At 51.9% G+C, this 121,896-nt stretch overlaps 5 protein-coding genes across 15 annotated transcripts; 4 read left to right on the forward strand and 1 right to left on the reverse strand.

The window, feature by feature from the left end:
* Window positions 1-4,411: 4,411 nt before the first annotated feature.
* LOC123363147 (gastrula zinc finger protein XlCGF57.1-like) lies at window positions 4,412-17,169 on the reverse strand. Of its 4 annotated transcripts, none has more exons than XM_045004017.1 (3): window positions 16,847-17,169; window positions 13,967-14,093; window positions 4,412-7,945 (listed from the first exon to the last, which is right to left on the reverse strand). In XM_045004017.1, exons 1-3 carry the CDS (start codon window positions 16,868-16,870, stop codon window positions 6,492-6,494), a joined length of 1,605 nt encoding a protein of 534 aa, XP_044859952.1. In that variant the 5' UTR covers window positions 16,871-17,169; the 3' UTR covers window positions 4,412-6,491. The 4 variants fall into 4 exon arrangements, with proteins under 4 accessions (XP_044859952.1, XP_044859951.1, XP_044859950.1 ...); XM_045004016.1 differs by lacking the exon at window positions 16,847-17,169 and adding an exon at window positions 14,634-16,493; XM_045004015.1 differs by lacking the exon at window positions 16,847-17,169 and having other exon boundaries at window positions 4,412-7,942; window positions 13,967-14,346.
* A 12,848-nt stretch (window positions 17,170-30,017) lies between these two features.
* Window positions 30,018-36,208, forward strand: LOC123363137 (zinc finger protein 777-like). Of its 5 annotated transcripts, none has more exons than XM_045003994.1 (6): window positions 30,018-30,179; window positions 31,604-31,996; window positions 33,026-33,152; window positions 33,592-33,705; window positions 33,965-34,078; window positions 34,402-36,208. In XM_045003994.1, the coding sequence occupies exons 1-6, from the start codon at window positions 30,156-30,158 to the stop codon at window positions 35,706-35,708; spliced, it is 2,079 nt and encodes a 692-aa protein (XP_044859929.1). In that variant the 5' UTR covers window positions 30,018-30,155; the 3' UTR covers window positions 35,709-36,208. The 5 variants fall into 5 exon arrangements, with proteins under 5 accessions (XP_044859929.1, XP_044859931.1, XP_044859930.1 ...); XM_045003996.1 differs by having other exon boundaries at window positions 34,405-36,208; XM_045003995.1 differs by having other exon boundaries at window positions 31,607-31,996.
* Window positions 36,209-39,141: 2,933 nt separating this feature from the next.
* LOC123363149 (zinc finger protein 777-like) lies at window positions 39,142-53,483 on the forward strand. 2 transcript variants are annotated; one of them, XM_045004020.1, is made up of 6 exons: window positions 39,142-39,643; window positions 40,849-41,247; window positions 42,394-42,520; window positions 47,883-47,996; window positions 48,245-48,355; window positions 51,076-53,483. In XM_045004020.1, the coding sequence occupies exons 2-6, from the start codon at window positions 40,864-40,866 to the stop codon at window positions 51,984-51,986; spliced, it is 1,647 nt and encodes a 548-aa protein (XP_044859955.1). In that variant the 5' UTR covers window positions 39,142-39,643; window positions 40,849-40,863; the 3' UTR covers window positions 51,987-53,483. The 2 variants fall into 2 exon arrangements, with proteins under 2 accessions (XP_044859955.1, XP_044859954.1); XM_045004019.1 differs by lacking the exon at window positions 39,142-39,643 and adding an exon at window positions 39,930-40,068.
* Window positions 53,484-54,893: 1,410 nt separating this feature from the next.
* LOC123363304 (zinc finger protein 777-like) lies at window positions 54,894-96,305 on the forward strand. The gene is made up of 12 exons (XM_045004165.1): window positions 54,894-55,072; window positions 57,086-57,484; window positions 59,034-59,160; window positions 59,847-59,954; window positions 62,221-63,103; window positions 87,711-87,948; window positions 88,934-89,323; window positions 90,243-90,369; window positions 91,323-91,436; window positions 92,478-92,588; window positions 93,077-94,904; window positions 94,940-96,305. Exons 1-11 carry the CDS (start codon window positions 55,013-55,015, stop codon window positions 94,027-94,029), a joined length of 3,510 nt encoding a protein of 1,169 aa, XP_044860100.1. The 5' UTR covers window positions 54,894-55,012; the 3' UTR covers window positions 94,030-94,904; window positions 94,940-96,305.
* A 1,059-nt stretch (window positions 96,306-97,364) lies between these two features.
* On the forward strand, window positions 97,365-121,627 carry LOC123363136 (zinc finger protein 777-like). Of its 3 annotated transcripts, none has more exons than XM_045003992.1 (6): window positions 97,365-97,480; window positions 100,477-100,869; window positions 110,729-110,855; window positions 112,792-112,908; window positions 113,697-113,948; window positions 117,303-121,627. In XM_045003992.1, the coding sequence occupies exons 1-6, from the start codon at window positions 97,376-97,378 to the stop codon at window positions 118,400-118,402; spliced, it is 2,094 nt and encodes a 697-aa protein (XP_044859927.1). In that variant the 5' UTR covers window positions 97,365-97,375; the 3' UTR covers window positions 118,403-121,627. The 3 variants fall into 3 exon arrangements, with proteins under 3 accessions (XP_044859927.1, XP_044859926.1, XP_044859928.1); XM_045003991.1 differs by having other exon boundaries at window positions 113,694-113,948; window positions 117,303-121,626; XM_045003993.1 differs by lacking the exon at window positions 97,365-97,480 and adding an exon at window positions 97,949-98,234 and having other exon boundaries at window positions 113,694-113,948; window positions 117,303-121,623.
* Window positions 121,628-121,896: the final 269 nt, after the last annotated feature.

A 121,896-nucleotide genomic window follows, 5' to 3' on the forward strand; every position in this document is an offset into this window, starting at 1 on the left:
GCTCAAGATGGCTGTAAGCAGTGGTCTACCCTGACCCTTCAGAGACCTGGGTTCTAGTCCCACCTCTGCCATTGACTTGCTGTGTGATCTCGGCCAAGTCACTGCACCACTTTGTGACTGTGTCACCTGGCAGTCCTTCAGCTGCAAGGGGCTGGAGTCTGATCTGGCTCATGCGAGTGTCAGTTAGCAGGAGTATTTCCACCGGGATCAGGAGGGGCATTGGTCCCAGTGGGACAACTGGCTTGAGCAAGGACCATGGTAGCTGGATCAGGTTGCTTTTTTAAAACCTAAACCTAAAAAATAATGCTTGATTCTTACAATGATCACCAGGGATCCTAGGAATCCACTTGCTGTGGAAAAATGTGGGATTTGCATTGTTACAGAGAATCTTGTTTTTTACATTTTGTGAAAAAATAGAAACATACATTAACTATTAACTCGATTTTACTGAAAGTACCAGTGTCATGTATTCAGTGCATGCAGCCTCCCCCCTTGTGGTTGATTTTTGAATGTGCTTTAAATGTACGTAGCTAAACACACTCCAATAAACTGCTTCTGGGGTACAGAGCTTCGTGTTTTAATGAATCTCAAATTTCACTTCAGCCTCCAGCCATGAGTAATTAAAGTTATGAAATGATGCCACAAACCTGAAAATCACCCCGAAAGATCATGTCACTGAGTTTGGCGAGGACAAATTTCCCACTGATGGTAATGTGCTGTGTACGTTCGAAGGCAGACAGCTGTAGAACACATGAAAAGCACTAAACATATCCTGAATTTTAATCGTGGGAAAACACGCATTTTTTTTTATTGGAGAATTTTGGGGCTTTTTTATCACTGAAAACTAGGATCCCTGATGATCACCAATGAAAGGCAAGCCTCTACCAACTTTGGGCTATCAGAGACATACTGAGCATAGGCAGTGGCGTAGCCAGATTCTAAGAGCAGGGGGAGCAAACATTAAAAAGGCGCCCCCCTTGGCTCCTCCTCTGGCCACACCCCCTTGGCTCCTTCTCCGGCTGCTCTGTGCCCCACCACCTTGGCTGGCTCCTCTGGCCGCGCCGCACCCCCCCCAAATGGCTCCTCTGGCCGCGCCACCACCACCCCTGCCATGGCTCCTCCGGCCGTGCCACCACTCCTTGCTTGCAGGAGCCCAGCGCTGTCCCGGCAGGCCAAGCTTCAGAGTGGAGCGTGGGCCCTGCCCACTGGCGCCATGGTAACCCCTAAGGTGCCGCTTTTGGAAAATGTGCTGAGGGGAAGCAGCTGCTTCCCCTGCACCCTCCCTAGCTACGCTACTAAGCATAGGAAATAACTGACATCATCACTAGTGTGATGATACATGTTGGCTGCATAATGGTGTAGCGGGACGGTCACCCTGCTCTGGTTTGGAAGGGGTTAAAAACAGCCCTGGGAGAGGGCTGCCCTGGGGAGCCAATCACGAGCGGGCTGGAGGCAGCCAATCAGGGCCCAGCTGGGCCAGTATAAGAAGGGCTGCGGGGGGGAAGGAGATGAGTTTCGCTTCAGCAGTGGAGCAAGAAGGACCTAGCTGCCTGGTAGAGACCGGGGTACCTTGGACAGAGCAATGCTGGGAAAGGGCAGGCTGAGCTGGGGAGCTCTGGCCTGGTGACCCCCCAGGCTGTGGCCTTGCAGCAAAGGCCTGAGGTACTAGGGCTGCAGGGAGGCAGTCAGGGCAAGTGACGAGTGGCCATTTCAGACTTCAGTTTGCCCTTTGAGAGAAGGGGCTAGATGATGATTGGCAGTGGGTCACTGAGGCAAGGTGGGCTCAGGGGAGTGGGATTCCCTGGATGAGGGGCAGCACCCCAAGGGAAGGGGCACCATGGTCCAGGAGGGACGTGGGGCCTACACATGGTAGAGATAAAAGGACTGCAGAGAGGCAGGTAAGAGCAGGGAAACCGGCCAGAGGAGGGCACTCCTGAGCTGGATGAGCTAATTCCCAGGCAGACCAGCAGGAGGCACTGTGCTGGTGAGTGCCCTGACCTGTTACAGATGGCAACTACTGTATGGAATACAGCACCTGCCAGTTTCAAAGTGTTTTATGGCCAATAACTAAACAACGCATAGGAATAGATTTGCAAAGTCCTCTCTCCACCAGTCAGATCCTCAGCTGTTGAAGCCAGTGGAGCTAATCTGATGGTCACCAGCAAGGATCTTCACACCACGACCTGCATGCATGTCACATTTAATGTACAGTGTTGGTACTACATAAATAATACAATCAAATAACAATAGTTAATAACCAAGCAAGTCATCTATGATGTACTGTATGATTCGTTACTTCACTGAGGAAAAAAACTATTTAAATACTTTCATTGAACACAAAGCAAGACCCGGATCCTATAAATATTCACGAGCAGCAGCAGAACTGCCTACACGATAGAAAGCACCAGTCCAGATACTAAGTGTTTGAAGGATAAAGTCGCATTTTTGGTGTTTGATGATAATTAAGTAGTGAAAATATAACAGTTGATTTGATGCCAAGAGAACAAAGTATCCTCATGTAACAGGATTTGAATTCACACCTTTGAAAGCCCCAAGGTCCAATCCCACTCTGGTATGAGTGGTTGCAACTCCCAGCAATTTCAATGGGAGTTTTGTCTGCTTACGTCCAGGAAGAATTTGATCCAGAGACCTTATCCACTCAGCTATACGATCTGTTCTTGTCCTGTATCTGAAGTTAACGACAAGGAGGATTTGGCCTTGTTCCCTGAATGCACTATTTGATTTGATTTATCCATAAGTATTGCTGTCTCGCTCATTGCCAGTGGCTGAGTGACTCAAGGTATTGATCCTTCATTTTACATGTAGGAGGTAAAACTCTGAACCTTTCTCCCTTTAATCTGTCTTCTTACATTGGTATCTGATGATGTGTGGGAATGGTGTTGTTACAACCTGGTTGCATGGTTTAAGTGCTAGTTTAAGCGGGTGTCTTCTTGCTGCATCCTTTTGAGGTAGTGAGATGTGCGTATCAAGCTGATATGCTGGGGAAGTTGTTGTCACAAGCGTGGGCTTTTCACCAAGAACCTTGTTCTTCTGCTGTCACAAGATGAAATCTGGGCTCTGTCACCCTCAGTGTCCCAGCTGAGTGTAGGAAGGATAGCAGGAAATGGAGAAGACAGGTGGTCTCAGAGGTCTCTGGACTCTAACCCATTCAGGGCAAGCACCTAGAAATGGACCCATCATTTGACTGATGCCAGACAGTTTTGCTTAGAAGGTGCAGCTCCTTGGTAAGCCCAGCTAGAGAAGGTTGCAATACATTCATGGGTCTCTGTGGCTGGGTCCACATCAGAAAGGAATGAACATAATTGTTTGGCCAATGGGAAGTAGCAGCAGGCTTTTCTGATCACGGCAGCTAGCTGAAACTCAAGAGCAATGAGTAACCAAGCAGGATTCTGCTTTGAGTAGCAGGGTAAATATACTCTGTCAGTGAAGGGTAAGGTCACCTTTGCAAACAGTTCCTCAAAACACTTCCCCTGGCCACTTGCATCACCTCTGTGCCTTGTCTGGATTGAGCTTTAGCCGGCTGCTCCTTGCCCAGCTCTCCATTCTGGCGTAACGGAAATCAGAGCATTCACGTCAGATGAGGAGGCGATGTAGAGGTGGGAGCCATCCATGGCTAAGATGAATTGAAACACCAGGCCCCATTCCCATGAGCATTCCAATCATAGAACTGTCTTTGGAGTCAGCCAGACTCCCGTGCACGGAGCACGTACAGAATTATACCCAAATTATAACCCAAACCCCGGGGCAATAAGGACTGCAGAGTTCAAACCAAGCCAGCTCCCCGCTCCACACCCAGGCCTCCGTGCATGCAGCAAGACATGGGAAGCAAAACATAAAGCAGACCAACAAAAGCCAATGAGTCAAAGATCATGAAGAATTCTCCTACCTTTGAACTACACGTTGTGCTTTTAAAGGGCACCTATTAAAATGGGGGAGGCTTTTTTATATGGTACATAATTGAAACAATTAGATCAGGGCATAAACAAAAAGGAAACAGCATTCATTGAAGAGGTGCATCGGATCACGTGTGAGGAGCGGAGAGAGGAATACCAGCCTGAGAGGCAGTTTTACAAGCTTGAGGCCACTGTGTTATATTTTCTTCTGATCTGTCTGGATAAACGTAACTTCCTCCTTGGGCTAAAGAAGACACCAGTTTAAATCTGGTTGATACCGTTCATTTAAAACAGGGGTCGGTAACCTTTCAGAAGTGGTGTGCCGAGTCTTCATTTATTCACTCTAATTTAAGGTTTCGTGTGCCAGTAATACATTTTAATGTTTTTAGAAGGTCTCTTTCTCTACGTCGATAATATATAACTAAACTATTGCTGTATGTAAAGTAAATAAGGTTTTTAAAATGTTTAAGAAGCTTCATTTAAAATTAAATTAAAATGCAGAACCTCTCGGACTGGTGGCCAGGACTCAGGCAGTGTGAGTGCCACTGAAAATCAGCTCACCCGCTGCCTTCGGCACACGTGCCATAGGTTGCCTACCCCTGATTTAAAACAATGGTTCTGAAAAGAGTCTCTCAGTTAATGGGTGATGTGTGAGGACCACACTGGAGAGGAGGCTATCAGAACACACGGTTTCATGGTCTTAGCCATGTCATAGCAAATATATTTCCACATAATCAGGGCAGTGTCCTCCTTTACTGATGTTTTTGAAAGAACGAGTTCATATATATGAAGTAATTGGGATAAATTTAATCAATTCAGCCTCCAGGAAATAACTATTATCGGGATAGTTTTGAGTAATGTATCTTAGCCCTGATCTGGAGGAACACTGATTAGAAATGGAAGATCTGTTCAGTCACCCAATCCAAAGGGGAACCATGCAGGATCGTTCCCTACTCTGGATTACTATATTCACCGTTGCTTTGCCCTTTCCAAAGGAGCAAGGGTGAAATCCTGGCCCCATCGAAATCAATGGGAAAACTCCCATTGGCTTCAAAGGGGCCACGATTTCACCCCACATGTAGCGGTCCAATGGTAGTGCAGTCTTCATGCTGATTTCGCGCTTGATCTCTCTGCTTCACCTGCTAATGGAGGTGCCAATGATGCCGTTGGCTTATTGATATATGGGCTCCGATCCAGCAGGAAACAGATTAAAATCACCAGTTTATTGAACAGAATCTAGAGCCGGAAGAGGCCTGTTCGCTCAACAAGCCCCTCTCACTGTTGGTGCATGACATTATTTCATACTCACCACAGAAAAAGCATCAGGAATAATGGCTTTTGATCGCCCACGCAGCAGGATGCGTTTAAACCTGCCACTCAGAAACAGAACTGTGTCTGGGAGCAGAACAGGAAAATGGATTCAGCATTACTCACTGGCCTTTGCTGTTATTGGTCAACAGCCAGATTTAGAAAAGCATTTCGGTGTCTAGAGATGCAGCTAAGCGCCTACGAGAATTTTCAAAAGCTCCTAAGCAGGTTAGGCGCCTCCAGCCAGATCCTCCAAGTAAACACCCCCTGGGAGTTAGGTGCGTCACTACTTTTGAGGACCTGGGCCAGAGATACCACTGAGAGTCAAGGGGAGTGGGGTGCCTGACTCACTTGGTGCTAATGAGATTGACAACAGCACCTATCGGCACCTTTACGCACCTAAACACCTTTGTGAACCTGTCCCCAAATAATTTCTTTGAGGAACAGTTTTCAGCAGCTGAACGAACACTTCAAAAAGTTATTTCTTTGATTCATTGTTCAGCAAGAACCACATCATATATTTGCTGAATATTATTTGACCAGCTATTCTTCATACCCCATTAACCATTCTCCGCCCCTTCCAGCCCTCCATGTTCCCATTAGTTGAGGGTTCAGATGAGGGGGCTACCACTCCATATCCCCATCCTACAGTCTTCCTGAGGATCAGTCAAGCTCAGAAGGTTCATCATAGGTTAGGTTAGATAAATGTCTATCAGGGATGGTCTAGACAGTATTTGGTCCTGCCGTGAGGGCAGGGGACTGGACTCGATGACCTCTCTAGGTCCCTTCCAGACCTAGAGTCTATGAATCTATGAATCATCAGCCATTTGGAAAACCCAAGGTTTGAATCAGCCCTGTGTCTTCTGAACCTGTCCCCTCTTCTCCTGGGGGAACACTCTGCTGTTCAACATGGTTCCTGCTTTGCCAGACCTTTTCTGGACTTCTCGACAATTACATGGTGTTTCCCGAACTGCCGAGCCTTAGTGAGTCTGACACGGTCTCTGTGTTAACTGGAAGGATTGAAATATCCCCCCTCTCCTGACAAGGGCAATGCAAGGAGCCGTTTAAACTCTTTCTGGGACATGTTTGGAAATCTCAAGCTGTCCCCACTTGAGAGCCCCAATTCCTCCCTTGTTTGCTCCCTGGTAGGTGAGAAGATATTTACTGATGGATCCATACCCAGAGCCATGCACCCCCCTCGACCTGCACGTCAGCCCCCCATTGGCATCAGCTGGGGTGCCAGACAGAGCTGGACGGTAGGGCACCGCCCTAGGCACATTCACTCAGTCGCTGATCCACGTGGCTCCTCTGATGAGTGATCAGACTCGTCTTCTGGCTGAAGCTCTTCCCGCAGTGGGCGCACTGGAACGGCCGCTCCCCAGTGTGGATCCGCTCGTGCGACACGAGCTCGCACTTCTGGCTGAAGCTCTTCCCACAGTGGGCGCACTGGAACGGCCGCTCCCCGGTGTGGATCCGCTGGTGTTTGACCAGGTTGGCACGTTGGCTGAAGCTCTTCCCACACTGGGTGCAGGGGAAGGGACTCTCGCCAGTGTGGATGCGCTCGTGCTTCACGAGGTTCGACTTCTGGCTGAAGATCTTCCCACATTGGGCACAAGTATAGGGGCTCTCCCCAGTGTGGGTGATCTGGTGAGCCACCAGCTCGTACCTCTGGGAGAAGCTCCTCTCGCACTGGTCGCACTGGTAGGGTCGTTCCCCCGTGTGCACGCGCTGGTGCTTCACCAGGTTGGATTTGCGCACAAAGCTCTTGTTGCAGTCGGCGCATGGGTAGGGCCGCTCCCCCGTGTGCAGGCGCTGGTGGGAGATGAGCTCATAGGTGCGGGAGAACCGCTTGCCGCACTGGGAGCATTGGTGAGGCCGCTCGCCCGTGTGGGTGCTCTGGTGTGAGGCTACGCCTGACTTATGCCGGAATCTCTTCCCGCACTGGGCACACTGGTGAGGCCGCTCGCCCGTGTGGGTCTTCCGGTGCGAGAGCAGGCCCGACTTGTGGCCGAAGCGCTTCCCACATGCCTCGCACTGGTGCGGCCGCTCCCCCGTGTGGGTCCTGTGGTGCGACACCAGGCCGGACTTGTGCACGAAGCTCTTCCCACACTGGGCGCACTGGAAAGGCTTCTCGCCCGTGTGGATCTTCTGGTGCTTGGCCAGGTTGGATTTGCGGATGAAGTTTTTTCCGCACTCACCGCACTGGTACGGGCGCTCCCCAGTGTGGATTCTCTGGTGCAGGGTCAGGTTGATATGCTGGGTAAAGCCCCTCCCACACTCGCCGCACCGGTAGGGCCGCTCGCCGGTGTGGATACGCTGGTGGATGGTCAGGTTGACGTGCTGGCTGAAGCCCTTCCCGCACTCAGCGCACTTATACGGCCGCTCCCCAGTGTGGGTCCTGCGGTGCTGAACCAGCTCCGATCTCCAGGTGAAGCTTTTCCAGCACTCGTCGCACTTGTGTGGCCTCGCCCTTTTCTTGGGCGCCTGGTTCCCACTGGGCCGCATGCACTGGCTGTTCCCTCTTCCACCTTCAACCGGCTGCCCCAGCCAGCTGCCTTCCTCGCTGCTTGGCTCTGGGACACGGACGCTCTGAGTGCTGCAGTTCTTTGCCTTCTCTGAGCCGTTGGCCAAACTGTTTCCAGTCGGCAGCTCCGGGGCTTCCAACTTTTCAACACAATCCTCCTCATTTTTCTTCTTGCTTCTCTGCCTGGGCCAGTCCCCTGCTGGATGGAGAAAAGAGTCTAGGCATTACTTATGGATGGGATGGTGGTAACGAGTCATAGATTTTAAGGCCAGAAGGGACCATTCTGATCTTCCAGTCTGACCTCCTACAGAACACAAGCCAGAAAATTTCACCCAGTGATTTCTACGTCCAGACCATAACTTCTGGGCCAGCTAACGCATCTTTCTTAGCGTGACATTGCCTTGATTTAAAGCCTTCACGTGATGGTGAAATGATCACATCCCTAGGTCAGTTATTCCAACAGTTAAGTACCCAGCCTGTTACAAAATGTCTGACTTATTTACAACCTGAACTTCTCTTGCTTCACCTACCATTCGGCCTCTGTCTGCTAGGTTAAAGAGGCATCTACTATCAAAAATCTCTTCTCTGAGATTGTGATCTAGGCATCTCTTAACCATCTCTCGGATAAGGACAATCCTAGACTCACATGTATCCTTGGAGTCGCTCCACTGGCTTCCCTGAACATCGGGAATGAGCCTGGCCCCAATGTTTGGAGAGTTATAAGAATATAAGAACGGTCAGACTGGGTCAGACCAAAGGTCCATCTAGCCCAGTATCCTGTCTTCCGACCGTGGCCAATGCCAGGTGCCCCAGAGGGAGTGAACAGAACAGGGAATCATCAAGTGATCCATCTCCTGTCGCCCATTCCCAGCTTCTGGCAAACAGAGTCTAGGGACACCATCCCTGCCCAGCCTGGCTAATAGCCACTGATGGACCTATCCTCCATGAACTTATCTAGTTCTTTTTTGAATCCTGTTGCAGTCTTGGCCTTCACAACATCGTCTAGCAATGAGTTCCACAGACTGACTATCCATTGTGTAAAAAAATACTTCCTTTTGGTTGTTTTAAACCTGCTGCCTATTAATTTCATTTGGTGACCTCTAGTTCTTGTGTTATGAGGAGTAAATAAAACTTCCTTATTTACTTTCTCCACACCACTCAGGATTGTATAGGCCTCTGTCATATCCCCCCTTAGCCGTCTCTTTTCCAAGCTGAAAAGTCCCAGTCTTATTAATCTCTCCTCACACAGAAGCCGTTCCATACCCCTAATCATTTTATTGCCCTTTTCTTAACCTTTTCCAATTCCAATATATCTTTTTTGAGAGGGGGCGACCACATCTGCACACAGTATTGAAGATGTGTGGGGGTACCATGGATTTATATAGAGGAAATATGATTTTTTGTCTTATTATCTATCCCTTTCCTAATGATTCCCAACATTTTGTTTGCTTTTTTGACTGTCGCTGCACATTGAGTGGATGTTTTCAGAGAACTATCCACAATGATGCAAAAATCTCTCTCTTGAATGGTAACAGCTAATTTAGATCCCATCATTTTATATGTATAGTTGGGATTATGTTTCCCAATGTGCATTACTTTGCATTTATAAACATTGAATTTCATCTGCCATTTTGTTGCCCAGTCACCCAGTTTTGTGAGATTCCCTTTGTAGCTCTTCACAGTCAGCTTTGGATTTAACTATCCTGAGTAGTTTTGTATCATCTGCAAATTTTGCCACCTCACTGTTTACCCCTTTTTCCAGATCATTTATGAATATGTTAAATAGGACTGGCCCAGTACAGACCCCTGAGGGACACCTCTATTTACCTCTCTCCACTCTGAAAACTGACCAGTTATTCCTACCCTTTGTTTCCTGTCTTTTAACCAGTTACTGATCCATGAAAGGACCTTCCCTCTTATCCCAGGGCCGCTTACTTTGCTTAAGAGCCTTTGTCAAAGAGGGACCTTGTCAAAGGCTTTCTGGCAATCTAAGTACACTATGTCCACTGGATCCCCCTTGTTCACATGCCTGTTGACCGCTCAAAGTCGTCCATAGTAAGAGCAGAAGGTAGATTTTTCAGCAACAATCTTAAAGTGATTTCGAAAGGGTGAAATTTACCCTGTCCGGGATGCCAGCGTGTGGCTGAGGCACCACATAAGTCCCACTCAAGCCAGCATACACTTTCCTGAATCATAGAGATGTCAGGCTGGAAGGGACTTCGAGAATTCATCTAATCCAGCCCCACACTGAGTAGACCCAGACTATCCCGGACAGATGTTTGTCAAACCTGATCTTAAAAACCTCCAATGATGGGGATTCTACAACCTCCTGAGGTCTCTTGTTCCAGGGTTGAGCCAGCCTCAGAATGATTTTCCTAACGTCTAACGTAAATCTCCCTGGCTGCACACGCAGCCTGCTACCGCTTGCCCTGCCCTCAGTGGACAAGGAGAACCACTGATCACGGTTCTCTTTATAACAACTTTTTACTACCAGGTCCCTCCCGCTTCCCCTGCCCCTGTCTTCTCGGGACTAAACATGTCAATTATTTCAACCTTTCCTCGTAGGTCAGGTTTTCTAAACCTTTCATCATTTTGTCGCTCTCCTGGACCCACTCCAGTTTTTCCACATCTTTCTTAAATTGTGGTGCCCAAAACTGGACCCAGGACTCCAGCTGGGGCCCGACCAGTGCTGAGCAGAGCGGGATGTGTGTAGCCATGTTGGCCCCAGGATATTAGAGAGACAAGGTGGGTGAGGGAATAGCTTTCACTGGACCAACTTCTTGTCTCTGTCAGCAACAGAAGTTAGTCCAATAAAAGATACTATCTCACCCACCTTGTGTCTTTCATATTCAGTTCAGTTTGATCCAGTACAACCTCCAGATCCTTTTCAGCAATACTACTGCCTAGCCAGTGATTCCCCGTGTTGTAGCTGTGCATTTGATTTTTCCTTCCTAAGTTTAGTACTTGGCACTTGTCTTTAATGAATTTTGTCTTGTTGATTTCAGCCAGTTTGTCAAGGTTGTTTTGATTTCTAATCCTGACCTCCAAAGTGCCTGCAACCCCTCCCAGCTTGGTGTCATCTGTACATTTCACACTCTACACTCCATTATCCTGTTGACCGCAGGACTAGTACCAGGACCAGGACCGATCCCTGCAGGACCCCCCTAGAGACACCCTCCCAGCTTGATAGTGAACCACTGATAGCTAATCTTTGAGTACAGTATTTCAACCAGTTGTGCACCCGCCTTATAGTCCTTTCATCTAGACACATTTCCCTAGTTTGCTAATGAAAATGTCACAAGGGATGTCTCAAAAGCCTTTATAAAGTCAAGATATATCACATCTACTGCTTCCCCCCATCCACTAGGCAGATTTCCCTATCGAAGAAGGAAATTAGATTGGTTTGGCATGCTATGTTCTTGCCTAATCCATGTTGGCTATTATTTATCACCTTCACATCCTCTAGAGGCTTACAAACTGATTGTTTAATAATTTATTCCGGTATCTTTCCAGGCAGGGCCGCCCAGAGGATTCCGGGGGCCCGGGGTCTTCGGCGGCGGGGGGCCCTTCCGTTCCGGGACCCGCCGCCGAAGTGCCCCGAAGACCCGTGGCGGGAGCCCCCCGCCGCCGAATTACCGCCGAAGCGGGACCCGCCGCTGAAGTGCAGCCCGGTCTTCGGCGGTAATTCGGCGGGGGGGGGGGCCCGCCGCGGGTCTTCGGGGCACTTCGGCGGCGGGTCCCGGAACGGAAGGGCCCCCCCGCCGCCGAAGACCGGGCTGCGCTTCGGCGGCAGGTCCCGCTTCCCCCCCGGCCCCGGCCCCAGCCTCTTACCCCCGGCTCCCTCCTCACCCAGAGTCTCAGCGCCTCGCCGGAACAGCCACAGCATGTGGCCGGCGGGGCCTGAGCTCCGTCCCGCTCAGAGCCGCGTGGTAAGGGGGCGGGGCTGGGAGCTCCACGCCGAGCGGAGGGAGCTGAGCTCAGCCCGGAGCTCCCAGCCCCGCCCCTCCCCACACGGCTCTGAGCGGGGCGGGGCTCAGGGGCCCCGGCGGAGACACGCCGCTTGATGCACTGAGGCTCCAGGAGAGGGGCGGAGGCGGGAGCCTCCGCTGTTCTCTTGGGGGCCCCTGCGGAGCCCGGGGCAAATTGCCCCCTTTGCCCCCCCCTCTGGGCGGCCCTGTTTCCAGGTATCGAAATTAGGCTGACTGGTTTATATCGGCTCTGTTTGCCCTTCTCCAGCCCTCTGGAACCCCACCCGTCCTCCAGGAGTTCTCAAAAACAATCCCCGGTGGTTCAGAGATTCCTTCAGCTAGTTCCTTAAGTACCCTAGTGTGAATTTCATCAAGCTCAGCTGACTTGAATACATCTCACTTATCTAAATAGGCTTTAACCTGTTCTTCCCTTCTTCCTGCTTGTGTTCCTGTCCCCTGATGTTAATATTAATTGTGTTAAACATCTGGTCGTTATTAACCTTTTTGGTGAAGACTGACGCAAAACCTTCCCCATTAAGTAATGGACCTACACTTTCCTTTGTGTTTTCTTACTGCTGACGTATTTACCGAATGTCTTTAATGCCGTTTATGTCCCTTGCAGGTTATCACTCATTTTGCTCCTTAGCCGTTCTGATTTTGTCCCAGCGTGCTTGTGCTGCCCTTTCACAGTCATCCTTAGCAATTTGTCCATGTTTCCTCTTTTTGTGCAAGTCCTTTTTGATGTTCAGGTCACTAAAGAGGCAGCCAGATTGGTCTCTAGGCACCGATTTTAGAACTTTGAAACATCCTATTCAAGTTGTTTATGTGTCAGGATTATTATTGCTTTTCAACAAACATTTTAGGGAAAACCTGTTCACGGCCCTGACAGCAAAGTGATTCACCAGTGACTGAGTGCGCGTATGTGATGTCACCGAACAACACAATCTGGGAGTGGGATTCTCGGCCCTGATGAGCTGGTGTATTACACCGGATTCAGAGTGAGGGAGACACACACGGCTAGGAAAGAGAAACTCAAACAAAACAATCAGCAATTTCCCGAATTGGCTACTCTTAGTAAACTGACAAGAGATTTCGTGTTTTCCTGCAAACTCTCAAAGTCTGGGGTTTTTTTGCCCACCCACAACAAAGTACATACTCCCCTTCCTTTGTTATGGCAGGGTGTTCTGTGGTAGGCCCGGATTTAGGGGCAGGTGACCCAGGCGACAGCCTGGAGTGCTAGGCCTGGGGGGCGCCGGGCTCGGGGGGCTGTTTTTATTATTAGCCACTTATATGATAGGGATAAATCATGCAAACAAATCATGCATCAGATCTAAAATGGCAGCCCCCTAGTTACTTCCTCCACTTTCAGAAACAAAAAGTTGTTCCCAGCACATTCCGAGCTGCTTGGAGAGCCTGTGTCCTGCCGTACTGCCTTGCCAACAGCTCTCTGGGGAGTTAAATTCCCCCGTCACCACCGGGATTTGTCCTCTGGATGCTTTTGCTATTTGTTCTAAAAATACCTCCTCCTCCTGATTTGCGGCTTTATAGCAGTCTACTCCCCTACCACGAGCGGGACGTGTCTGGTGCTTCAGCCATGTGCTGGCCCTATGCCCAGGGGTGAATTTCTCTCCCTTGATTCAGGGAAACTGAGCAATGACCTGCTTCTGCTTGAGACTCATTCCACTGAGAACAGAGCTGCACTGAGGGCTGCTGGGAATGCGCGTGTCCGCTTTCCGTGTCCTGCTTTGCTGCAGAGCGGTTCCCACCGGAAGCCCACATCAGAGAGAGCAGCATTAGAAAGGCCTGTGTTTCCCACATGCAAGAGGTTTGAGGGTGAAGGCTGGAGCAGCATGGGGTGCAGTGTCACTCGGGGGTGGTCATCTGTTACTGTCCCTCAGGAGCACACTGTCTTTCCCCAGCGGTGTCATGTCAGGGGTCGGATCCATAGCTGGTGACAATCAGTATAGCTCTATTGACGTCAATGGAACTACGGACATTTGCCTCAACTGATGATCTGGGCCACTGCACGCTTACTAGGCAAGACTTATCCTAGAATGGGGAGCTCCGTGGAGCAAGGACTAGCTTTTTAAAGCCAATGTGTACAGCACCTGGCACTGTGGGGCTCTGATCCTGGATTGGTTGCCCCTAGGGGTTACTGTAAAACAAACAAATAAATAATAATAGACTAAAGATAGCCCAGGGATTGCAATGATCCTGCTGCACCCAGTAAAACAATGAAGGCTGATCCTTACCCAGAGAAATCAGATTTGCATAATTCTCCCTCATCACCTCCTGGTACAGCTCCTTCTGCCAGTCTGCCAGCATCTCCCACTCCTCCCGGGAGAAATAGATGGCGACGTCATCGAACGTCACCGGGACCTGCAATAACAAGCACCATACCCTCAGCACCTGCTGCTTCAGCCACCACTCGTCCCTGGCCGTTGTGGCGTTCCAGCCCAGCCTTCCGACCTCTCTAGGCCCCTTCATAGCCTCCCATGTCCTCCCTGGCGTTGAAAAGGCTTCCCACTGCAGTGCCATTGGTGCATGCGATTCGTGTTCCAGATCATGAAACACACAGTAACTAAAACCCAGCCTAAAATCAAGCCCAGCAAAACCCTCCTGGGTATCTCTCTCCAGCTCCACCCGGCGTAGTCACTCATTCCCCTTCATTTTCATTTATAACCCCACCCCACCGCGCCCCCAGGTTCCAAGCCATACCCCGGTGGCGGTGTCCAGCCAGTGCCAATTAGCGGTAAAATTAAGATTTCGTGAGGCCCTGCACTTAGGCTCCCTTAGCGTCTAATTCCATTGCTGCTACGGCTCTCCCGACAGCCACTACTTAAGCGTCTAATTCCATTGCTGCTACGGCTCTCCCGACAGCCACTACTTGTGTGAGTCCATCAGAATAAAAGCAATTACATTCGTCTGGCGTGGCTGGTTCTTGTTGCTCATGGTTCCGCCAATCTCCAGTTGCTTACAGGGCTTTTAACTCTTAACATTCCTGCTGGTGATGAAAGGTAGTGTAATCTAGTGGGAGAGAACTGGACTGAGATGAAGGAGATCTGGGTTCTATTCCTGGCAGCACGGTGCGTGACCTTGGGCAAAGCACCTCCTGTCTGTTTCCCCTCCCACCCATTGTCTACTTAGACTATAACCTCCAGTGGAGGGGACCATCTCTTGCCACCCGTCTGCACAGCACCTGGCATAATGGGGCCCGGATAGGGTGTCCCGGTGTCCTGATTTTATAGGGACAGTCCCGATTTTTGGGTCTTTTCCTTATATAAGCTCCTATTACCCCCCACCCCATCCCGATTTTTCACATTTGCTGTCTGGTCACCCTAGGTCCGGATCTCGACTGCAGCCTCTAGGCTACCATCGATATCTATCCATATACTGATAGACATTGCTAGAGATTCAAGTGTGACAAACCACACAGTGATCGCTAGGATTTCTCGCTTTTTCCACGTGCCACGATCTACCTTCTTCCTGTCTGCTCAGCCTGCAGGGTCATTAGCGAATTCCTTTGAAGCTTTACAATGCCTGTTATCTGGAGGAGCTGCTTTGTATGTATTCTGGCTCTTTGCATGTATCCCGTCTCCTGCTGTCCATCCACAGCTCCAGCCTACACGACCACACCTCCTCTTTGGTCATTTTCTTACCAATGACCAGATTTAAGCAGCACGTTATTAGGCGAGCCATTGTCGAGCCCTCAATGATTTCATCCCCTGCATTCACTCCCAGCCTTACCTTTTCCTACAGCGTTTTTTTGTTACCCCAAATCACCACAATTTTCAAAGTCGTCCTTATTCCTCTTAGCTCCTGTGATGGGGTGGCCTACTCAGATGGGTCCAGGCCATTTCGAAGTGCAGGATGGCTTGGAGGTCCCCTCTCCGCTTGGCACAAGAAGTGCTGGGAGACAACTAGACCCAGGCAACCTATTTTTGGCAAACAGTGAATTTGCTGGAAAAGGCATTTTTCCGGGCACGAAAATGACTTATGAATGTGGGTCAAAATCAATGAATAGTTTTGGACAAAAAACCAAAATGAACATTTCAGAAATGGCAAAACATTTTGAAGCATTTGGTGAGTTTGTTCTGAAATGACTTTTTCCAGACCAAATGTTGTTTCCAATCAACATTTGAGATCTTTAGTTGGACCCAGATAAAATTTTGTGTTTGTTCATTCTGCTGAGAACCTTTTTTTTAAATTCAGTTTTGGTGTGAAGCCAACCGGAGTTTTTTCTGGCTGTTCCGGTTTGGCCCCTGACTCAAACCCAGTTATTAACTCAACTCCAGAGACAACCCCTGGGTAGCTGCCGCAAGGTCGTCCTGACTTTCTCCTGCCCTTATCTTTCGCTTTCACAGACTGATTATTCCTGTTTGGCTGCCTCCCTTTTTCTGTTTCCAGCCGTTTCGGTTCACATGGACCCAGGGAATTATAATTCCCCCAGTTGCATTGACACCTACTCACCACTCTCTCCCCAGTGTCTTGCAGATTCATCTGATATCCTCTCTTGTACTGAGTATGCACCAGTCTTCTGCCCCAGTGCATACCCCACGCAAAACTCATACCACGTCCTAATGCAATATGCTTATGAAGTGTGCTGCCTCTCCTACTAGTGGCAGGTTTGCATAGAGGATAATAGCCTGCTACTGCTACCATCTAATAGTGCTGCCCCTTCGGCTCAAGTAGTGGCCTCTCCAATTTTGGTTCTGAAGCACCTAGGTTCAAATCCTGCTGGTAGCCTTAGAACGGTTCCATTATTTGTCCCCTAAGAAGTTTTTCACATCAACAAACATATGCACCAACACACACACATATACCCCCCCCCCCCGCAATTAAATAAATCAAGCTCTTTCCCCCCATCGGCTAGGAAGGAAGGAAGAAATTGTTACTGTCACTTCTTTAGTTAAAGAGCTCGGGCGATGGCTCAGCCGCCGTGGCCACAGGAGCCAGCCAGGCTGCGTGTGCATCAGGGTACCGCGCTCCGGGCTCTCCGGACACGTCTGCGCGCACCCCTGGTGCACCTGGTGCAGAGGGTAACGGCCCCGGCGAGCAGCGGGCGCTGCGCACCCCCCCCCCCCCCCCCGCTCCATAGCCGCACAAGGGAAGTTGATTGTGGAATATCCTACCTGAGCCAAAGCCCCTCCCGGCATTGTGCCGGCGGCCGGGCCGCAGGCGCGGGGAAGGCTGGGCTGGAAGCGGCCCAAGCGGCCAGGGCTCCTCGCGGCGCGCCCCGGCTCCAGCTGGGGGGTCCCCCCGTCCTGCTGCGCTCGCGGCTCCGCTCCCCGGGGCAGCCGCGGCCGGGCTCAGACGCGCTCCGGCTGGAACTGGAGCTGGGGAGGGGCCGGGGGCGGAGGGAGACAAAGGCTGGCGAGCGGGGAGGGGACGGAGCCGCGCGGAACCCGAGATGTCTCCGGATCTGCCCGCACGAGTGTGGACACAAAGCGGCGCGGCGGGGCGCGCTCCGGGCATGCGGCCATGGCACCGAGCCCGGGTCACGGCAATGCCTCTGGGCCGGATAATCCACCCCCAGAGCACCAGGCGGCGCGAGCAGCGCTAACCCGGAGCACCAGGCGGGCCTAGCAGCGCTAACCCGGATCACCAGGCGGCCCGTAGCCGTGCTAGACCGGATCACTAGGGATCCGGATCTTCCGTGACAAAACCCCCCAAAGTCACCCATAAAAATCCACGTTTTTCCAGGTTTAAAGTGAACTTGAGTTTCCCCAGCCACAAATGTCTAGACACCAGTATCCCTGCTGAACACGTGTCCTGATGTACCGGCAGGGCTGCCGGGGGGGGGGGGGGGGGGCAAGTGGGGCAATTTGCCCCGGGCCCCGCAGGGGCCCCACGAGAGTTTTTTGGGGGCCCCTGGAGCTAGGTCCTTCACTCTCTCCGGGGGCCCCAGAAAACTCACGGGGCCCGGGCCCCTGGAGCTTCTTCCGCTCCGGGACCCACCGCCAAAGTGCCCCGAAGACCCACAGCAGGGGGTCCTTCTGCCCCAGGCGGCCCTGTGTACAGGAGAACCCCACTGATGGAAGTCTCCATTATCCGGCTCCTGTATGACCCGAACCACCAGCCGCCTTGGGCTGACGGTGACTGGGGCTGGAGCAGTCAGCCCCAACCCCCCCCCCATCAAAAAGTAAAGGGTTGAAAGGTCTTTGCCAGTTCTCCTGATTATCCCAAGTTTGGGTTCTCCATCCGGGCCCAGTCCAAGTGGATAAACAGGGCTCTGTTGTACATTCAAAGTGCTTTCAAAACTCACCCCCAGAAGGGGGAGGTGCATTCAGTCGGCGACACTGGTGCTGTCAGGAACAAATAGTGACTCGTTAACACCGGCTTTTCTTTTTTTACACAATGTAAAATCTAAAGATTCTCTGTAAAAATGCAAATTCTGCAAACAGATTTCCAGGCCCCCCAATGATCACCCAGTTTACCCTCTTCTGGGGTAGCCTGGATCTTCGGCCTGCGGCACCAGGACAGCGATGAAGCTGGGCTCCTGCCAACAGACCTCTGGGTCCCACACTACTGTCAGGTAAAGCCTCCAGTGTTCCCAGTCCCTGCCACCCCTCCAAGCCAGGCCTCTCTGTCCTGGTGGGACCAAGGTCTGGGGCTCTCAGTAGGTGGCATCAGCCCCAAAGCCCTGTCTGCACATGATGGGAAGTCACGCCACCCCAGCTGCAGCAGAAAGCAGTCCCTGGGCCCAGACATGTTGTGTGTGGAGCTCAGTCTCATGTTGTTGGGGGCTCCATTAGAGAGAGGTGGATCCTGAGCATGGGGCTGGGAGCTAAGCCGGCTCCTGATCCTGGCTCGGCAACACAACACTTTGCGGCCTTGGGCACATCACTTAAGCTCTGTGTGCCTCACTTCCTCCCCCTGAGAAATGGAGCGAATTCCACCTGCCTCTCACCTCAGGGGGATGCCAGGAGGGATTAACTATGGCTTGTGAAGCCCTGTATAAGGGAGGCAGCTTGGGGGCATAAAGCCAACCTAATGATTCTTACGTGCCCCCATCTTAGCAGAGAACATAGCCAAGAAAACAGGGGGTGGCACAGGCATCCCTGTGTTATGCTGATCCCCGGCTACCGGACTGGCCCCTTGGGGCCATGACTAGCTGAACACAGACAGCCCCAGGAGCAAGCATCCAAAGCACAGTTCAGGATCTGGATCATTAATAGTTAAGATTTAAAGGGCCTGGGGCTGCAGTAGCGGTGGCTGGGAGCCCCGGGCCCTTTAAATCACCGCCAGAGCTACCAGCTGCAGAGGTGGCAGGAGCCCCAGGGCTCAGGGGCCATTTAAAGGGCCTGGGGCTCCAGCCACCACTCCTGCAGCGGATCCCCGCACCCTTTAAATTGCCCCTGGAGCCCTGCTGCCAGAGCCCCCGGGGTAGCAGCGGTGGCCCGGTGCTCCCGCGGTGATTTAAAGGGCCGGGGCTCCCGGCCGCCACTACAACAGCAGAGCCCCGGGCCCTTTAAATCACCACCCGAACCCCGCGGCTTCTGGCCACCTCCACTACCTGAGGGCTCCAGCAGCAGGGCTCTGGTGGCAATTTAAATCACTGGGAGCCCCAGGCCCTTTAAATCGCCAGCCTGGGGAAGCTGGTCTGGTACGCCGTGCCAGCTTTTGTCGGTATGCTGTACCGGACCAGACTGGCTTCCTTTCAGTTACTGCTCTGGTGTCCCATTGACCAGATGTCCTGTCCTCCATTTAAAACCGGCATGGGGCCAGACTTTGCCCCTTTGCTCCTGGGTTTGAGTATATCCACCTTGCTGTGATATTACTCCAGAAGCCTCTACAGCATGCCTTGAGCAGCTGCTTGGAACCGTGCTGAGACCCTGAATCTTATCCAGGGGCGGCTCTAGCCATTTCGCCGCCCCAAGCACAGCGGCACGCAGCGGGGGACGCTCTGCCAGTCGCCGGTCCCGCGGCTCCGGTGGACCTCCCGCAGGCGTGTCTGCGGATGCTCCACCAAAGCCGCAGGACCAGCGGACCCTCCGCAGGCACGCCTGCGGGAGGTCCACCGGAGCCGCCTGCCGCCCTCCTGGCGACCGGCAGAGTGCCCCCCGCGGCGTGCCACTCCAAGCACGCGCTTGGCATGCTGGGGCCTGGAGCCGCCCCTGATCTCATCACATCTGTGGAGAGGCATCGGTACAGGAAGCTCTGGTGGCCAGCCAACCAGAACAGAGATCTTTTTGTGGCCATGGCTAAGCAGATGACTGTGAGGGGCCAGAACCAGGACACCAATCAATGTCGGATAAAGGGCAAACAGCTCAGTCAGACTTACATTAAAACCAGGGATACTGGTAGTAGCAATGTGACCTGTCAATTTTTTGTGGAGATGGACAAGATTTTTATAGAATCATAGAAATGCTGGGCTGGAAGGCACCTTGAGAAGTCATCAAGTCCAGCCCTCTGCGCAGAGGCAGGACCAAAAAAACTTCTAGACCATCCCTGACAGGGGTTTGTCCAACCTGTTCTTAAAAACCTCCAGTGACAGGGATTCCGCAGCCTCCTTTGGAAGCCTGTTCCAGAGCTTAACTACCCTGAGAATTAGGTTTTCCTGATGTCTAATCTAAATCTCCCTTGCTGCAGATTAAACTTCTTGTCCTACCTTCAGCGGACATGGAGAACAATTGAGCTCTGCCCTGTTTATAGCAGCCCTTCTCATGTTTGAAGACACTTATCAAGTCCCTCCTCAGTCTTCGTTTCTCAAGACTAAAGATGCCCCATTTTTCAACCTTTCCTCATAGATCAAGTTTGCTAAAACTTTTATCATGTTTGTTGTTCTGCTCTGGACTCTCTCCAATTTGTCCATGTCTTCCCTAAAGTGTGACACCCAGAACTGGACACAGTGCTCCAGCTGAGGCCTCACCGTGCCAAGCAGAGTGGGACAGTGATCTCCCGTGTGTTACCTATGACACTCCTGTTAATACACCACAGAACAATCTTAGCCTGTTTGGCAGCTGCATCACATTGTTGACGCATGTTCAGTTTCTGACCCAGTATAATCCCCAAATCCTTCTCAGCAGCACTGCCACCTAGTCAGTTTCCCCCATGTTGTAGTTGTGCATTTGATTTTTCCTTCCTAAGTGAAGTACTTTGCACTTGTCTTTATTAAATTTCATCTTGTTGAATTTAGACCAATTCTCCAATTTGTCACGGTCACTTTGAATTCTAATCCTGTCCTGCAAAGTGCTTGCAACCCCTCCCAGTTTGGTGCCATCTGCGAATTTCATAAGTATCCTCCCCACTCCATTGTCCAAGTCACTAATGAAAATATTGACTAGTACCGGACCCAGGACAGACCCCTACAGACCCCACTAGATACATCCGCTCAGTTTGACAGTGACCCATTGGTAACAATTCTATGAGTACGGTGAGGTCTTTCAACCGGTTGTGCACAGTTTTGCACAATTGTACTAGCACCCAACCCAGGAAGGCTGTGCACCCTGCTTCCCACTCCCTCCCGGCCCCCTGAGGATGCCCAGCAAAACTCATCAGAGGATGAGAACGAGGAGGCCAGAAAAGCCAGGATCTCTTTGGGACTCAGGACTCTGACACCAGCCACAGAGAAGGTGAGCCCAATTCCTGCCATGAGACTGATTCCTGCCAAGCCCGATTCCTGGACAGAAACCCAACCCCTCCAGGCAGGCCTGAGTTCCTCATCTGTACAACAATTCTAGTAGCACATCCCGACCTTCCCGGGGGCTGTGAGGATAAATACATTACAGAGCGTGAGGTGTTCAGGTGTTGGGCGCCAGGTGAGTACCTGGGGAGAGCCTGTGATTCAGAAGTGTCAGCCCCGGAGCCCTCAGCAGTGGGAGAGGCTCTCGTGTGAGATTATCTAGCAACAGAAGAACACACTGTGCAGTCTTCAGACATGACGTCTGTCTGAAGGGAGCAGGGAGGAGGGTGTTGGTGGTGAAATCCAGAGCTGGGAGTCAGGAGAGCTCGGTTTCATTCCTAGCTCTGTAACTGACTCACTGTGTGACCTTGGGTAGACCAGCTAGGCCAGACCTTTCGAACCTGAGTGCTGAATGGTATGGAACTAGCCCCGGGGTCGGCACCTTTCAGCAGTGCTGGGCCGAGTCTTCAGCTATCACTCGGATTTCAGGTTTCGCGGGCCAGTAATACATTTTAACGTTTTTAGAAGGTCTCTTTCTAGAAGTCTATAATATACAACTAAACTATTGTTGTGTGTAAAGTAAATAAGGTTTTTTAAATGGTTAAGAAGCTTCATTTAAAGTTAATTTAAAATGCAGAGCCCCCCCCCCCCCCCGGACCGGTGGCCAGGGCCAGGGCAGTGTGAGTGCCACTGAAAATCAGCTCGTGTGCCGCCTTCGGCACCTGTGCCATAGGTTGCCTACCCCTGCACTAGATTGTATTTTATTGATTTCAGGGGGAGTTGCTGAGTACTGGGCCTGTCTGCAAACGAGGCTACTTATGAAGTGCTTTAATATGGATACAGGGGTCTGCTTTAGCTACCCAAGTTGGAATATTTTGGCCTTAGTCGCTTGGTGCCTCATTTTCCCTTTCCTGTAAAATGTTATGCTACGTCCTCTGCTATATCATACCTCTTCCTCTACTGGAGCTAGCGTGCGAAAAATAGCCACGTGGCTGCTGCTGCACAGGCGGCAGCTCCGACTAGCCACCGGTGTCCAAGACCCCCCGGGTCTGAGCTTGGGTGGCCGCCATCCATGCCGCCAAGTCCACACTGCTCTTTGTAGCCACTCCGTTGAGCGGCGCTAGCATGAGTCTGTCTCCCCGGGCCGGGAGGCACGCTCCCAGCTGCAGTGTAGCCATACCCATAATTCGTTAGCTGCTTCCCAGCCTGAGGGGGTGGGACTAGAGGGGTCCTCTGATGCTTTAATGGACACCTGGGCCTTTTCCAAGGACTGGGAGAGCTCAGGCTGGGAGAGGAGTCACAGGAAGTGGGCTGGCTGCCCGACCCCTGCTGGAGAAGGCCCGAAGCCAGCGTCTGCAGACAGGATGCCAGTGGAGCTAGCCTGGGGGCTGAGAGCTCTCTACTGGAGCAGGGCGAAGACTCAGAGGTAGCCCAGAAAGGGATTAAGAACAGGGCCCAGAGGGCAGACTGAAGAAAAACCCATGAGGGGCAGAAGAACCCTTTGTTTGCTGGGACTTTTCGGTTGGACTTGTTTGTTTGTGGCTTGGCCAGAAGGCTGAGCCACATCTCCAGCACTGACCCAGTGAGTGGAGTCTGAGGGCCTGAGGAAGATGGCAACTGAGGCACGTTGCCCCTGAGCGGCCATTGGCCACAAGGGGGTGCACAGGAGGTGGCCTCACCCTGTTACAGAGCAGGAGACATTCCAAGCAGTTTGTCTCCCAGGACAACGTAATTTCCCCATGACACTTGTGTCCTCGTGCCATAATAAAACACGGCACAATGTCCCGCTTGGATGGAGAAATGCAACGAGGCAACTGCCCTGCGACCTCAGGGGACCAACCGACCCATTTTAAGGTAGATGGTAACGTGCATTTTACCTGAACAAAGGATCCCCCTTAAACGCAGACTGCCAAGGGACCCAGTTAGCTAATGGCGGGGTTTTGTGATGTGGACGTGGTAACTGGACTGCAGCTTAACTCACATAGGCCACTGCTCAGCGACACATCTGTCTGCTCCCCTGAGGGCGCCTCTCCGCCTGTCCCTCCTGCCTCGGACAGGTACGGAGCAGTAGGGGCTGCGCTTCGCAGCAGGGTGATCAGCTCTCCCACCACAAAGCACCTCTCTTTTCCCAGTGGGGGCCTGAGATGGGCCTTAAATTAGTCCCCCCTCGCCGCAGAGTCCTGCCCCCTGCTCCTCCTCTTCTCCCCGAGGTCCCACCCCTGGCCAGGCCAGAGACAGAGACAAGCCATGGTAAGGAGCCCCGGACCCTCCATCTACCCTGGGCAATGTGCCCAGGGGGGGGTGGGGACATGGCCAGGGGCTGCTCTCGGGTATCCTGGCCCTGCACGCAAGGCAGGTGGAGGATCCAGAGCTCCCCACGGCTGCCTGGGCTCCCTGGGCGGCTCTTACCATGACCCAGCCCTGGCTTCCAGCCTAGCCAGGGGGCAGATCCTTGGGGAAAAGAGGAGCAGGAAGCAGGGCCACACTTCCGGCACTGGTGCCCCCCGTCTTCTACACAGGATCTAAAGCTCCCGTCACATTTCTCAGACATCCCTAAAATTGCTTTTAAGCATGAAACGCCGCTCCTCCGGTTAAATTAAATACAGCTCTCATAGATTGTTTCAGAAGGTGGCAGATGTACCCCGGGAGCACTATTTTAGATTTGATTCTGACTCACAGGGAGGAACCGGTTGAGAATCTGAAGGTGGAAGGCAGCTTGGGTGAAAATGACCACGGACAGAGGTCATTATTCTCAAGGCAGGAAGGGAGTGAGAGCAGCAGAACAGAGGCAATGGCTTCAGAAAAGCAGACTTCACTAAAGGCAGGGAATGTGTAGGTAAGGAGGTCCCACAGGAAGACAATCTAAGGGAAAAAGGAGTTCAGGAGAGTTGGCAGTTTGTAAAAGAGACAATATTAAAGGCACAATGGCAAACTATCCTGATGTGAAGGAAAGATAGGTAGAATAATACGAGGCCAATATGGCTACCTCAGGAGATCTTTAATGACCCGAAAATCAAGCAGTAAAAAGAGGAAACGTGGACAAATTGCTAAGAATGACTACAAAAGGACAGCACAAGCATGCTGGGACAAAATCAGAACGGGTAAGGCACAAAATGAGTCACAGCTAGCAAGGGACATAAAAGGCAGGACAAAGAGGTTCTATAAATACATTAGAAGCAAGACAAGGACAAAGAAACGTACAAGTCCATTACTTAATAGGGAAGGAGAGCTAATGACACAGAAGGAAATTTTATCAGATGGCACAGAAGGCTGAAGTGTTTGATACCTTTTTTGCTTCAATCATCTCTAAAAAGGTTAATTGTGACCAGATTAAATAATTAATATTAATATTAATATTCAGGGGGAAGGAAACCAGGCCAGAGTAGGAAAAACCAGGGTAAAGACTATTTAAATAAGTGAGATGTATTCAAGGTGGCAGAGCTTGATTCAATGCACACTAGGGTACTTAAGGAGCTAGGTGAAGCCATCTCTGAACCACTGGTGATTGTCTCTGAGAGCGCCTGGGATGGGTGAGGTTCAGAGGACTGGAGAAGGGCAAACAGAGAACCTATCTTTAAAGAGGGGGGAAAGGAGGATCAGGGGAATTATAGACAGTCAGCCTTACTTTGATCTCTGGCAAGATACTGGAACAAATGATTAAAAAAATTGTAAGCACCTAGAGGATAATAAGGTGAGATCCAATCTAATTTTGTCTTGGTTCATCTTCCTTCCATCAGTTCTAGGTTCTCCTCCCTAACTCATTCCTGTGCTTCCTTAATATGGATGCATTCTAAGGGCCAGATCCTCAACTGGTGTAAATTGTCAGAGTCCTATTGAATGCAGTGGAGCTACACTGGTTTTCAGCAGCTGAGGATCTGCCTCCAGATATTGACAACGGAACCTCTGTGTGTTTTCTCTGCAGCTGCTACGGTTGCAGCCTTCAGGGCCTCCCTCTACTCACCCATGGAATGTCTGCGCCAGATAAGAAGGAGAATGAAGAAGGCTCAGGATGACAAGTTGCAGGAGATACAGCAAGCCAGTGCTGCATGAGAGAACAAGCACAGGGCCTGACCCCTGGGGCCCTCCGCTTGATACCGGCTGCCAACTAGACATGGAGCCGTTGATCACTACCTGTTGAGCCTGACAATCTAGCCAGCTTTCTAGCCACCTTATAGTCCATTCATCCAATCCATGCTTTTTTTAACTTGGTGGAAAGAATACTGTGGGAGACCATATCAAAAGCTTTGCTAAAGTAAAGATATAACACAACCACTGCTTTCTCCATATCCACAGAGCCAGTTATCATAGAAGGCAATCAGGTTGGTCAGGCATGACTTGCCCTTGGTGAATCCATGTTGACTGTTCCTGATGCATAGATACTCGCATGCAGTGCACAGCAAGGATCCTTAGCTACCTCCAGAGTCAGGACTTTGGCATGTTCCAAGAGATCCCTCTGCCTTTGCCCAGGATCCGTGGAGATACGTGGCCTCTCTTCCATGTGAGCGTCCTCCAGAACAAGGAGTTCACTGCAACCTCTTATGCCGAGCAGATTCCTTGGGGATCTTTCCAGTCCTGTCAGTCTGCTGTTTCTCTGAACTCCCATGGGTCATTTCCTGCTCTACCCTTTGGAAAATCTCCTTGTGATGGATTGCCATCCACTCCGGGGTGCCCCCTGACATACTGGGGTCCCAGTGAGACCACCCATTCCACCAGCCTGGGCTCCCTCACCCTGTCCTGCTGTGCCAGGCCCGCAAGCCTCCTCTAGCACGCACATGCACAGGTAGGGACATGCCCAGCTGCAGGAAGACACAGACACTGAAATCAGCTCTGTGTGGGAAGACTCAGCTTGGGGATTGCCCAGGACTCAAGTGCACCCCCCCCTCTGGGGTGCAAACCCAGAATTCTGTACAGCGTAAGCTCAGGAAAATCACCCCCTCCCTCAATGTGGAGGAAGATATGCATAGCGTCCCCCCCAGCCCCCCCCCCCCCGTTCTGAATTGCACAAACTGGTTTATAGAAAACAAACATTTATTAATTACAAGGAATAGATTTTAAGTGATTATAAGGAATAGCAAATGGATCAAATTAGATTACTGAGCAAATAAAGCAAACACACAAACTAAGCTTACTACACCAAAGAAACCAGCTACAAGTAGTAATTTCTCACCCTAAATGTTGTTTTAAGCAGGTTGCAGAGATTCTTGAAGACAAACTTCTTTTGCTTGGAGCTTAGAATTCCAGCTATTCCTTTCACACTCCTAGCCTGGGTCCAGTTCTTCCCCAGTTCAGTTTTAGGTGTTTTTAGCAGTCATCTTGGGCTGGGATTCAGTGAAGAACTGACCCTGATTAACTCACTCCCCAGCCTTAAATAGGATTTACATATAGCAGGAATCCTTTGTTTCCCAGTTTGATCCCCACCCCCACTAGTGGAAAAATACTAGCAGTCTAAGATGATGTCCCGTACAAGGTGACACGCTCACATGACCCTGCAGTGTCAAAGCAACATCCCAGGAAGCTTCTCAGGAAGGTGCGAGATTAGTATCTTCAAAGTCCTATTGTTCTCCTTAATGGCCCATTCAGGCTGATTGCCTACTGTCTGGTGGGCATTCCCCAGGTGTAAACACAGTTGTAATTGTTACATAGTCAATATTCCTAACTTCAGATACAGAAATGATACATGTATACAAATAGGATAATCATAGTCAGTATATCATAACCTTTCCAATGATACCTCACATGAGCCATCTTGCATAAAACATACCTTCGTTATGCCATATTCATATCACTTAGGATGGAAGAATCCCATGCACCACTACAGGCTGGGAACTGACTGGCTAAGAGGCAGTTCTGCAGAGAAGGACCTGGATATTACAGTGGACGAGAAGCTGGATATGAGCAGTGTGCCCTCATTGCCAAGAAGGCCAATGGCATACTGGGCTGCATTAGTAGGAGCGTTGCCAGCAGATCAAGGGAAGTGATTATTCCCCTCTATTCGGCACTGATGAGGCCATATCTGGAGTACTGTGTCCAGTTTTGGCCCTCCCACTACAGAAGGGATGTGGACAAATTGGAGAGAGTCCTGCGGATGGCAATGAAAATTATTAGGAGGCTGGAGCACATGACTTATGAGGAGAGGCCGAGGGAACTGGGCTTGTTTAGTCTGCAGAAGAGAAGAGTGAGGGGGGATTTGATAGCAGCCTTCAACTACCTGAAGGGGGGTTCCAATGAGGATGGAGCTCCGCTGTTCTCAGTGGTGGCAGATGACAGAACAAGGAGTAATGGTCTCAAGTTGCAGTAGGGGAGGTTTAGGTTGGATATTAGGAAAAACTTTTTCACTAGTAGGGTGGTGAAGCACTGGAATGGGTTACCTAGGGAGGTGGTGGAATCTCCTTCCTTTGAGGTTTTTAAGGCCCGGCTTAACAATGCCCTAGCTGGGATGATTTAGTTGGGCATTGGTCCTGCTTTGAGCAGGGGGTTGGACTAGATGACCTCCTGAGGTCCCTTCCAACCCTGATATTCTATGATTCTATGATCTTGGATTTTATTGAACATCAGGAGACTCCTGTGGTGAAGGAACCATATAGCTGTGTGGAAAGCTCTAGCCAAGAGCAGGGTCTCAGAAGGCCTGGGGGGGAGTCCAGATCAGCACTCTAGGTGCCTGAAAAGCCTTAGCTTTAGATCGTATCTCCCCATTCACAAATGGACCCACCCAGGGTGAGGCCCTTCCGCTGCACGGTGTGTGGGAAAGGCTCCATTGAGCAACACCCGCTCACCAGGCCCTCCAAAACCCACACAGACCGTACCGCTGCCCATGGCAAGAGAGGAGCTTTGCTGAGAACACACCAGCCTTCACGCAGCAGAGAGGCCGGGTCACTGCACTCAGAGAAAGGGCTGCAGGGCTAAGTGCTTTCCCACCAAACACTCCATAGTCAGTGATGGAGAATCCACCGCGACCCTTGTGGTTAATGATTCTCACCATTCAAAAAATTACACCTTATTTCAATCTGAATTTGTCTGGCTTCAATTTCCAGCCATTGGCTCATGTTATACCTTTGTCTGCTAGACTGACAAGCCCATTATTAAATATTTGTTCCCCATGTAGATACTTATAGACTGAAATCAAGTCACTCCTTAACCTTCTCTTTGTGAAGTTAAATAGATAGACTCAAAGAGCTCAAGCACTAGAAGGCAGGTTTTCTAATCCTTTAATTATTGTCATGGCTCTTCTCTGACCCCTCTCCAATTTATCAGCATCCTTCTTGAATTGTGGGCACCCGAACTGGACACAGGATTCCAGCAGCAGTTGCACCAGTGCCAGATACAGCTCCCATTGCACTGGGAGCCCAGCTGATTATTCACCATGACCCCCAAATCTTTCTCAGAGTCACTGATTCCCAGGATAGAGTCCCTCATCCTGTGAGTATGGCCTAGATTCTTTGTTCCTAGATGTCTATCTTTACACTGAGTCATATCAGCATTAATGGGCCAGCCGGGTCCTGGGCACTGTGCTTACAATCTAAATACAGACAAACGGTCGGAGGGGAAACAGGCACGGAGTGGAGACTTGTGCAAGAGATTCCCCCAGCAGGTTGGTGGCAGATAGAGATGAGAACCATGGTGTCCTGACTGCTTTTTCCATAGACTTGGCAGAATTTGATATTTATTTTTTTAAATAATTGGATAATATCAAGGTTCATTTTACAGTATTCCCCCCCCAATACTTATTGATTTTAATTTTTCGCAGTTGAGCAAAGTTAGGGGTAGTAAATGTTTTCAGATCAATGTAAATGTTCATAGTTGCTGGATATTGCGGGGGGGGGGGGGGGGGCGTCAGCCAGTAATTATTTTACAACAGTCAGATTTGAGAGTCAAAAAGATAATGCTTTATCACTGTTAAACACCAACAGTCAACATGTTCAAATACACAAACACCCCTTCGTCTACAATCAAACGCTAATACGTTCTCAGGCATCATTTGTCTCATTTTACCTGTCTGTAAACGTCCATTAGTAACAATAGGAACATGTCTGGTAGGTTTCTGTATGTGAAATTGACATTTCCCAACAAAAATCCAGGGGAGGGATAGCTTGGTGGTTTGAGCATTGGCCTGTTAAACGCAGGGTTGTGAGTTTAATCCTCGAGGGGGCCATTTAGGGATCTGGGGAAAAAATTGAGGCTTGGTCCTGCTTTGAGCAGGGGGTTGGACTAGGTGACCTCCTGAGGTCCCTTCCAACCCTGAGATTCTATGATTCTATGAAATCTGATCCTTCCAAGCCTAAGAAGAGCCCCACTGGGTCAGGTCCATAGTCCATCCATCCCAGTGGCCGGCCCTCAGACAGGGGCCAATGCCCAGAGGGAATGAACACACCAATCAATCATCCAGCTGCCCGCCTGTCCCTGCTTGGCAGCCAGCGGCTTAGGGGCACCCCGGGGTGGCGGCTGGGCACCTTGGCTAACAGACACCAGCAGAGCCTAGTTAGCCGCTAGACGGGGCTGCCTTGCAGATGCTCGGCACAGGCCCCGCCGCTGCTGGTCCCAGGACAAGCCCGGATGCCCCAAGCCCCCCCGGCCGGGTTCGTGCCGCTGGAATCCCCGAGCCGGGCTCCGCTCACACCCACCCGCCGGCAGGGGCCGCTGCCGCCCCGCTCCGCCCCGCCGCTCCCTCCCCCCTCCCGGCTGCGCTCGCTCTGCTCCGCCCGGCAGCGGGGCCGGCCCGTGGCGAGGCGGCGCCGGGACCCTGCCCAGCCCGGAGCGGGAGCGGAGCTCGGCCGGGCCGGGCCCGCTGGAGAAGCCCCGCCCGCCTCCCCGGGGGGGCCATGGCCGAGCGGGCCGCTGCCCAGGTGAGGGCCCGGCGGGCGGGGGAGCCTCGGGCCCCGGGAGCTTCTCCCCGCCCGGCCTGGGTCCCGGGAGCCGGGCCGCGGGGGGCGCGGGGCTGCCCGGGCGGGCGGGGGCTGAGCCCCGGGGCGGGGGCGGCTCTGGCTGGAGCGGGGAGCAGGGATCGGGCCCCGCTCCCACCACCCCCGCTGGCTTCGGGCCCTCACGGGAGATGGGCCGCTGGAGGACTCGGGTTTGTCCGGTGTCGGGTAGTGCCGGGGCGGCCTGGGTCTTTGTCCCACCCCGGGGGAAGCCAGGAAGTGGTTGAGAGCCAAGCAGGGTTCAGGCTGCAGGGGGTGAGGAACTGGAGGTCCCGTCTACACTATAACCGCAACAGCGGTTTTGTCCCAGTTTGGGACACGAATCTGAACCAGCTGCAGCAAATGCGCCTCAGTTGTGTCTCCTCAGCCCCTTTTCCATCCTCCGTATGGAGCTTGTTTCCGTGCGTTCTGGGCTCATCCAGGCACCTACCCGGGTGGCCGCCGGCCGTCGTGTGCCCAATAATCAACACGCAGTGCAGCACGTGGGGGCCATGCACTCTGGGGCGGCCTAGCAACAGCAGTGTCAACCTGGTTACACAGGCCTGGCTGCCCATTGCGGTGCCGGGGCTCTGATGCTGATCCATGCCATCCTCACACGGGCTCACAGAGTCTCTCGCCCTCAGCAGGGACCGAGCAGGGTTTTCTCAGCACTGAGTGCTTGGACACTGTCTCTCTCTTCCGCTGGTGCCCAGTTGGCGTGTGCTTGTCAGGAGCAGGGAAGAGGAGTAGGAGGAGACAGATATTGGCAGCACCAGAGCCTCCAGGCTCGTCTTACCCCCCCGACTGGTCTTTCCAGGCTCTACCACTCCTTCCACTTGAACAAAGGCTGGCCTGGTCCCTCTCCAATACCCCCATCTTGCTGGTTTCTCCAGGCTCCCGTCCACCCTGCTACTCCCTCCCCTGCACACCTCTCATGCTGCCCATGGGCAGGCCGGGGGGGCGATGGTTGGCCCTTTCCAGCGGTGAGAAATGTCACGCATGGAGCGCCACTCAGCTGAGTGGTAAGAGTCTCTGGTGTGGGATAGGCCTGGCATGTGGTCCCCAAGAACCTTCTCCACGTCTGTTTTGAAACGGCAGCGGAATTAGGTCCCCTGGTGGAAGAAGGGTTCAGATCAGCGGGTGTAGCGAGTACGTCAGTGACGCGCCTGAGAAGTTTATATCGTTAGAGTCCCAAACCCACCCACATGGGGCTGACAGAGAAGGGTCTGTTGTCATTTTTGTTGTTGCATCTGGAAGGCAGCCGTAAAAGACTGACTCTCGGGCCCAGAGAGCGTGGAGCAGCCTGTTACACGTGAGCGGGCCTTACACCCTTTCTCTTTGTGGCCAATCTCTTCTTTTCTCCTTGCAAGCAGGCTCCGCAATGGGATGTCACAGCAGAGCAACCGGTGCCTTTAACGCCCCCGGCTGCCTCTGATCATACTTCTGAGGCGGAAATGCAGCTGCCGCTGGAACAAACTGCCATGTGGCCAGAGGTAACGGTGGAGACGACCATGGAGTCACATGCCACGCGACTGTTGACGCTAGAGGGAAGAATGGGGATGGCGGAGAACAAACTAGTCGGCTGTGAGAGGACAGTGGTGGAGTTTGGGAACCAGCTGGAGAGTAAGTGGACTGTGCTGGGAACTCTGATCCAGGAGTACGGGCTGCTGCAGAGGAGGCTGGAGAACATGGAGAACCTGCTGAAGAAAAAAGATGTCTGGATCCTAAAACTTCCCCCAGGCGCGCAGGGAGAAGTCCCCAAGGTAACGATATCCCAGCTAGCACTGAGGGGCAGGAGTAAAGCTGTCCCCTCTATTAGATGTCCATGGGGTGTGTAGCCCAGGGATACTCAGGACGTTACAAAATGGCTTGGATAGACTGGGTGCACTGGTGCACAACGAAGCACTGGTCGGGGCTCCTTAGCTCCATTCTCCTCCCCATCTCCAGACCAATCAAAGGGGGAGAACTACAAGACACACTGTCTTATGCTAAGGTGCTGTGACAGGCTCTCAGGTCGGGAGTGAGTACAGGGAGCCATGCAACCAGAACAGGAAATTAGCAAGTGTCCAGAGCTATCGATTGGAACGTTGGTACTCGAGTCTTAACCTGTAGTACTGAGCCTGCAGCTGTTCCTGGTATGCCACTGGTCAGTGATCAGTAAGTGCCAGTCTTTGGTTTTGTGTCTTTTCCGTCGTAAGGCGTGAGGGCTGCACTTGCTGATTCGGCACCTGGAGAGAGGAGGAAAGGGGGTAAAGGGAAAACAGGTGATATGAATTGGTCCAGAGCATCCTCGCCGTGGTCTCCGCCCATAGAGCTATCACAGATTCGGCGAGCAGGTGTCCCTGCTTGCAGGGAGAGGTTTGAGGGGGCCGGGGCGAGGTACCTGCCGTTACATCAATCAGACTATTGCAGGCGAAGGCACGAAGCGGGGAGTAGAGCCGCGCCCAGTCAGCAGCGGAAGGCTAGATGGAAGTATTGGGTTCGGAGAAGGCATGAGGGAGAATGCTTGGCATACGCCCTGCTGGACGCTTTCCTGATATAAGGGGCAGCATGAGAAGAGACATGACGTCAGAAGCTGGAGAAGCTGACAGGAGTGTTAAGAAGAGGGAACTGGGCCGAGTACAGGCATGAGAGGGAGCGTTGGGGGCACTGAGAGGCAGGGGTGAGCTGCATCACGCTCTGAAGGTGGTGACGAAGGAGCTCTGCGTGACGCTGTGCTGGGGAGGGGAGGCACTGAATCCTCTCCCCAGTGGGGGCAGGAGGTGCTGAGGGTGTGACGCTTGTGATTTCAGGTCCCTGTGAAGTTCGATGAGGTCTCGGGCTGTTTCTCCGGGCAGGAGTGGGGGGTTTTAGAGCAACGGCGGGAGGAACTTCACAAGAACACAACGAGGAACAACTATGAGACGTTGAACTTGCTGGGTAAAGATGAGTTGAAAATTCCTTTAGTATCAGTCAGATCTTGGAAGTGCCAGATGCTCCTCAGTATATTGCTCAGGCTGTAGGCACCTGCTAGCCCGGCCTCTGGAAGGCTCTGGTCTTACGCACAAGGAGGTAGGGAGCCCCTCTCCCTGATCGCTCTCCCCACGCCTGATGGGGGGTGCCTAAAGCGTATCCTGCAGGCCCCATTGGCTGTGATCGGCTCACAGTGCCTGAGCCCAGACAAAGCCAGTCCCACATCAGCCCTGTCCTTAAGAAAAGAGCAGCCACCCTGTCATTTACTGCCCCGGGTGCCACCCATGGCCTATGGTGACGGAAGGGGCTGGTTTAAACTAGTTAAAGATTCTGGGGATTTGTAGGTGTGAACTCAGTGAATTATTAACCAAACCCTAATCCCCTTAATGTCCTTTCCCATGAACAGACAATGCTGCTTCCACACCTGATGCTCAGTCCCCAGTAGAACCCCGGGTAGAGCCTCGAGTCCAGGAACAGCAGGAATCTCAAAAAAGAGAATCTCCGCCGGATCCCAGCACAGGTGAGGAGGAACTGACCAGAGCAACTTGGAAGCAGCAAGAAGTCGTCAAGGGCAGGAAATTAACATGAGCTTCCTGGGCTCTTGTAGTTGTTATATCTCTTCTGATGAGTTTGATCAACATGTTCCTTCTCTGTGGGAGTTTTTGCCATTCACAGCTAGTGCTGGCGCCAGTCAGATGTTGCCATCTGCCCTGAAATCCTCCCTGCAGGGTTCAGCGGATGTGAGAGAAACCTAATGTCATTCTCCTTCCCGTGAACAGGATCTCCCACTTCTACTCCCAGCGACAGCTCATGGATTAAACAAGAGGAAACGACATGTGCTGAGAGTCAGGGGGGCTTGGTGGAGAGAGAAATCCCTACGGAGCCCATCAAGGGTGAGTTATGTACACAGGAAATGCTTTGCCGGCAGAGGAGAGGGATGTGACTGGGCAGTGGAGGTAGATCACAGACGGGAGGACCAGAACATGGGGGTGGGAAGGTGATAAATATGTAAGGACAAGGTAGCTATGGTGAAGCAGTATGGGGGAGGGGGAGAGGCTTTATGATTATTTGTTTGTATGGCTCCAGCAGTGTGCTAGGCACTCTGCAGCCAGGAACCCTCTCCTCTCACAAACCTTCCTGGGCTTTCCTGGTGAATGAGGAACGTCCTGGGAAGAGGTTGCTGTTAAATCCTCTCTGGATTCCCTTTGTATTCCAGCAGATGAGGACAGTGCTGCCGTCCCGGAACTTCCCGGGGGGGCGCAGGGAAGCTCGGAGGAGGATTTCCAGAGACCTGCTGAGAGATGGAGCCCCGGAAGTCAGTGCAGCTCACTGACCCAGCAGGGAAACCCTGCAGGAAGCAGCCTGGGCCAGCCCACTCCATGTGGAGGAGACTTCAGCGGCCTCGCAGCAGCCACTGAGCAGGAGGAAAGTCCCCCAGGAGAGGGGCTGTATATATGCAGTGAATGTGGGGAAAGCTTTGTCTGTAAGCAGTTGTTTGCAGTGCACCAGGGAGTCCACACAGCAGGGGGAGTCTGCGTTTCTCCAGCATGTGGAGAAGGCCTCAGTCAGAAATCCAGTCTCCTACATCCCCAGAGAAGCCAGGTCCTGGCAGGTGCAAAACCCTACAAATGCGCTGAGAGCGAGATGAACTTTAGCCTCAAATCCAGCCTTCTCAAGCACCAGGTCAGTCACACAGGCCCGTACACCTGCACTAAGTGCAGGAAGAGCTTCAGGCTGAAGATAAGCCTCCTCGTCCACCAGCGACTCCATGCAGGGAAGGGCGAGGGCTCGCTGCTCTGTACGGACTGCGGGAAGAACTTCACCCACCCCTCGCAGCTGGTCCGGCACCAGCGGATCCACACGGGGGAGCGGCCCTACCAGTGCACCGACTGCGAGAAGAGCTTCACCGAGAAGTCCAAGCTCACCAACCACTACCGCACGCACACTGGCGAGCGGCCCTACGCCTGCGTCCAGTGCGGGAAGCGCTTCATCCGCAAGCACCACCTGCTGAAACACCAGCGCGTGCACACGGGTGAGCGGCCCTACCAGTGCCCCGAGTGCGAGAAGAGCTTCACCCAGAAGTACTACCTGGTCGATCACCGGCGGCTGCACACGGGCGAGCGCCCCTTCCAGTGCCCCACCTGCCAGAAGAGCTTCACCGAGAAGTCCAAGCTCACCAGCCACTTCCGCATCCACACAGGGGAGCGGCCCTACCACTGCGGGGAGTGCGGGAAGCGCTTCACGGAGAAATCCCAGCTCACCAACCACTTCCGCATCCACACCGGGGAGCGGCCCTACGCCTGCGCCCAGTGCGACAAGTGCTTCATCCGCAAGCACCACCTGCTGAAGCACCAGCGTGTGCACACGGGCGAGAGACTCCACCGCTGCCCCCAGTGTGAGAAGAGCTTCCGCTACAAACAGTCACTGAACTGCCATCTGAAAATCCACCTGGGGAACCACTGCCCCATGGGCAGCGCCCTGTCCCCTGAGCAACAAACCCCGGCTAGACCTCTTTGTGTGTGAGAGAGATGGGGCAGGAGTCCCTGGGCTGGGAGCGCCTTGCAGGTCCTGACGTCATGTGACGTACAGGGAGGCTGGGATTTCCAATTGGACCTACAGGAGTGTGCAGTGTTGTCATAGCTGTGTTGGTACCAGGATACGAGAGAGACAAGGTGGGTGAGGGAATCTCCTTTAACTGGACCAACTTCTCTTGGTGAAAGAGACAAGCTTTCGAGCCCCACCGAGCTCTTCTTCAGGTCAAGCTGGAAAGCTTGTCTCTTTCACCAAGAGAAGTTGGTCTGATAAGATGTTACCTCGCCCACTGTGTCCCCCTACCGGAGTTAGACATCCGACTCCGGGACATCACATTCCCTGAGGCTGCTTGGAAAATCGCAGCCTAAAACAACGCACTAAATTCCTTAAATATCCAGCCTACAGCCAGTGCTGGATAACTGTTCTGTACCTGCTGGCAGTTTCATGCCACCATCCTGTAAGGGGTATTTAATAAAGCTACCTAGTTCTCACATGGCATTTTTCATCAGTAGAGCCCAAAGTGCTTTCCAAATTTAAAATTATCTTAACAGGGTCTAAATTTTGGGAGCCCAGCTGGAGAAGCCTTAAGGAGTCTGGTTTTTCAGAAGGTGACTGCTTGGCACTTGCTTAAAATCAGATCTCTCGTAGGCCCAACCGAAAACTGAGGGGGCCCCCCAGTCACTTGTCACTGCTGAAGAACATAGGCCATGATGTGCAACTGACTCCTGGTTAAAGTCTCTTTGGTAATAAATAGGAACTTTTTCCCGGGGGGGCTCTCAGGTTGGGAGGTGTTGCCAGCTATTCATTGGCTTGTGGATATGCGGAAGGGGTACAGGTTCCATCTCATTTTGCTGCCCCACTGAGCCAGGAGAGGGAAGCACTAGACTAAAAAGCCCAGTGGTGCTGAAACGCCATGAGCAGCACTCCTACCTATGGGCCAGCAGCTGGAACGGAACGGGACTTCCTCCCCGCCCCGTGGGAAGGGAAGATTTATGCTGGGTGGAATGAAGGAGGCAGATGCACGGTCTAAGCCTGATACTGAGTGGGCTCCGCTCCTGTTGACTGCAATGGGAGTTGATGGCACAGCTCAGCACTTTGTAGGATTAGACCCACAGCGTGGAGAGCGTAAAAGCAAGAGGGCCCGAAGGCCTGCAGTGAGCAGCTGGATGGAGTAAAGAAAGCATGGAAGGGGCAGCACTGGGGGGGGGATGGGAGGAAGGTGGCAGTGAGTAGGAGAATGGAGCAAAAGGGACAGGGGTGGCGGTGGGGGGAGAAGAGACAGGTGAGCCTCCCAGGAGCAGGGCAGAGCTAGAGAGCTGAGTCCAGCAGCTCCTAGCTCCACCTCTGGTGAGGTAGAGCTTGATAGCAGGCAGGCTCAGGCTTCTTTGGTTTGGGGCCCCAATCCATTCAGATTCATACATGGAGGGGGTGTCACTCTGGTCTGGTCGAGCAGCTCATGGTTTCGGAGTACCCTTTCCAGTAAACATCCTAAAGAGCTGCTGGGTTGTGACAGTAAATCCTGACGGTGTCTCCTGAATGAGCCAAGCCATGCGGGCAAGGAGGGAATTCAAACATTTCGGTAAATATCAGTTGAATGAACACGGTGCCTCTTACGAAATGTCTTTCCCTTGGTTTCAAGTCAGGTGCACATCTGTGTTTTGTACCATGCCCCTTTCTGCCAAGCTTTCCATTCGGCCACCTGTGTAACTTGCTTACTGAGCGTCACTAACCCAGCCCACCTCTGTTTTTTCCACTGGTCTATTTCCACTCCTCCCACTTGCTGCCTCCACTCTAACCTCCTCCTGTCACAAGCTGAGTTTCACTAGCACTTTCCCAATGCCTGTCAGGTGAAAGACCCATTTTCAGGGTCAGGCCTATTAATTAACACCCCCAGCATTGTGAGGTCCGTGAATATGCCCATTGCACAGATGGGGAAACGGAGGCAGTGAGTGCGGAAGGCACTAGTGCAGGGCTGTGATTAGTGCTCCTGTTAGAGGTGTATGAAACACTTAAGTGAATCTCGTGCATTAACCTGAAGTTTAGGACTTAGTGTGAATGGAGGCACCAGCGTGTGCTCCTGAAAAGCTTGTGGTTACGCATGGCCCCGTTGGCCTGCACACCCTGTTCTCCCTCTGTTCCAGTCTAGGGGGCCCAGCTCCTCGGCTTGCCTAGGAATGGCAGGGGGGTGCCAGGTGGCCGGTCCCAGTCCCCTCGGCTGGTTTTGGGGAGGTGCCTGGTGTTGAGCTGCTGTTGCCAAACCCTGAAAACTCTTGCAGGGCGGAGGGTAGGACACAGCCTGCCACCCCCGGCCTGGGGCTGAGGGACTAGCAAATGCCCCCTGCCACTAGGGGTCAGCCTTGAGACAGGGGCGGGCGCGGGGGAATCTCACTGGCTGGCACCAGGGGAGGGTGACAGCGGGGACACATGATCCCCCCATTGCCCAGCACCAGCTTGCCAGGGGTCCTGGGACATCGGTGCCCGGCTCTCACCGGGCGTGTTTGCTGGGGGTGGAGGAGCAGCCGCTTCCCCTCCCCGCCCCTGCCAGGTGTAAGGGCGGGGGGGGGTCTAGCCAGCCCCCCGTGCCCTGCCCCACAGCTCAGGGTGTCCCGCAGGGTCTGTGACCTGCGCCCTCTCCTGGGCGGCTGTTCCACCCCCTCGGGCAGGGGCAGGGGCAGGGGCAGGGGCAGGGGCAGGAGCGGGGCGCGGCATGGCCGGGCCGGGCTGCAGCCCCCGGACCTTCCCCAGCTGCGCCAGCTCCCGGGCCGCGCAGAGACCAGCTCCGGCCGCCGCCCCCTGCAGTCCCTCCACCGAGCCGCCAGGGGGCGCTGTCGCGCGGCGTTCGCCTCGCTGCGGGCGGCGACGTCCTTCCGGGGCCGTGGGGCTGCCGGGGTAGGCGGGGGCAGGGAAGCGAGCGCTGGGCCGCCGGTGCAAGGAAACCCCTGGAACCCCCTTCTCGGCTCCGGGGTCCCCTCCCGCCCGGTGCCCTGATACCCTCCCACCCCAGGGACCCCCCAGTACCCTCCCACCCCAGGGACCCCCCCACCCGGTGCCCTGATACCCCGCTGCCCCAGGGACCCCCCCACCCGGTGCCCTGATACCCCGCTGCTCCAGGGACCCCCCCCAGGCTGCTCCCCCAGTACCCCCCGCCCCAGGGACCCCCCACCCGGTGCCCTGATACCCCGCTGCTCCAGGGACCCCCCAGGCTGCTCCCCCAGTACCCCCCACCCCAGGGACCCCCCACCCGGTGCCCTGATACCCCTTTGCCTGCTGCTCTAGGGAACCCCCAGGCGGCTCCCCCATCGACCCCCGTACCACTTCCTCCCAGCTCCCCCACTGGTCCCCCAGGGGTACTTTCCCTGTGCCCCTGCCAGGCAGTTCCCCCCTGGCAGCTGCCCGAGAGACACCCCTGGGGTACCCCTCACTCCTCCCAGGGAGCTGCCCTTTCACCCGAACCGCTCCAGATACCCCTAACTTCAGTAATGCAGCCCCCCCGGCCCCGTCTACCCACCTGCCCCTCATTTCCAGCTGCCCCCGACACCCCCAAACTTCAACTCCCCAAGGTACCCCCTGGCGCCCTGCCAGCCATCAGCTGCCCCAGTTGCTCCCCTCTCACTATTAAGACTCTCTGGAGCCCCAACCCTGCCAAACTCCCACCCACCAGCTGCTTCAAACTCTTCCCCCCTCAGCAATGGCGTGGAAGGCTGCCTGGGCTCCCCCACCCCAGCCCTGGCTTTCTCTCCTCTGAGAAATCTCACACACCAAGCTAGGCAAATTTGGCCACGATGCGTGTCCAAAAGCCAGTCCCCTGCCCCCGGCGTGAAAGGAGAATCCCCGTTTGCAGTACCGAGTCAATGACACACAGCGGAGCGGAGAGATGCCATCCCCGGGCGGACACCAGCCCGCGTGTTAGATACTAACGCTGCAGGGTGAGGAGCTGGGCAATGCAAATGCCATGGACGGGGGCCCCCTGCCGATGCCACCGGGCCCCCCGCCTGCCGGGCTGCAGCCGGGCTGTGCGCTGGGCCAGCACCCACGCAGGGGACGCGACTCCCGGTTTCTGTTTGAGCAGGAGCGGTGGGCTTGGGGGCGGGGCTTTGCAAACCCCACGTGCCGTGCGCCCCTCCCCCCGGCAGGGGGCGCTGCTGGCGCGGGGCCCCCCGCCCGGCCGGCCGGCGAGCCGGGCTCCCAGCATGCATTGCGCCGCAGCATGGCCGCGGTGCCCAGCCCCTATTGAGGAGGTGCTGGGACGCTGCCAGCCCAGAGCCGTCGCGCCGCTCGGCCCCGCTCCCAGGCAGGCTCCGGCTAGACCATCCCCCCCCCCAGGGCCATGGCTGAGTGGGCGCCCGAGCAGGTAGGGGGCCGCGGGGGCAGGGACTGCCCGGGGGGGGGGCGGCAGCATCCTCCCGCTGGGCCCGGGAGCCGGGGCGCCCTGGGGTTCCCTGCCCAGGCCCGAGGGGCCGGGGCCGGTGTTCCTCGGCTCGTCACACTGGGGGCAGCGCCCTGGTTCCGGGAGCGGGGAATGGAGCTTTGCGGCTTCATCCGCTACAAGAGCCCCCCCGCCGCCCGTGTGTTTCTATGGCAGCAAATGCTCTGAATAGGGCTGCTCCCGCCGCCTCTGGAGCCCGGGGAGACTCGCCCTGGCAGAGAAACCTCACGGGCAGAGGGCTCCAAAGGGCTCCGCCAGCGTCAAGAGCCAAATGTTCTTCCCAGTCCCCGATTAGAGAAGGGGAAATTGGGTGGTTGGGGTTTTCCCCCCGGTTATTTGCTTTGTGCGTTTGACAGCCCTTTGTGTCCACTCAGTTTCTGTGTCCCCTCTTGTTGGGGGTGAGGAGGCTTTCACACAGCACCAGGGGGGAGAGGAAAATATCAAAAATACAACGGTGAAAACAAACATTGGTGGGGTTTCAGGGCCAGAGAGAGGAACTGAAATTACTTTTAACGCATGTTTGATTGGATTTCAAGTTTAACGTTCTCATTGCTGCATCTTTGATGTGACCCGATAGTAGTAAAGACCTGGACCCAGGAGACTCCCAGCGGGCCATGGCACGTGGCTCGTTTGTTGTTTCTCTCTGTGACTGACTCTGCTACTTGGGAGTGTGACCCCCTTTCCAATGTCTGTCATTGCAAACAGGCTCTTCAATGGGACATGGAGTCCCAGGACCTGTCACTTGAACAGCCTCTTGCTGTCCCCGAACCAGCTTCTATGGAAGAAGCCGATCTTCAGGCGGCAGAGATTTCCCTTACGGTTGTGGCGGAAATCCAAGCTGTGGACAGGAAGGTTGAGGTTCAGGCAGCACAACTGATGAATCTGGAGGGAAGAATGAGGATGGCGGAAACGAAACTAGTCGGTTGTGAGAAGACAGCAGTGGAGTTCGGGAACCAGCTGGAGAGTAAGTGGACTGCACTGGGAACTCTGATCCAGGAGTACGGGCAACTGCAGAGGAGGCTGGAGAACATGGAGAACCTGCTGAAGAACAGGAACTTCTGGATCCTGAGACTCCCCCCTGGTGCTAATGGAGAAGTCCCTAAGGTAACGATAGCCCAGCTAGTGCTGAGGGGATGTAAAGCCAGACCCTGTACCAGACACTGAAGGGGCGTTTTGTACACTCAGAATGTTCTGCACAAGTAGATTTGTTTTAAGGGAGTCGTACTGTGGGTTTTCCCATCCCCATTCTTGCTGCTCACCTGCTCTGCAGCTTCCCTTTGTCCCATCGTTTCGAAGATATATGGATTCTGCTTCTAACATTGCTTCCTTTGGAAATGTGACCTCTTAGCTCGGGGGGAGGCTTTCAGTAATCATGTGACTAACCATTTGAGAAAGGGAAGAGGCTAACGAACCATTAACCAGCCACGGAGAGAAAACCAGCAGTGTTTCTTTTCCTCTTCTGTGCCCATCGGGCTCATGTATTTGGTTGTATGGAGAATTCTAATGTAAATGTAACAGTGTGAGTGGCAATGGCATAGCTGTATTTAATGGGGGATTTAAATGCAGGGTGTGACATCTCCAGAGAAGCCAACTCAGCTAATTGGAACAGGACTTTGCAACTAAAGTATCTTTTTTTGGATACTGATTGTGCAAAGTGCCCAAGGCAGCTCAGCCTGCATAGTGTCTGGTGTATGCATGGCGTTTGACAACACATAGGTAAGACACACTGCTGCTCTGAGTGAGTTGCAGTCTGGGGTGCTGATCCTGCAGTCAGATCCATGTGGGCTGACCCTTTGCTCCTGCACAGTCTCATGCAGTTTGGGGGGCTCTGCATGCGTCCCATGTCTGCTCATGTCCCTCCCTTTGCAGGATCAGAGGTCAATTGCAGTAGACCCAACAAAAGGATGAAGCAGGCAGCAGGCTGTCCTAAGGGTCTGCGATGGAAATCATACAGAAGGCTTCGGCTGTAGGAAGAGGCGAGGACTCATGAGGTGAAATCCTGGCCCCAGTGAAGTCAATGGGAGTTTTGTCACAGACTTCAGTGGGGAATGGATTTCAGCTGGTACAGCTGGCGGGAGCCAGGCCCAATCTTGGGGAGCAGCAGGTGGGAATGAGGAGGAACAATAAAATCCAGAAGAGGATATGGCGACCGAGGGAGCAGACAGGGCAGAATAGGGTGTTGGAGGAAACAAGGGCTGGCATGTAGACAGGGAGCAGAAGGTGCTGAGTGTATCATCCTTGTCATTGCAGGTCCCGGTGACTTTCAACAACAACTCGTTTAATTTCTCTGAGCAGGAGTGGAAGAGCTTGGACGAATGGCAGAAGGAGCTTTACAGGCACATCATGAAGGGCAACTACGAGGCTGTGATCTCGCTGGGTAAAGACTGGTTGGGTGTTTGTTCCTCTCTTCGAAGCTCTGTGGTCTCCGACGTGCCAGATTTCCCCAGGGTCTGAGCTGTACGAGCTCCATTGCGCCCTGCTGGATCAGGGGTCTGGATGGCACGGGGGTCTGATAATGGGATATGGAGACTTTGACACAATAGTGGGGTGTTCAGTTAATTATCCAGGCTGCACTGTCAGTCCCTATTGGTAGTCAGTGGATGGGTGTGTCCATCACAAAAGAACCCCCACAATTAGCACACCTTGCTCAGGGCTCGTCTACACTACAAAATTAGGTCCTCAGCCACCACAATAATGAAATCAGCTGTTGGTGTCCACACTCCCCTCCTTCTGCCGGCGGTGCGTGTCCTCACCACGAACGCTTGCACTGACTGAAGTGGTCCATTGTGGGGCACTGACAGCCGTGCAGGGCTGAGAGCTAGAGCTCCCCACCACAGGCCTGACGGCCCCAGCCATGAGCCAGGCGCTGGGCTCGGTTTCACAGCAGGGAGCCTACCAGCAGCTGCTGCTGTGTCCCGTTTCCTCTCTGGCTCAGGCTGTCAGCCCAGGCAGGGCTCCCAGCTAGAGTCCCCCCAGCTCGGGGCTGACAGCTGGAGCCCAGACAAAACATGACGAATGTCAGTTTCACCGCTGGTAGGCTCCCTGCTGTGAAATGGAGCCCAGAGCTGGGCGCACAGCTCCGGCTGTCCGCCCCGGGGGTGGGGTGGGGCTCCCGCTTGGAGCCCCCTGCCAGAGCTGACAGCCAGGAACCCCACTGCCGTCTCCCAGGGAGGGATTGAGTGGGAGAGTCCAAGCCCAGCCACCTCCCAGCCAGGGATTTGGAGGGGGCTGCAGCCGGGTTCAGGTTTTTCCTCCCCTCTCCCCAGCCAGTCCCTCACCGGGGCCGTCAGCCCCCGTGGCCAGGCTCCGGGCTGTCAGGCAGCAGGCGATGTCAGTAACACAGACTGCGTCACCCTAACTGCCGCGCGGCTCCGTGTTTTGTCTGCTTCCCAGGGCAGCGTTGGATTTGGAGGAGCTGGTTCCCTCAGCTCTGCTTCCCATTTGGAGGCATTGCAGCGGCTGCTGTCGCTCCAGGCTTCGGGGACGGAGCGAGGCTGGGAACAGCCAGGTCTGTCTCCTGCTTCGCTCCCTTCCCAAGTGTCCTGTTGGGTGCTCAGCCGGCGCCGGGTGCGGAGTGCAGCTTGCTCCCAGCTTCTGTGGGCAGGCAAGGTGGCAGGGAGGATTGGAAAGCGCTGGCCCTTGGGCAAGAGGTGCCCCGTATACATGAAGGGGATGGAGCTAGCAGGGCAGCGAACCAGCATGGAGATCCTGCCATAGTCCCCAGAGCCCGCACCAGCAGCCATGCCTCTGATTGCAGCTGTGCTGCCACCTCCTGCTCTACTTCCTCGCAGGTTGTGGATGGAGGGAACTGGCACAGCACAGATGCTGCCAACACCAGAGAGTGAGCCCAGCTTTGCCCCGTTGTCATCTCTCTAAAACCTCCCCTCCTCCCCCACCTGGATCCTTACTTGTATCCCAGGCTGACACTTCCAAAGTAAACCCAGGCCTGACTTGCCCATGTGGATCCCAGGCCACAGAGCGCAGTAGAACTTCTGGGAGGCCCATCCTTGAGCCCCAGGCCAGTACCTTCCTTGAGAGACTCAGAAGAGAGAGAGAACCCCAGCCTCTGCAGACAGGGAGGTCACGGGCGGTATTTTCAGAGCAATCTGAGCCCAGTTGCACGCCTCCCTATGGGGACCTGTTCCCAAAGGGGAAGATGAATAAATAAAATGAGCGCTGTTTTCCACACTCACCTTCCTGGCGTGCGGCAGGGCAGAGCAATGCAGAAAAAACCAGGTCATGGAAATACACTGATTCCTCTAGGTGTGTGTGCACACGCTCCCCTACAAAGGGAGAGGGAGGCCAGCAGCCTAAAGCAGAGGAAAGAATCAAATAGCAAAAAAACAAAACAGGATCGACTCTTCCTGGCAGGAGTGAATGGAGTATTGGGGAGTTTTGCTGACGGGGTCTGCAGCTGCCTCAGACAAGCTAAAGCTGTGTATAGCCTCATGCACCTTGGGAAGGTGTAATGGAGGACAGGGATTTCCTGCCTCTTCTGAAAGGCTGAGAAAGCATTGGGCTGTCATCCCCAATGGCTGCTGTGGGGCACCATGCCCTGACATCCTGGCTATTGTTCCCAGCTTGTGTTGCCTGTCCAGTGCTTTGCCACCTCCCCGCTGCTCCACAGCAGATGGTTATGGAGTGAGGAGAGGGACAACAGCCCGGCTGTGGAAGAATCAGGAGGGAAGAACGTGCCTCTTGGCCCATCTTTTGTTAGTTTCTTCCTGACCTCAGTCTCCATTCTCTAAGGCCAGAAGTTTCCTTATTGTGCACATAAGAACATAAGAAAGGCCGTACCGGGTCAGACCAAAGGTCCATCTAGCCCAGTATCTGTCTACCGACAGTGGCCAATGCCAGGTGCCCCTGAGGGAGTGAACCTAACAGGCAATGATCAAGTGATCTCTCTCCTGCCATCCATCTCCATCCTCTGACGAACAGAGGCTAGGGACACCATTCTTACCCATCCTGGCTAATAGCCATTTATGGACTTAGCCACCATGAATTTATCCAGTCCCCTTTTAAACATTGTTATAGTCCTAGCCTTCACAACCTCCTCAGGTAAGGAGTTCCACAAGTTGACTGTGCGCTGCGTGAAGAAGAACTTCCTTTTATTTGTTTTAAACCTGCTGCCTATTAATTTCATTTGGTGACCCCTAGTTCTTGTATTATGGGAATAAGTAAATAACTTTTCCTTATCCACTTTCTCAACATCACTCATGATTTTATATACCTCTATCATGTCCCCCCTTAGTCTTCTCTTTTCCAAACTGAAGAGTCCTAGCCTCTTTAATCTTTCCTCATATGGGACCCTCTCTAAACCCCTAATCATTTTAGTTGCTCTTTTCTGAACCTTTTCTAGTGCTAGAATATCTTTTTTGAGGTGAGGAGACCACATCTATACACAGTATTCGAGATGTGGGCGTACCATGGATTTATATAATGGCAATAATATATTCTCAGTCTTATTCTCTATACCCTTTTTAATAATTCCTAACATCCTGTTTGCTTTTTTGACCGCCTCTGCACACTGCGTGGACATCTTCAGAGAACTATCCATGATAACTCCAAGATCTTTTTCCTGACTCGTTGTAGCTAAATTAGCCCCCATCATGTTGTATGTATAGTTGGGGTTATTTTTTCCAATGTGCATTACTTTACATTTATCCACATTAAATTTCATTTGCCATTTTGTTGCCCAATCACTTAGTTTTGTGAGATCTTTTTGAAGTTCTTCACAATCTGCTTTGGTCTTAACCATCTTGAGTAGTTTAGTATCATCTGCAAACTTTGCCACCTCACTGTTTACCCCTTTCTCCAGATCATTTATGAATAAATTGAATAGGATTGGTCCGAGGACTGACCCTTGGGGAATACCACTAGTTACCCCTCTCCATTCTGAGAATTTACCATTAATTCCTGCACAAGTCAGTTTCACCTAGTATCACTACAAGGACAAGTGTGGTTATTTCCCCTGGTAGGCGGGCATTCAGCATTTCTCACCTGGGGAAGTTTTTACCTGGAAGAATGGACTTCCCACTCTCCAGGCTCTTCCCAGGCAGCCAAGGCCAGGCCGGGGTCATTTCAGCCCCTGCTTTGGGCATGAAAACGGTCAGGTGACATCAGCCAACCAAAATAAACAAATATGAACTGTCATCTGATGCTCAAAGTGCCCCCATGCTTCCACAAGCAATGCTAACGTGGGTGAACAGTAGTGCCAGTATGGTCCCTTTCAGTCTATACCGGGGTAGGCGACCTGTGGCACGCGTGCTGCCTTCGGCAAGCGAGCTGATTTTCAGTGGCACTCACACTGCCTGGGTCCTGGCCACCGGTCCGGGGGGCTCTGCATTTTAAATGAAGCTTCTTAAACATTTTAAAAACCTTATTTACTTTACATACAACAATGGTTTAGTTATATATTATAGACTTAGAGAAAGAGACCTTCTAAAAACGTTAAAATGTATGACTGGCACATGAAACCTTAAATTAGAGTGAATAACTGAAGACTCAGCACAGCACTTCTGAAAGGTTGCCAACCCCTGGTCTATACATTGCGTGGCCTAAGGACTCCCCCCCCGGGAGGATGGGTGGGAAATAGTGACATTCCCATTGTTCACATAGGTTTCCTGGGATGCAGAAACAGGGGAATCTGAGTTATTTACCTCTGGATTTGGCACTGGTGCAACGCTGCTGGAATCCTGTGTCCAGTTCTGGTGCCCACTGTTCAAGAGGGATGGTGATAAATTGGAGCGGGGTCAGAGAAGGGCCACGGGAACGATTAAAGGATTAGAAAACCTGCCTGAGAGTGGTAGACTCAAGGAGCTCAGTCTATTTAGCTTAAGAAAGAGAAGGATAAGGGGTGACTTGGTTACAGTCTACAAGTATCTACATGGGGGGAAATATTTAATAATGGACAAATTATTAAATATAGTTAATAATGAACCACTGGAACAGTTTACCAAGGGTCATGGTGGATTCTCTATCACAGGCAATTTTTAAATTGGGATTGGCTATTTTCTAAAAGCTCTGCTCTCGGGATTATTTAGGGGAAGTTCTCTGGCCTGTGTTCTACAGGGGCGTCAGACTGGATGATCAGTAGGGTCCTTTCTGGCCTTGAAAGGAAACTCCTAGGTTGAGCGATTCTTTGAGTAATAAGGTCCAAAGATCGCCCCCCTCCCCGTCCCCGAGACAAATGCATCCTGCAGAATAGAGACGGAAATTGACTTCCAGGGATTCGGGTTTGTTGTTAGGTGGAATTTACCATGCTCTGCAGTAGGAGAAATTGTTGTGCCTTTTCCTCAAGGTCTAGAACATAGGAAAATAGAATGGAATTAGCCTGGCTGTGGAAGTTACCTCAACTGGAGGGAACTGCATGCGCAGGGCTGACCAGGCGGCTTCTGCCCCCAAGCTGCAAGCAGGCTCTAGTGCCTGTTGCAATGAATCTGGTAAGCTTGTTCCTCGAAGAAAGGAAATGTTCAGCTAAGCACAGATAAAGCTTCCCGCTCTCCTCCCCATGCTGCAGGGTGCGTGCCTCGGGAGCACTCCTGGGAACACTCCTGGTGCCTGAGCCAGGCAGAGCGAGCCACGGGCAGTTGAGTGTGATTGCTCAGACTGTGGGTGTGAGAGCATCTTCTTTAGCCCCTGTTCCCGTCACCCCTCGCAGCAAAAGGGGGTAGCACTTGACCTGTGTATTTTGACCTGCACTCTGTGCGTATGAATAAAACTTGCATTTCCATATACAGACGCTGCCATTTCCAAACCCGACCTTCTGTCCCGGATTGAACGAGGGGAGGAGCCCAGTGTGGGAGATCAGAGTGACTCTGAGGAAAGACAAATCCCTGCAGATCACGGCCTGGGTGAGTAATAGATTAAAACTCCTCATAACCAGTGTGAGAGAGATGTTGAAACCTGGGGCGGTCTGCCCGTGTCTTTCCTGTGTAGCTCTGCTGATGAGTTTTGTCGATGTTTTCCTTATCGTCAGGCCTTTTTGCCTTTTCTAGCTAGCCCTGGTTCTAATCTGATGTTGATCTCTCTCCTGAAATCTTCTCTAAAGCGCGCAGTGGATGTTAGTAAAACAACACGGAATTCTCTCCCCCATGAACAGGATCTCCCGTTTCTACTCCCGGTGAGAGCTTGTGGACTAAATATGAGGAGCCGCCTGTCGCAAATCAGGGAGTCTCTGAAGAGGGAGGGATCCCTACAGTCCTTGGCACATGTGAGTTTTAGACACAGAGCGTCACAGAGCTCTCCGTAGTCAGAGGTGGACCAGAGATGGCGCTATGTCGATCTAGGCTCTGAGTCTGCACCCGGACAACGAAGGGAAGTGCGGAGGCTGAGAGTGGTTGATTGCAGTGAGGGAGGGGGCAGTAACAGAGAGGCCGTGGGCTCTGGGGCTTTGGATGGATCATAGCCTCCCTGGGAAGGACATGGGTGAGAGGGAGGGAAAGGGGAAGAGTTTCCCGTGGGTGAAGTCAGCAGGCGGAGTAGTAGACAGATACAAGGTCAGAGTGTTAGGGAAGAAAGAGTCTGCTGAGGGATCTGGAGAAACCTAGGAAACCAGCGAATGAGGGGGCAGGCCTGATACTAGAACCGCAAGAGTTGCTTGGTTTAAAGGCTGTCTGATCCCTGAAGCTTGGGGAGTGGAGATTTAGAAGAGTAGAGTTGCATTGCAGGGGAAAGGATAGGCGGTGAGGCTCCTAGCCTTGAAAGGAAAGCTATGGAGAGCCGTAACAGAGTTGGGGAGAGAGGACTTCAGCCTGTGGTAGTGGGTAGTCGGTGTAGCCAGGACTACAAGCAGGAACAATGATCGTCTTCTCTGATGGGTCGGGGGTGGAGAATCCAGCCTGGAGAGACACGGGCACATAAAATAGTATTTAAAAGTATCTAGAGGCCAGCTGAGCACTGCTCTGTGTCACACTTGGGTTCTGCTGATGGGATCCCATGGAAGTGAAGGAGGGTGGATGTCGCACCTTTGCTGGCGCTTCCTGCAAAGCCTGTTTAAAGGGACATTGGACACGTAATGGGACGCACAGACACCATGTTACAAGTACATTAAGGTTGCAAGTGAAGCACTCATGGGTTAGGAAGTGCTGGGGTTAAGGTGGCTTATGCAATGCTCAGTCGCTCGGTGGGGATGGCGCATGCGCAGTCCAGCACACACAAGCTAGGAGGGTCTGGAGCACACGTGGCACGGACAGATTTTAACTGATCAGTGAAGCTGTGAGAGTCTAATGAGCATGTGCAAATCTAGAATTTTCAGAGGGTTATAACTTGGCCAGATTTGGGTGGATTTTCACAGGAACATCAAAAAGCACATCCCTGGCTCAAAGGACCCACCTCTTGCTGCCAAATTTCCAGTCCCTGCCCCAAAGCACGGGAGTGCCAGAGCGTCTCAAAAAGAAAGGTTGCTAGGGTTTTAACACTGAAAAACAAAATATTTTCCCCTAGCCTTGTTCTCATAAATGGCTGAAGTGTTTTGGCTGAAAATTTACCCACACACAAAATTCAGCCTGAGGCAGATACGCAGCATGGAACATTTCAGCTTGAACCATTAACATTTGGCAAAGTTCTAAACAACTGAAAACAGGGTGTTATACTGGAAAGTGTTGGGCAACTTTAATAAGAAGTGATGCTGCCAGCCCAGCCCCACCTGTGACTAGTTTTAAAATCATAAGAACATAAGACTGGCCAGACTGGGTCAGAACAAAGGTCAATCGAGCCCAGTATCCTGTCTGCCGACAGTGGCCAATGGGTGCCCCAGAGGGAGTGAACAGACCGGTAATGATCAAGTGATCTCTCTCCTGCCATCCATCTCCACCCTCTGACAAACAGAGGCTAGGGACACCATTCCTTACCCATCCTGGCAAATAGCCACTAATGGACTTAACCTCCATGAATGTATCCAGTTCTCTTTTAAACGCTGTTATAGTCCTGGCCTTCACAACCTCCTCAGGTAAGGAGTTCCACAAGTTGACTGCGCTGTGTGAAGAAGAACTTCCTTTTATTTGTTTTAAACCTGCTGCCTATTAATTTCATTTGGTGACCCCTAGTTCTTGTATTATGGGAACAAGTAAATAACTTTTCCTTATCTACTTTCTCCACATCACTCATGATTTTATAGACCTCTATCATATCCCCCCCTTAGTCTCCTCTTTTCCAAGCTGAAAAGTCTTAGTCTCTGTAATCTTTCCTCATATGGGACCCATTCCAACCCCCTAATCATTTTAGTTGCCCTTTTCTGCCAATATATTTTTTTTTAGGTGAGGAGACCACAGCTGTATGCAGTATTCAAGATGTGGGCGTACCATAGATTTATATAAGGGCAATAAAATATTCTCCATCTTATTCTCTATCCCCTTTTTAATGATCCTGTTTGCTTTTTTGACTGCCGCTGCCCACTGCATGGATGTCTTCAGAGAACTGTCCACAATGATTAGTTGTAGCTAAATTAGCCCATCAAAGCTGAAATTCTGCAGAAATCGGGGATGTTTTCAGCTCTCACCTAACATCGCTGAGTCGGCAATAGTCCTGGCTCTGTGGTTCTTTCCAGTGTCTGATAACTGCCAAACATTGAAGTGGAACAGGACCCCCATTGTGCTAGGTGCTGTACTAACATAGAACAAAGATGGGGCCCTGCCCCAAAAATATTTTGTATCTTTTCCAGGGTAAATGCCATATTCTCCGAGATCTATTGTGCTTCATCTCCTGAGAAACCCTCCATCTCCATCTAGCTGGGCCTCGGCGCCATAGATTCAGGCTTCAGTTGTGAATCAGAAATGTTTTGGTCTGTCTGCATGCCAGTGAGGTCTGTAGGCCCCATTGTGCTAGGCACGTACACACACCTAACAGGACAGTCTGCCCCAGAGAGTTTACAGAATGAGGCTTTTGTTAGGCCACTGGATGATGTGAATGTCTCTGTTCTCTCTGTTCTGGCAGATGAGCAGCAGTGTGGTGAGGAAGGTCCTGCAAACCTAGATCTTCCTAGCCTGTTACCAGGAGACTGGGAAGAGCTTTTCTCCAGTCCTGAGGAGGTATTGACGAAGGAGAGCCAGTCCAGCTCAGCGGTGCTGCAGAGAAACCCTCCTGGCAGTGGGCTGAGGCGATCTGCTCGCCGTGGAAGAGATTTAATGAAAAACGTCTCTGAGGAAGCACACGCAGCAGAGGGGCCGTACATATGCTGCGAGTGTGGGGAAAGCTTCATAGACAAACAGCTTTTTGCCACACATCAGAGAATCCATGCATCAGGGGGAGCCTGCACTTCTCTGGAGCATGGAGAAAACATTAGACAGAAACCCAAACTCACAACTCCTCCAAGAACCCAGGCGCCCGTCCGTGCAAAACCCCCTAAGCGTCCTGAGCCAGAGAAAAGCTCCAATCTCAAATACGGCTTCGTAAAACCCCAGGCAAACCATATGGTGGAGAGACCCTATACGTGCACTCAGTGCAGGGAGAGCTTTAGTCTGGAGGTGAGTCTCATCTTACACCAGAAACTTCATACGGGGAAGGGCGATGGGCCCCTGACGTGTACGTACTGTGGCAAGGACTTCCGGGACCTCTCCAAAGCGATCCGCCATCAGCGGATCCACACCGGAGAGCGCCCGTATCAGTGCACAGAGTGCGGGAAGAGCTTCATCCGCAGGGATCATCTCCTGAAGCACTGGCGGGTCCACACGGGGGAGACGCCGTACCAGTGCCCCGTCTGTGGGAAGAACTTCCGCTACAAGGAGTCGCTGAACTGCCACCAGAAAATTCACACGCGGAACCCCCAGCCGCTGGAGGGCTCCCAGCAGCTGGAGACGGGAACCCAGACCACCCTCCTCAGTGTGAAAAAAGAAAATAAACAGTAGCTCCCCCCTGGGTGGGGACTGCGGGGCTGTTGCATTTAAAATGGCAGCATGTGAGGTGTAGCACAACGGCGTATGAACGGAAGCCATGGCCTGTCCTTGTGGCCACGTTACAAAGCTTTGCTTCCCTGACGTTTAAATGGAGTTCCTCTTAGTAACTGTTGGGGTGAAATCTACCCCATGGCGGGGGCCAGCATGAGGCCTATGCACCACGTAAACCCTGTGGGGGTTGCATGGGACTTAATAGGCCTTGTGGACTTCACCCCTAGCGAATAAATGAGCTATTCCCCAGGCTGCCAGCTGGGGTCAGCATTTAGCAGGTGTTTCCCCACCTACCCTGGCTATGGTGCATATTTATAGGAGTGATATGAATTTTCAAGGTCATTGTCCCCCCCGTTCCCCCCCCCCCCCCCGCTTTTGTTGCAATGCTGGAAGCATGGAGGGGGCACCATTCCCAGCCACCAGGCCAGTCAGTCTAGTAGAAGAGAAGAACTTGGCTGGGACGGTGATGGAGGGGTGGGGAAAGGGACAAAAAAAAAAAAGGAAAAGCCAAGCGGGAAGAAGTGGCTGCAGAAACGGTCCTGGCATGGGACGCTAGAGGGGACTGGAGAAGAGGCGACGGGGTGGGAGACAGATGGACGTGGATGAAGGCTGTTGGGTGGCAGAGTAACTCCAGAGGAGGGTGTGACTGCAGAGAGACTCTGTTCTCATTCCACCCCGAGGGGGTGAAATTACCTACCAAGCAGGCTCTAGACTCTATGTTGGACTTGGCCCAATGGAAAGGTGCCAGTGATTCATTCATATGAACTTCCACTGAAGGTGATTTTACTGGTCACAAGGGTAAGTGACCCAAGTGAGAGCAACTTATGCTAACCCTGGAAGGGGTTGTTTTAGTTAATGATATATCAGAACTAGGATATTATTCTAAGATACAATAAAACATGTGGCACTATATTTCACAGTTGATCTAAGCTATTTAAATGTATGAAATAACTGACCCAAGTTTTTCAGACTTTTGTAAATATTGGTTGAATTATATAAGAAATAAGTGTTGTTAAGGAGTGACTGTAACTAGATGTCTCTTTCTCTGTGTAATGTCAGCTGCTGGTTTGTGGTTGTGTTTTTGTAATACCTTTTTTGCAAAATCTGTCAATACAGTGTTTCCATTCTGAAGCCCTTGTCCGGCGAATCAGTGGCTGGAGCTCTGTCCTACCTCCCTGCCAGTCTCCTCCTCTCCCCGCTGTATAGTTTGTTCTCCCTTTCCCCGCTCCCACGCCTGACCCACGCTTGGCTGTACCTGTTAAGAGTTGCAAGTTTTTGTGGCACTTTCCTAGCAACCGAATTAGTTTGTCAATTGCATGGTCTGAACTAGCTCCCGCTTGTAGTCACTGAGAACAATATTGTCAAGGCCAAGCATTGAAAAATCATGTCATGCCCCCCCCATCATGAGATTGGTTTCAGCATCCTGAGGTGTTAAAAGTAATAAATGATGGAGATGTGTGTGTGTTTTCAAAGCTCTTCATGACCATTAGAACCTTCCTTTTATGCGGAAGTGAAAGTGGTGATTGGCAGGTCAGCCCAGGGCTCAGAAATGGGGTGTTAAGAAAAACACCAGGGCCTGTGAGATGACAGCAACAAGACGTGTCCACTGCTGCTAGTCAGTGTCCCCTGAAAGTGAAGCAGAGACAATCCTGGGTCATCTAGAGTTGCAGGCCAGTAAGAAAGGGACCCCCCCAGCCCCGTGGTTCCCATGGCAATGGTGCTGTGGGGGTTCTGGGCTATCCCCCTGCACGCAGCACTGCAGATATTAAGGGGAGGCTCTGGGGCCAGTGCTGTGTTGGGGGGGGGGGAGGTCCAGCTGCTCCTGGCTCAGGGGATGTTGGTACCTCTGAGACCCTTGAGTGGGAGCTCGAGCGTCGCTGGGTGTCAGACGGGAGCAGGGGACCGGCATCCAAGCGAACCTGCCGGCCCGGGGGAGCGAACTCCGGGAGGGGGCGGCTGGGGGCCCCACCCCCGTGGGGGATACTCAGCCCCCCGCGCCCGGCCTTGCACGGTGGGGAGCTGACGGCGGGAGCGGCCTTGCAGCCGGCCCGGCCCGACCTCCGGGCGGCTGAACCGGGTTCGCTCATCAGACCGGCCCGAGCGACCAGCGCGTGGGGCCGGGACAGATCCGGACCCGCAGCGCCGCCGCCAAGGCCCCGGAGAGCGGGACGCCCGGCTCTGCGATCCCCCCGCCGCCAGGGGCCGCTGCCGCCCCGCCGCTCCCGGCCCCGCAGCCAGGCCGCGGCTCCCTCCCCCCTCCCGGCTGCGCTCGCTCTGCTCCGCCCGGCAGCGGGGCCGGCCCGTGGCGAGGCGGCGCCGGGACCCTGCCCAGCCCGGAGCGGGAGCGGAGCTCGGGTTCGGGTTCGGATCCCGCCGCCGCCGGCAGCAGCAGCAGCAGCGCTCCCCGGGCCGCGGCGAGGGGCGAGCTCCGGGCCGGGACAAAGGGCCATGGCCGAGCGGGCCGCTGCCCAGGTAAGGGCCGGGCCGGGCCGGGGCTTCGCTGCTCCCCGCCGCGGGGGGCCCCGCACCCGGTTCCTGCCCCCGGGGCCGCACGCGCTGGGGCGGGGCCCGGGCCGGGGCTTGGCCCTGCGGGGGCGGGGAGCAGCGGGCGGCCAATGACACCGGGCCCGGGGGCAGGTTACAGCGGGGCAGCGGCTCCGCCTGCCGGCCCCGGAGCTTCGCTCTTTGTCAGGGCGGGGACCCGCGGCGCCCCCCGGGGGCAGGAAGGGGAGAGCCCCGGGGGTGCCAGCGGCACCGCTTCCTGCCCCGGCCCCGGGGGCGGGGCTCGGGGCCAGAGCGGGGGTTCCCCGCCCCTTCCCTCCGGCCCCAACACGTGTGGGGGGCGCACTGGGTGCGGCCCAACGAGGCGTCGGGTAACGCCGGGTCCAGACGCGCCGCGGCAGCTAAGGGCGGCTCTGCTCCCCCAGCGCTTTTCTAGCGGCGGCCTGGCCGGAGAGTCGCCTTTGCGCCTCCCAGCACCTTCTCCGATGGTATGGGACCCGCTGAGGAATCCGGATCGGGTTCCCCGCTCCGCCCTGGAGCTACAGGTTAGCTCTGAACAGAGCCCGCCCAGTGCTGGGTCTGCTGGGCCCTGAGAACGGGGAAATGCTCCAGCTCCTACTTTGCTGGGTCTCTAGGGTGCTTACAGATACTCAGCTGCTCTTTCAAGTGGGTGCGGAGGGGGCACTTTAGACACTGGGGTCTGGAACTTTTCCATGGTGTAGCCCACATCTGAATAGAATCATAGAATTCAAGATCAGAAGGGACCATTATGATCATCTAGTCTGACCTCCTGCAAGATGCAGGCCACATAAGCCGATCCACCCACTCCTGAACTAAGCAGCGCTGCCGCGGGTGTTTTTTCACACCCTGCTGCAGCGCTGCAAATTTGTAAGTGTAGCCAAGCCCTAATTCTCTCCCTTGACTCTGCTGTTGAATGCTCCAAATCGTGATTTAGAGACTTCAAGTAGCAGATAATCCACCAGCAAGCGACCCCTGCCCCATGCTTCGGAGGAAGGCGAAAAACCTCCAGGGCCACTGCCAATCTACCCTGGAGGAAAATTCCTTCCCGACCCCAAATATGGCGATCAGCTGAACCCCAAGCATGCGGGCAAGACTCTCCAGCCAGACCCTCTGGAAAGGGCTAACAATATCCCAACATTGACCCTTTGTACTAATTACCAGTGTGGCACGTTATTGACCTATTGACTAAACCCATTATCCTATCATACCATCCCCTCCATAAACTTATCCAGCTTAATCTTAAAGTCATGGAGGTCCTTCGCCCCCACTGTTTCCCTCTGTAGGCTGTTCCAGAATTGCACTCCTCTGATGGTTAGAAACCTTCGTCTAATTTCAAGCCTAAATTTCCTAACTGACAATTTATATCCGTTTGTCCTCGTGTCCACATTAGCACTGAGCTGAAATAATTCCTCTCCTTCCCTGGTATTTATCCCTCTGATATATTTAAAGAGTGCAATCATATCTCCTCTTGTCCTTCTTTTGGTTAAGGAAAACAAACCAAGCTCCTCAAGTCTCCTTTCATACGACAGGCCTTCCATTCCTCGGATCATTCTAGTGGCCCTTCTTTGTACCCGTTCCAGTTTGAATTCATCCTTCTTAAATATGGGAGACCAAAACTGCATACAATACTCCAAATGAGGTCTTACCAACGCCTTATATAACGGGACTAGCACCTCCTTATCTCTACTAGAAATACCTCGCCTAATGCATCCCAAGACCGCATTAGCTTTTTTAACGGCCACATCACATTGCCTACTCATAGTCATCCTACGATCAACCAGGAAAATAAGGTGTGTGTCCTGCGGAGACCCCCCCCCCTCCCACTGGCTGCCACCCAGCCCATCTGCTGCTGGTTTGCACAACTTCCCTGCGGCAACAACAGCAATTCCTAGCACACAGAAATGATCTTAGGAAAGCGTTTCACTGTTTGTAATTGTTCTGCTGGTGGCAGCGGTCCCTGCGGGTGGCTCCTGGTTCCTTTCCAGCAACTACTACTAAAGGCAGCTGGGCTTGCCTCCGCCTGGTTCCCTGCGCTTTCTGCAGGTCATCAGGCTCTTCCTTCCAATGAAGCGCCTATGAAGGGAGAAAGTGGAGCTCACGCTACGTGACCTGTCGGCTTCCACAGATTAGCCGTGGTCCATGGGCCGTGGGTTGAGAACCGGCTGACTTAGCATCTTTGTGCCAGTTTTTTTCTTTCCACCCTGGGCAACATTGATCTGAAAATCACAGACACAAACACGGAGTCCTAGGGCCTGTTTGCTACAGAAATCAGGGTTCAAAGCAGAAATGTGCCTGGTAGTTGATCTTTCAACCTTAGCTTCTGGAATCTCGTTACTTTGATTTCTCCACCTGACCTTTGCATAACATCATGCTAATGCTCTAGGAGGTTTTGTGTGTGCATTCAGTAAGAATAAAAATTGGGTCTGACAAAGCATCAAGCAGCCTGTAGCATGGGAGCGTTGTTTCTCTTTGGAGCTGATGTTGGCAAATGGGACTGTGCCCCCAACTCCATTGTCCATGTCTTTCCGTACACACAGGCTCCAGAATGGGACATGGGGTCCCGGCACTCGCCTCTTTCACAGCCCCACGCTGTCCCCCGCCGGACTTCTGCGAGAGAAACCCCGCTGCACGCTGCGGAGATCTCCCGGACTCTAGTGGCTGCCATTCAAGCCGTGGAGAGAAAAGTTGATGCTCACGCCATCCGGTTGCTGAATCTGGAAGGGAGAACAGGGACGGCTGAGAAGAAATTGATAGGTTGTGAGAAAACCGTGGTGGAGTTTGGGAACCAGCTGGAGAGTAAGTGGGCCGTGCTGGAAACTCTGATCCAGGAGTACGGGGTACTGCTGAGGAGGCTGGAGAACATGGAGAACCTGCTGAAGAACAGGAACTTCTGGATCCTGAGGCTCCCCCCAGGCACTAAGGGGGAAGTCCCCAAGGTAACTATCCCAGCTACTTAGATCATACTGATTAAAGATGGAGGGAATTATGAAGTCATTGAGTCAATTTCTCCTCCACACATGCAAGGGCCGGCTGTAACACCCCACCCAGCCCCACGCAGGATGTACAGGTATTAATTGATCGATTGTTTTTTGGCTAAAAAGCAGCATCTGCTTCTTGTTACCTTGTGATTCCATCCATCACCCACCTCTCCTCCTCCCACTGTGTTCTGCACACACCAGTCACAGCTCCTCCCTGGCGGGGCAGTGAGCTGGCTGGAGCAGGGAATCACTTCTGTGGGATGTTTGTGTTGTGCCTCTATAGACTCCACTCCCGACTGGGACCACGAGGGGCCATCCCGATACAAAGAACTAGGATAGAATCAACGGCTAGAAACGACTTGAAAGTGGCTTCAGGTCATCCTTCGCCCCTGGGTCCCCCGGCCAATTTGTGAGGGTTTGAAAATCGCTCTTTCATGTTAAGCCGTGGGAGACCCATGCAAACAACAGGGAAACCAGCCGGCTTTGCAAGGGAGACGGCGGAAATGCGACTCACGCAAAGGTGCTGTCGTGCACATAGCAAACAGGCTGAAAAAAGAGAGAGGAATATTCCCCCCCCCCCATCTCTTTTGGTTCTGGGCTCCGTAAGAGTTACATATTAACAAGGATGTGGGGGGCGTGTTAAGTTGAGGGCACCTCTTTAAAAATAGCGAGTGATCTTCAACCGGATCAGAGCATGCACTGGACTGGGAATCCGGAGAGTGGGGGTCTGTTCTTAGCTCTGCCGCCAACCTGGTCTGTGACCTTGAGCAAATCCCTTCCCTTCTTGGAGCCTTTTTTTGTGAGCTCTGCGGAGAGGGGGCCTCACATCCTGTGTGTGTGTGTACAACACACAGCACAGTGGGGCCCTGAGCGCAGCTGGGCCTGCCAGTGATAGAAGCAATGGAAGGTGATCTATAAAGCTGACATAAACCAGCCTATGTGGGCACTGCAAATCCCTGGTCAGAGCTGATTAACCCCATTCTGCTCCTTCTACCCACCGGCCAATGAACGGGGATGGATAAAGCGTGACAGGGCTGTACGGCTGCGTGTTCTTCACTGGAGCGCGCCTGTCACTTACCATGCCACAAGGATCCTACTGCCGGGGCTGCTTCCTAGGGTGATTCCACCTCTTCGTGTAGGGCCAAGTGGGAGGAGGAGCTTTGACAGATCCGGCAGGGGACCGGGAATTCTGGAGAGGAAACAGGCCCAGATTGTCACGCCCTCACTCACATCGAGTAGCACCTGAGTGCACGCCCTGTTCACCAGCATCTACCCCTGGGTGACAGAAGGGGATGAAACGTGAGGATGTTTATTTCCTCCTCCCTGTGCGAGTTGATCTGAGCAGTTTGCCCAGTAGCGTGCTTAGAAGAAGGAGAAAAAAAGTGTTTCTGTGGCATGTGTGTTAAATATTCTCCCCTGGTCTCGTGTGTAGCGTCACGGGCCAGCGCCTGCTGCCGCCATTACGATTTGACAGCTGCTTCTGAGCGTGCAATGCTTGTGGTTGCAGGTCCCAGTGACGTTTGATGACGTCTCCGTCTGTTTCTCCGAGCCGGAGTGGGAGAACTTAGACGGAGGGCAGAAGGAGCTGTACAAGAACACGATGAAGGGGAATTACGAGACCCTGATCTCGCTGGGTAAGGAGCCTCTCGTAAAACCTGTGACCTTTGAAGTACCAGCCTTGCTCTGGGGGAGGGATACGTTCAGGTCTCTGCCTTCCGGTGGCTGTTGAGGGACTGTAAGACTCAAGTGAATTTAACGTCCTCTGTCCAGCAGGTTTCCCGTGCTACAGGGCTGGCGGGTCAGGCAGCTGTTACCAGCTATTGAATTAAATGCTGGTGTCAGTCCAGGAGGGTTCCCGCCCCCCAGGCTGCAGCCATCACAACTGACATGGTGCTTGGGAGAGAACGGGCCCCATCCAGAGCGCACACATGTGGGGCAGGGGCCTGGCCCAGCTGCTGATCCCGAGGGGCCTGCGCATGCCCGGGGTGCTCCCCTCTCTCTGTTCCTTCCCTGCAGCTGGGCTCGGGGAGCCGCGTGCCATTCCCTCCCTGCGTGGAGGTGAGTCCTGGCGGCTGTCCCATCAGCCGGCCCTTTCTGCTTCGTGCCCGGCTGGGCCCACATGGAGCAAGCAGGGCTCCACTCCCTGCAGTTCCTCACTGACCCATTGGGGTGGGGAGAGCAGCTTTGCTGGTGGCGTGTTTGCCTCCATCTCTCTTCCCCATCCCATCGCCTACAGCGACCAGAGGGGGCTGGTTTGGAATCCGGTCCCGCTCCGTGTGCCGGGTAGCCGGTGAGTGTCGATCTCTCTCTCCACGAACAGACTACGCCGTCTCCAAACCCGACATCCAGATAGAGCAGGGGGAGGAGCCGTGTGTCAGGGATCGGGAGGACTCCGAGAGGAGAGAGAGCCCACCGGAGCCCTGCTCGGGTGAGTTCTAGACAGCCTCACAACATGCTTTCTGGCCAGAGGTAGGAGAGAGAGAAGGCGCTGCTGGGCTGAGCTCACACACACGCGCTGTCTGCTAGGCACTGAGGCCGGCGCACGCTCACAATGGAGGGAGATCTCCCGTCCCGAGGGGCGCTGGTACAAACTGCCCACTCACGCGCTCGCCACCTGCCCTCCGGAAGAGTGACGTGGTGGTTGAGATGCTGCTGGCGCCAAAAGGCGGCCTGCACCGATGGCACTGAACCGGGGCAGTGGGAGACTTGCCTGGAGCTCTGTGCAGACAAGGCCTGAGATAGACTCACAGACTTTAAGGTCAGAAGGGACCATTATGATCATCTAGTCTGACCTCCTGCACAGCGCAGGCCACAGAATCTCACCCACCCACTCCTGGAACAAACCCCTAACCTGTGTCTGAGTTATTGAAGTCCTCAAATTGGGGTTTGAAGACCTCAAGCTGCAGAGAATCCTCCAGCAAGTGACCCGTGCCCCATGCTGCAGAGGAAGGCGAAAAACCTCCAGGGCCTCTGCCAATCTGCCCTGGAGGAAAATTCCTTCCCGACCCCAAATATGGCGTCAGTTAAACCCTGAGCATGTGGGCAAGACTCACCCGCCAGCACCCAGGAAAGAATTCTCTGCAGTAACTCAGATCCCACCCCATCTAACATCCCATCCCAGACCACTGGGCATATTTACCTGCTGATAATCAAAGATCAATTGCCAAATTAATTGCCAAAGTTAGGCTATCCCATCATACCACCCCCTCCATAAACTTATCAAGCTTAGTCTTGAAGCCAGATATGTCTTTTGCCCCCACTACTCCCCTTGGAAGGCTGTTCCAGAACTTCACTCCTCTAATGGTTAGAAACCTTCGTCTAATTTCAAGTCTAAACTTCCTAGTGTCCAGTTTATACCCATTTGTTCTTGTGTCCACATTGGTACTAAGCTTAAATAATTCCTCTCCCTCCCTGATATTTATCCCTCTGATATATTTATAAAGAGCAATCATATCCCCCCTCAGCCTTCTTTTGGTTAGGATAAACAAGCCAAGCTCTTTGAGTCTCCTTTCATAAGACAGGTTTTCCATTCCTCGGATCATCCTAGTAGCCCGTCTCTGAACCTGTTCCAGTTTGAATTCATCCTTCTTAAACATGGGAGACCAGAACTGCACACAGTATTCCAGATGAGGTCTCACCAGTGCCTTGTATAACGGTACTAACATCTCCTTATCTTTGCTGGAAATACCTCGCCTGGTGCATCCTAAAACCGCATTAGCTTTTTTAACGGCCATATCACATTGGTAGCTCATAGTCATCCTGTGATCAACCAATACTCCGAGGTCCTTCTCCTCCTCTGTTACTTCCAACTGATGTGTCCCCAATTTATAACTAAAATTCTTATTATTAATCCCTAAATGCATGACCTTGCACTTTTCACTATTGAATTTCATCCTGTTACTATTACTCCAGTTTACAAGGTCATCCAGATCTTCCTGTATGATATCCGGGTCCTTCTTGTGTTAGCAATACCTCCCAGCTTTGTGTCATCCACAAACTTTATTAGCACATTCCCACTTTTTGTGCCAAGGTCAGTAATAAAAAGATTAAATAAGATTGGTCCCAAAACTGATCCCTGACGAACTCCACTAGTAACCTCCCTCCAGCCTGACAATTCACCTTTTAGTATGACCTGTTGTAGTCTCCCCTTTAACTAGTTCCTTATCCACCTTTCAATTTTCATATTGATCCCCATCTTTTCCAGTTTAACTAATATTTCCCCATGTGGAACCATGTCAAATGCCTTACTGAAATAGAGGTAAGTTAGATCCACTGCTTTCCTTTGTCTAGAAAATCTGTTACCTTCTCAGAGAAGGAGATCAGGTTGGTTTGGCACGATCTACCTTTTGTGAAACCATGTTGTATTTTGTCCCAATTATCATTTACCTCAATGTCCTTAACTACTTTCTCCTTCAAAATTTTTCCCAAGACCTTGCATACTACAGATGTCAAACTAACAGGCCTATAGTTACTCGGATCACTTTTTTCCCCTTTCTTAAAAGATCAGTAAAACACTATAACTGCCCCCTCTTTACCAGGGGTATTGTGAGGGGCTTGTTCCAGCTCCCTGGCCCTGGTCAGTCCCCGCCCGGCCATGGGCCTGCACTGGGAATCCAGGATGCCGTAGCTTCAGGAGCGTGCTTGCATCCCCCGCCTATGCACTGAATACAGCCTGGATTCTCTTTGTATTGCAGCAGATAGCGGGGTGGTGGTCAAAGTGGAGGAGGAGAGCCCTGAGGAGGAGCCGGAGAACTTGGAGCTACAAAGGACGTTGCCGGAAATGGAGGTTTTCCAGTGTCCGGAGCAGGGAACAACTCATGAGGAGAGTCTGTGCAGCCCCGAGAGGGAGCCCGCGGCCCTGCCTGGAAACGGCCTGGAGGAGCCGTCCCAGTGCGGGACAGACCCCCAGGAGCTCGAGCCGTTGCTTGTTCAGCTGCAGAGCCCCACGGCAGCCAGGCTGTTCGTATGCGCCGAGTGTGGGAAGAGCTTCCGCAGCCGGCAGCATCTCACCCTGCATCAGAGGGACCACGCGGGAGCAGGAGCCTGCCTGCCGCAGCCCGGGGAGAGCTTCGCCCTGAAACCCGGCCCCAGACCCCAGCCCGGGGCCCAGGCGGGAGGCAAACCCTACAAGTGCTCCGAGTGTGAGCGCAGCTTCTGCCACCGGTCCAGCCTGCGGAAGCATCACCTGGCGCACACCGGGGAGCGGCCCTACACCTGCGCCGAGTGCCGGAAGAGCTTCAAGCAGAGGGTGAGCCTGGTGCTGCACCAACGGATCCACTCGGACAGGAGCGAAGGCTCCTTCATCTGCACACAGTGCGGCAAGTACTTCAGCCACCACTCCAACCTGACGCGGCACCTGCGCATCCACACGGGGGAGCGGCCCTACAAGTGCACCGAGTGCGAGAAGAGCTTCACGCGCAACCAGTACCTGGTGGAACACCAGCGCATGCACGCGGGCGAGCGCCCCTATCACTGCGCCGAGTGCGGCAAGAGCTTCCGCTACAAGCGCTCGCTCTACTACCACCAGAACATCCACCCTGGGAAGGGCTTCCCTGGGCCGGGGCCAGAGCACGTGGGGTAACAGCAGGGCCAGGATCTGTGCTCCGGGGGTGCTCACAGGGTGCTGCTTCCCTCCGAAAGCAACGCCCGGAGCTCCAGCCGGCTGGCACCGCAGCACGCACTGCAGCGACTGTATCGCTGGGAGATTTTTACAGGAACTAAGCTATATTTTGAGTGCAGCCTTTTGTTAAGAGAAGTCGGCGTGTCAGATTGGTTTTCAAACGGAGGAGGTGGAGGGTCCCTGTACTGGACTCGGGGCCGGCAGAGCCTAGCTGGGAGGGAAGGGTGAGGAGATGGGGGGCTCTCGAAGGGGACATGGGGCCCTCCTAGACCCACCTCCACTGAGTTGCTCATGTGGGGCTGGGCTCTGCTCTCTCTGCAGTGTCCCAGCCCCTGTGTCCCGCTGTGTCTGAGTGGCAAAGGGCCCGGCAGCCCGGGAAGGGGACGTCCACGGCTCGGGCCCTGGGTCTCCTGCAGCCCCGGCCTGGGTTAGGGGACGCCCGCACTAGGCAGCTGGTTTTAGCGGGTGTTCCCTGGGGATCCGCCGGCTCATGAATATTCAGCTATTTGGCTCCCTCAGCTTGCTGCCCTGGTGGAGCCTGGGAATGTGTGCGGGATCCGTGTGTTCTCATCGTGGGGGCCATGGACGACCCAGCCATGATCCTCCAGGACCTTGCTCAGGATTCCTTCCTTCCCTGGGCTCTCCAGTTTGGTCCTGTGGTGATCCTCCTCGCAGTTAATTTCCCCACCTGCCTGGTGTTTGGCTGGGACGTCCGGTGACGCTTCCCTGGGCACCTTGTTACCACCTGCCCTTAGCATGGGGAAGCTTGGTCTGTGCCTGCCAGGGATCAGCTTCCCAACTCCCGCAGGCAACACAAGCCCTCCCCGCTAGGCCTGGCAGGACCCACCTCCTCTCTGCTGGTTACCGATAGGCCCCCTCGAGCCTGGAGCATCTCCCTGGAGCGTCCAGCCCCTGGCCTGCCGGACACTCGCAGGAGTCACAGATTTCCTGCTTCCCAGGAAACAGCCCCTCAGTTCTCCGCTCCGCTCCCACCCAGCGCTTAGGGTGGTACGTGGTGAAATCGAGGATAAGGTTATTTAACGAAGCCCAGAGCGTCAAGCGATAGCAGGTGGGTCCAGCTACAATACAATGACAAGCAGGGTTGTAGGACCTGGCCTTGCCATTCCCGAGAGCCCCCACGGCTGGGAGAATATTGCTCCCCCCCCACTAGCTGCTTGCCTCCGAGGTGAGGGGTTCCGTGTGTTTCTTCGCCCCCCAGCTTCTGTCAGTCCCGTCCTTTGTCTTTATTCATGAACAGGACGTCAGCTGCTGGTTGTGTCAGCGGCTGCAGTCTGCACGAGAGGACGTTCACGGTCTCCTCTTCTGCCTGTGGCTCCGTGTGCAGCCGGGCCCGTGGTGTGAGCTGTCCCGTCCCACGCGGCTCTGGAGGGAGAGCGGGGTCTGCTACCTCCTGCCTGAAAAGAGCATTTCCAAGGTGTGTCGCCTCCTGGTGACCTGCCTTGTTCCCTCCCTGGGAAATCCAGAGCCAGCTTTCCTTAACTAGTCTCCGTACATACGTCGTGCAGTGATTCTGGTGACCGGTAGGTTACTGGCTCTGAGTAGAGACCTTCGGTGCACTCTGAGGTGTACATCCGACCTAGGGGATCCCTGCAAACCCTGGGCCCTCTGCCACCAAGGAGTCTGTGGGTCACAAGCCCCTGTACGTTGTAACCTCCCTCCACCCCCTGTAAGGCCATTTCAGCGAGATGGGGCAGAGCACGTCGCCTGTTGCAGCTCCGGGGCACGGATCCCACCCCATGTGCTTCAGCATCACTGAGCCGGGCATGGCTCCCACGCTGCCTGAAGCACACAAGAGCAGAGCTCCCCTGGGGGACATGGCCTGAGAAGGACCAAGGTGGGTGGGATGAAGCAGAGAGAGTATAGTCAACACCATCTAGAACTTGAGAAAATAGAATGGAATTATCTTGGCTGTGGGAGTTACCTCAGCTGGAGGGAACTTCATGGCACAGGGTGTTCCCCTGCCGTCGGTGACTGGAAACAAGGGCAGAAAGCCAGGAGGGAGGAACTTGGTGGGTTGGAAGATCCATGGGATGAAGTTCTCACCACAGCCTGTGAGGAAGGGCAGGGCTATTACCCCACTCTACAGATGGGGAAACTGAGGCACAGGCTAAGTGACTCACCCAAGGTCACTCAGGAAGTCAGTGGCTTAGCAGGGAACTGAACTGAGGTCACTGAAATCCAAGGCTGGTGCCCTAGCCACTGGGCAATTCTGCTTCTCGTTGCCATTTGGAGACGGGGAGCGGAGTAGGACAGGTTGGTAGCAGCAAGAGTCTGATCTGGGCTCGATTTGTTTTTGGCCACACGGGATGGTAAAAACTATCCACCCAGCCTCATGACTGAATCTGACGCGACTTGCCCCCGGCCCGCCGCAGTAGCCTGGCTCGCACTCTCCATGGCCGGCCGGCCACCAAGGGCTGGTTGGTCCCCGAAGGATTTCTGTGCTGGGGCAGCCCGTTGGCGCATGTCTGCCCGAAACGGAAGCAAAGACGGCTTTGAAGTGACGCCGCTAACCAGGCTCTCCTGGGCGCGCGAGGAGATGGAGGGAAGCTGTGAACCGGCTGTGGCTGGGTCCTGTCGGGTGCTAGTCTGTATCTTTTACCTTTCTGTAGTTTTCTCCCCTCTGACCCCCTGGTTTCCTTGAGAGCTCCCACCCCAGACCCCTCCCCCACTGCTGATCTGCTACCCCCTTCCTTTCTGTAGTTTCCCCCACACTTCCTCCACCCCCATGACCAGTGTGAGCTGTGGAGGTGACTAGCTGTGTTTGTGTTGGCTGTTTAGACTGTAAGTTCTTCGGGGGCAGAAGCCACGTCTTCGGTGTCCTAGCACTTAATAAATGATGATTATTCCCCCTTACGGTGTAACTACCTTGTCTGTTCTGACAGTGTAACGGGAGCTCGCCTAAGCCCTAGCTAGGCTGAGCAGAGCGGCCTGGGCTGCTTCCAGGGGAAGTGAGGAGCAGGGCGGTGGGAGGGGTGGAGAACGGCAGGAGAGGGGAGAAAGGAGGGGGCAAACTTCAGAGAACAGGGGGATCTAGACTTTGGAAACCCGTAAGCCCACGCAGGGTCCAGGGGTGGTGGGGGGGATGGAGAAGGTGAGACAAGAACATGCAGGGGAAGGAGAAAAGGGGCGGCATATGGCGGGAGAGGGGAGAACAGACCATGCGGGTCGGGGGAGCCCTGGAATAATGTACTCTGAAGCTTGGGGGGGGGGAACTGACAGGTAGCCCAGAATTTTGGCCGCCCCCAGCAATAACACATCCTGCAGTGGGGTGTATTTAGATGGACCCTTATGCTGTGTGGATCCCCCTGCAAGAGCAAGGCCTTGGTTTTAATTCAATACAAAACATAACAGAGAAGCTGCCTCCATCCCTGGCAGAAGACAAACTTCTTTTGCTTGCAGCTTAGAATTCCAGATGTTCCTTTCACAGGCCAGACACTTCTAGCCTGGGTCCAGTTCTTCCCCAGTTTTTAGCAGTCATCCCCTGCTTCTACTGCCCCGGCCCTGTAAATAGCCGCGGGAGCCCTGGGGGAGCAGTGCGGCTCCAGCGGCTATTTAAAGGGCTGGGGCAGTAGAAGCAGCAGGGAGCCCCGGACTTTTTAAATAGCCCCCAGAGCCCCGGAGCCCTGCCCCAGGGCTCCAGCAGGGGGGCTCTGGTGGCAATTTAAAGGGCCTGGAGCTCCACCCCCTGCTGGGAGCCCCAGGCCCTGTAAATTGCCCCCTGGGGAAGCCGGGCCAGCCCAGTACAACACACCGGCTCTTGCCGGGACACCGCACCGGGGCTTGGGCGCGGGGCCCTCTTAGGGGCAGGGCCGATTCAGGGGAATTGGCTGAATTGGCCTAAAGTCGGCCCTGTGGACATGTGACTTGCCCAGGTGACTCCAAAACTCCAACTCGCAGCTGGATGCTGCCTGGGCCGGCTCCAAGTTTTTTGCCGCCCCAAGCAAAAAAAATTTCCCATGCCCCCCTGGCCCCACTCCCACCCCGCCCCTTCCCCACCCCATTCCAACCCCTTCCCCAAATCCCCGGCCCCGCCTCCTCCCCCGGCCGTGCCACATTTCCCGTCCTACCCCTCGCTCCCAGGCTTGGCCCCCCCAGGGTTACTTCCTGCAGCCCTCCCCGTGCCCCCCCACCATAGCGCACCTCCGCTCTGCCTGCTCCCCTGAGCGCGCTGCCACCACTTCGCTCCTCCCCCCTCCCTCCCCGGCTTGCCACAAAACAGCTGATTTGCACGGCAAGCCTGGGAGGTGGCAGAAGCGGAGCAGCAGTGCGCTCGGGGGATCAGGTGGCAGTGCAGCAGAGGGGAGCTGTGGGGAGCGGTTCCTTTGCCCACCACCAGGGTTACTTCCTGTGGCCATCTCCACGCCCCCCACCGCCGCAGCTCACCTCCACTCAGGGCCGGCTTTTTGCGCCCGAAGCAATAAAAAAAAAAAAAAGGAGCCGGAGTGCCGCCCCTTGGAAAGTGCTGCCCCAAGGACATGCGTGGACGCTGGTGCCGAGAGCCAGCCCTGGATTCAGCATAGGAGAGAGGAAGGGGTCTCCACCCACAAGAGAAAGTCTATTTAAGCCCCTTCCATTGGGTCTTCAGCTGGCTCAAGAGAGAGCCTCTCCACCCCCATAGGATACCTGAAAGAGACTGGAACAAAGGACAGTAACTGCAGGGGGTGGGAGTGACTGCTGGACCCAGGCTAGAAGGAGGCTAATCTGCAAAAGAAGCTTACTGGACCATCTCTGAGGGTGAGATTTCATCTCCAATCGCTTTCTTACTGTATTAGGTTTAGACTTGCAGGTTTTGTTTTATTTTGCTTGGTAATTCACTTTGCTCTGTCTTATCACCTGGAACCACTGAAATCCTACTTTCTGTATTTAATAAAATCACTTTTCATTTATTAATTAACCCAGAGTCTGTATTATTTCCTGGGGGCAGGGGCAAACAGCTGTGCATCTCTCTCTCTCAGTGTTACAGAGGGTGAACAATGCATGAGTTTGCCCTTTATAAGCTTTATACAGAGTAAAACGGATTGATTTGGGGTTTGGACCCCACTGGGAGTTGGGCATCTGAGTGTTGGAGACAGGAACACTTCTGTGAGCTGCTTTCAGTGAAGCCTGCAGCTTTTGGGGGATGTGGTTCAGACCCAGGTCTGGGTTTGCAGCAGGCTAGCGGGTCTGGCTCCAACCGGGCAGGGCACTGAAGTCCCAAGCTGCCAGGGAAAACGGGCTCAGAGGTCATCTCAGCACATCAGTTGGCAGTTCCCAAGGGGGTTTCTGTGATCCAACCCATCACACCAATGTCCGGTCCTTCAAACGTCAATTTTTCCTTGGAGTTAAACCTCAATTTCACACAACTGCAACTTGGTCGTTTCCTGATCTTCAAGTGTTTCACGTTGCATCCTTCACATTTTTAATGGCATTTTTGGTATTTAATTTCCTAGATTTAAAATAAAAACAACAATTACTCCCCACCCCTATACTGCACAAGTGCAAGCTCTGTACAGCGTCACTCAGGGTCTCTGCACCAGACCCACCCAGGCAAAGGTGGAAGGCTATGAGGGGGGAAGGCTAGGGCTGGGTGAGGGGTGGGAGCCAGGTTTATGCAAATCCTATGTTGCATTCTAGGGGTGCGGAGAAACTGAAAAATACCAAGACCGCAAAATAAACCCCTGTAGCTAAAACTAATAGATCGGTGGCCTCAATTTTTATCAGTAATGGGGGATTGGGGGTGCCCTGATTTCCATGTGCCCAATGTGAGCCATCTGAAAGGGTCCTGATTTTCAGAGGCAGGTTACTCAGCACTTAAAAAACCATGGGCCCCATCCACATATTTAAATTTGGACACCCAAACATGTCACCTCATTGTGACATGCTATAGCTTGGGGGGAGCGTACTGTAACCCCCATTCCTCATCTGTCTATAATTATGACCTTGCATATAAAGCAGAGCATGTGAGGTATCGGGAAAGGTTATGATCTGCTGAAAGTCATTTCTCTGTCCATATGTGTATAGCATTAATGCACATGAAGTTCTGAGAATTGTGTTGTGTAGCTGTCACTAAAACATGGTAAATCAGGAAATCAGCCAGATATTAGCTCCCCAGAGGCAACAACAAGGAAAGTAACTAACGCCCAGGCGGGGTGTCAAACAACCCATCAACAGCCATTGTCCAGCAAGGGAGCTACAATGCAATGACTCACCTGCAGGAAACTGCACCAGGGGAATTGCTCAGCCTTGCCTGGAGACTCAGCAGTGTCCCCCAGACATGCCTGGACTTGTGTGTTCACCAAGCACATGGGACTGAGGGTATAAAACAGAACACAGCAGGCCCAGGCATCACCTTTCTCCTGCCCCCACCGATGCTGCAAGCAACAACGACACTGAGCAGACTTAAGACTCCAACAGAGAAGAGTGGCCCAGGCTTCAAGGGTGAAATCTGTGAACTGCACTATCCAGTGGGGTGAGAAGAACTGCTTAATCCTGATGCTGCCCAGTCTAACAGGGTTGAGAGTTTAGACTGAATGCTTATATTTTATTTTATTTTGGTAACTAACTCTGACTTTTTGCCTGTCACTTATAGTCACTTCAAATCAGGGCCGCCCAGAGGATTCCAGGGGCCCGGGGTCTGCGGCGGCGGGGGGCCCTTCCGTTCCGGGACCCGCCGCCGAAGTGCCCTGAAGACCCGCGGCGTGAGCCCCCCGCCACCGAATTACCACCGAAGCCGGACCCGCCGCCAAAGTGCCCTGAAGACCCGCGGCGTGAGCCCCCCGCCGCCGAATTACCGCCGAAGCGGGACCTGCCGCCGAAGTGCCCTGAAGACCCGCGGCGTGAGCCCCCCGCCGCCGAATTACCGCCGAAGCGGGACCCGCCGCCGAAGTGCAGCCCGGTCTTCGGCGGTAATTCGGCGGTGGGGGGGGGGTCCCCGCTGCGGGTCTTCGGGACACTTCGGCGGCGGGTCCCGGAACGGAAGGGCCCCCCCGCCGCCGAATTACCGCCGAAGACCGGGCTGCACGTCGGCGCGGCTCCCGCTTCGGCGGTAATTCGCCAGTGGGGGGTCCTTCCGCTCCGGGGCCGAAGGACCCCCCGCTGGCGAAGACCGGGAGCGAAGAAGCTCCTGCACCCTCTTGCCCCGCCCCCTCTGGGCGGCCCTGACCCTATCCACCCCCCCCAGAACACCCACAATCCAACCCCCCCACCATTCCCTGCCCCCTGACCGCTCCCCCAACCTCTGCCCCCTCCCTGTGCCCTGACTGTCCCCAGGACTCCCTGCCCCTTAGCCAACCCCCCGGCCCCAGCCTCTTACCCCCGGCTCCCTCCTCGCCCGGAGTCTCAGCGCCTCGCCCGATAGCCGCAGCGTGTGGCCGGCGGGGCCTGAGCTCCGTCCCGCTCAGAGCCGCGTGGGGAGGGGGCGGGGCTGGGAGCTCCACGCCGAGCGGAGGCAGCTGAGCTCAGCCCGGAGCTCCCAGCCCCGCCCCCTCACCACGTGGCTCTGAGCGGGGAGGGGCTCAGGGGCCCCGCCGGAGACACGCTGCCGCGCTGTCTGAGGACGCCGCTTGATGCGCTAAGGCTCCAGGAGAGGGGCAGAGGCGGGAGCCTCAGCTGCTCTCTTGGGGGCTCCTGCGGAGCCCGGGGCCCGGGGCAAATTGCCCCCTTTGCCCCCCGCTCTGGGCGATCCTGCTTCAAATCTATCTTTTGTAGTCAATACATTTGTTTAACTGCCTAGCTTTACTGGTGAGCTTGCATGAAGTGTAGTAAATCTGCTCAGGTTTGCAAAGGTTGGTGTATATTCACTTTCCATTGATGAAGTGGTGAACCAATTAATAAATCTGCACGGCTCGTCTTGAGCAGTGCAAGACGGTATGTTCCTGAGGTACAAGGCTGGGAGCTGGGGGGATTTGGCTGGTGCCTTTCCCCGTGTGATTCAGGAGTGGCTCTGGGAGCATTCACGCAATAGAGCTGGGTGTGGGGCTCCACATGCGGTTGTGCTGAGTGATCACAGCGCCCGGAGGGGTTTGCTGCTTGTCACTAGCCAGGCACTGTGAGAGATGGCCCAGGCTGGAGAGCGTTCAGGGGGCACAGCAATCCCACAATCCCAGGCTGCACCCTGCGGATCCCGTCACACTCATATCACTAGTTGCTTTGGAAACATTCAGCCTGTGCCAGTCTCATAAGAACGGCCACACTGGGTCAGACCAAAGGCCCATCTAGCCCAGTGTTCTGTCTTCTGACAGAGGCCAGTGCCAGGTGCCCCAGAGGGAGTGAACCTAACAGGGCAACTGTCATAGGTTTGTTCCCCACTTTGAACTTTAGTGTCCAAAAGCTGGGGACCTGCATGGATCCATCTAAGCTTAAATCCTAGCTTAGATCTGGTAACACTGCCACCAGCCAAAAATATAGTGTTTTGGCACACTCCCTGTCCCCCAAAACCTTTCCCTGGGGAACACAGATCCAAACTCCTGGGATCTTAACACAAAGGGAAATAAACCATTCCCCCTCCCAGACTTTCCCTCCCTTGGTCATCAGGGAAAACTTCTTTGATTCAAACTCCTTGAATCTAAAACAAAGAGGGATTCACCTTCCCTCCTCCTCTTTTCCCTCCACCCTTTCCTGGTGAGTCAGACTAATCCCCTGGGGTCTCAAACAAGGGGAAAATCAAACAGGTTCTTAAAAAGAAAAGCTTTTAATTAAAGAAAGAAAAAGTAAAAACCTCTCTCTGTAAAATCAGGATGGAAATGCTTACAGGGTACAGCTTATAAAAACTAGAGGGACTCTAGCTTAAGTACAGGTACAGCAAAGAGGTAAAATATTGTTCCAGCAAACACACATTTGCAAATACAGAAATCAATCAGAAGACTAATCCGCCTTTCTAATACTCACTATACTGCATAGAAGAGAATATTTCAGGAAGCTTGGAGAGCCTGGCCCCTCTTAGATCCAAAGAGAGAACACCCCCCAAACAAAGAACACAAACAAAGGCTTCCCTCCACCGAGGTTTGAAAGTATCTTGTCCCCTGATTGGTCCTCTGGTCAGGTGTTAGCCAGGTTCACTGAGCTTGTTAACCCTTTACAGGTAAAAGAGACCTTAACCCTTAACTATCTGTTTATGACAGCAACTATCAAGTGATCCATCCCCTGTCGCCCATTCCCAGCTTCTGGCAGTTGGAGGTTTAGGGACACCCAGAGCGTGGGGTTGTGTCCCTGCCCATCCTGGCTAAAAGCCATTGATGGACCTGTCCTCCAGGAACTGATCTAATTCTTTTTTGAACCCAGTTCCACTTTTGGCCTTCACAATAATTTTCACAGGTTGACTGTGCATTGGTAAAGAAGGACTTCCTGACATTTGCTTTAAACCTGCTGCCGGTTAGTTTAATTGGGTGACCCTTGTGTGACACTGTATGGAATCTGGGGGACACTTTAGGATATTACGAATACCAATATTGTAAAATTGCAATGAGTTGTGCCAGATATGCCATGTAAGGTATCTGTGAAAATGTTATACTGTAATTTGCCAAGAATGATAATCTTTTTTATATATACTTGTATCACCTTTGTATTGTAAGTTATAGATGTGCATGGTATATCTGTATTTCCAAACTTGTGCTCTGCATCTGGGTGGCACCCCCCAGACAGATTGGCATCAGCACGCCCAGCCTGCTTGATGGCCCATCAAGGGACATCAGCTGTACAGTGAACCCCTTGAAAGGGTCAGAGGCTACATCTTATGACTCAGCAAGGCATGCAGGGGCTTGCCTATGAGCAGAACTCTAAGGTTTCCTTGCCATGTGCTGGGCAGCTTGTGTTAGAAACAAAGGAAGCACAGGCTGCCTGGCAAAAGACTATAAAAGGCAGCTGCATCCTCTCCATTTTGTCTTCATTCCTGCCTCTTACCTCTGGAGGAGCTTTGCTACAAACTGAAGCTCTGAACAAAGGACTGAGTGGCCCATCCCAGCTGGGGATGTTCCAGGGGGACTTTCAAGCCAGCAAACTCACCAGTACTGCTAGGAACCTGATCTATGGACTCTGAAGTCTTGTATGTATGTGACTGTTTTACCTTTAACAACTCTCTTCTTGTTCTTTCTTTTTTCTTTATAATAAACCTTTAGTTTCAGACACTAAAGGACTGGCTGGCAGCATGGGATTGTGGGTAAGATCCAACCTAATACTGACCTGGCAATGTGGCTGGTTCAGAAGAACGTTTTGTAAATGTGAGCAGAGTTTTAAAATAACTTTTGACTGTACTGGCCCTAGGTGCTGATTGGGAGCCAGAAAACTGGAATGCAATAAGGCGGATATGTAATTCCCTTTTTTGTACTTCATTATAAACAGTGTGGGAATCAGAAGCGCAGTTTGTGACTGGTTGGAGAGTTTAACTTCAGTGTTGACCACCAGTTTGGGGCGTATCTGCTCTCCCTTTTGCAGCCTGCCCTGACCTTGGCATTTCCAGTGAGGGCTGCCCTAGGTACGCCAGGTCACATTGGCGTAGTCGGCAGGATCCACAGACCAGATCATTTGGGGTTTGGATCAGAACCCCCACACTATTCCAAGTTTAAAATTTTGATACTGAGAGTGTTAAAGGTTAACATTAGGCACAAGGAGTGATCCACAATCAAAACTGCAAACCCTGAGAAATAGCCAGCATCTTCAGCATGAGAAGAGTCCTAGCCTCTTTAATCTTTCCATACGAGGAGACTCTTCAGCTTAGAAAAGAGAAGACTAAGGGGGGATATGACAGAGGTATATAAAATCATGAGTGATGTTGAGAAAGTGGATAAGGAAAAGTTATTTACTTATTCCCATAATACAAGAACTAGGGGTCACCAAATGAAATTAATAGGCAGCAGGTTTAAAACAAATAAAAGGAAGTTCTTCTTCACGCAGCGCACAGTCAACCTGTGGAACTCCTTACCTGAGGAGGTTGTGAAGGCTAGGACTATAACAGCGTTTAAAAGGGGACTGGATAAATTCATGGTGGCTAAGTCCATAAATGGCTATTAGCCAGGATGGGTAAGAATGGTGTCCCTAGCCTCTGTTTGTCAGAGGATGGAGATAGATGGCAGGAGAGAGATCACTTGATCATTGCCTGTTAGGTTCACTCCCTCTGGGGCACCTGGCGTTGGCCACTGTCGGTAGACAGATTCTGGGCTAGATGGACCTTTGGTCTGACCCGGTACGGCCGTTCTTATGTTCTTATGTTATATTCTTATTAAGGAAATGGCAGATCTTCGATGGCTAGAAAAGCAGAAGATAGCTGATCTGGAAAAAGAAACAGATGGAATGCTGGCTGCTATGGAGAAAGCTGCCAAGGAATGCAGAAAACTGGAACTGGCTGCTGAGGAAAGAGTTGCCAGACTTAAACTCCAAATCAAAGTAATAAAAGAACAGCAAAAACTGTATCTTCCTGAAAGTCCAAATCCTCTCAACAGCAAAGATAAACTGTCCAGTTTATAACAATGTTGGTATGTTGTTTAATAATGACATGACAAATACGCTTAATCAGGTTAATGCCATGACCAGTCCCAGAAAAAGTATGAATGTCAATCCTCTGTATTATCTGTAACTAACAGGGAGATTTGGGAAGAAGGGGTGTCTGACAGTAGGCAGTTTTCTGTGTTTAACCAAGTTAAAGCCCTAACTATGGGCAGGGTTTTGGTGAGTGATGGATTGTTGGCAGGTGAAGTTTGTAAAAGTGAGCCTGAACCAAATAGAAATGTTTTGCTTAAAGTAGCGCAGTATGATGAGCCACTGTTTGTGGAAAACAGCAGTTTATCTGAGAGAGAGAAATTGTTTGCCTGTTGCAAATAGCAGTGTGCCTGCTGGAGAAGGAGAGTGTATGTCCAGTCCTTTGTCTGGGAGCAGACAGAAGGTGCCTTTCAGCCTACGATGGGTGAGGATATTTCAGCTGTCCCAGAGGTGGTTCTGGACCCCAAGAAGGAATTGTTCCTAAGCTTGTGTGTGGGTATATTGCCAGTGAGGAAAGCTGCAGCGGGAAAGAGAGTGCCTCTAACCCTTAACCATGGAGTTTAGCAGCTTGCCTGAAAGGAGGTTATGTGAAAATCCTCTTGATGTTCCAGAGGTGATTCTGGATGTAAGTGAAAGTCAGAAGAAGTTTGTTGCGGCTCCACAGAGCAATGCTTCTGTAGAGCAGAAAAAAGATGGGTTGTTGTTCAGAAAGTTTCCTGAAGAGAGAAATCTTCATGGTAATTTTTGCAAGCAGTTTGCTGCAAATGATGGGTGTGATTTGATTGAGTTAACTCAGGGTGGATCACTGTATGGAGAAAGCAACACTTCATTTGGGAGACTTGTTTCAGTTCCTAGCTGCCGGTCTTTCAGGGGTATATGGATCCACTGACCTTGCTTTAGAAAGATCCAGTCTGGATGGCCTAGAGAAGGTGAAAATGGCTAGGGAATTGAACAGCCTCTTGGGGAGACAATGTTGTTGGAACATCAGCGTCTCCAGGCTGATCCTTTAAGTAAGCAGTCTGGGACTCGGGTTCTGAGGGAAGATTTGGTTACTGCAGAACAGCCTTATGACTGAACCCTCAAGGATGCAGGGAAGAGCAGGCAGACGCTCCGCTCTAGACACTTTGGATATGTTTGGTAGCTCTTTAAAATGGAGTCCAGTCTCTAAGCTGCTGCTGCTGGTGGTGGTACACCCAAAAGCATGCCTGCAGGAGAGTGTCTGTGCAGAGCAGGGGTGGGAACCTATGGCCAGCAGACCGGATCTGGCCCCTTGCTTAAATGCATCCGGCCCATGCCCTGACCCCACTCCCCATCAGGAGAGGTGGGCAGAGCAGGGAAAGCCCCCATGCCTGGACCCTGCTCCCCGACAGGCAGAAGAGGTGGGGAGGGGGCCCCACAAAACTGTACTCCCCCTCTGTGGGAGGAGGCTGCTCCCCTGTCATTGCCCAGGCACCCAAAAACCGGAGCCCAACCAGTTTTACCCGCCTTGTTTTTTATTTGCGTGTGGCCCCCGACTGCTTTTTATTGTGTGTCAATGGCGTGTGAGAGGGAAAAGGTTCCCCACCTCTGGCGTAGAGCTCAGAGCACAGAGGGGCTGTAGTTGGTGAACAGTCCCGTAAGCAGGAAGGTTCAATTTCAACCTTCCAGGAGAAAGGGGGGAGGAGAGGGGGGAGAAGGACCCGACCCTGCTGATGGGAACAGTGTTCAGACCTGGAAGCAGCAGCAGACGACAATTTGAAAGCTGGGGTCTGGACTGATGCAAATTACCTGGCTGACGAGGGAGGGGGAATATTTGCCCATAGCTGTTAGCACAGAGGCCACACCTGGCCAGCCAAGGGATGTAAAGAAACAAGAGACAGGGTGTAACCAAGATACTTATAAATTAGGCTACGTTTTGGTCACAGGTATTTTTAATAAAAGTCATGAGCAGGTCACAGGCAGTAAACAAAAATTCATGGCCTGTGACCTGGCCATGACTTTTACTATATACCCCTGACTAAAACTTGTATGGGGTGGCCCTGGGGATGCCATGGGCACTTGTGGGGGGGTGGACCAGGGGGCACAAACCGGGGGGCACCAGGGGTGCAGGGGGGCACCACAGGTGCTGGGGGAGCCAGGTTGAAGGGGCTGTTGCAGGTGCCTGGGGGGTTGCGGCCCATGTGGGGTGCTGCGGGTGCTCGGGGGGATTGCATTCTGGGGGGGCTGCCGCGGGTGGTCAGGGTGGGGGTTGGCAGGGCTGAGACAGACTCTCTATCCAGCTCTTGGGAAATGTCAACCTCCAGGTCCTAGCTCCACGTGCTGCCTCTGCTCCACCCCACCCCAAGCCTCAGTTCTGCAGCTCCCATTGGCTGGAAACCACGGCCAATGGGAGCTGCAGGGGTGGTGCCTATGGGCAGAGGCAGCAGGTGGAGCTAGGAGCTGAGGGAGGGAATTTCCTGTCACCCTGCTGGGGAGCCAACCCCCAGGTAAGCACCACCTTGCACCCCAACCTCCAGCCCTGAGCCCCCCCCGCCACGTCCAAACTCCTGCGGCTGGGGCAGCCCGAGACTGCCTCGCAGTGGCCAGTGTGACTGGCCCAGGAGCTTCCTGAGCTGCTCAGGTGGCTCCCGGGCTATCTGCACAGGCTGCTGCAGAAGTCACGGAGTTCACGGAAAGTCACAGAATCTGGGACTTCCATGACCTCTGTGACAACCATGGAGCCTTAGTTATAAGTAATGGGTTGTGGGTTTGGGTTTTTTTGGGAGAAGGTTTCTTCTGCTTTTTGTTTTTCATTCTCACTCAGTCTCCGCTGTGCACATGCACATAATTCTAGGGGGAACCGAAAAAGCCTTTAAAAAAACCTTCCTTTGACCCCTGAGCTGTCAGAATTGGGTTTCTAAACAGTGATTAACGGGTGATTACGATACAAAAGGTCTGTTAGGATGTTTCCTAAAGTTAAATGATCTGTTTCAAGCTTGAGAACTGCAAAAAGTGGGTAGCATAAATGATAGAAATAATTGAAGATTTTTCTACAATTGTTTCAATTGTTGGATTCAAGAGGTGGTAACAAGTTACTAATGTCTTTGAGAAGGTAACTGATTTTTTAAACAAAGGAAATGCAGTAGATCCAATACCTTGCTTTCATTTGATACAGTTCCACGTGAGAAATTCTTAGTTAAATTGGAGAAGATGGGGATTAAGATGAGAACTGAAAGGGGGTAAGGACAGTGATTTCCCTACACCCCCCCCAGGGGGGGTGTACACCCCCCCTGAATTTTCCCAACACCCCCCCCAAGTTTTGTGAGCTAGTTACATACCAATTTAGTGACTGTTTGGAAATCTGAATTTAAACTGAAACATTAATACACACTTTAAAAGCTTATACAGTGTATGGTAAAATATGTCAAGTATCAGAGGGGTAGCCGTGTTAATCTGGATCTGTAAAAGCAGCAAAGAATCCTGTGGCACCTTATAGACTAACAGACGTTTTGCAGCATGAGCTTTCGTGGGTGAATACTCACTTCTTTGGATGAAAGTAGTGGAAATTTCCAGGGGCAGGTATATATAAGCAAGCAAGAAGCAAGCTAGAGATAACGAGGTTAGTTCAATCAGGGAGGATGAGGCCCTGTTCTAGCAGTTGAGGTGTGAAAACCAAGGGAGGAGAAACTGGTTCTGTAGTTGGCAAGCCATTCACAGCCTCATCCTCCCTGATTGAACTAACCTCATTATCTCTAGCTTGCTTCTTGCTTGCATATATATACCTGCCCCTGGAAATTTCCACTACTTGCATCCGAAGAAGTGGGTATTCACCCACGAAAGCTCATGCTGCAAAACGTCTGTTAGTCTATAAGGTGCCACAGGATTCTTTGCTGATAAAATATGTGTATCTGAAAAAGTATAATATATTTGAAAAGTATGAACATAGACTAGCTTCCTTGCTTCCTTATACAGCTGTTTTTTATGATGTCAGTGCATTCATTTAGTTGATGTTGGCCAACCTAATAATTTCAAATGATGATTTGTAAGCAAAGTCTAAATGAGTTCTCCCTGACAGCTAGTGATGAGCTGGGGGCTAAGGCTTCAGGGCCAGATTATATTTACATTCACACCTAATCTACCTAGGGATCCAGCAAACAGAGCTGTGTTGTCCAAGTGATAGATTTTGGCTGGGGTTGGGTTACAAACCACTTGACTGTGGGGGAAGGGGGGATGAAATGTTGTTGTTATTGTATGAGTAAAGGGCAGTAGAACTGTACTTAGCCTGTGATGATCTGAAGGCATCAAGAGAGAGGGTGGGGACCTGTCCCTCTCCACTGTTTAAAGACAGAGCTGATTAGGCTCCATGGATAGTCTTTTGTTCTGTTAAGTGACCACTGCAGTCAAAATCACTGACAATCAGGTCTAAGTGCTTAGTCCTGTTGTGGGGACAGTGTTCCTGTGGGTACAGTGTTTTTGTGTAAGAGACAGCCCAGACTGCACTAGCAGCGAGGTTCCCGCACTGAGGGCTCAGCTGAAATCACTGAGAGCTGGTGGAACCTCAAGAGACCAACTCGCAGAGGTCACAGTGGTAGGTGACAGCAGAAGGTGACTGTGCAGGGCCATTGGCAACAGAGCGGTGGCGTGAACAGTGGCACAACGAACAGCCATGGCCAGAGCGAACTGTGCCTTTTTGTCCCCCACCTGGGAGGTGTACTCACGTGAAAGCACCTCTGAACTCTGAGTCTCCACTGACCAAGGACAACACCGGTGAGTGGAGTGCGGTGGAGGGAAAAGTGAGGGGCATGTTAAATAAACATTTGTTTGTTGGACTATATTTTAGTCACTTTGCTCCAGAATGCTAGATTTGTGACTGGGAATGGAAACTTATATAAATATGTTTCCCAGTAGGCCAAGATTTTTAAAATGCAGTATTTGCCAAGGTTGTTATCTCACATTGTTGCTATCTTGGGAGGTCATTATGTTGGGGAGTTTCTGTACTAAACATTTTTATTATAATTAATTTTTACATAAGAATGGTCATACTGGGTCAGACCCATGGTCCATATAGCCCAGTACCCTGTCTTACAACAGTGGTCAAGGCCAGGTGCTTCAGAGGGAATGAACAGAACAGGGAATCATCAAGTGATCCATCCCCTGTTGCCCATTCCCAGCTTCTGGCAAACAGACTAGGGACACTCAGAGCATGGCGTTGCATCCCTCTCATCCTGGCTAATAGCCACAGATGGACCTGTTCTCCAGGACTTTATCTAGTTCTTTTTAAAATCCTTTTATAGTTTTGGTCTTCACAGCATCCCCTGGCAAAGAGTTCCCTGGGTTGACTTTATATTGTGTGAAGAAATACTTCCTTTTGTTTTTTTAAAATCTGCTGCCTATTAATTTCATTGGGTGACTGCTAGTTCTTGTGTTATGTGAAGGATTAAATAAAATTTCCTTATTCACTTTCTTCACAACAGTCAAGATTTTGTCGACCTCTATCATATCCCCATTAGTCATCTCTTTTCTAAGCTGAAAATTCCCAGTCACTTTAATCTCTCCTGTTTCATACCCCTCATCATTTTAGTTGCCCATCTCTGTACCTTTTCCAATTCCAATATATATTTTTTAGGATGTGTGACCAGATCTACACACACTATTCAAGGTGTGCACGTACCATGGATTTATACAGAGGCAATATGATATTTTCTGTCTTATTATCTATCCCTTTCTTAATGATTCCCAACATTGTTTGCTTTTGTGACTGTTGCTGCACATGGAGTGGATGTTTTCAGAGATCTATCCACAATGACTCCAAGATCTCTTCCTTGAGTGTTAACAGCTAATTCAGATGCCATCATTTTGTATGTATAGTTGAGATTGCTTTCCAATGTGCATTACTTTGCATTTATCAACATAAAATTTCATCTGCCATTTTTGTTGCCCAGTCACCCAGTTTTATGAGATCCCTTTGTAATTCTTCGCAGTCTGCCTGGGACTTACCTATCTTGAATAGTTTTGTATCATCTGCAAATTTTGCCACCTCACTGTTTACCCATTTTTCCAGATCATTTATGAATATGTTGAACAGCACTGGTCCCAGTACCGACCCCTCAGGGATACCACTATTTATCTCTCTCCATTCTGAAAACTGATAATTTATTCCTACCCTTTGTTTCCCATCTTTTAACCAGTTACTGATCCATGAGAGGATCTTCCCTCTTACCCCATGATGGCTTACTTTTCAAAAGTCAATTTAAATTAAATACATTTTTTTTAAATTTTTTTTTTAGAAATCTAGATCTGTTATGTGTTTTGGTGTAACTTGCATTTTCCTTAGGTTAAATTTGGATTATCCTAACAAAACCTTTACTTTCTTCACTTTCTTCACATCAGTCAAGATTTTATAGACCTTTAGCATATCCCCCCTTAGTCGTCTCTTTTCTAAGCTGAAAATTCCCAGTCATTTTAATTTCTTCTCCTGTTTCATGCCCCTAATCATTTTAGTTGCCCATCTCTGTACTTTTTGCATTTCCAGTATGTCTTTTTTGGGATAGGGTAACCAGATCTGCACACAGTATTCAAGGTGTACATGTGCCATGGATTTATATAGAGGCAATATGATATTTTCTGTCTTATTATCTATCCCTTTCTTAAAAAAGCAAAGGTTTCAGAGGAGCAGCCGGGTTAGTCTGTATTGCAAAAAGAACATAAGCTTTTGTGGGCTACATCCGTTGAAGTGGACTGTAGCCCACGAAAGCTTATGCTCAAATAAATTTGTTAGTCTCTAAGGTGCCACAAGTGCTCCTGTTCTTTTTAAAAAAGCAAACAGAATGTTGGGAATCACTGACTGCCGCTGCACACTGAGTGGATGTTTTCAGAGATCTATCCACAATGACTGCAAGATCTTTCTTGAGTGTTAACAGCTAATTCAGACTCCTTCATTTTGTATGTATAGTTGAGATTGTTTTCCAATGTACATTACTTTGCATTTATCAACATAAAATTTCATCTGCCATTTTTGTTGCCCAGTCACCCAGTTTTATGAGATCCCTTTGTAATTCTTCGCAGTCTGCCTGGGACTTACCTATCTTGAATAGTTTTGTATCATCTGCAAATTTTGCCACCTCACTGTTTACCCATTTTTCCAGATCATTTATGAATATGTTGAACAGCAGTGGTCCCAGTACCGACCCCTCAGGGATACCACTATTTATCTCTCTCCATTCTGAAAACTGATAATTTATTCCTACCCTTTGTTTCCCATCTTTTAACCAGTTACTGATCCATGAGAGGATCTTCCCTCTTTCCCTATGATGGCTTACTTTTCAAAAGTCAATTTAAATTAAATACTTTTTTTAAATGTATATTTTTTTTAGAAATCTAGACCTGTTATGTGTTTTGGTGTAACTTGGATTATTCTTATGTTAAATTTGCATAATCCTAACAAAACATTTACTTTATTCATATCTCTTTTATATATCTCATTGGTCCTGACACCCCCCCTGTAAATTCGAACACCCCCCCTAATTTCAATTCCTGGGGAAATCACTGGGTAAGGAACTGCTTAAAGGGGAGACTACAAAGGCTCATACTGAAAGGTGAATGTCAGGCGAGAGGGAGGTTACTAGTGGCCTTCCTCAGGGTCAGTCTTGGGATCAATTTTATAAAACATTTTTATTACTGAGCATGGCACAAAAAGTGGGAGTGTGCTAATAAAAATTGTGGATGACACAAAATTGAGAGTAGTGCCAATATGGAGGACCAGAATATCATACAAGAAGATCTGGATGGCCTTGTAAACTGGAGTAATAGAAACGGGATGATATTTAATAGTGTAAAGTGCAAGGTCCTGTATTTAGGGACTAACAACAAGAATTTTTGCTATAAGTTGGGAACTTATCAGTTGGAAGTGACAGAGAGGAGGAGAAAGACCTGGGTGTATTTGTTGATCACAGGAGGATGACGGCTATGAGCTGTCAGTGTGATGTGGCCATGAAAAAGGCTAACATGGTCCTGGGGTGCAGCATCATGTGAGGCATTTCCAGCAGAGACAGGGAAGTGTTAGGAAAAACAAGGAGGAGTCCTTGTGGCACCTTAGAGACTAACAAATTTACTTGGGCATAAGCTTTCGTGGGCTAAAATTAAATAAAATAAATGCCCAAATAAATGTGTTAATCTCTAAGGTGCCACAAGGACTTGTCATAGGTCTCACCCCCACTTAGAACTGTTGGGTTCCAAAATGGGGACCTGCACTGGTTTCCCTCTAAACTAAAAATCCTAGTTTAGATCTAGTAAAAGCTGCCACCACCCAATCAGGTACGTGGATTGGGACACAGTCCTTCCCCAAAATCCTTGGGGATCCCAAGAGCCCCAAATCTATGGAGTTCTTACACCCAGGAGAAATAAACCATTCCCCCCTGCTTCCTCCCCCCTCCCTTTTCCTAGGAGAGATACCGGGATCTAACTACAGAGGGATGCCTCCCCCTCCCCTTTCCCTGAGAATCCACCCAAAGAAAGATTAACCAAGTCCTTAACAGAAAAGATTTATTAAAGAATAAAAAGAAAGTAACTGTCTCTGTAACCAAGATGGAACAATACACAGAGTCTAACCTATAAACCTGGAGAGCATTCCCCCTCCCCCTTTCTTTCTCAGTAAAAGCAAAGTAACAGCAAACACACAATTGCAAATGTAGAAATCAAATTATAAGACTAATCCGCCTTTCTAATTAATACTCACTATTGAATAGTAGGAACTACTCCAGGAGAACTTGGAGACATGACTGGCCTCTCTTAGATCCAAAAAGAGAACTCTAACAAAGAACACAGACAAAGGCTTCCCTCCACAGAGATTTGAAATTATCTTGTCTCTGATTGGTCCTCTGGTCAGGTGGTCATCAGGTACTGCATGTTAACCCTTTACAGGTAAAAGAGACCTTAACCCTTAACTATCTGTTTATGACAGGACTCCTGGTTATTTTTGCTGATACAGACTAACGCAGCTACCTCCAGGGCCCTCCTTACCCATACGAAAAGTATGCAGCTGTGTGCTGCTCCAGCCCCTGCTCCGCCCCTGCTCCGCCCCAGCCCTGCCCCCACTCCACCCCTTCTCTGAGGACGGCATGAGGGGTTGGGCCTGCCCTGTACTCACCAGGCAGCAGGAAGGGGAGCGACCTGGCCCCAACCCGCTGTGCTCCACCGGCTCGGGCTGGGCGGTGTTTCCCCTGCCCCTGGCCCTCCCCCCACAGAGGCCTGGGGCCACACCCCCTCAAGGGGGGGCTGCGTAGGGCACCAAAATGGCTAGGGACGGCCCTGGCTACCCCTCTGGAAGTGTTCGGGCCATTATACAAGGCACTGGTGAGACCTCATCTGGAGTACTGGGTGCAGTTCTGGGCTCCCATGCACATGCGTGGGTGCTCTGTAGCTCAAGCACCCAGGGGAAAAAAAGGAGTGGGTGCTCAACATCCAGGAGCCAGAGCTTGAGTGTGGATTGTGATGAGTTCTCTGCTGCTAACAACTTCTGCCCTTGGGGCAGGGAGTTTGTTTATAAACAGAGGCAGGGTGATTGAGATAACAAAGGGCTTGTCATTAAATTAAATGAAGGCTCCTTAGATGATCCTGAAAGCATTGCCAGGCACTTCAGTTGACAGATAGGAAACAAAGGGTAGGAATAAATGGTCCATTTTCAGCATGGAGAGAAGTAAATAGTGGTGTCCCCTGAGGAGCTTGTACTGGTCTGGGCCCAGGGCTGTTCAACACAGTCATAAATGATCTGGGGAAAGGGGTAAACAGTGAGGAGGCAAAATGTGCAGATGATACAAAATTACTCAAGAGAGTTCAGTCCAAACCAGACTGCAAAGAGTTACATGACTTGGCAACAAAATGGCAGATGTTCAGTGTCAAATGCAAAATAATGCACATGGCAAAATATAATCCCAATGATCCATACAAACTGATGGTGCCTAAATTAGCTGTTACCCATCAAGAAAGAGATCTTGGAGTCATTTTCAGTACTCTGCAAATTCATAAGAATACTTCTCATTATGCCTGTATCATCTTGAACTCATTCTCCAGCTTCAGAAGATTTAAAAATTATCTCCAGTCATCAATCGAACTGACTCAACTGAATAATGTAAATGTCTTTAACATGCATCAAAACAATACAGTACCAGGGAACTAGATGTAAATAAGATTGCTGAAATGGTGCCCCTGTGGGACAGCACAGAATTTGCCTCCCCCCACCCCCCACATACGCAGCCCCAGTGGTTTGACTGGAGCCACCCCCCAAATATAGAAGTAAAAACTGTGCCTGTGGTTGGTGATGGGGCTGTGGGGGAGGGAGGTTGTTGGAAGGGGGCAGCACCTCCCAAATGGCTTGTTCTGGGCTTGCTGTGAAAGGGCCTGCAGCTCGCTATCTTGTCAGACTTGGCAACCCCTGCCTCTTACCTCCGGAGTAACATTGCTACAAACTTGAAGCTCTGAACAAAGGACTGAATGGCCCGTTCCAGGGGGACTTTCAAGCCAGCAAACTCACCAATACTGCTAAGAACCTAAGAACATAAGAACAGCCGTACCAGGTCAGACCAAAGGTCCATCTAGCCCAGTATCCTGTCTCCCGACAGTGGCCAATGCCAGGTGCCCCAGAGGGAGTGAACTTTTTCTAGTGCCAGTATATCTTTTTTGAGATGAGGCGACCACATCTGTACACAGTATTCGAGATGTGGGCGTACCATGGATTTATATAAGGGCAATAAGATATTCTCAGTCTTATTCTCTATCCCCTTTTTAATGATTCCTAACATCCTGTTTGCTTTTTTGACCGCCTCTGCACACTGCGTGGCCATCTTCAGAGAACTATCCACGATGACTCCAAGATCTTTTTCCTGACTCGTTGTAGCTAAATTAGCCCCCATCATATTGTATGTATAGTTGGGGTTATTTTTTCCAATGTGCATTACTTTACATTTATCCACATTAAATTTCATTTGCCATTTTGTTGCCCAATCACTTAGTTTTGTGAGATCTTTTTTAAGTTCTTCACAGTCTGCTTTAGTCTTAACTAGCTTGAGCAGTTTCGTATCTATGGACTGATCTATAGACTTTGAAGTCTTTGTATGTATGTGACTGTTTTACCATTTTCAACGCTCTTCTTGTTCTTTCCTTTTTCTTTATAATAAACCTTTAGTTTCAGACACTAAAGGATTGGCTGGCAGCATGGGATTGTGGGTAAGATCCAACCTAATACTGACCAGGCAATGTGGCCGGCCCTTTGGGGGTCAGAAGAACATGTTGTATAGTGAGCAGAGTTTTAAATAACTCTCCCCTTACTGGCCCTAGGTGCAGATTGGGAGCCAGACTGGAATACAATAAGGGCAGCTTTGTGATTCCTTTTTTATGCTTCGTGATAACCAGTGTGGGGGATCAGAAGCACAATTTGTGGCTGGTTCAGAGGTTTAACTTCACCATTAACCACCAGTTTTGGGCAGGGCCGGAGCAAGGATGTTTTGCGCCCTAGGTGAAACTTCCACATTGTGCCCTCCCCGCCCTGTGCCCTCGCCCTGAGGCGCCCCCCCCCACGGCAGCTCCCCACCCTCCACCCTGAGTCACCCCCCTGCCCCAGCTCACCCCTGCTCCACGCACGAACACGAGCACCCTGAGCACGCCGTGGCCGCTTCACTTCTCCCGCCTCCCAGGCTTGCAGCGCCTAAGCTGATTGGCACGGCAAGCCTGGGAGGCGGGAGAAGTGAAGCGGCCACGGCGTACTTGGGGAGGAGGAGGGGCAGGGGTGAGCTGGGCAGGAAGTTCCCCTGCGTGCCGCCCCCCACTTACTTGCTGCAGGCGGCCCTCCCCGCGCTCCCCTGCCCAGCTCCCTCCGCCTAAATGCCGGCGGTGATCGGGGCGGCCGAAGATCCGGCCGCCACGGTCGCTGCCGAAGAAAACGGCGCCCCCTAAATGCCAGTGCCCTAAGTCGCCTAAATGGTTGCACGGGTCCTGGTTTGGGGAGTATCTGCTCTCCCCTTTGCAGCCTGCCCTGACCTTGCCATGTCCAGTGAGGGCTGCCCTAGGCACACCGGGTCACACCCTAGTTCTTGTGTTATGTGAAGGGGTAAGTAACCCTTCCCTATTCACTGTCTCCACACCAGTCATGATTTTATAGACCTCTGTCATATCCCCCCTTAGTCGCCGCTTTTCCAAGCTGAACAGTCCCAGTCTTTTTAATCTCTCCTTGTATGGAAGTTGTTCCATAACTCTAATGTTTTTTGTTGCCTTTCTCTGTACTTTTTCCAATTCTAATACATCTTTTTGAGCTGGGGTGATCAGAACTACACTCAGCATCCAAACTGTGGGCGCACCGTGGATTTATATAGTGGTATTATGATATTTCCTGTCTTCTTATCTATCCCTTTCCTAGTGGTTCCCAACATTCGGTTGGCTGCAGATGTCCCAATAAAGCCGACTTTCATCTGACCTAGCTCTGTTTTACAGATGGCGCCACTGGCATTTACAAGGGTCAGATCCCCACTGTTTGAAAGGCCGTGACACCAATGTCTTGTGCCAGGGCAGCAGGCAGCAACTGAGGCAAGTCATGCCAATCTTCTGCGTCTTGTTGTTTCCCTTCTGTGAAATGCGACCGGCAGAATTTGGTGCTTCTCTCACCTCTACAGATCCCAATGCACTTTAGAGAGGAGGGGGGGGGGGATGCACGAATGAATAGACAAATTTTGGGGGCGACTTGCCCAGAAAACATGACTTGCCGGAATTCACATGCACACCCAGTACATACAAGCTTTCCAGCTACTTCTTCCCGGCTACAGCACCACTAGCACCGACCCAGCCGGGGCCATGGGAAATGTGCAGTCAAATCCCCCTGTGACCCAGGCCGGGTGTTATCCAACGGGCATGACTGGGGGGTGGCCCATGGAGACCTCGATAACTGGGGGAAGGAAGCAGCAGCTGACAGACCCCTGGCCCCCATCGCTGCGGGTCTCAACGCTCACACGGACCCCGCGGAGCCGAGTCCCCCGGGCCGAGTCCAGGCTCACCCCTAGCGCCCGACGGGGCTGCGGCCCGGGGGCGAGTGGGTCAGCGCCCGGGGTCCCCCTGCCCCGGCCCGGCCCGGCGCCGCGATCCCCCCGCCGCCAGGGGCCGCTGCCGCCCCGCTCCGCCCCGCCGCTCCCGGCCCCGCAGCCAGGCCGCGGCTCCCTCCCCCCTCCCGGCTGCGCTCGCTCTGCTCCGCCCGGCAGCGGGGCCGGCCCGTGGCGAGGCGGCGCCGGGACCCTGCCCAGCCCGGAGCGGGAGCGGAGCTCGGCCGGGCCGGGCCCGCTGGAGAAGCCCCGCCCGCCTCCCCGGGGGGGCCATGGCCGAGCGGGCCGCTGCCCAGGTGAGGGCCCGGCGGGCGGGGGAGCCGCGGGCCCCGGGAGCTTCGCCCCGCCCGGCCTGGGCCCCGGGAGCCGGGCCGCGGGGGGCGGGGGCTGCCCGGCCGGGCCGGATGAGGGCCCCGCAGAGGGGCCCCGCAGGGGCGGGCAGCGCCGGGCGGAGCGGGGTTTGCAGGGGGGGGGGCAGGCTGCTTGGCGCGGCAAACACCCCGCTCGTTGTGCCTTAGAAATACCGACCGGGCGGCTGGTCGCCGGGTCTCGCTCGCCCCAAACGCCCCAGAACCTGCCCAGAGTCTGCCCTGCCTGCTCGGTGGTGGTGGGTTCTTTTGCTGGGAGGGGGAGGGGGTTAAAACCGGGGCACCCAAGTGCAGGAGCCAAAATGCGAGCCCCGGGTTTGCAAATCTCCGCCGTCCTGCATCACAGGCCAGCATGCCCGCGCTGCTTTCTTCGGGTTCCTTCGCCCTGGGCAGCCGCTGCCTTTTCCTCCCGGGCTCGTGTGTGATGGCCGGTGGGGAGGGTGATGTGCAGAGCGCAGCCCTCCATTGACATGCGGCCACGTTATGCAAACCTCTGCGAACCCCCTGAAACAGATTCGTGTGTTTTCCATCCTGCTCATGCCCCCTTTGACCACCCCGTTGAGCGGGGAAATGCCCTCTTAGCGGTTCTACCACCGTGTCCACAACAAAAGATGTAATAACATTCAAATGAACAGCTGTAACAACACGCCAGGGATTGGGTAGATGTACAATTATTTCACTGGTTTAAAAATAGAAAATAACAGGCAAACCAGCTGGCTCAACACTGAGATCTGAGATGCTCACCCTGTGGTCTAAGAAATCTACCCCGTCCATTGTCTGTCCCTAAGGAACTCACTTAAGCTACATGGCTATAGGGCAGTTTTATATTGAAGTCAAAGTGCCCTCACGTGGAGGAGACTCTCCTAGGTTGGATCAAGACCTCAACTCTCTCAATTTCTGTCCTTGCACCCAGGCTCGGGAATGGGACATGGAGTCCCTGCACTTGGCTCCTCCGCAACCGCACATTGTCCCCAAGCGAACTGCTGCGGGAGAAAGCCAGCTGCAAACGGCAGAGATCTCCCTGTGGACTGTAGTGGCTGCAATTCAAGCCGTGGAGAGGAAGGTGGATTCCCACGCCACGCGGTTATTGAGTCTGGAGGGCAGAACAGGGACAGCTGAGAAGAAAATATCTGACACCGAGAAAGGAATGATGGAGTTTAGTAACCAACTGGCCGTGCTGGGAACTCTGATCCAGGAATATGGACTGATGCAGAGGAGGCTGGAAAACATGGAGAACCTGCTGAAGAACAGAAACTTCTGGATCCTGAGACTCCCCCCAGGGACTAAGGGGGAAGTCCCCAAGGTAAGAATATCCCAGCTGGTGCTGAGGGGGAGCGATAATGGCTTGAAGCTGGATCATACTGAAAGGGGAACTGAAGAGAAACAATCCTCTCTTGTATCTTACGTGCTCTTTTAGTTTAACATAATTTGTAGGGTGTGGTTTTCCTCCTCCACTCTCTCTGGCTGCTTCCGTCCTCGCTTACCAAGTTATTTGGATTCTGTGCCACCACTGCTTCCCTGGGCAGTTTGATTTCTGTGGAGCTAAGAGGAGTAAGAAGGGCTTTTACACGTTTATCCGCGGAGAAAGAAATTGATAAATGATCAGGAGTCTAAAATGGCAGAAATGCTGAATTGCTCTTTTAAATTTGTCTTTAATGAGAAAAATAAAACCAGGTGTTTGAGCAGTGAAGAGGCAAGGAAGGCCTTGATGGTGTAGCTGCTGGTTTATATAAAACACATTTCAGGTAAGGAGGCTATATTATATGTCTGAGCAGGTCAGGGCAACGTGAATCCGAGGGGCCACGAGGAACAGAAGCGATAAGCACTGAAGGTTAACAAAGGACATATTTTACCACATAGAGTTGCTTTTTTTTGGCTTGAATCGCAAGCGTCTCATCTGCTTTAGCACACCAGCTCAGGGTGTGTGGCCCCACTGAAGTCACATGAGTAAAGACTTCCTGCGTGATTGAGGGTTTGGAGGACAGGGCCCCTTATGCACTGTCTGAACACAAGTAAAGCATTTAATTTAGTGTCTTGTATTCATACTACAAGCATTAATCTAGATTGGCTGGATATTGGCATTGTTACCTGGATAGAAAACTGAGGGAAGGCCCATAAACAAAGGGCAAACCCTAAGTTAAGTGGATATTGTCATGTTAACATCGGGTTTTGTTTTTAATTCTTCACCTATATTACAAACGGTTTAACTCTTGTGATTTCAGGTGCCAGTGACGTTCGATGATGTTTCCGTCTATTTCTCTGAGCAGGAGTGGGGGAAATTGGACGATTGGCAGAAAGACCTTTACAAGAACGTGATGAAAGGCAACTATGAATCATTGATCTCACTGGGTAAGGATCAGTTTTCTTTCACTCATCTGTTAGAATGTCAGTGATCTCTGAAGTAAACCCTAGAGATGATCCTTCTAGGACTTGCGGTGCTGTTGGTAGTGCTATATCCATTCTGCAGATAAAGGCCTTCAGTCCACAGCTGCAACAGGCACCTTTCACCCGCAATGATAATTCCAGCGGAGCTGCCCTTATAGCCTTCAGTTTGTGCTTCACTCGTTCCTTCCATTCAGCAGAGGAGAGATCTGCAGCGATTGCTCTGTCTGCAGCTTTCCAGCTCTGAATAGCAGTTCCCTCTCATTGTACGTGTTCAGCCTACACACCCTGGTGCTGATACAGTGTGAATATCCCAGGCCTGCTCTGTGCACTGTGAATGTGCCCTGACATTACTGCCATTGGCTGGACTAGGCGAAGGGCTGTGACTCGTGGGGCTGGTGCTCTTGCCAAGGGTGGTGAGTGAAGACTCGGGTGCTCGCCGTCATTACTTTGCTGTGCTGGGTGTTCTCTCTCTCCCTTAGCGTTTGAATTGTAGACCCAGCCTTTAAAATGTCTCCCAGTTTCTGGTATCACCAACCTCAAGAGCTAAAAGCTCAGGAGAAGGAAGGATGCAATGGTCAGGAAACCGATACACAGCACATCTTATAGCTTTATTCTGTTGTGCCTTTGGATGTTTGAATTCGGGAGCATGGGGAGGGGGAAGCAACCCACCAGTGCCTCCCTCCTAGCAGCCAGCTCTCTCAGGGCTTGTGGAAGGGCACTGCAGCTTGAAATAGGCACTCAGAAAACTGGGGGTCTGGGCTTCTCAGCATGCTGCCTGCCTGCAGGAATGGAGGGCTCCTCCCTGCACCTGAACTGGGAGAGCAGATTGGTTTAAAATCACCCTTGCTTGTCTGTAAATAATACTCAGTGCCTATGACTAACCCTCCCCACCCCTTTGTGTCCTCTCACATGAACAGACTACGCCATCTCCAAACCTGACCTTCTGTCCAGGATTGAACGGGGGGAGGAACCGTGTAGGGTGGCTCAGGAGGACTCTGAGGAGAGCGTGATCCCGAAGGAGCCTAGCACAGGTGAGTTACGTGGAGTGTCATAAGGTGCTTTGCTGGCAGATGTACAAGAGGAAGGATGGCTCAGGGCACTAGCCTGTGACATGGGAGACCCTGGTTCAATTCCTTCTCTGTCCCAGACTTTCTTTGCACCCTCGTTGTCTATATGCTCTATCTGCAAAATGCACTTCCCTACCTCACAGAGGGGGTTCTGAGGATAAATACTTGGGGTGAGGGCTCTCAGATTATAGTAATGGAGGCTTTTGTAAGCAGGATAGGTAGGTAAAATAGTGCCGCGCAGAGTTGGATGCACAGCTAGAGAAGGAGGGGCACTGCAAGCACAGCAGCTCCCTCCAGCTGTGGAGTGGGAGGTGGTTCTTTACTCATCGAGTACGCCGGATGGCTCAGAGAGAGCGACGAGTTGGCTGGTTTGGAAGCAGTTTGCTCCAACTTCAGCCAGCCAGGATGGAGAGAGCCTTGGAGGGGTTCGGGGACGGAAAAGAAGCCAGGAAAGCTTATGTGCCTTGTCTGGCGCAGAACAGGCTGAACTCCCTGGAGCTGAGGGCCAGGAATTAGGAAATGCGACACAGAAGGGTTTGTACTAGGTGTGTGATTATGGTAGGACCCGTATTTCAGCAGAGACAGAGGAAGGTAAGGACTGAGCCTCCAGCTGCTGCTTTTCATACTCCCTGTGCCCACTGGCCAAGATTTCCCAAAGGGACTAGTGACCCCGAGTGCCATAACGTTCGGGCGCAAGTGCAAAGAGCCGTGAAATCCAGCCTGGGTCCCCACCATACACACCAAACTTCTCTATTGACCTAAAAAGCAGGAACCAACACGAGCTGCATCTTCACTGCCTTATTTTGTGCAACCCTCTCGCTTGCTCTCATCTCTCCCTGCATCGTGTTGTACCTAGCCCAGACTGTAGGCACCTTTCGGCACGGGTTGCGTCTCTGTTCTCTCTGTATAGCACCTGGGTGCTCTGTGTAAACGTTAGCTAATAGAAACATGTGACTGGGTGGATGTTAGCTAATCACAATGTAATTTCTCTCCCCTTGCAAACAGAATTGCTGAGCCTTACTCATGACACTGTATCGTGGGTAAAACAGGAAGACCTGTACATCAGGGATCAGTGGGACTCAGAGGAGAGAGAGATCTCTACAGAGCCCAGCACAGGTGAGCGAGTGATTAGAATGACTCAAACAGTGAGTGCAACAGGAATCTGTCAGCCAAGAGAGACCGTTGTCAGCTCTTAGCGTTCTGTCTTGGCAGATGGTCCTCTCTCTCAAACTGCATTTCTCAGATCGCTTTCGCAGGGCTCAGACGCAGCTTCCCACCAGGCCGGATTTCCATTCACCCATCTCTTTTTGGGCTCTTTGGAAGGTGGGTTGGAATGGAATTGGTTCTTCTCCTTTTTATGCCAAAGGAATGTTCTCCTCTAAGTCTCTTAGGCTCCTTGGCTGGCACTGAGGTACTGTGATTGCGCCCTAAGTCCCTGCTCGCTGTCTCCCTGCGTAGGGGTATTAGAGCGGGGCAGTAAGTTGCTGACAGTTTTCTCAGGCAGATGGTACCTGGAAGCAGAAAGATGGCAGGGTGCTGAGAGGCAGGTGGTGGATGGACAAGGGGCAGAAAACTATAACTCTTGGTTTCTCCTCTGAGTCCAGCAGATGACGAGGTTGTAGTCAAAGCTGAGGAGGGAATCCCGGTGAGCCTGGAGCTGTACAGCACGTTGCCTGAACGACCAGAAGAGACTGTTTTCCAGTACCCTGAGCAGGATCCGATCTGTGACGATCAGGGCAACGTCAGCATCCAGGGAGAATACCCTGATGGGAACAGTCTGGGGGACTCGGCTGCAGGCGCGAGAGACTTCAGTAACTTCACCACAATCATTGTCCAAGAGGAGAGCCTCCCAGGAGAGGCACCGTACGTCTGTTCTGAATGTGGGAAAAGCTTCCTCTACGAGCAGCAGTGCGTACTGCACCAGAGGATCCATGGCGAAGCCCACACGCCTCCTGAGCACAGAGAGAACTTCAAGCAAAACCACTGTCTCAAATCCTGCCCACAGATCCAGCCAGGGGAGAGAGTCTATAACTGCCCTGAGTGTGAGCGGAGCTTCCCTCACAAGTCGAGCCTCAGCAAACACCAGCTCTCCCACACGGGGGACCGGCCATACACCTGTGCTGAGTGCAAGAAGAGCTTCCAGCTGAAGATTAACCTCATGATACACCAGAGGAGTCACGCAGGGAAGAGCAGGGGCTTGTATATCTGCAACGAATGTGGGAGGGGCTTTAACCACCATTCGAACTTCATTAGGCACCAGATGATCCACACTGGGGAGAGACCCTATGGCTGCACCGAGTGCGGGAAAACCTTCATGCGGAAGGAGCATCTCCTGACCCACCGGCGCCTGCACACGGGAGAACGGCCCTACCAGTGCACCGAGTGCCGGAAGAGCTTCACCCGCAAACAGCATCTGGTGGGACACCAACGCATCCACACAGGGGAGAAACTCTGGGGGACGCTGGCAGCACAGAGACGCTTGCACGACCTGCCAGGCAAAGCGCACAGGGGAGAGCCTGTGTCGCTGCACTTGATGCACAAGGAGTTCCCCCCGTAGATGCTGTGTTAAATGGGAACTCTGGCTGGGGACAATGATCATGATGGCATCTGAGCAAGGGAGTGAGACCAACTCTCTGGGTGTTGAACAGGGAACTAAATGTCAGCGGGATGATCTGTGGAGAGGTCTAGGCTGCTGCTTTGTTAACAGTTGAGTCCATTCCCACTATGGCAAAGAACAGCTAGGCAGCCTCAGTGCTCCGTGGGAAGCTTGTCGTTCTTTTCCTGTGTTTCACTCTTGCTAATTCATTACACTAAAGGTAGTTGCATCTTTCTTAAACCAACGAGAGCTACTTTTCAGTGTTCATAGGTGTTTGACCTGTCAATCAGGATTCCCAGCTTGTGGTATGGAGGTAAGGTGCCCTTTGGAAAGGGGAAATCATCTCTGTCAGTTAATGGAACACGTTCACTTTCTTTTACAATTTTTAATCATTGTCACTGGCTCATGTTCAGTGTTCTTGATGGCAGCAGACGTCTTTCCCTTGGGGCTGTCTCAGGCACCATTCAAATGATGGATTCCGTGCTTGAGACATCACAGGGCTGCTGTTAACCTGTGAGCATCGTGAAATCTGGATAAATGTCCAGGAGCCCACTGAAGTAACAGACTGCTTGGGGGACATTTTCAGCAGTGCCTGAGTGAGTCAGTCCCATTAACTGTCCAGGAGGGGGTCGAACGGGGACTCTTTCACATGGGCCCATCCCCCAAGGGAAGTAGCTGGTTAATATTTACATTCCTCTGTTCCAGTAGTTCTAAACCTGTGGCCTGCATGCGGCCCAGTTAGCACACAGCTAAAGACTTCTGGGCTGCATGGTGGGGGCCAGGCTGACGGATGTGGTGGGGGGCCAGGGCTGCTGCCCGGACCCACACAGCAGGGGGTCTGAGGTCCAGGGCTACCGCCTGGCCCCAAAAGGTCTGGGGTCCAGGGTTGGGGCACTTGTCTGGCCCCGCGGGGTTGGGGTCTGGCCTGCCACCCAGCTGCCCTGCCATCGGGCCTCATGCGGCTGGGTCCAGGGTCGGGTCTCCTGCCCAACCACACACAGTGGGGTCCAGGGTCCCCGCTGCCTGGTCCCCCGCCCGGGACTCTGCTCCTGGCCCCACTCTGTCGAGGGGTCTCTGAGTGGGAGGTGCTGGAGTTAGGGGGTGGGTGGAGGTGGGCGCGCGCTCTGGTTCTCAACCTGTGGCCCAGGTAACACATTGTGGGCTGCATTTATGGCCTACAGTGATCAATAGGTTGAGAACCACTGCTCTGTTCGTATCCATGTGAGTAGAGCTGTTGCCCTGAGAGTCATTCATGTGTGCGTTCTCTCAAATCGTCTTTTCAAAATGCACAATAATAAAATGTACAATGAACAGCAAAACAAAGATACCATCAGAAACAGACCATCTGCCACATGCAGCTCAGCCTGGCGTGCAGCATCAGTACCTTTCATTGCACTTATCTGTCCGGTCTGAAATACCATGAGACGGGGGAGTGATTTAAAAAGAATTCTTACTTGACGTGTTTGTGATAATTACAAAAAAAAGCTTATTGGAAAAAATTGTCAGATGATTAAGATCCTCAGAGGCACCCTCCGTATCTATCTGATTGTGAATTCCATCCCAACCCTAATGGAACAGTTTCTGGCCCCACTGATTTCCGGGGGACTGAGCATAGGATAAGTGCTCACCAGTGAGAGAAAGGGGTTGAAAATCTAGTCCAGAGGGTTTGGGCCCAGCCTGCACAAGCTGGGAGGGAACGGTGGTGCTGAGAACAGCTTGTTGTACATGTAGAGATCTTTGAGACTCACCTACGCCATGTTGTTCACACAGATGTAGAACCAGAAGCTGGTTTCCCTGAGCAGCATCCTGGCCCAAGGGTCCTTTACTGTTAAATTATAACATTGATACCGTGGTAGTACCTCAAGGCCGCAACCAAGTCAGGGCCCCATTGTGCTGTTCACTGTATAGATGTAATGCAGGACAGTCCCTGCCCCAAAGAGCCTACAGTTTGCAAGACAAGATGCAACAGCTAGATGGGGCGGCAGATCTTACTACAGGGGTGTGCCCCTGGGCCACGTGTTCAAAGTTTCTGCTGCAGCCCTCAGGATTACCAGCCTGACCGGGTTAAGGGGGGTGAGGTAGAAGGGAGCCAGGCTTGTTGCTGGGCGGATGAGAGGAGATGGGAGAAGGCTGCAAGGTGCTCACCTGTCCCAGGGAGTTGGAGCCTTGTGATTGGGTGAACCCTGGGGGATGGAGGGCTGCCTAAGCCAATTGGAGTGGGGAGGAGGGGAGGCCAGCTCTGCCAGAGGGGAGCATGAGCCCCCCCCCAGCAAGAGGGGAAGACAGTGGCAGCCAATCCCCCCCCCCGGAGCACTCACCCCCTCCCCTGCCTGAGGGGAGCACGTGCCACCCCCCCTCCCCTGCCTGAGGGGAGCACGTGCCACCCCCCCATTATGTCTCCCCTGCCTGAGGGGAGCACGTGCCACCCCCCCTCCCCTGCCTGAGGGGAGCACGTGCCACCCCCTCCACTGCCTGAGGGGAGCACGTGCCACCCCCCATTATGTCTCCCTTGCCTGAGGGGAGCTTGGGCCGACCCCGACGATCCCCCTGCCCGAGGGGAGTGCTTGTGGGGAGCAGGAGCCATCCCCAGACTCTCCCTGCCTGAGATGGGCATGGGCGGTTCCCCCCGACTGCCTCCCCCCCATGCTGGAGAAGAAGGCAGGTGACCCCCCCCTGCAGCCTGCCTTCCCCCCCTGCCATGCTGGAGCAGGATGCAGGCAGCCCCCCTCTCCCGCAATTGCCTCCCCGCCCCCGTCCGAGGGAAGTGTGGGTGATTCCCCCTCCCCCAACAGCCTTCCCCTCCCGTCTGCGGAAGGGGGTGGGGATGCCCCTACTGCTGTGTGCCGTGGCGGGGGGGGACACAGGCGATGCCCTGCCTGCCTGCCCCTCTGCCCGGCGGAGAAGCACGGGTGACCCCCCAGTACCGCTCCCCTGCCTGAGGGGGAGTAGACGGACCCCCCTTGTCTGTTTTGCCCTGACAGGGGTTTGCTGAGCTGCCCCGGGAGAGACCCCCCTGCGCCCGCGGGAGTCAGGCCCTTTGCTGCCGCAGAGAGCGGAGCGCCCCGGGCGCATCGGCCCCTCCTCACCGCCTCAGGCCTGCGCTGCCTCAGCCAGGTACGTGCCTCTCCCCCGCCGCCCGGTGACAGAGCCCGGGAGTGCGGAGTAACCGGGCCGGTGAACGCAGGGAACTCCCCGCTGCGCTGGGGGGTGGTGGTACCACTGCTGCAAACCCACCTGCCCCGGGCAGTGCGGTACCAATGGGCCGTGGTCGCTGCTCCGGCCCTTGAGGAGTCGGAAGAGGGGCTGGATGGAGGAGGCGGTACCAGACCGGTCCTGGAGTGAGCACCGGGGATACCTGAGCGTGAGCCCACCTGGGGCGGGACGCCGGGTTCCCGCTCCCCGAGGCAGCCAGGTGAGTAGCTCAGAGCCCAGCCCTGGGACCCCGGAGAGCCGGGAAGGCCCCGGTTGATGGGTAGCCGCCCTAGGGCACAGCGGCCGGTCACAGCCCCGTAGCCGAAGCAGCGCGTTGTTACTGGGAGGAGGCCGAGCTCCGCCGGGGATCCCCTGACTCCGGGAGCCGGGGCTCGCAGTGACGCAGGAGCCGTCGCGGCTCTGCTGCCACCTGCCGGCGGGGCCCCGCTCTGGGCAGACGCGGAGAGGCGATTCCCAGCCCGGCCGGTGCCCTGCGCCCCACCCGCCGCCAGGGGCCGCTGCCGGCCCCGCTCCCCGGCCGGCTCCTCCCCGCACGCAGCTCCCGGACCCTGCCAGCGAGGCCGCGGCTCCCTCCCGGCTGCGCTCGCTCTGCTCCGCCCGGCAGCGGGGCCGGCCCGTGGCGAGGCGGCGCCGGGACTCTGCCCAGCCCGGAGCGGGAGCGGAGCTCGGGCTCGGCCGGGCCGGGCCTGGCCCCCGTGGGATCCAGCCGCGCGGCTCGTTCCCTGAGCGGGGCGGGCGGGCGAGTCTCGTCGTGACTTCCCCGGGTCCCCGCGGAGCAGCCTCGCCCGGTGCCTGCCCGGGGCCAGCCGGCGGCGGAGCTCCTCGGGCCCGGGGCGCGTGGGGACTCGCTCATGTCCGCCCCCGGGCCGCGGTGAGGGGCGAGCTCCAGATCCGAGCTCCGGCGGCGCCTGGGCCGGGAACAAAGGGCCATGGCCGAGCGGGCCGCTGCCCAGGTAAGGGCCCGGCGGGGGCTCCCCGAGCGGGGCAGGAGACCGCCTGGCGGAGGAGCCTGGAGTGGGCCCTGGCGAGCTTCTCCCGGCCTGGCCCCGGGGCGCGCGGTGCTGCCCGCTCGCCCCCGGGGCAGGCCACGGCCCAGGCTGGAAGCTGAATGGGGAGGAGGGTCCGGAACCCCTGGGGCGGATGACCTGGCTGGTGTTTCCCAGACACCGGGGTGCGGGGCCATTTGCTGCTGGTGCGGGGAGCAGGGCCCGGGGCTTTGCTGCTCCCCCAGCTGCAGGGACCGGCCTCCCAGCCGGGCCCGCCCTGGCACCAGCCAGCGCTCCAGGATGGCAGGGTCGGGCCCCTGCTGCGGAGCTCGAGGGGAGCAGTTCGTACCCGTTTGTTGTCGAACCATAACTCGGGGTATTGTGTTGCGCGCACACAGTAGCATCGCAGCCGCCTTCCAGAGGTGGCAGAAATGAGCTTTACGGGACCCTGTGACTATTGGAGAGTCCCTCTCTCTAACTAAGGGGAACACGTTTATGTGAATGATGATGGTTAATAATGCAGTCTCTCTTATTTCCCAACCCTTCAGGTGTTGAGCTTTTCTCTTTCCTTTCTCTCATAGTCTGGACCGGAGGGGTGAAATCCTAAAGTGTCTGTTGACTTGACCCATAACTCCACAACCCCGGTTCTGTGACTTTATTTCACATCGTAACAGACCTTAAGGGCTCTGTGTTGTTAGTAATGGTGGCTTTGTTGCTCTAATTTAATTACTTGGTTTTTATTATTCTTTGTATAGCTACTTTAATTCCTCAGAGTTCAAAAGCTTTTCATAAAAAGTATCCATATCTACTGGGCTCCCTAAACAGAGAGACCTCTAGGTGGACTGTGCCGCCTTTACCAGCGTGTGCAACACATGTACACACAGTCCAGGACAGGATATCAAAAATGACTATTCATCTAATTCTGTGGGTGAAATCTATGAAGGAGGAAAGTCCAGAATTCTCTTGTTAATACCATGACTCTTGTGGAAAGTATTGAGGAATGTTAAATGACCTCAAAGAGTCAGGTTCTCACTTTTTCTCTCTCATCTGAAGATATGTTTATGTTGCACACCACTGGCCACGGCTTGTAGGGTCTGTGTAGCTGCACGCTGCAGTCATAGGTAGGCTGCAACCACCCTGCAGTATGTAGCTACACCCAGCAGTGAAAGGCTTTAGCAAGGGGAGGCAGTGGGGAAAGGCTTCTGCAGTGAGCAGTTGCTGGAACCTTTCCTGTTGCCTCTTCCCTGCCAGAGCCTTTTCCTGCGGCTGGAGTCTTTCACTGTGGCGGGGAAAGACTCCGGCAGTTCCCTGCTGCCAGAGCCTTTCCTTGCTGCAGAGATCTGCCAGAGCCTTTCCCCACTGTCTTCCCCTCTGCCAGAGCCAGCCTTGCGGTGGGGAAATGCTCCACCAGCAGGGAGACAGTGGGACACTACACGGCTCAATCTAGCAGTATACACAAGGGAGGCACAGCTTGGGCTTGTAGAGAGCTGTGTAGGGTACAGACCCGAAGATTCTGCCATGTCTTTACTCACCTAAGCAGTGCCTCACCGTCTGCACTGCTGTTTTTGCCTGTGCTAGGGAGCATGTATTGTATGTACTCTGTACACTGCCATAGGGCGAGTGCAGTGTAGACATACCTGGAAAGATGGCACCTCAGTAGCACAGCGCCTCTTAGAATATCTGATGAATCTTTGCTTAGACATCAGTGCAGAACCAAATTGCCAAAACCATTTCCAGCAGCAGCCAGGGTCTGCCTTCCAGGGTTTCCTCCTGAGAACTGACAAAGTGTGTCTCCCTTATTGTGTGTATTCCAGTGAGAGTGTAACCTAAGGATGGTATAGGAGTGAGCTTCTTAATGGCTTCAAATCCATACTGTGACTCTCAACAATCCAAATACTATTTAAGAGTCTGGCACATGTAGGGAAAAGGGACTACAGACATATAAGAGAGTGATGTTAATTTCCCCTTTTCTAAATCAATTACAAGATGGAAATATAACTCCCCCTTTAACTGAAGCCTATGGGTCCCTTAGATATGAGCAGTAACTGGACATGTGCACTGACTGCTTTTTGAAACCCATGGGAATGTCCCCATAAGACTTAAGATCCAGTACCAGGTATTGCTAAGAGCAGGAGACTCTTGCCCTGTTTCTCTCTATAGCTGACCATGTGACCACAACTCCATGTCTAATGTCTGCCTTTGCAAACAGGGTCCAGAACTGGATGCGGTGACACAGTGCCCATCTCCTTTACCACCTCCCATTGTCCCTGAACGAACTTCTGAAAGAGAAACTCAGACTGCAGAGATTTCCCTGACTGTTGTGGCAGCAATTCAAGCCGTAGAGAGGAAGGTGGATTCTCATGCCACACGGTTGTTGGATCTGGAGGGGAGAACTGGGATGGCTGAGAAGAAATTAATAGACTGTGAGAAAACAGCAGTGGAGCTTGGCAACCAGTTGGAGAGTAAATGTGCTGCACTGGGAACTCTGATCCAGGAGTACGGGCTGCTGCAGAGGAGGCTGGAGAACATGGAGAACCTGCTGAAGAACAGGAACTTCTGGATCCTGAGACTCCCCCCAGGCACTAATGGAGAAGTCCCTAAGGTAACGATATCCCAGCTGGTGCTGGCAGGGAAGACTAAATGTTAAACCAGGCTCTAGAGCTTTGCATGCAAGCTCAAGCCTGCAGTTTGGGTGCAGAATTAGAGGCACATTTTACAAGCGCCTACTGCAGACTAGAGAACAATAGCACATATACTATGGCTGGAGTCGGGTTGGGGGGAGCTGGGAACAAGTGAGCCCGGGTGAGAGTTAATTAAACTAGGAGCTCAAAGAAATTCAGAAATAAAACTGCCCCTTACTAGCTTCATACCTATTTTCCCTCTCGGGAGCAGTTTGTGGGAAGTGGATCAGAGGAGACTGTCCCTGTTATGAACAAAAATATTAACATAAGAACAGCCATACTGGGTCAGACCAATGGTCCATCTAGCCCAGTGTCCTGTCTTCTGACAGTGGCCAATGCCGGGAACTTCAGAGGGAATGAACAGAACAGGGAATTATCAAGTGATCCATCCCCTGTCGCTCAGTCCCAGCTTCTGGCAAACAGAGGTTAGGGACACTCAGAGCATGGTGTTGCATCCCTACCCATCCTGGCATTGATGGACCTGTCCTCCATGAACTTATCTAATTCTTTTTTGAACCTTGTTCTAGTACTGACCTTCAGAACATCCCCTGGCAAAGAGTTCCACAGGTTGACTGTGCGTTGTGTGAAGAAGAACTTCCTTTCATTTGTTTTAAATCTGCTGCCTATTAATTTCATTGAGTGATCCCTAGTTCTTGGAAGGAGTAAATAACATTCCCTTATTCACTTTTTCCATACCAGTCAAGATTTTATAGACCTCTATTATATCCCCTCTTAGTCGTCTCTTTTCCAAGGTGAAAAGTCTTTCTAATCTCCCCTTGTATGGAAGCTGACCTATACCCCAATAATTTTTGTTGCCCTTTTCTGTGCCTTTTCCAATTCCAATATATATATATTTTTTGAGATATTATTTGATGCAGTGACCAGAACTGCATGCAGTATTCAAGATGCCTGTACACCTTGGCTTATATAGAAGCATTATGATATTTTCTGTCTTATCTATTAGAGCGGTAGCTGTGTTAGTCTGTATCCACAAAAAATCGAGGAGTCCGATGGCACCTTAAAGACTAACAGATTTATTTGGGCATAAGCTTTTGTGGGTAAAAAACTCACTTCTTCAGATTAAGCTTTTGTGGGTAAAAAACCCTCTTCTTCAGATGCACAAAAGCTTATGCCCAAATAAATTTGTTAGTCTTTAAATTTCCACCGGACTCCTCGTTGTTTTTGTCTTATCTGTCCCTTTCCTAATGATTCCCAACATTCGGTTCGCTTTTTTAATGGCTGCTGCATATTGAGTGGATGTTTTCAGAGAACTATCCACTGACTCCAGGATATATTTTTTGAGTGGTCACAGCTAATCTAGACCCCCATCATTTTGTATGTATAGTTGGGATTATCTTTTCCAATGTGCATTACTTTACATTTATCAACATTGAATTTCATCTGCCATTTTGTTGCCCAGTCACTCCGTTTTGTGAGATCCCTTGTAACTGTTTGCAGTCTGCTTTGGACTTAACTATCTTGAGTAATTTTATATCATCTGCCAATTTTGTTACCTCACTGTTCGCCCCTTTTCCCAGATCATTTATGAATATGTAGATCGGCACTGGTCCCAGTACAGACCCCTGGGGGACACCACTATTGACCGCTCTCCATTCTGAAAACTGACCGTTTATTCCTACCCTTTGTTTCCTGTCTTTTAACCAGTTACTGATCCATGAGAGGATCTTCCCTCTTATCCCATGACTGCTTGCTTTGCTTAAGTCTTTGTTGAGGGACCTTGTCAAAGGCTTTCTGATAGTCTGAGTGTACTGTATCCAGTGGATAACTCTTGTCCACATGAAGCAGCAAAGAATCCTGTGGCACCTTATAGACTAACAGACGTTTTGCAGCATGAGCTTTCGTGGGTGAATACCCACTTCTTCAGATGCAAGTCATCTTGTCCACATGTTTGTTTGACTCCCTCAAAGTCTTGTCCACATGTTTGTTTGACTCCCTCAAAGAATTCTAATAGATTGGTGAGCCATGATTTCCCTTTCAAAAGCTGTGTTGACTCTTCCTCAACAAAACGTGTTCATCCATGTTTGATAATTCTGTTCTGTACTATAGTTTCAATCAATTTGCCTGGTACTGAAGTTAGGTTTGTTGGCCTGTAATTGCCGGGATCACCTCTGGAGCCTTTTTTGAGAATTGGTGTCACATTAACTATCGTCCAGTCATCTGGTACAGGAGCTGATTTAAGTGATAGGTTACATACCACAGTTAGTAGTTCTGCAATTTCATATTTGAGTTCCTTCAGAACTCTTGGGTGATACCATCGGGTCCTGATGACTTATTACTGTTTAATTTATCAATTTGTTCCCTAAGCTTCCTCAGATTTGTCATCTAAAAAGAATGGCTCAGGTGTGGGAATCTCTCTCATCCTGTGCAGTGAGGTCCGCTACAAATAATTCATTTAGTTTCTCTGCAATGGCCTTATCTTCTTTGACTGTTCCGTTAGCACCTTGATTGTCCAGTGGTCCCACTGATTGTTTAGCCAGCTTCCTGCTTCTGATGTACTACATTTTTTTTTTTCCTGTAGGGATTTTTTTGAAGTAGGAATTTCTCAGATCCAGTTCATTAGGATTTGGGGGTAACAGTTCATGGCTGGCAGTCTTCTGCCAAAAGCCAGACTTCTTCTTAGTGTATGCATAATGTGCCTCAGGTGGCACATGACGAGGATTCATCATTGTATTTGGTCTGCTGGTGGATCATTAGCTTCCACAACCAAGGCCGGATACTGACGGGGAGTGTGACGTGAATGCTGATCCATGCCCCCAATAGCCAGACTGATTCCCTGATATTACAAGCTGCTATTCGTAAGGCAACCAAGCAGCGGAAAAGAGCAGGTAAGGGGTGTCTGAGGATAGGGAAGGGTGGCAGGAAGCAACAGAGAGGTGTTCTCTGGTGCCAGGCAAGAGGGCATAGCTGGGACTCAGGCTTGATGTACTTAAAATTGAGACGAGATGAACAATGCAGCCAAAGAAAAAAAATAAAAGTTCCTTTAATGTTCGTTCATATTTGCGTTGACAGCTTTTGCACTTTACAAATATTTTAGCAAGCATGTTTACTTGTGGAAATGTCATGTTTTTTTTATTATTAAATAGTGCTGCATATTCATAGAGACTATCAAATTTATAAGTGTGAATACTTGACTAGAGACTTCATTCTGAGTCATAGTTGTCCAATCGGAACTGAAACAAAGGGCTGTGTGTCCAATCCAAACTGCTCCTTGCAAATACTCATAACAAAGTCCTTGCAAATTAGCTGCAGTTTGGAATTATCTGCAGAAATAATTAGCTGGCAAATAACCTTGAAAACGGCAATCTGTTTGATGATTTGCATCAGGTGGAATTCACCGTATGAATGAAAAATTATCAAATATTTGCCCAGCTCTGCAGAAAAGAGCTGCCTCTGTGTGTATCTGAAAACTGTAAACATTTCTGAATCAGATTTGTATTATAACTAGTGTGACAGACCCAAACCAGTGGGGTACAGGAGTCTAGTCGAGGGCAAATACACTGGTCACTGGATGAGTAGTTTTCTGTTCCCTGAGTGACCAGAGCAGGGGCCAGGGGCTGCACTAAAGCAATCAGGAACCTGCTAGAACCAATTCAGGCAGCCAGGCTGATTAGATCACCTGCAGCCAATCAAGGCAGGCTAATCAGGGCACCTGGGTTTAAAAAGGAGCTCACTCCAGTCAGGCGGGAGGGAGCCAGAGGAGAGGAAGTGTGTGTGAGGAGCTGGGAGCAAGAGGTGTGAGGAGCTGAGAGTGAGAGGGTGTGCTGCTGGAGGACTGAGGAGTACAAGCGTTATCCTGCAGGAGGAAGGTCCTGTGGTGAGGAGGCCATGGGGAAGTAGCCCAGGGAGTTGTAGCTGTCATGCAGCTGGTACAGGAGGCACTATAGACAGCTGCAATCCACAGGGCCCCGGGGCTGGAACCCGGCGTAGAGGGCGGGCCCGGGTTCCCCCCAAATCTTCCAACTCCTGATCAGACACAGGAGAAGGTGACCCAGACTGTGGGGAAGATCACTGAGGTGAACAAAATCTGCCAATAAGTGCAGGACCCACCAGAGTAGAGGAGGAACTTTGTCACAACTGGTGTTAGCAGTGGGATTGAGTGTGCATGGCGCGGCAGAAGAAAGAGGGTGATTTAAAAAAAAAAAAAAGTAGAGGGTTTATTTTTTTTTCACCACAATTGATGACTTAGTGCGGGCATTGATACAAGCTACGGCAGCCAAGCAGGAGGCTACCCGTGTCCAGGCAGCCGCCCAACAGGAGGCAGTGCGGCTGCAGCAAGAGACTAATCGCCTGCTGATGGACCAGGCTGCTCAAGACCGAGCTATGTTGCGGGAACTGGTAAACCAGGTAAAGACCCTTTAAGAGCTGAACCGCGGCCATGATGGGACGCAGATCATATGGGCCAGCCATTGGCTGCAGAAAATGACGCGGGAGGATGATGTAGAGGCATACCTTCTGGCCTTTGAGAGGACAGCCCTGCGGGAGGCCTGGCCTCGAGATCAGTGGTCTGGCATCCTTGCCCCATTCCCGTGTGGGGAGGCCCAGAAGGCCTACTATGATCTGCCTGAAGAGGCTGCAGCAGACTACCACCAGCTGAAAGCAGAGATCCTGGCCAGATCTGGGGTAACGACCGCAGTGCGGGCCCAGCGGTATCACGAGTGGAGGTACCAGGAAAACAAAACCCCGCGGTCCCAACTGTATGACCTCATCCATCTCGCACGAAAGTGGTTGCGAACAGAATCCCGGAGCCCGGAAGAGACACTAGAGGTTCTGGTCATCGACCGATACATGAGGGGGCTACCGCCAGACCTTCGTGCTTGGGTAAGCCAGAACGAACCCTCCACCTATGACGAGGGTGTCGCACTGGTAGAGAGGTGAAGGACGGCGAGGGAGCTGACCCGACCAGTTAAGGAAGAGACACCCCGGGTTAAACTAGCAGCACCAAGCCCTAGAGCTCGGGTGACTGGGTCACCAGGAGGGCCCAGGTGGAAAAAGAGAGGGGCTGAAGGCCCACCAGAGGCCACAAAGAGTCAGAGCACTGAGGGAGAAGAGGATCGTGATGTTAGACTGCCCAAACCAAGAGACCGGGGAATGCCTAGGGCTCCATACAGATGTTATGTCTGCAGGGAGTGGGGACATATAGCTGCACAGTGTCCCAATGCTGAGGAGCCGATGCAGTGTAACCTGGGGAACTGGGCAGACCCATGCTCCCTAATCCACCTTGTGGGGGTCTCACTAACCCCACATATGTACACCAGACCAGTAAAGCTAAATGGGGTAGAGACCACGGCACGGGTTGATTCGGGGAGTGCTATCATGCTTGTCTCGGGGAAGCTTGTGAAGTGTAGTCAGCTGCTGCGGGCTAAGCGTACGGGGATAACATGCGTCCATGGGACAGTTGGTTATTACCCCACCATCCCAGTAAAACTCGAGATTCAGGGAAACACTACTGAGGGAGCAGCAGATGTAGTCCCTAAACTCCCATAGCCGGTGCTCATAGGGAGGGACTTCCCAGGGTTTGGAGACTTACTCCCAGTAGGAGGATTGGAGGAAAAGGGGAACCCTGAAGTTAGTGAGGCCTCCACAGTAGACTGTCAATCCTCAGTCTTCTCTGAAATATCCCCAGATTTATTTTCCATTCCCAGACAGGGTAGAAAGTCGAAAAGGGAAAGGAGGGCAGCTAAGGCCTTGGGAACCTGAATACTGACTCAAAGCCAGAGGGTCGCTCTTGTAGGTAGGCGGACCTGAGCAGCTGAAAAGGAGGCCACCCAGGAGGGAGAAGCACCCGAGTCTGACCCCCACCCTAACGCTTCTGAACCAGTAGAGGCAACAGAGACTGGGCCCCTAGATCTTAGGCAGATTAGCCCCGGGAGAGGAAATTAGCCCCGGGACCAGGCCAAAGACTCAAGGTACAACAACATTAGAAAGGAGGTGACTGAAATAGATGGGGTCCCCGTGGAAGGGAAAACCCAGGGACCAGGACCCTACTTCATAATGAAGAAGAATCTCTTATACCGGGTTGCACCAGTACAGGGGCAGAAGGTACAGCTGATCCTAGTACCTCAAAAACACCAGAACGCTGTATTAAGTCTTGCTCATAGTCATCTTTGGGGGGGGCACTTGGGGGTAGAGAAGACCCTGGCACAAGTCCTACGACGGTTCTTCTGGCTCGGAGTACATGAAGAAGTGCGGAGGTACTGTGCGTCCTGCCTGGAGTGTCAGCTGCACAGTCCCCATCCCCACCTGAGGGCACCATTAGTACCCCTTCCCATCATAGAGGTCCCCTTTGAGCGAATAGCTATGGACCTAATGGGACCCCTGGAGAAGATGGCTCGGGGCCACCAATATGTACTTGTTGTTTTGGACTATGCTACTCGCTACCCAGAAGCTGTTCCCCTGCGGAACACAGCCTCTAAAACGATAGCCAAAGAGCTGGTGGGGATCTTTGCCCGAGTGGGGCTACCAAAGGAGATATTAACAGACCAAGGAACCCCATTTATGTCAAAGCTAATGAAGGACCTCTGTACGCTGCTCCATATACATACCCTGAGAACTTCAGTCTACCATCCGCAGACTGATGGGTTGGTAGAAAGGTTTAACCAAACCCTCAAGGGTATGATACAGAAGGTGGTAAGTCGGGCCGGGAAGGATTGGGACACCCTACTACCCTATCTTATGTTTGTTATCCGGGAGATACCTCAGGCCTTGACTGGGTTTTCCCCCTTCGAGTTATTATACGGGCGTCACCCCCGTGGCACACTAGATATCGCCAAAGAGATCTGGGAAGAGGAACCCAATGAGGGGAGAAATATAATAGAACATGTAATACAGATGCGAGACTGGATAGCCTGGGTCACCCCTGTTGAACGGGAACATTTGGAAAAGGCACAGGAGGCCCAGAGAATCCATTACAATCGCCAGGCAAAAGTCCGACAGTTCCAACCAGGGGATCGGGTGATGGTATTGGTACCCACGGCAGAAAGCAAGCGTCTGGCCCAATGGCAGGGGCCCTATGAGGTGGTTGAACCCGTGGGGGAAGTAACCTACAAGGTGCGGCAGCCAGGACGCTGAAAACAAGAACAGATTTATCACATCAACCTTCTGAAACCCTGGCATGCACAAGAGGCGTGCATAACTGTCCTAAAAGACCTAACTCAGGAAAACAAGCCTTCCAAACAGGTGAGAGTGTCTCCCGATTTAACACCAGACCAGAAGAATGAGGTGTCTGAGATGATCTTCCGAAACCAAGATGTGTTCTCGACAAAACCGGGTTGAACAACCGAGACATATCACCACATCGTCACGAACCCTGGGGCCTGAATAACAATGAGGCTCTATCGGGTGCCAGCGGCCAAAAGGGAGGAAATAAAAGCAGAAGTAAAAAAAAATGCTGCAGTTGGGGATCATCGAGGAATCCCACAGTCAGTGGTCCAGCCCAGTCGTGCTGGTGCCCAAACCTGATGGCACCACAAGGTTTTGCAATGACTACCGGCGACTAAACGAAGTATCCCAGTTCGACGCGTACCCCATACCTCACATAGATGAGCTAGTGGACCGTCTGGTAATGCCCGGTACTTGACTACTCTAGACTTGACAAAGGGGTACTGGCAGATTCCCCTTGCGGAAGACGCAAAGGAAAAGACTGCGTTCTCTACACCAGAGGGTCTTTTTCAATATACTGTCCTCCCTTTTGGACTACATAGGGCCCCAGCTACTTTCCAAGCTATTATGCCCGCATAACAGTTACGCTGCTGCCTACTTGGACGATGTGGTCATTCATACCCCAGACTGGGAAATCCACCTAGAGAAGGTGGAGGCAGTCCTTGATACCTTCAGGCGAGCTGGCCTTACAGCAAACCCTGCCAAGTGCGCTGTGGGGTTTACAGAGGCCAAATATCTTGGCTACATTGTGAGAAAAGGTCTGGTAAAACCCCAAGTGAACAAGTTGGAGGCCATTCAAAATTGGCCCCAACCATGTTGCAAGAAACAAGTCTGGGCCTTCCCAGGTGTAGTGGGGTATTACTGATGATTTATCCCCCACTTTGCCACAAGGGCAAGCCCCCTGACAGACCTAGTGAAAGCCCATGGACCTGATCTGGTGAGATGGTCTGATGCAGCAGAGGAAGCATTCACAGACCTACGGACTGCCCTCTGCAGTAACCCCGTACTGATAGCCCCTGATTTCACCAAGGAATTTATCCTGCAGACAGATGCATCGGAAGTAGGGTTGGGGGCCGTTCTATCACAGATGGTCGGGGAGGAGGAACACCCGTTTCTCTACCTCAGTAGGAAACTCCTTCCGAGGGAACAAAAATATGCAGTGGTGGAGAGGGAGTGCCTCGCCGTAAAATGGGCCATGGAAGCATTGCGCTACTACTTGCTCGGGCGCAGATTTGTCCTCGTGACCGACCATGCCCCTCTTCAATGGATGCAGCGGAACAAGGAGAAGAACACGAGGGTGACCAGGTGGTTCTTATCCCTCCAACCTTTCCAGTTCCGTGTGCAACACAGAGCAGGGAGCCGTCACGGCAATGCCGATGGCTTGTCACGTGTGCACTGTCTGGCATCCCAAGCTGCCCAACCCCTTGGTGTTGAGCCGGGGGGAGGGATATGTGACAGATCCAAACCAGTGGGGTACAGGAGTCTGGTAGAGGGCAAATATACTGGTCACTGGATGAGTAGTTTTCTGTTCCCTGAGTGACCAGAGCAGGGGCTGCACTAGAGTAATCAGGAACCTGCTAGAACCAATTAAGGCAGCCAGGCTGATTAGATCCCCTGCAGCCAATCAAGGCAGGCTAATCAGGGCACCTGGGTTTAAAAAGGAGCTCACTCCAGTCAGGCAGGAGGGAGCCAGAGGAGAGGAAGTGTGTGTGAGGAGCTGGGAGCAAGAGGCGCAAGGAGCTGGGAGGGAGAGGACGTGCTGCTGGAGGACTGAGGAGTACAAGCGTTATCAGACACCAGGAGGAAGGTCCTGTGGTGAGGATAAAGAAGGTGTTTGGAGGAGGCCATGGGGAAGTAGCCCAGGGAGGTGTAGCTGTCATGCAGCTGTTACAGGAGGCACTATAGACAGCTGCAATCCACAGGGCCCTGGGCTGGAACCCGGAGTAGAGGGTGGGCCCGGGTTCCCCCCAAACCTCCCAACTCCTGATCAGACACAGGAGGGGTTGACCCAGACTGGGGGGAAGATCACTGAGGTGAACAAAATCTGCCAATAAGCGCAGGACCCACCAGAGTAGAGGAGGAACTTTGTCGCACTAGTGACAGTCCAAGCTGTGAACCTCCGGTCTGGAACAGAATTTCTCCAGAGTTCTGGAGCAATTGAACATGGGGTTTGAAGTTATATCCTTCACAGAAATGAGGATCAACCGTGATGCCTGATTCTGATCTCATTTAATAATTTGACACACATTATAACTTGAATAATTTCAGTGGCGTAGGTCCCAGTTTATATTGATGTGAGTGAGATCAGAATCAGATCTATGGGGTTTGGATAAACTCTGATCTGGATTTGAAGCCAGCAGTGTTCAGAGCCAGGGTTTCAACTGAGATCCATTATGTTGTGGAAATAGGAATCTGAGAATTGTTTCCAGATACACATGTGAATAGATTTCTGTGTTGTGGATTGTTCACCTCACTGAATTAGCTTTGACATCTGAGTGGGATGGAGAGAGGTTTTATTCCTCTTTTGCTGAAGTTAAGAAATCAGATCCCAAGATATAAATGTTGCAGAAGGTGCTAAGTGTGTAATATTTGTGATTCCAGGTGCCCGTGACATTTGATGACGTCTCAGTCTATTTCAATGAGAAGGAGTGGGAGAAACTAGACGAATGGCAGAAGGAACTGTACAAGAATGTGATGAAGGGCAATTATGAATCTTTGATCTCCTTGGGTAAAGATCAGTTTTCACCTGTTTGTTATAAATGAACTTCAGAGATTTTACAGGCTGGCTTCAGCTCAGGGTATTTTTTCATTCCTTTCGGTGGGTCAGCACGTAGTGTCCTCAGTGCCTTTATGACAGAAGGTCAGCTCCCTTTTAAAAGTGGACTTAAAAATACACAAGGTTTGTACCCCTCCTTCCCTTGCTTTCTAGCTTTGGGTAGTCACTGGCCATGGGTGTGTTCGTCCCTTAGAAATAAGGCTCTGATTTTTTTCACGGTGGTTGCGGAAGTCATGGAATCTGCCCCAGGTGGCTGGAGCTCTGAGTGGCCCTGCCCCCCCCCCCCCGAGCTCTGAGTGGGTTCCTGCAGCTGCCTAGCTGTTGCGGGACAGTGTGGGGGCCCTGCAGCTCAGCTTCCCATTTTATTATGGATATTTTTAGTAAAAGTCACGGGCAGGTCACGGGCTTCTGTGAATTTTTCTTTATTGCCCGTGACTTTTACTAAAAATATCCATAACAACATCTTAGTCTTACTTATAAACACTGTTAGGCGATCCTCACATCAGGGCTGAGACATGCTGGCAGAGCAGCATGGGAAAAGCCTGCACTGGCTGCTTATGCTGCACCTATTTGCTGGATAAACACAGGACACAGGTCTCCAAAACTTTTAATCCAGTGCTTTTAAGGAGTGCTGAGCTCTCTTTAAAATGGTGCTTTGGATATAAAAGCTGCTGTAGACATGCCGTAGAGATACATAATGAAAGGTTGACTTTCAGCATTGACCTAGTGCTGCTCCCGTTTAAGTCAATGGGAGTTTTACCACTGACTTCAGTGGGAATGGAGTTTGGCCATTGCCATCGCTTCTGGAATCTGGGGGTGGGGGAGAAGTGACTTTTATGGAAAATGGCAAGGAACGCTTCCTATACGCAGATACTTTTCAAATCATTATGATAAAGAGCAAGTGCCCTAAAGGGACACTGTCTAGCTGATTTCAGACTCCGAGTTAAATGTAATATTTCAGGTCTTATGTTGGTTCCTGTGTTGTCCTGTTGATTTTTGTGACTTTATTGCATTTTTTAAACAAGTTTAAAATAAACTCTCCTTTTGCTGTTTGAAGCCCACCTGTGCCTGAGTGTGCATGCGCGTAGAAACGCACACACACACGGAATGTCGACCCAAGTTGGGGTTGTAATTTCCAGCTCAAGCAGACATACTTGTGCTAGCTCTGATCAAGCTGGTGTGCTAAAAATAGCAGTGTAGGTGCGATGGCACAAGCAGAGGGAGGAACTGTCCATCCCGAATACAAACCCATCTGAAACTCTAGGTAGTTACTCAGGTGCTTAACCTCTCCTGGTGCTTACGCTATCGTGGCTACGCTTCTATTTTTAGTCCACTATGTCTCCTTGAGCTGGAAATTTTACCTCCAGCTCCAGTGTAGACATACCAGTCCCAACCACCACACACACACATGCAGGAGAAACAGTAGAATTGCCTGTGCAGGCAGTGCTGTCAACTGCACACTGAACAAATTGGAAGAAACAGAGAAATAACTTTTGCCTACTCTGACAGTTACATTTGTCTTAGGTGTTAGTTGTAGCACGAGTGGGTTGCCAGCTCTGTTGAAGTCAATGGGAGTTTTACTGTAGACTTCAGTGGGACCAGGATTTCACCCAGGAAGCTGAAAAATTCTCAGCGTGGTTGTTTTTGTTTTGAAGTTGAGGGTGCCCCTTTAATCCTTTCTTTGCACATGAGGGGTCTCAAATTCCATTAGGCCTGGAAATTCCTGATTTTCATCTGAGGAACCCAATCAAATGCTCATGAGATTCATTTCCCTTTTGCAGAGTCTGCATTAAAACATTCTTGTGTCCATTCACTGTACCCATCATATCCAGGTGAGGGGAAACGTTGTCAAAGCTTATGGCACAATAATCTCTTTCTCATTGAATAGACTCTGCAATTTCCAAACCTGGTGTTTTGTCACATACCGAACAAGGAGTAGAGTCACGGGTCAGAGGGCAGCAGGACTCAGATGAGGAGAGAGAGATCCTTACTGACCCCAGTGCAGGTGAGTAGCAGATTAATGCAATACAGGGTAAATGTATTAATTGTAGCATCTGAGAAGTAGAATAACGATACTGTGCGTTGCACATCTGGGGGCATTGATTCTGGGCAGAATGCAGCGCTCTATCAGAGATGGAGCAGAGAGAGAACAAGGGCAGAGTATTCCTTGCTGGGTTGCTACAGTGAGGAAAGAACAGAGACCGTAAGGGGAGAGGGAAAGCACAGGGGGGGTTAGAGACAATCTGAGACTCAAGGGAGCAAGGTTAGGACAGGTAATTACTCAGCATCCAGATGTAGGTCAGCCTGCAAAATAGTGACACTCCAGGCTGCGGAGAGTCATGGGAACAGGGCACTGTAAGTGGTGGAGTGACTCAGCAGGGAAGACGATGCAGCTGCAGTCAGCCAAGAGGCTGGAGATGAGGCTGCACAGAAAGGTGATGGAGGGTTGGGGTGAGATGGTCTTGGAGAAAGAGATTATACTGGCTATCGGATTCTGGACCCCCTGACATTTGCAGTGTTGGGATTTAGGAAGATCATTAACCCCGGGAATGTTTGAGGTGACTGAGGCACTACTAAAGACTTCGGCAGTAGTGGTTTGAGGTCAGGGCAAATCACCTGCTGCAGGAAAATGCAAAAATGGCAACTCAGCCCTAAAATTGTGTTGTCCTCAGTGCCTCTATTCTTTCCGTGATGGGAATGTTCTGTGAATCAGAAAAGGATTATTGCTAATGGTTTCTTATATCCCAACTCAGTGGAATGAATCATATCTGGGTTCTCTCTTTATTTAAGCAGGTATAAGGGTTGTGATCAAAACAGAGGAGATTCATCCTGAGGACTGCCCTGAAAACCTGGAGCTGGACAGAATGTTGGAACGATCAGAAGGAAGTTTCCAGAATCCAGACCAGGAAGTAACCCATGGTAGTCTGTATGGCTCAGTAACGCCTCCGAGAAACCCCTCAGGGAACTGTCTGGACGAGTCCACTGAATATAAAACAGATTTCAGCGAAATCAGAAGAGTCATTGTTCAGCAGGGTAACTGCACAGGTGAGTGGCTGTATGTGCTGAATGTGAGAAAAGCTTTAGGCCAAGGAGAAGCCTTGTGTTACATCAGAGGAGCTGAGCAAAAGCAGGACTGCGTGAGTGTACAGAGTGAGGAGAAGCTCCAGGGTACAGCAGTGATGTACAGTGCAGCAGAGAATCCATACGGGAGGGAAGCCTAGAGTCTGCCTGGGTTGAGGGAAACTTTTAAGCAAAAGAACAGTCTTAAATCCCCCCCGAAACCCATGCAGGAGGAAAACCTGTGGAAGTAGTGACCACGAGAGCAGCGGAAGTCACACAGCCAGGCAGGGGACTCCAAAGTAAGACACACCAGACACATCTAGTACATGTCAGAAACGTCTCTCTGAAGACCAGTCCTGCTGCACAGCAGAGACTTAATTCATTAGGCTGTAACAGGTCACAGCATGTTCCTGGTGGGGTGAAGGCTTCGACCACTTTTTGTGTCCTATTAGACATCAGAGACTCGAGAGTGAGACACCTTGCCAATGCATCGAGTGTGAGAGGAACTCTGTTACAGTGCAACATCTTGTAAAATGCTGGTGAGCCCACACTGCAGACTCTCATTACATGGAATGGAGGAAAGCATTAGCCAGCCATATCTGCTTCTCCATCACCAGCTAGTCTGCTCAGAAACTGGATCAAAACACTGGAGAAACGAAGTGCTTCAGAGATAAACCAGCTCGGATATCCCCAAACAGTGCTTTCCCTGAGGATTTACCACACCCTAATCAGCTGTCGAAAGCAACCCCCTCTGGGTAGAAGAAAACTGCTGTGTAAATACTACAAGCTAAAATAGGATTAAGGTAGAAGTGGAAGTGTGTTAGGATGACTGTTACTAGGAACTAGAGTTAAGTCTTGTAACCTGTTAAAGGGCTTATTCCTACAAGGCAAGGAATTGGGTATAAAGTTATTGATGGAACCTGCTAGGGGATGCAGACACCCGGACTATCTACCGGGCCTGTATGTACACGTTGGACATTCTGTGCCATGTAGCGTGACTGGGAACTAATCAAATACCACGCCCAGTGGAAAGCAGAGTCTGCCTCATAGTTAACCCAGAGGGGCTTGATCGCCATGCCAAGATTTCTAGAGATTCATAGATTCTAGGACTGGAAGGGACCTCAAGAGAGAGACCCAGAGTGATGGTTAACTGGGTCCTGTGATTAGTGCAAATATTTTTCATTCTGCTAAGTCTGTCTTGCTAATGTGGCCAAAAAGGAAAAGCCAGCCTCGTCCTGGTTCTGTGTGGTCATAGTGATTTCATCCCATTTTGCCTAACACATCCTTTTCCTACAATTGGGGAATGCAGAGGGAGAATCCTAAAACAAACCTAAAATGGATCAAATTGTTTTAGCCAAATTAACATTACTGGAGTCCTCTATTCCCATCCAGGACTTTACCATCCAAAGTGAAACTTGGATGAAAGTCCCCCACCCTGTAACTAAGTATTATGTGCTGCTTTATGGTATTTTGTGTTGCCAAGATCTCTTTGGCCTTTGTGAAGATCAGTAAAAACACACATCCCTCTCCCCACTTTTTAAAGAAACCTTTTCTTGTTTCTCTCAGTAGCTGGCAGCCAACTATTTATCTGGGTTATATGTGCCTTCCTCTGTGTTCTCACCTATCCCCTACCCACACACAGTGAATTGGAACAATTTTTGACAAGACTTTTAGTTAGCTTATTTCATAGATATGTTTAGCTCCATCCTAGGTGATCCTTGATGCATGTGATGACAATTTGCTGCTGGTGTAGTGCTGTCCTGTAGGAACCGAGCTGTCTCTCACTTACAAACCCTGACTCTCTAAAGTGTAAAAGCTGATAATAGCTCTGTGTATATACAAATGGCAAGACCGAGTCAGACTCCTGCTGCGGGACTTAAGGCTGGCAAACAAGCGCTGTTCTCAGGTTGGGGGCTGCACAGTGTCACTGGGGATGCTTCTGATCTTGCCGAGAATGATCTATATTCAGCCAATATTTTATTAACAAAGGGACACCACAGAATTGTGTCCCTCAAGTGTATGCCAAGCCACGTTTGTTTCAGGGAGAAGTGGGTGAGGGGACTGCTGAATAGATTAATTTGTTTTCCCATTTAAACACATATGCCTCCTCATATCCACGTTGCTGAGGAGTCATGCTTAAATGAAGCTGCACTTTGCTGGAGAGGTTTCCTGAAAAAATATCCTGCGTATACAGACAATTTAGCTCAGTGTTCATTTGGCGTTGATCTGAAGCCCATTGAAATGGGATTTTTTGGGGTGATCTGCATGGGTCCATCCCCAGGGGATGTTTTTTAAATCCTTGCGATTCAGTGAAATCTAATCCATTTCAAATGCAAAAAAAATTGTGTTTCAGAAGAATATTTACAATGAAAGCCCCAGGCTAAGTCCTCTCTGGTAGGGTCTGGTGTATCCAGATCCAAAGAGGGAAGTGACTGTACTTGAGACAGGCAAATTGCCCCACACTGTCTCAATTTGAAAGCAGAATTTTTAAAAAGGGCTCCTGGGAGCTCCTGCCAGCACATCACTGACATGTGGAAGAGTGAGGACAGATTAACGCAAGACTTCTAGCCTTGAGAACAGAGTTACCAAGAGTGATGATGGAGCCAAAGTCCTTGCACAGTTTCCTGCCAAGCTGCATTAACCTGGTAGCAGAATGTCAGTTGTGCCCTAATAGCTCTGTGCCACAGGGACAGCTAAAAGCCTGATACCCTCAAAACAAAATCTTAGAAAATGGCAGCAAATTGCTGAGTAGCTCTAAAACAGTGGAATCTGTAACATTCTTCCAGAGCTGATTCTCCAGTATCCTTGAGTAATGTCCTAGAATTCCCAAACATTGAGACAAGCAAGCAACATCTTTTGACCGCCTCTGTAAGTAACCAGAGGGTTTCTGCAGGAACTCTGGCAGGAATTCCTTGCCAGAGGATGTTGTGAACGCCAAGATTATAACAGGGTTCAAAAAAGAACTAGGTAAGTTCATGGGGGATAGGTCCATCAATGGCTATTAGCCCAGATAGTCAGGGATGCCGCCCCAGGCTCTGAGTCTCCCTAGCCTCTGTCTGCCAGAAGCTGGGAATGGGAGACAGGGGATGGATCACTTGATGAATACCTGTTCTGTTCACTCCCTCTGGGGCACCTGGAACTGGTCACTGTCGGAAGACAGGCTACTGGCCTAGATAGACCTTTGGTCTGACCCAGTATGGCCGTTCTTATGTCACTTGCTCTTAAAAACTCTTCAGGCAATTTCCATTGTGTATCAAGAATATCTTAATCATAAGAGGCTTCCTTTATCCTAAGCAGATGAAATTAATGATGTCTTGGTTCTCTTTTAAATTCTCTCAGATGATGGGATTGTGATCAAAACTGAGGAGGAGGAGGATCCTGACACCCTGGAGCCATATGCCATGTTCTCAGGCAGAGCAGAGCAGCAGATTTTCCAGAATCATGAGCAGGGGACAACCTGTGAGGCTCAGTGCAGTTCCAAAATGCAACAGCGAAACCTAATCGGAAACAGGCCAGGGCAATCTACTCCCTGTGAAAGAGACTCCAGTGAAACGAAGACAGTCATCGTCCACCAGAGAAACCGCACCAGGGAAAGACCTTATATCTGCCCTGAGTGTGGGAAAAGCTTCATGCTGAAGATCAACTTTATAATCCACCAGAGGAACCATCTCAAAGAGGGGCCCTACGAATGTAATGAGTGCGACTTAAGCTTCAGGATCAAGCAGCAGTTTATCCTGCACCAGCGCAGCCACACACGCCGGGGAGTCGGCCCGGCCCGGCGTGTGGAGAACTTCAGAGACAAGCACAGCCTCAAGCCAGAGCAGAGAACGCCACCGGCAGGGAAACCCTATAAATGCACAGAGTGTGAGAGCAGCTTCAGCCACAAGTCGAGCCTCAGCAAACACCAGATCACGCACGTGGGGGAGCGGCCGTACACGTGCAGTGAGTGCAGGAAGAGCTTCCGGCTGCAGATCAGCCTGATAATGCACCAGAGGATCCACACTGGGAAGAGCGAGATGTCCTTCATATGCCCTCAGTGTGGGAAAAACTTTAGTCGCCCCTCCCATCTCCTCAGGCACCAGAGGACTCACACGGGGGAGCGGCCCTATAAATGCACCCAGTGCGAGAAAACCTTCAGTGAGAAGTCTAAGCTTACCAACCACTACCGCATCCACACGCGGGAGCGGCCGCATGCCTGCACTGAATGCGGCAAAGGCTTTATCCGCAAGCACCACCTGCTGGAGCATCAGCGCATCCACACTGGGGAGCGACCCTACCACTGCACTGAGTGCGGCAAGAACTTCACTCAGAAGCACCACCTGCTGGAGCACCAGCGGGCTCACACCGGCGAGAGGCCCTACCCCTGCACTGAGTGCACTAAGTGCTTCCGATATAAACAGTCCCTTAAGTACCACTTGAGGACGCACACGGGGGAGTAGGAGCCGATGGGAGCTGCATCCCACCTGGGCATTTGAGTCAGGAGTCTTTGTGGAAGGAAGCAGTGGTGCAACAGTGTGTAGGGACTGATAATTTGATGTAAAACAAAGCAAATAACATGCAGCAAAATTTAAAAGACCAGAAAAAGCTAATTTAGGGTAAATATTCATCATAATGTACAGGATATTTTGCTGAAGTAGGACTAACTGCCTTTTAAATCTATTCCTTTTGATAATAAATGTGAAGTAACTTTTATTTGATAAGCAAATTTAAGATTTCAGTTTTTTTAAATATATAATTTTACACTGTACATCGTACCTTTTAATCTGGAAAATCCCGGAGTGGTTTACATGCCTTCTACAGGGATCGTGTCACCTGCTGCTGAGATGCAGCTGCCCCAGGGTGGAACATGGCATCTCTTTAACAGTGCACAGCAATAGTATGTGCTCCAATCCCGGTCGAGGTTTAGTATCTCCACACAGAAACCACACACAGAATTTTGGATGGGTTATTTAGATATAAAATGATAAAGGATGGCTTGCCCTAACACAATCATTAATTATACAGTACAGTGGAATCCCAGTCACATTAGACTAGTCATGCCACCTGGAAGCCAGCCAGCCACCTCTTTACCCCTCTGGGAAGGGAGACAGTGTAGAGTGTAAATTTGTCTAGCTGACTGATGTAAACATCCTGCTCTTGTGATGAAAAGGATCTACTCAGTTATCCAGTCTGTCTCCCTGACAACACATGATGTTCCCAAGTGCATTGGTCATTCTAATTTCAAATGACCCAAGTGGTAAAGTTTCCACGGCATCCCTTGGCCAGCTGTTCTCGGCTGCCCCGTCTCAGCGTTAGAAAGTTTGCAGATATACGCTAGCTCTCTAATGGGCTTTATGGTCAGGGCTTTGGTGTTCCATTTCATCTGAAAGAGCACTGCCCTGGGGCATTGGCTCAGTGCAAGTTCATTCAGTACGGTCTGGGAGGGGAGGCAGGGCTGGGAGAACCTTGATGGGTATGTGGATCCTTGGAGGAGTCCTCCCAGCCCTAGTTTCACCACAGTGTTCAGACTGATGTGGAGCCAGGTGCTGGTTTCCCTGTGCAGTGTCCCTGTCTAGTGTGTCCTGCTGTGTGAATGGGAAAATCATCAGCAGCACAGGGGTGGGGTGGCTGTGTCTCAGGTGCTTGTTGGTGTGTGTTTTGGGGTAGAAGAGATGGCTCTGAATCTCCTGCAGCCCAGGGACAGGGTGGAAATAGGAATAAAGCCTTTGGTTGGGTTTAGGAAACATCCCTTGCTAGATCCGGTTGTGCCCAAGTCAGTAGGTGTTTCACAGGGATCCATTGAATGGTGAATATTCAGCTATTGAATTTCATTTGATTGTCACACTGGAGTCAGTGCAGAGTGAGGGACCAATAGATCTTCATCCTGGGCTATAAACAATCCAGCTTTGTGCTACTGGATTACTTGTTCCTCCCAGTGCCTTTTCCTGAAATTCTTACAGCTCCGTGATTATTCCAGTTCTGTCGTTTTATGGTTCTTGCAGTTCACGTGATTAGTGGCATCAAATTTAATTTTATTGGCTTTTGTCACAGATTAAATCTAGAGAAATTTGAGCGGAAAAGTCGTATTAGTACAGTCCACTCCTGGGTGCCAATGTAGAATGCTCTCCTATTGGATGAAATTCTGCCCTGTGCAGATGGCCAGCAATTGGGTGAGTTAAATTGGATTTTAGTGCTGCCAGCGCCTTATTCTGGCCTGACCATAGATAAATTGCACCAGTTTGGACAATATCTCCAATAAACCATGGTGTTTATTTATTTATTTATTTTAAGCTGTTAACATGTTTTTCCAGACTAAATTGTGTGCTACCTAAAAATAAGCATCTCATTAGAGGTATCAATGTATGTTCTGTTTATATAAAGTGTAATGTATTAGCTAGCTGTGCACTGGCTCTATCTTAAGCACTTATGTGGCCCCAATTATCATAGTGTTTAAGTACTTTACAACCTGTCATGTGTTTATCCCCTCACACGCTGTAAGGAATTGAACTCAGGTCCTAGACGTGCGAAGCAACAGCCTAATCACTGGACTTTGCTTAGAGGGCCCTTACAATAGAGCATTTCATTGGAAATTGCAGTCGTACCTCCCTCCCCCAAATTATAATCCACATTTCCTCTGGCCGTTTTAATTGCATGGCTGTAATGCTTGGAATTCTCCTCTTCCAGATAAAATACAAGCATTCTGGCTCAAGAGAATTTAATAAGTAACGAGATATGCTACAAAGATAGTGGGAACCAGTATAAACCCAGCCAGTGATACGGTGGTCAGGGACTGTCTCAGCATTTGAACTGTGGCCTCACGGCTGGCTGTCCATACTATCTGGAGACTGGCCTGTTCTGGGAGCTCTTCCCCTGTGCAGGTGGTGCTGCTCACGCCCAGAGCTGGGGAAGAATCTTCTCTGGGTTTTGCTTTAAATGGCTACAGGCTGGTTCCCAGGCTGCGCTCTGTCTCTTCAGCATAGCTGCTGTGCCCATCGCCTAGTGAGGAGAAACTGGGACTGCCCAGCCCAGCATGGGAGAGGGAGAGTTGGGGAAACACTAATGTCCACCCCTGTGCAGAGATGAGGGGGTGGGATCTGGAGCCTCCTGCCCCACTGAGTTGCTTCTGCATCTGGGCTTGGGGAGGTGGATCATGGCTGAACATGGGCTCCTGCTCAGGTGAGCGATTTAATCTAGGATCTGAAAGCATAAAGCTGTATAGCCTCAGCTGAGAGACCCAGGCCTATTGGCTCAAAGGCTGTAGCAAACTCAGACTTGTGTGTTGTCCAGCTAGTAGAAAGGGACAGCGCTGACCTGTGAGCATTGGCTGCACGTGCAACACAACTCCACTCTCAGGTGGGGAAAGACAATTGTGTTGTACATTCCAGACTGCATACGTATTATTTTTAATGTCACGCTTGGAAGGAGGTTTCCTTTTCCCAGACTGGTAATCCTTTGAATCAGGCCAGCCAAACCAAACCTTAGGGGCTGTCATTGTTTCACTCTCTGTATTTAAGTTTAATTTAAACCCATAGAATCAAGTTCTGCTCTCATTTTCGTACAGGCACTGAATGCAGCCGTTAGAAGAATTTGGCTCTATTTTCTCAGTATGTCTTTAAATTAAAGTTCCTTTCTAAATGTTAAAGATTTAAGAATGTTTCTCTTATTGTCTTAACACATGGGCCATGGGTCCCCCGGAGATGAGTATTTGTCAGTGGAATTGGTTTATTCTCAAGTTATAGGTGCTTGGGTGAAGGAGTTTGTAGGCTTGTGCAGAAGCTGCTCTGCAAACCAATGTTAACTGAACATACTGAACCAATAACAGAAGTCACCAGTGCAGACAAGACACCAAGCATCTTAAATAGTTTTTTTTCTTAAATGAGCCTCTGATCTTGCAGTCAGATCAGTGTGGGTGCAGGGGCACTGGTTTGTGTGCCTAGCATGTGTCTGTATAGTG

Source organism: Mauremys mutica, chromosome 2, assembly GCF_020497125.1.
Source record: "Mauremys mutica isolate MM-2020 ecotype Southern chromosome 2, ASM2049712v1, whole genome shotgun sequence".
Taxonomy (NCBI): Eukaryota; Metazoa; Chordata; order Testudines; family Geoemydidae; genus Mauremys; species Mauremys mutica.

Excerpts from the sequence above, each read along its gene's own strand:
- LOC123363147 (XM_045004014.1), bottom strand. The coding sequence starts at position 14,252 with ATGGCACTGCAGTGGGAAGCCTTTTCAACGCCAGGGAGGACATGGGAG. Across the intron at positions 7,946-13,966 it reads TGCAAATCTGATTTCTCTGG|CAGGGGACTGGCCCAGGCAG; the intron begins GTAAGGATCAGC and ends TTCTCCATCCAG.
- LOC123363137 (XM_045003994.1), top strand. The coding sequence starts at position 30,156 with ATGGCCGAGCGGGCCGCTGCCCAG. Across the intron at positions 30,180-31,603 it reads CCGAGCGGGCCGCTGCCCAG|CAGGCTCCGCAATGGGATGT; the intron begins GTGAGGGCCCGG and ends TCTCCTTGCAAG. Across the intron at positions 34,079-34,401 it reads CCCTACGGAGCCCATCAAGG|CAGATGAGGACAGTGCTGCC; the intron begins GTGAGTTATGTA and ends TTTGTATTCCAG.
- LOC123363149 (XM_045004019.1), top strand. The coding sequence starts at position 40,045 with ATGGCTGAGTGGGCGCCCGAGCAG. Across the intron at positions 40,069-40,848 it reads CTGAGTGGGCGCCCGAGCAG|GCTCTTCAATGGGACATGGA; the intron begins GTAGGGGGCCGC and ends CATTGCAAACAG. Across the intron at positions 48,356-51,075 it reads CCCTACAGTCCTTGGCACAT|ATGAGCAGCAGTGTGGTGAG; the intron begins GTGAGTTTTAGA and ends CTGTTCTGGCAG.
- LOC123363304 (XM_045004165.1), top strand. The coding sequence starts at position 55,013 with ATGGTATGGGACCCGCTGAGGAATCCGGATCGGGTTCCCCGCTCCGCC. Across the intron at positions 59,955-62,220 it reads CCCACCGGAGCCCTGCTCGG|CAGATAGCGGGGTGGTGGTC; the intron begins GTGAGTTCTAGA and ends TTTGTATTGCAG. Across the intron at positions 90,370-91,322 it reads TGAATCATTGATCTCACTGG|ACTACGCCATCTCCAAACCT; the intron begins GTAAGGATCAGT and ends TCACATGAACAG.
- LOC123363136 (XM_045003991.1), top strand. The coding sequence starts at position 97,376 with ATGGAGGAGGCGGTACCAGACCGGTCCTGGAGTGAGCACCGGGGATAC. Across the intron at positions 110,856-112,791 it reads TGAATCTTTGATCTCCTTGG|ACTCTGCAATTTCCAAACCT; the intron begins GTAAAGATCAGT and ends CTCATTGAATAG. Across the intron at positions 112,909-113,693 it reads CCTTACTGACCCCAGTGCAG|CAGGTATAAGGGTTGTGATC; the intron begins GTGAGTAGCAGA and ends TCTTTATTTAAG.